Here is a 143,748-nt window from a genome sequence, read left to right as displayed (position 1 = left end):
CCCTCTGTACATGTGTGCTTTTGTATCTTTTTTTTTCATATCTTCAGTATTCATCGATGAACTCCCAAAACAGGGACTGCTAATTGCTCATTCCTTCATGGAAAAACTGTATAAGAAGCACAGGATCCAACTCTGTGTGATCTGCAAATCTTTAGAAGTGTTGGGTCGTCTCCAGTGCAGGTGAGAAGAACACGTGGCTCCTTTTATGAGTCTGATGCAAGCAGTGCCTTGGAGCACGGCACCTGTGCAATGAACTTTGTCATATAGAGCAAGGCCCACAGATCCTGAGACACATCTTCTCCACAGCGTGTGTTTGGTATATCCAGCACTATGGCGTGTGGCTGAGGAGGTCACTTGTGCATGGCTGGGTTTTTAGCTGTGAGAAATCTCAGTCCTGGCTGCTGTTGTTGCAGAAGTGGCTGGCAGAGATGCAGATGATGCTAACTGTGGCTTATGAGTGTTAAGCTAAATATAAAGTGACTTGATTGTGGAAAGCACATAAGAGGGTTCAGTAAATGTTTATATAGATTATAAACTATTAACAAGAATAGCAAATCCCATTACAGTAACCATTATTACATTGTTTTCCTGCCTTCTCCTCCCTCTTCCTCCTCCCCTGAATGTTTTTCCTAGAATACACATATGGGGAAATTTCTCACCTGGGGGCCTTAGCTCTCTGAAACAGCTCCCAGCATTCACTGTGGAGGTGAACAGTACTTGCACACTGGGCCCTGACTTCAGCAGAGCTGTGTGCATGACTAAACTCCACTTAGGAGAGAAAAGTCTGGAGAAAAGTGCCCCATAAAATGGAGAGAGACTGCTAGTAAGAGAATGACAATGATGAAGAATATTTAACCCAGGGGATGTTGTCTTAGTATCTTCTGGCAGGAATACAGACATCCAGAAAGGAAGAGTATTGGCTCGTCAATTTGTTATTAACACATTTTCAAATGGTGAAAAGATGTGTTCACGTAACTAGCTTCCCTATGTTTCTCCATCACAACCAACATTTTGGTTCTTTCAGGAAGTAATTTTACAGTGCTGCCCATGCAAAACTGTTACATTTAAAGTACAATTCTGTACCTTCTTAAAAAGGTTAAAAAAATGGAAGCATTGCAGTTGGGGTTGGGGAGAAAGAACAGATCTTGGATGATCAGTTGTTTCTGTTCTGAGTTGTAGGACAGAGGGTCTGGTACTAAAGTTTGTTTTCTTGAATAGACTTATAGCCTACTTACATTTTTAATTAAATGGATCAAAGCAATCTATTAAAAAACATTTGTTGGAATTGTTTTTTCTGAAAATTTTCATCAAAACTTGGAATATTTTCAGGGATTTCTGAAAATCTCTAATTTTAATGGCAGTATGGTTGGGGGAATATGTCCCAGAAGATATTGGCAAAATCTTTTGGCTAGGTTTTTAGATTTTAAGAGCAAGTTACTTTAATTTTATTTGTTATGAATTAGTGATGAAACATTCAAGACTATTTAAGGAATTCAAATCCCTTGTTCCTGCTCAGATTAAAAGCAACTGGGCATTGAGAACCTTTAGTCAGCTTCAGCAGTCTGTAACTTCAGTGTTAGTATGATAAAGCTAATTTATGTTAAACACACTTTTAAGTGCAGCTATATTATAATTTATCTCATGGTGGTATTGCCTCACAGTCATAATTTTATGCCTGTATGCAGTAGTTCTCTGTATCCCAATGATCTAGAAAGCTTTATAAACACAATGTAGGCCATCTCCAAGTCCTTGGGCAAGCAAAACTTCCACTGAAGTCTTCAGGAGCTTTGCCCACATAATGTCTCTCATTTTAGACCATGAATACTGCTGTGTATACAAGCAGGCGTCATCCTTTGAGTGAAGGTCACTTTGGGCAAAAAGCAGTAGCCATGTAGCAGCCCATACAAGTCCCTTGCAATAGTCTGGAGGAGAAAATAATGGTTGTTAGCTGAAATTGCACAAGGTTATGTGCACAGAATGGGATTACGCCCTGAGGGAGCTGACAACTCTTGCTCAAAATGGACTTCTGGCTATAGAAAACCTTTCCTGGGACATTCTACAGAATATATGGGTTTGGCATTATTCATATAACTGGTTACTTCCCAAATATGTAAGGACTAAAACATCAAGCTTTTCATTCAGGGATTTTCTGCTTTAGCATGTTCTCTCCCAGTGCTTTGATGTTCTGGAATTAAAATGTTTGTTTTAAGTCCAGCTTGATATTAAGCTGGTTTAATGTCTTACAGAAGCTGTTTTGAAAGCTTTCCTTTTCCTTTCTGGGTCCAGCTCCGTGGGTGGGTGACTTCTCTTATCGTCAGTCGGACAGTTCTGAGTTGTGCCTTTAGATTATGAAAAGCAAGCCCTAGCATTTTTCTTCGCAGCAGAGTTCTTCCTTTATTTCATTTCACCTCAGATGTTTGGGGTTTTTTTCCCCTCTGTGCATATCTGAGTGTGTACAGCACAGCATTGTACTGTACAACCCAAAATTTCAGTGTCTCGGTGTTCTCTTCCTTACGGATTGGACTTGCAAGGGAGTTGGAGACCTGTCTCCGGGTTCAGGAGGTGCTTTCTGTCTTCATCCACAGTCTTTCATTGTCCTGTGATTGAGTCACCACTCATAATCCTTCCCTGCCAGGAGTCTGTCACTTCTGAACCCAGCTATGCTCCTCCTGTAGCATCTTTTCATTGTAGCATGACAGTATTAACATGTAGCACTTGGTGGGTTTCCTTCCCAGCTGAAAGACATCAGGAGACTTTTAGCTCTTCAGTGCTGTTCAATTGTTTCTACTGACTTCATTCATACTGTCATTTTACTGCATTCCCGCCCTCATCACACCTGCACTGTATCACTGCTGGAGGGGTTTCAACAAGGCCAAATGCCACGTTCTGCACTTTGGTCACAGTAACCCCCAGCAGTGCTACAGGCTTGGGGAGGAGTGGCTGGAGAGCTGCCAGTCAGAGAGGGACCTGGGGGGGTTGATTGACAGCTGGATGAATATGAGCCAGCAGTGTGCTCAGGTGGCCAAGAAGGCCAATGGCATCCTGGCTTGTATCAGCAATAGCGTGGCCAGCAGGGACAGGGAAGGGATCTGACCCCTGTACTCGGCACTGGTGAGGCCGCACCTCGATGACTGTGTTCAGTTTTGGGCCTCTCACTCCAAAAAGGCCATTGAATGACTCGAGCGTGTCCAGAGAAGGGCAACGGAGCTGGTGCAGGGTCTGGAGCACAGGTCTGATGGGGAGCGGCTGAGGGAACTGGGGGTGTTTAGTCTGGAGAAGAGGAGGCTGAGGGGAGACCTCATCGCCCTCTACAGCTCCCTGAAAGGAGGGTGCAGAGAGCTGGGAATGAGTCTCATGAACCAAGTAACAAGCAATATGACAAGAGGGAATGGCCTCAAACTGTGCCAGGGCAGGGTTAGACTGGCTTTTAGGAATCATTTCTTTGCAGAAGGGGTTGTTGGGTGTTGGAATGGGCTGCCCAGGGCAGGGGTGGAGTCCCCATCCCTGGAGGGGTTGGAGAGTCGGGTTGATCCAGCGCTGAGGGATCTGGTGGAGTTGGGATCTGTCAGGGTGAGGTTAATGGTTGAACTGGATGATCTTCAAAGTCTTTTCCAACCTTGATGATTCTGTGATTCTGCTGCTACACCAGCCACTGGTGAACACATTGCAGTGGGGGGAATTGACTATATTCACCTATATGTTCAAGACAGCATCTGCAGCATGCTTTATGGCCCTGATCCGAACCTCAGAAAGGTCAAAGCAAAGATGCTACTGAGAACTAGACACCTGAAGGTAGTGTTTGATGGAGAGCCAGGGACCCTCTCCCCTTTAGCAAGAAAACATCAGACCAACCAGTGTGAACACCTGAAGATCCATGTCATTTGCTGTCCTACTCCTTTCACCCCCTCCCTGGTCCTGAAGTCTGGATCAGTGAATCACAGCAGGCTCTGGGTACTTTGTCTCAAGCAGGGACATTGGGGAATATGCCTTTTCAGTTGTTCTGCTAGCCATGTGCTGGGGTAAAAGTAATTCAAGAGCAATCACAGACTGCAGCAGTGAGAATACAGGAATGAGGGAGAGATGATCCAGCAGTGAACAAGCTACTGGATATTCTTGGTTTTGCCCTTTAAAAGCAACTACTGTGCCTCTTAGATTCCAGCAAGATGCTGGAGAGCAGCAAATGCTCTGCCTCAGTGTTGGAGACTGAGCTGACTGGTCTTGTTTGCTACTCATCTAAATTGGCTGGAGCTGTGACTGCAGAGCTCAGAGGAAGATTTGCTCACATAGCAGCAGGCTGTAAAGCACCACACGTGCCCCCTTGTTAGGAGAGCCCGTCCCTTGGTTCTCCCAGTGGTTTTGGTGGCTTGCAGAGCACAACTGAGCTCTGGGTAAACACCCACCACTCGAAGCCAATGACTGACCCCACAAAAGGTTTTTTGTCCGTATTTATGTTAGTTATTTAATGCACATTTGGGTCACATCACTTGGTATGATGTGAGATCGTTATATATGTGAACATTAGGATATGGTGGAGTTGAGAATGGTCAATATTAGGTTAATGGTTGGACTAGGTGGTCTTTTCCAACCTAGATGATTCTGTGATTCGGTGATCCACCAGTGCTGACAGCTGTGGTATTACAGCTGTTTAGAATAGAACAGGACAGCATTTACCAGTTAAGGGAACACAAGCCAAATTTGGTTTCTTTTCACCCCTCAGGTAGCTGGTTACATGTGGCTGTGCCCTGGGCTGGACTCCTCAGGGCCACACTGGAGTGAAAAGGCACTGTCCTTCAGGTGTCAGAGTGCTGGAGGGGGCGGGAGGCTGCTCCTGGGCTGCTTTCCCAGGCCTCTCCAGGCATCTTCCTGCCTGTTGGGTCAGCTTTCCTTGTCTCAGCAGAGCTAAGAGCTGCTGTTGCAGGAGATGCTGGTTAGCTCTGTCATGTGCATGTAACTCAGCTGTGAGCATGCTGTCCCCCCTCTCAGTTTTTGGACTTCAGCAGAGGCACAAGGAGCTGCAGGCTTCTCTTCAGGGAAGTCAGGGCACAGTTCAGTGGGCAAAAGATGACCGCAACACAGAGGGCTGCAAACAGAAAAGTGCCTCTGTTTCAACCACTAATTCAATAGCAAAAGAGAACATTAATCTGTAAAAAAAAAATAATCTTCAGCACAGTCTTTATGGGCTTTGAATTCCCAGAGCAAACAACCCTAAGGCACTGCTCCCCTGTCTTACTCCTACCCCAGTGCCCTTTGCAGAGGGGCTGTGGGGACAGCAGGAGGAGGGCTTGGGTGGGGAAGGGACCCACTCACAAGCTGAGCTGCCCCCACACTGTGCCAGTGAGCACTGCACCCCTCAAACACAAACGAAGTAATGGTAGCCAGCAGCCATCAGGTGGTTAGCAGGGTGGCCACGAGTGCTGGTTCCCCCCAGAGCTGGCCGGCTGAAATCTGGACCAGGGGCTTGTGGAGAGTTACAGTAGAACTGGTGATTCAGGGAGTTAGGTGGCAGATTTCTTGATTATTTACCCATCTACTTTTGTGATATGCTCCACATCTAATACATATCACCCGTGAAAGAGGGATAAATACCTCCTTTTTCTGCTATTTCATGAAGGGGAGCTTAGCTGCCTGCTCTTAAAGCTTTTTTTTTTTTTTTTTTTTGGTTATTCTTCTCTCCACTAAGAAAGGAAAGTGCATTGGGACTCCAGCCAGTCGTCACCTCCCTGAGGCCAGAGCCTGTTGCCTGGGTTGAGGCTCTTGAGCCTGAGGAGCACCTTCCAATGGTGACAATTCTTGCAGGGAAGACTGAGTGTGAAACTAAATCATATTGTTTTCAAGGCAAACAAATTTATAATGTAAGTAAGTAACTATAAATGAACATGACATGTAAATAAATAAAGTCATGCTTTAATTATCAGGTTATTCTCGATCAGCAAGTCCTCTATCCTATCAACAAGTAGCCCTGACAACAAACCTCCTTCTGTGAATGCTCAGGCAGCAGTAGCTTCTGTGTGAAGAGCTAACCAGGAGGAGAATTTCTGCCACCTGATAAAGGCTCAGTGCTGCCAGCTACTGAATCGTGTCTTGCTGATGAGAGCCATGCCAGGAGGAGGGAGCTCAGGTGGTCCCTGGGACAGTGGGGGCTTTGCAGGGCTGATTCTGCACATGTTAGCTCTGTGCTACCCAGTTAGTCTTAATTACAAGTTCAGCCTGGGAGAGCAAGAGTTTTTCAGAATATTAGCTAACACCTTTGAAAATGTATTTTAAGCTGTCAGTGACCAACCCTGCTGAGAAGTGGCCATGAACAAGGACTTTGTTTTTGATCTTTTAAAAAACATGTTTAAGGATAAAAAAACCTTACTCGCTAAAACATTTTAAAGACCTATCCCCCTTCATCTAGATATTGTCAGAGAAATGCTATATATTCAATTGTACTTGACTGCTACAAGTAGTTCCTACCTGGAGCCTTGAAAATGTTCTTCCATTTATAAGAGGTTTTTCTCTCAGGTAACCTGTGTGTGTGTGGTTCCTCCTCTTCCCATATCAGGATAGATGGCTTCTTCATCAGCCCATTCATGCCTGCCAAATTAACAGGGTACAAGTTAACTGGTACAGCTCACTCTTCAATTACATCATGATGTTTCTCCAAAGACGTAACAGGTACAGATGAAATATTGCCACCTGCAACTAATTCTAATTAAAAACCTGAATGCAATGAGCTCTATAGCAGCCATCCACACTGGGGAGAAGGGAAGCCATAGTTTGCAAGACTTAGAGCATTAGAAGAAGAGCTGGTTGAAAGGCTTGTTCCTCCCTGCACCTGTTGCAGTTTATTACATATGCTATTGGAATTTCAAATATTTTTTTTTTTTTTAATCAGTTGCTTGAAGTTACTTTTACAAAACCTGTGGAAGTGTTTGTCACTTACACAAAGAGGCCATACAGAATAAACAGGAGAAAGCCCTGCTCTATGAACAACCTAATGCACTTCAAAAGGCTCAGCAACATGCCATGATGTCAGATTATCTGCAGAAGGTCAAATAAATTTTATGATCAGGCAAACATTAGCAAATTACTTTTCTTAGAAGCAAAGCAAGCAAAGTATTTTCCAAGAAATACTCTTGAGGAAAAATCAAATGGCATCTATTAGGAACCATCATTTGCTGGGACTTGTTCTCTTTAAGGCACTTATTCCTTTTAAAAATGGTAAGCCATTGCATCCGAATGCCATACAGGGACAAGTTCAGGTTTAAAAGTTTACTGCTCTGTAGGACAAATGAACTGCAACTGGGGCCTGTTTGCCTCTGGTACAGTGAATAGTCATTGAGAGGGGATTTTTATCTAATTGCTTACCTAGCTCCAAAATGGGGTGCCAGAGGGCTCTGACCCATTAAAATGCAGTGTCTATTTAAGGGACCATATTCCCTTTAAGCTTGGTGGCTGCTCCAAGTTGCCTCCAGACAGTGCGTGTGAGGGAGGGCGAGAAAGGGTGGCTGCTGGTTGAGGAGACAGTGACTCAAGGAAAGAAGAGACTTGCTTTGCTTTAGGGAAAGACACAGAATAAGGTATTAAGGAAAGTATCTCCTTAGTGTCATAGTGAGAGTCCAAGGAAAGCTCTGTGTCAATTTTTCTGGCCAAGAATTGTCCTTCTCTGTGCCATGTTTGCTGAAAGCTGCAAAGGGATCTGAAAGCTGTAACAAAAGGCACCATGGGTGATGCTTGGCGCCTGTTATCTCTCTGTGCATACCTGTAATGTCCAGAGAAAAGTGACTTGGACTGAACCTCTGATTCACAGCAATCCTGGACCTGACTGTCACATGGTTTAACTCCTTATGTCAGTCCCATACATCAGATATTTATCGTATATCTCATTTGTCATATCTGATTAATAAAGTGCAGTGCCAGAGGGATTGTAACTACACTCGGGCTAACCATGGTCTGTGGCACGTCCCTCTGGGAGTGGGTAGAAAGGCTTGCCTTGTCCCCCATCCTCTCTGCTTCTCAGAAAAATGGCAATGAGATGTAAAGTCTTCTTTTACCTGCTCCCATGTTTTAGTTGCAGAGTCAATGCCTCACCCTGTTTTACATCCGACAGCATGAATCCTCAGGATTGACACAGATGGACATGACCTGTGCCCTGTTGCTGCTGGCATGAATTAAAAAAAATCTGCTGGAGAGGTCTAAAGAGAGATGCAGGGAGCAAATGGATGGCGGTAGCATTGCTCTTGCCACTTCTCTTTCTGACATCCAAACATTTGGGGACTTTGCTTCTGTTGTATTCCAGACTTTTTTTTTTTTTTTTTTAAGGCTGTAACTTATTCTCATATTTCTGCTTGTATTTTTATTTTCTAGACCTTATAAATAACACTGAAGTCTGCTGTTCTTGAATAGATGTCTACGAAGGGCACAGTCCCTTCCTTTACAGTTTGCTACCTGATAAATTAGTCAACGCTGTATGTGTGGTTATTGGAACTGCTTGGGAATTTTCCATCAGTGTGTTTACTCATTGGAAAATTGAGTTCCATAAATTGAAAGCAGGATGGAAATTCAAATCTCTGATGAGGACTAAAAGCTTTCCTGATTCTGGGCAAGTCTCAGGTAGAAAGAAAAGAGAGAAAAAAGCATTTTTAATATATGTAAATATGAAACCACAAAGGTGGCCAGAGGGAAGGGGTGGAAGGCAAGTAACCCAAAAGGAGTTTTAGCTTTATATTGATGACATCTCAATTAATTTAATGATGACCACTTAAAATGGAAGTGGGGAAAGATCTAATGGAGGACAGGCACTTGGGTTTTTACAGTAAAATGGCAGTTCAAATACAAAACAGATTTGCAGGGGCTAGAAAAATCAAAACTGTCTGGGCTGTTTTATTTTGACACAGCTCAAAGGCTTAAATGGGCTTGTGTGGTGTATGTTGTGTTTCCACCTTTGGACAGGGCAGAATTTATCTAGGAACTTAGATAACAATGCTGAGACCTATAGGGAAAAGCCTATGGTGAAATGGGGAAAACAGTGTCAGTTGTGCAGTTAGTGCAGTCTAACTGGTGTAGTGCCAGTTAGACATGCAGGCATCAATGTCTGTTTTAACTACTGGGAATGGTTCCCTGATGACAAACATTTTGCAAGAGGAAATACAATTACTATTCATTATTGAAAATAAGTATTTGCTGTTTATCAGTCTGTTGTTTTAAAAAGTTAACTCCATCTAGCCTGGGGTTAGAAATGAATACTACCTAGCACAGCTATTTGGCACGATAGTTTTGTACCAGACAGGTTTCAAACTGTTTGACAAACCAGAGCAGTGAATGCTTAAGAATAATAAATATAGTCCCAGAAACTAGGGAAAACCACCCAAGAACAGAAGGTAGCCTCTGTTTTTTGGACAATGTCTTCATAACATATCATTTGACTAACTATAACTATAACAAAGCATCAGGTCTAAGAGATTTTCATCACACACATTTATCATTCAACACACCTGAAAAACAGGTTGATTTTTAAACCTCTGGTGGTAGACATTTGCCTGGTCTAAACTGGTGCAATTTTTTTGAAGACAATATTACTAAGTAGATTTACCATGGGGTGAAATTTTTCTCTGTGCTGGGAGATTTTATTTTTTTTTTAAGACCTTTGATACCACAGGCTGTACCAGCTGGTTATTTCCTCCTGACCCTCCCCAGGGAAGCACAGGGACATTTTACTGCCGAAGTGAATCTCCTGGAGCTGACCATGGGCCTGGCCAAGTCTTCTGTCCTACAGCAAAGAGAACTTTGTAGAAGAGTTTGCTTCTGCCCACCTTTTCCTGCTGAAAAGGCTACAGCAATTGTTCTGTGTTACCTGGGAGTTCGCAGCATAATATGTGTTGGGGAAACTGTCAGTTGGATGGGAAATTTCAAGAGAGTAGATTATTTTAAATCTACTCAGAGGTTCTGTAATAAAATAGGTAATTCATTTGTATGTATCAAGGACGAAATTATCCTATACACAAGTATTCAGTTTTTGTGCGTGTTCAGTCTTACTACATAATTTAAATTAAGTCTCTAAGCATATGCCTTAGAACTGCTCAGAAGGTTTCTGTCTCCAAACACTGTAATGTGGGAAGCCAGAGTTGCAGAAACCTTTTCTTTCACTTGGTTCCCTTTCCCTATCAAAGCTGTCCTCTGGAAAATTTTCCTGAAGGCTTTAGGTGAGGGATGAAGGAAGAAAATACAGGTTGCATACATGCTTCAGACATTCTTTCTAACAAACTCCATTATTTTGAAGGGATAAACTCTTGGAGCTCTAATCCTAGTATTTTTCAAAAATATTTGTCTGGTCGGAAGCTGTCCAACTCTGGTCAATGAAAGACAGTGTTTCTAAATTGGTACAAAGTTAAGCTCTTGTTTGGGACATTTTAAAATTGGTGTAAAGGTTATGTTACGTCTGTGAATATTTCCAATGACTTAGCGAATCAGAGATTAGTTTATCATCATGCATAAGTCAAAAATAGTTTCCCAGATACTTTTGTTTTTATTTTGTCTTGTGTCTCTAATCCTACCTGTGTGATTACTTGAGAAAGAGCTGATAGTTTGGTTGAAGAATGACATGTCATAAATATAAATATCTTTCTGGTGATCTCTAAAAATACTTTTTAAGTCTTCTGTGGTTTAATGATTGATGAAGCTTGGAAATGGAACTCTTGCCTGGGGTTTGTTGTAAGATAAACTTACACTATGTGAGTAAATTTCATATGAGCTGAGCAAGGGCAGTTTGAGGAGTGTATTTCTTTAGGATGCTAAAGAAGGCTTCTGGCAGAATTTAGGAGCCAGTATAACATAAGTATTCAACTACCTTGGATTTGTTTGGTTTCTTTTTGAGGAATAATCCATTCCTGTTGATGTTATCTGCAAGCCTAAGATTTGGAACAAAGATCATGGCAGCATACGGCTCTTTCACCTCCTTCTCTTTTCATAATATTGTACACATGGCTGGTATTAGTGGTGAGCATGACAACATGTTCTGAATGCATGCAAATAAAATAACCCACTTTTTAATATACAGCAGACCAATGTGCATTTTTAATTACTGCTTAAAGATCTTGGTTTACAAACAGAAATCCTCCAGCCAGCAACAAACAGATAAATAAAGTGCTGATGTGCACGGCCGGGCTCATGGGTACCTGCTGCATTTTACAACAAACCAAACTCACTGTTCACAGCTCAGATCCCACTTTCCCTGCCCACATATTTCTGTACAGCTGGCTGCCTGGTTTGTTCTTCTGAAATCTTGATGAAGTTCTCTGGCCTATAAAATACAGGTCAGGCTGTCTGACAGAATCACAGAATCATCTAGGTTGGTAAAAGACCTTGAAGATTATCCAGTCCAACCATTAACCTCACACTGACAGTTCCCAACTCCACCAGATATCTCAGTGCTGGGTCAACTCGACTCCTCAACCCCTCCAGAGATGGGGACTCCACCCCTGCCCTGGGCAGACCATTCCAACGCCCAACAACCCCTTCTGCAAAGAAAAGATTCCTAATAGCTAGCCTAACCCTGCCCTGGCACAACTTGAGGCCATTCCCTCTTGTCCGATCGTTTATTACTTGGTTCAAGAGACTCATGCCCAGCTCTCTGCACTCTCCTTTCAGGTAGCTGTAGAGGGCGATGAGGTCTCCCCTCAGCCTCCTCTTCTCCAGACCAAACCCCCCTAGTTCTCTCAGTTGCTCCTCATAAGACCTGTACTGACAGGACTGATCCCTGCCAGGATTAAAAACCATGATCATGTGGAGTCCTAAGGACTCTGCATGGGATCTGAAGTGCGAGCCCCTTCCATCATGCAGCCTTCCCCCTCAGTCCGGCAGCAGCAGGCAAGAGTGTCGGCAGCAGCAATGTGATGTGGGGAATGGAGGCTTTGAACCCGACTGGGCTCTGTCCACTGGTGACAAGTGAGGGATGGGGACAGAGGAGGAGAAGTGTCGCTGCAGCTCTTCTGAATTCTGTAACTCTTTAATCATGGGTTGCTGTGTGTATGTCCAGGGGGCTTGGGTCCTGGCAGAGAAGTTGGCTGTTGAAACAAGAGAATTACAAAAACGCTTCAGGAAAGTGAAAACTGGCCTCCCATAAAATGTCCAGAGGTGTTGATGCATAGCCTCTTTTGGAAAAAGAAAAAAGCACATTGACTGTAGATGATGCGGAGATTCTTATTTTAAGAAGTTTTGAATGGGAAGCTTCCCTTCATCCTAAAATAAATAACTCCGATCAACCTATAGTTTCAGAATGATCAGTTTTCTTTGTCTGGGTGATTTCATAGCCCCGATGGCTGCTGTGTCAGAGTGCTTCTCTAGCTCTGATAAATCCTTAAGAGATAGGAAGGCAATATAGTTGCAAACCTGTTTTTCAAAGACTTCTCGGTAGCCCATATTAAAGGCACAAAAGCATAGCTACAGAAATTAATCATTTGACTCATAACTTCAAGCATGACCATTTGCAGCCTGGAAAATGGCCTGATTTATCCAAGGTGGCCTGCAGTTGTTGTAGCTGAGTGAAGTTAAATAATGCAGTATTCTTTAAAATTGCATGAGTATGATCTCGTTTGCTTTATTCATTCATAATTCCTACTCCCTGGTAGTTTACTGCAGTCAGTGATGATCGTATCTGCTCAATCCATTTCTGAAGTGAGTAGTAATGGCAAGTTGTTGTGACTTTTCCTTGCTTGTGCCATGCACTAAGCTCTAGTGTTGCAAAAGAGAACTGAACTTTCCCTCTGTCATGAATTTAGAAATGACTGTATGGCCTAGCCTTTTACATTCAGTGAAGTGCAGCATGGAAAAGTGAGTGAGGAAGGGTTGCCTGCTAATAAAATAATTCGATCAACCATGTTGACATCCTTAGGAAGCCAAAGAATTTATACAGTGTGTCCACACCATGAGGGAATGGTTCAAATGTGTCTCTGTCTCCTGTTCAGGCCCACCATAGGGTCTCGCTTTCTGGATCTCTGTCATGAGAGTGCCTCCATGGACTAAACTGTAAGACTAACCAAAGTAGGTGGGTGCGGAAGGACAGGCAAGTGAAAGTATCAGGAGAGCATCTGCCCCTGCTACCTACTGCAGAATAGAACTGCAAAACTAGTTTGACCTTTAGAAGAGGTGGAGACTGTCCAAGAAGCCATGGGACTGCTGGAAGCCTTTTTACTTCAGCGCCCTGGATAGTTCTGCCAGAATTTTGGGACACAGCCTTGAGCAAGCAACTGCAGCTATGGACACCCTTCCTTGCCCAGGATTAGCTGTACTTGCCACTGCTGGTATGTTTCAGGTACAAGAAAGGAAATCTTGACCCTATGAAAATCAGCAGAACACTTGCAAGCAACTTTGTCATAGCAGAGATCTGAATGAACAGAGGGAGGCTGTGCTCCTTAGCCAGAAGCATTGCTCATGTTGAACATCATCTCCCCTGCAGAAACCTGAGGCATTAGAGAGGAATGGAAATAAAACAAGGAAAGAGAAGGTAGGCAGAAACAACTGGAATGAGTGATGGTTGGTAGCACAGTATGAAATATCACAGAATCACAGAATCATCTAGGTCAGAAAAGACCTTGAAGATCATCCAGTCCAACCGTTAACCTCACACTGACCACTCCCAACTCCACCAGATCCCCCAGTGCTATGTCAACCCGACTCTTCAACCCCTCCAGGGATGGGGACTCCACCCCTGCCCTGGGCAGCCCATTCCAACACCCAACAACCCCTTCTGCAAAGAAATTATTCCTAATAGCCAGTCTAAACCTTCCCTGGTGCAGCTTGAGGCCATTCCCTCTTGTCTATTGCTTGTTCCTTGGTTCAAGAGACTCATCCCCAGCTCTCTGCACCCTCCTTTCAGGTAGCTGTAGAGGGCGATGAGGTCTCCCCTCAGCCTCCTCTTCTCCAGACTAAACCCCCCCAGTTCCCTCAGCCGCTCCCCATCAGACCTGTGCTCCAGACCCTGCACCAGCTCCATTGCCCTTCTCTGGACATGCTCGAGTCATTCAATGGCCTTTTTGTAGTGAGGGGCCCAAAACTGAACACAGTCATCAAGGTGCAGAAAATACTGGAAAGAGTGGGAGAGAAAGAGTGAAGAACTTTAACCGGGTAATGGGAAACCAACTTTGGTCCTTGTAGTAAGGGTAGGAAGGAAGGGTGGCAGGTCCCCCAAGTGTTCTGCCATCATGGCTGCTTTGTACACTTCAGTGGTGATCTACAGACCTACAGATGTTAGGAAGGTTGGCAGAGCTCAGCCTGGAGTGCAAAAAGACCAGAGGGATATTAAAGACATCAAAAGGAGAAAGCAGGATCTCTGAAGACACTGGAAGTGTTTTGGGTGCAGCTAAAGAAAAACCCACAGATTGAATAATCTCTAAACCATAAGAAAGGCTGAGACTAGATGTGAAGCAGTGGTTTCTCCATCTTGTCTTGTCCTGGCAGTTTAATCTGGGGAGCTGCACTCTGCAGGCTGGAAGGGCAGGGTCACTTGACAGCTTTTTGGGGCTTGCTGCTCTTGTCAAAGCCAGAGGCAGCCGGTCTTGGGGCATGGTGGAGTAAATGCTGATTTTACTTAGCCCCATGTCTGCTGTGCTCGTGTGTGTAATTAGGTGAACCACAAGGTATGGTGGCAGTGGAGGCTTCAGCAATTAATCAGACCAGCACTCTGGTTGTCTGAACTCTTCTTGAGTCAGGTCAGGTTGCTGTCTGTCGGGTCTTGCCCATCTCCACAATTTTTCCTCCTTGCCCTGCTCCACCCTCCCTGCAGTCAATCCTGAAAATCATGAAGCCATTGCCAGAATTTCCAGGCAATGTGCCCAAAGAGCAACACAGCACAGCAATTTCTTAAGCAGCTTGATCCCAGAGCCCTTGGACACAATGCCAAGAGCTCCTGCAGTATTTGATATAGAAGCTCAGCTACTGGAGGTGAGCAACTATGACCCTTTCTCTCCTCTTCCCCTCCCCCCCCCCCCCCCCTATCTATTTGACCTCTTAAACATCTGATCTAAAGGCACCAAAATCTAAAAGCCAGAAGAACCCAGACTTTTTATGAACCAAGTTAAGCTATCACAAAACATATTAAGAATTTGGGAGGGGGCTGACTTGCATTTCTCTTTATCTTCTTTTAGACCTAATGACACCTTATTCATTGGTACTGCCACCACAATATAAAGGTGTTAGCTTACCTGAAAATTTGGGTCTCTGGGCCTCTACTAGAATAAAAAAAATTATTTTAGTTATCATCCATCTTTTAATTCTAGAAGGAACTGTGGCTAGGGGTTTTGTCTCCACTGTGTTACTTTGAAAGGCATTTAGGATTCATTTCAAAAGCTGTGTTTGTATCAAACAAGTGTCTTTTTATTTACACTAGCAAAGATAGAATGGTGAAAATTTCCTGTGGGGACAAGTTATTTTTTAAAAAAAAAAAATCATAAAAACTTAAACAGAAGTTCCTTTGTTTAGAAACCAAAAACTGCATACACATAAGCACGTAAGAGAAATTTTTCAATAGAGAAAGTTGTCTAATGGTTCTGCCGTGTCCTGTCCCTACAGCACAAACTCTCTTCTCCTCTCCTTATCCAGATCCTGCTGATCGAACTGCATGTTGCATGTGGGCACCTACCAATGTCATCTTTGGTTTAAATTGTTTTATTATCAGTCAGCTGATGGCAGGTGTTCACATTCACCCAACCCATGCCAAAAATATTACAGCAAATCTTACAGAATAAACACCAGAACTCACTCGAAATTGTTAACAAAGAAATCTGAGAAAATGGTGAGGTTTCTTTTTTTTTCTTTTTCTTTTTCTCCCCCCTCCCCCTGGCCCAAGACAGTGCTTTGATCTGTCATGCAACTGGGTCAGCGCTTGGGAAATACATTTTAACATCCCCATCTGGGATGTGAATACTGGGCAGGTGATCCTAAATGTTAAACCTCACAGATGCTACAGTAGAGTACACTGTCAAAAAAACAAACAAACAAACAAACAAAAACAAAAACAAAAACAAAAGACCTGCAAAAGCCCTTAACTATCACAGTGATCAAAGTATTCAAAAGCAAAAAAAAGAGAAACCACTGGGCCAGATCCTCATTTTATTAAAATGGCACTGGCCCATGGAAATCACTAGCTCCCACGGAGCATTACTGCTTAATAAAGTCTCTGTTGTTCATTTCCAGAGCAGGGATATGCTGATATTCAGCTTTGTGAGCTTTTAGGCCTTGTCCACGCAGGCAAATTTTACCAGAATAATTTTACTGGTGTAAATTAGCCTAAATGCTCATGCAGGCAGCTGAGCACTTGGTCTGAAACCCTCTGTTGGTGTGCAGGGCATCCAATCCTGGAGGCTGCAGGCTGTTAATGAATGGGTGGATGCATCCTGGGCCACACAGAGTCACACAGGATCTGGCCACAGGCACTTCTGGTCTGCTGGATGCTTCTGAGGAGGAATGCAGTGGGAGATAACCTGTGCCATTGGGTCCTGAATAGCTGTAGCTAGGAGCAGGTATTGGCTAGGGTTCCCTACCCTCTCCCTGAAGAGTGTCTGCAGTAGGAGAGGTTTCGTGGTCCATGCTCTGACTTCCAAAATGTCCTTACTCTGCAGAGCCTGGGAGCACAAAGAAAACTTTCAGTGCTGGGCAGCAACCTGAAGGGTCTCTTTATTAGTCATGGTGGGATGTGGATGCTCTCAGAGATCTCAGCTCAGTGTGAGCAAGCAGAGAGGCTGCCCTGGGGAGACCTCAAAGGGAGCCTCAGAGAAACCATGGAGAGAAAAGCAAGGAGAGGGATAGGGAAGCTGGAGAAGGGAGAGGCAGTAGGGGGAAGTAGTGAGAGAGCTTTGCTGCTCACACATGCCTTAGGTTCACAGTGGAGGAGAGGGTTGGCCTCTTCTCTTGTAACCCCATAGCCCTGTGGGCTGCAGCCCTGATGGCTGAGGCCCAATTTTCTGTCCCTCCCAAGAGGGGTAAAACTATGGCTGCGAGGACAGAGACCCCTGGATAACAAAGCTAATTCAGCTAGGGTGTAAGCCAGCCTGCCTGCCACACCCTTCATCTCGCACCTAGAAAGAACCGGGGAGATTCCCCAGCAGAAGCGCTTACAGCCATCCCCTCGGTAGGCCACTTGCTCATGCTGTCCCAGGTGAGCTCTGCAGGTTTCTCTCATTCCTGAATCCCTGCAGAAATGATGGCAGCATGGTTCAGAGAGACAGTCCCAATCTGCCAGCCAAAGCTTTGACCTGACCCTTTCTTATGAATCCCACAGCAGGCAAGAAGCCAAGAAGGACCTCAGGTTTTTTAATCCAAAAGAGGTTAAAAATCAGATACATTCCTTCATCTCAGGTCACTGTCTGAGTCTCTGCTCCCCCTTGTTCACCCTTGTGTTTTCTGCCCAGGGTGAGTCCAGCCCTCTGCCTTGGTGGGACCTTCTCCCCTTCATTCCTTGGCCTACCTTGCCTTCCTCCAGGGATTGGGGTCTACTGGCCATTTCGCAGCCACCAGAGTGGGCTCTTTCCCCTGGAAAAAGCGGTATTTGTTTTCCACAACAAAATGCGGTTAGAGTGTTATAAACCATTTCCTAAAGCATTCTTGCCTCCCTCACAGAATCACAGAATCATTCAGGTTGGAAAAGAGCCTTGGGATCATTGAGTCCAACCATCAGCCCTACTCTACAAAGTTCTCCCCTACACCATATCCCCCAACATCTCATCTAAACGACCCTTAAACACATCCAGGGATGGTGACTCCACCATCACTTGCTGATGAACTACAACAATCTCACAATCTTGTGCATTTTGATTTCTACTGTAGACACAATCCACAAGTTTACCCTAAAAATTACCTTTCAGGGATAAGTGGCTTTCTATGAAGGTTTTCATTGTCTTCTGATACTCATCTTCAGTCATGTGGAGCTGGGCTACCTCCATGCTTGAAGAGCACTCTTCTTCCGTAGCTGTCCCCTCCTCTCGAGGAGGCCAGTGTGCAGCAGACACCCTAAAACCTGCTTTATCCAGGTTCCTTGCAAACATCCTCCCAATGGAGCTGTTGGACACGAGAATTACAATTGCTCTCCCTTTCACATCAACATTCCTCTCCACAATGCCAAAGGAGAAGATGATAACAAAGCAGGTCAAAAATGCAATGGAAAGGCATATAAAGGTGTAAAAGAGGCAGGAAAGGGTCATCGCGAGTAATAAGTCTATGGCCAGCAAGAAGAAATGCTGCAAGAGGAAAATCATCGTTAGAAGGATTAGCTACTGCCGCCTCCTCGCGCGCAAGTGAGCTGAGAAATCTGCTAGGAGTCACCGCATGCAGCCACGCCATTATAAAGCCAAGCAGCATTGCGAAATGTGTGAAGGCAAGTCAAAACCCTATGGGGAGGATGAATCATTTTCTGGGATAGAGCAACAACGGAGATTTTCAAACCATGTACGTTTTCAGGAGAGAGAGCAGTGCTGTGTTTGTCTTGGCTTTGCTGTGCACTTGGACACTCTGATAGCCTGAAATGTAAGGATTTGTTTTGTAAGGGCATTTCATCATGTGTCATCTTTGGGGCCAGTTATATATATATGTTACTTCGAAACAGCCATTTTCAAGGGAGTTCTTCAAAGTAGTGTCTGCGTGGCATTGGGAAGCCATAGACTAGAAATAATCCCTTGGCATGCTATGACTTTTAAATTTACCACTCTCGCTACTGCTGTAAAGCAAAGCAGTTTCGGTAAGTCTGGGAAAGGACCCAAGTGGTGCAGAACTGGTAACCTTGCCCTGCGCAACCAGCTCTTCTACTGTAAAACATGCCATGATGGGAGCGTTGCACTGATGGCTGTAGGCACTGCCTCAGGCCGGGAGGAGTTTGTTCACATAGGAGATGGAAGAAGTGAGCTGGAGGGAGAGCTTTTTTTTGACTGAAGGCAGAGATTTTGGGGAAGGTCCTGCTATTTCTCAGGCTGGCAGAGCAGTGCCACAGCAAGGGGAGTATTTATCCCCGACTGCAGCAATGCCCTTTGCACTCAGAGCACAGCAAGGCTCCATCCTTCAGCTATAGCCTCTGCAGAATTGGGAACAGCCCAGTAGATTTTGGAACGAGACTTGCAAAGGTAAATCGTGCAGTGTCAAGGCTCAGCTAACCTCCAGCAGTGGGTTGGGAGGGAAGCTCCCACAAACTCATAGATTCCTGGCTGCCAGCTCTCTTACTGCTTTCTCTGAAGCAGCCACTGAGGTTGGAAGCAAGACCTTTCCCTTCTTGGTCAGGGTGGAGGTGCTGCTGATCACTAAAATCTCAATGTCAGACCCTGTTCTTTAAAAAGTACCTTCCTTTTTTTTTCTTTTTATTTTTCATGTGGATCAATGTAAAGGATCCTCCTGAGAAGGTGTGTGCCTCTGGGTGTGTGTGTGTTGGAGGTGGGTGTTGTGTTTATTCCTTGCTCTGACTGGAAAGGTACTGGGAGTGTGGGACAGGCTGTCAGCATGACCCACACACGTTTTACTGGTCCTTCTGGTTCATCCTCCGTGTGAAAGCGCAGGTCCCATCTCACGGATCGGTAGCACTGTGCTGTCATAGCAGTCCAGCTTTTCAGATGGAGTTGCTGGTAGCTGCACCCCAAAGCCACCCTGCGCAACTCCCCCCCCCCCCCCAGCATGTGTACAAACACACAGAGTTTTATTTGAAGTGGACAAAGGGATATAAGCATCCAGTTTGCCTTTAAGTGTGAAAGGCATCAGGGCTGTGTGTACTGGGGGGCTTTTAAAAATTTTCAAGCTATTTGTGCTAGAAGACGAGGCCAAGACGTGGCCTGCAAACAGTCTGTGGCAGACAAGGACTATCTGGGCAGCTTATATAGCAGAAAGTGGGTGCCATCACTATTGCTGGCACAAGAGCTGTGACTGCAAACACCTGTGCTTGGTGCCGACGCGGGTAGGAGGGGTATTCTGAGTTGGGAAAGCACAAGAGGTCCTTCCTGGTGGGTGAGGACGGTGCAGCCCTGGCCCCGTGGCGGGGCTTGGCAGGGAGAGCATGGGGCGAAGCGGGGCGGCCCGCTGCCTGCTCGGGCCAGAGCAGCCGTGGGCACAGGTGGGCACTGCGGCCTGGGCACCACGCCGTGCTGCAGGGCGAGCACTAGCCCTGGCCACCGGAGCAGGTAGCCCTGGCCAGGCTGGAAGGCGAGCAGGGCCAGCTCATGGCTGCCGCCCGGTGGGGCGATACCTGCCAGGCTTTGAAGCGGCAGCCTGAGCCTCTCTTCTATCCTTGCCGTCTTGGCAAGAAAATGGTCCTTTTTGCTGCCAAAAAGGAGAAAAACCCAAACCGCTGCCTCTGCAAGAGATGAGTTTGCAGCCCCTCCTTGCTAGGTGTTACTGAGTGAGTGTGGAAAAGCCTCCACGCTCCTCTCAATATTGAAGCCCTAAGGTCAGCCTAAAAAGCAGGGGAGCTCTGTGCGGCTGGGGAGACGGGCTTTAACCGTCCTTCGCTGGCCCTCGGGTATTTTAACGTTCCCCTGTCGGCGATGCCCCTTGGAGGGTTTCCTTACTGCGCCTCAAAGCTGATTATTATGGGGAGCCGCAGCTGTGGGTTTGGGTGTGAGGAGGGCGGAGGGTCTCGCAAGGGAGCGTCCCTGAGGGTGAGGGTTCCCTTTCCAGCTAGGCCCACCCTGCTGCCTCCCACCTCTGCCCTGGGGTCGTTTCGCTAAAAATGCAGTTGTTAATTCTTTTTTTTTTTTTTTTTTCCATACAAAAGGCCAAGTAATGTTTTTTAAAAAAAAACCCTGATGTTTTTGAGCGCTTCTCCGAGCATTTGGCGGGGAGAGCTGAACTCCCCGCGCACTCCCCCGCGCCGCCAGGGGGCGCCAACCCCGCCCCCGCGCGCCGCCGCCCGCGGCGCAATGGCGCCACCTGTCGGCCGCCCGCTGCGCCGCTCGGAGGGGCCTCGGGGGGGGGGGGGGGACGCGGGATCCCGGGACCACCCCCCAGGCTGCCCCCCCTCCCTCGTTTGGGGGCCGCCGCTGGAGCCAGAAGTGGCTGCAGCAGCAGCAGAGCGGTAGCTGGGTGGCTGCTTCCACCGCCAGACAGACACCGGCAGCTCCTGAGCTGGGGGATGACAGTATCTCCATCCTTCTTCTAGGTTAACCCTGCTGATCTTTCCCAGAAATTCAGTTTTTCTGGTTTTAAACCACCAGCTACACAGAACCACTGCATTTTTTTTTTTCTTTACAAGGAATGATTTCTCTGTTGAGTGGTTCTTCTTAGTCAATAAATAAACATTAAAATGAGAGGCTCTCGTGTGGGTCAAGAAAACACTTCAAAAGTAGTGATTTTTTTTTTTTCCCCTTCACTACTGTAATGTCTGGTAACAGTGAAGACCTCAGGCCTGCCCTGGGTTTTATCTTGCCATATTCATAAGCATAAAGCTATTTTGCCAGGAGGTGACCCACGGGGCAGCAGTGACATGTCTGTTAGCTCCGCTGCTGGCTGTCACCCAACTTGGGTTTCACACTATAATTACCAAGCTACCTTCTCCAAGGGTTTCCACTGCATCCTTTCCTAAACGGTGTTAACCCTCAAGATGCTACATCATTTTATTCAGCAGATTGTTGTTTTCAGGCCTGTTCAAGAAATTACTGATTAGTGCTCTACTTCTGCACAGGGTTTGCTGTTTTTCATGCTAAGCAAGAGGATTAAATGAATACATCTGCAATGTGAGCTAAGCTATTGAGTTATTTCCTCAGGTTTGCTGTGCCTCTCAGAGAAGGTGTCTGGTTGTTTTCAGCAGAGTGATTTGGGATTTTCACCAGGGCAGACAGATAAGGTTGTGTGGTGCAGATCTCATGGCAGGCTTGAGTCCACCTGATTACAGCTTCCTCCACAAATGGGTGCGTTAGAAGGGGCAGAAAGTAAGTCAACCAAATGGTCTGTCTTTGGATCAGGGGAATTCAGTAGCAGCTGCTTGAGAGGGAAAGGGACACCCATGCAGAGGAGCAGTAATTTTGTTGCTCTCCGCTGTGCCACAAGCTTGGCCTTTCTGCTGGTGGTAGACAAGGGGTTCCTGTTGGTGTCGTGGCAGCCACGGCACCAGGAGAGCCACAGGGAGAGACACGCTCTGATTCAAGGTAGGTTCTTTGCTTTGCAAAATGCCTCCAGATGAAAATCGACTTCTGCTTAATCTTCTTGCAGGATGATAGGAAATTTTTGTCATGGGAGAACAGGCTTTTACCCCTGGGTTTGATGATTCTTTAAGAATATACACAGTGATCTTTCAGAAATGTTAGATTAGCCTTTATTTGTGGCTTACCAAAATTGCTGGCTATCAAAAAAGAGGAAAACACCTTTGTGGAGTCTCAGTGTCTGTCAGCTGTGGCTTGATTTGGCCACGTGGTTCAAAATGTCTGTTATAGAGAGCTGTATATTTTTAAAAATCTTGAGAGTGCAGTTAAACTCTGTATAATTAAAGAAACTTATCTTTTAAGAGATAGTAAGACCTCTTTTAAGCAGATCCTAAAGCTCTGTTTATTTTCTGATCAATACCATCATTGGCTTCCTAATGCTACTAACCGAGCAATAAAAAGCAATTTTTTTCCTAAAAACTGTATCCTCAAGTCAGATCTCCAGGAGGCTTGGCAACTTCACAGGGGCTTCACAGGGCTTTGAGGCATTTGCTGGGGACCAAGGTTTGAGGCCAGTGCAACCTCCTTTTGGTCTTCCTTTTGCTGCTCACATTACTGTGGATAGAATGATGGGCATAAGACAAGAGAAAATGGAGCTGGAAAGCATGAGATGAAGGGCTAATCGCTTTCATAACTCAGCAACGTTGCTACTGAGGCAGGTTTATTCTAAACTTTGTTGTGGGTGTTGGCTGAGCTGTGCTCCATGATGGGCTTGGCCTATTTTTCTCTCTTTGAAAAGGGAATACCCAAGTAGAAAGTATACATTTTAATCTTATAAATGAAATAATTTCAACAATGTTAAATTTTTTATTAGCTTTACAATGGTTTCCCTACATTTTGGGGGAAGAGAGGGAAGTGGAGGTACAGATTTAATTTTTGTGATTTGTACTGCACTCAGGAAGGTTTCAGACATATGAGAGCTAAAGGCGAGTGTAGTGAGAGACATCAGAGTCCCTTCAGTGGCCAGCAGCTTTTTGCAGGCACTTCAGTGGCCTTTGGAAACTGTCAGGAAACAACTCTTATTGAAGATGCTGGGGGGGTTTTTTCCTCCTGTTTGACTGAAATTCTTACTGCAGAGCATTATATCTGCATGAAAAATAACCAAGAAATTCAGTTTTCACCAGATTAAAATTGAATTCAGTTCCTCACTGAATGAAAATTGTTCAAAGCCACAAAGCATTGTTTTGTTCCCAAGTCTAGGAATAGTTTAATTTTTGCATTATTCATTTAGGTTTACGCTGGCCTCCAAGGCCCTCTCTTGATGGAGAACTCCTCAGGACAGAGCCGTAGCCTGATCCATATTCCAGGGGACTCTGTCCATCCAGAGACTCAATATACCTCAGATGTTTTGGCATCTAGCCCTAGCTTCCTCTGGAGTATAGTCTGCAGCTCCCTAACGACTTGTAGATCTGCATTTTTCCCTTTCTCTGAACTCCAGATCTGGGTTGATCCATGAGCCAACAAGCCAGTGTTTCAAGTGTTTACTTATAGCTGTGAAAGCTCTTCTAAAACAGAAAACATCTTGCCAGAATTATGATCCCAGCTGTGATGGTCTTGTAAAATAACTTGCGTTGGAAGGAACCTTTGGTGGGCATCTAGTCTGATCTCCTGCTCAGAGCTGGTCCAATTATCAGGAGTTTTTCAGTGAACTTAATACAGTGGCAATGCTATGGGTCTCAGAAGCCCTCCACCTGTAGAGATATTCAAAACCCAACTGGATACAGACCTGGGCAACCTTCTCTGGCTAACTGTGCTTGGCCAGGCAGGTTGGACTAGATAATCTCAAGAAGTTCTTTACAACATCAACCACTCTGTGGTTCTTTAAGGATCATGTTTCTGGGTGTCAAGTAGCCTCTGCATGTGAGTGGAAGAGATCCTTTTTGATTAATGGAAATAATCCAGTGAGGGATTATTTGGGAAAATTAAATAGTGCTGGAAAATATGCTTTCCGGTGCTCTCTGTTAACCACCTGACTTGGATGGTTGGTCAGGACATCCCTTCGGGTAGTCAGCCCAGGTTTTATCTATAACCTTTCTGTGCTTCTTGGAGACTCTCAGAGCTCCTTCCTGTTGAGGAACTGGGTCAGGCTCAGGGCATTGAGTTGACATCAAAAATGGAAAACTCGGAAGAACAGAGACCCCCAGTGGAGATTTATCAAGTTTCACTTTATGTGAATATGTCAATGATTCTAGAAAACCAGAAGGCTCGGCACAGGACTTGAGAGCAGCAGGAATGCTATGGGCAGAAGTTCTTCCACATTCTTAAGGCGACCTTATGTACCTGGTAGATCTGTCTTGTTTGGGAAACCTGAGCAGTAGAATAAGTTCCTGCCATAGACATTTTCAAAGCTTTATGTAACCCTATCAGCAATTGCCAGTTTACAGATTGGAACAAAATGGGTATATTTACAAGGAAAAGAAGTACAAAATTCATTAGATGAATTTAATAGATTCACAAATTATTCAGTGGGTTTGAGTTGGATGAATGGAAAAATAAAATTAACCATAAAGTATAAACAAAAGTACAGAATAATTAATCAGAATAACTATTCACTGTTTAGAAACGCAGGCACTGCTTTCCTTCACTTGGTCAGCCCCCACTGATTAAACAGCAAGAGATCCTGTGTTTCTCTGCTGCCGCACACACTGGGCCTTTAACTGCAGCTAGCATCTCTAAGTCATGTTTTACAAGATAAAATAAATCCTTTTCCCGTCATAAATCCTATATGAGTCAGTATTATCCCACTTCTGCAGCTGAGAAAATTAGGTCAGACAGGAGAAGTGACTTGATGGAGGCCACCAGGGAACTCTGTGTTGGAGTGACAATTAGGGTGGAGGAGCTCCAGGATAATCATTCAGGTCCAAATATTTGCTGCATCCTTCCCGCACTGGAAAAAGCCAGTAGCATCACTTCTTTTTGTCCTCTGAAACTGCTGGATTATGACAATAAAGGGCTGTCTTGAGTTAAGCACACCTTTAAATACATTTCTTAAAACTGCCAAATAGTCCAACTCCCAAATTCCTTTCCTGTTTGACTTTAATGTTAATGCAGATTTTCTGACTTAAACACCTGGGTGTTTCTTGAGTGTACAGATACCAAAATGACTTAAGCTGGAGAAGAAACCGTATTTGGGAAATCCTGAAAATATTCTTTAATCAGAAGCTTATTAAACACAGAGCTAAAAAAAACCCAAACAGGTAATTTTCAAAATGGACACTCTCTGGTTTTCGGCTTCCCTTTTTTTTTTTTCCAGCGTGATAACAGATGTGCTTTCTGTGCTCACCATAGCGAAGCTTTTCTCGAAGGTCAGGGGCTGAGGATTTAAAAATGAAACCTGACTGAAATTAAATTGCTTCTGCCTGTCAACACTTTCTTTAGTTATATGTACCATTATATATCAGAAATATTTAGTGGTCTCTGTTAGAGAGGCTTGTCTGTGCAGGAAAACAAAGGAAGCACCCTGCAGTGAGCTGAGCAGGTAAAATAAATGCTATGCTTTGGATAAGCTGTTGCAGAGTATTCTTCCATACAAAATCCCTTTTTAATAGTAACAGCCAGGTGTGTGCATGTGGGTTAGGTGTCCTTTTCACCTGTGATGATCCAACATTTTACCTGAATTAATGTCATGTCTTGTCTCTCCTCCCAAAGCGTTCTGAGGAAGTTACTGAAGAGCACCAGAGGTGTCATGTTTGGTAACCATTCTGGCAGCACCAGGTCAGGGTTTGGGGGAAGATAGTGTTTGTGGGGGCTTGGTTGTAGTTTAAATCCTCTTCCTTATTAACCCAAGGATGGAGATTCCCCCATCTCTGTGGGTTCCTGCCCCAGTGTTGCAGGTCAGTGTTCCCAACCATCCTGGTGTTCCTCCACTGGCCTTGCTCCAGCCTTAAAACATCCTCCTCCTCCAGAAGGCATCAGAGTGCTGTGTGCTTTCCATATAAACTTGCCTGGACTGAATTATTTCACTTGGAAAGTCCTAATTGCTCCTGTATGGATGAATTGTGATCTTCCAGCAGTGTTTCCTGAGTGCTGAGTTTTCTGGCCCAGCTCCCAGTCAGGGTTTGGCGCCTCCAGAGGGACTCAGCCAAGTTGCCTTCCTGAATCTGCAAGATACAGCTCGTAGCCTCAGATAAGTTACAAATGCTTCTGTATTTTCGTTTTGGTTTTATGCTTTCTGTCTAAAAACATATTGCTCCATTGCCTCCTTCTTGCAGGGAGCACAAATCCCCCTCCTGCCTGGCATGCGTCTTTGGAGCTGCTGCAAAGCCAGGCTTTCAGGAGCCGTTGTCAGAAATAAGGCCTCTTTATCTGCTTTCCTCTCTTGCTGGTATCTGAGAGAAAGGGTGAAGTGTAAAGCAGAACACACCGAGAAGCCTTTAATCGCACTGACGCCTCCATCCTTTGCTCCTCTGTGGGTCTGCTCCCAGGCAAAGCACTGCTGAATCTGTCCTTCACATTTTTATAAGGATGCAGCTCTTGTCAGCCTTTTATCTGCTCCGTTCCTCCTCTCGACACGTTTTCAGAGTTCATGTTACTGCCTGGGAAGGTGCAGCGTTCAGCACCCTCCCAGAGGCGAATCTGCTCCCCTCGGTGTACAGCCAACAGGCTTTGCTCAGCCGGCACCTCTGCCTCATGCTGTGGCTGGCTCCAGGCCGGGGCCATCAGCGGCTGCCGTTCCTCCAGCTGTGCAGCACCCCGGGCAAATCCATCCAGCTACCCTGCCTGGTTATCACCCGGGCTGCTTCGCTTTATTAACCTCTCTAATGCACAGTGTGTGAAGGCTGATAGTGTTTTCAAGAAATAAAAAGTCTTAGTAGCAGTAGGAACAGAAAATATTCTCTTCAAAGGAGAGACAGGGACAGAAGACTTCTTACATCTGGACTGTGAGGCTCTGCAGCACTTGGAGCTGCAGTGCATCAGGTTTAGACTTTTGCACATTATGCCCAAGGGAAAGTGACCTGGGTAGTTCCCAGGATGTCTTTCATTGTACCGCAGCCAGAGTGAGCAGCTGGACTTATCTCTTGTTACTTGACTTTCCTTCAGAGCAAAACTTCCCTGCCCTGCCTGTTCAGAGGGAGCATGATGTTATGCCACAATATTATTGGATCAGTGGGCCAATGTTAATGGGATGAGCTTCAACAAGGCCAAGTGCCAGGTCCTGCACTTGGGCCACAACAACGCCATGCATGGCTACAGGCTTGGGGAGGTGTGGCTGGAGAGCTGTCTAGAAGAGAACTATCTGGGGGTTCTAATTGACAAGCAGCTGAACACGAGCCAGCAGTGTGCCCAGGTGGCCAAGAAAGCCAACGGCATCCTGGCTTGTATTAGAAATAGTGTGACCAGCAGAAGTAGGGAGGTGATAGTCCCCTGTACTCTGCATCGGTGAGGCCACACCTTGAGTATTGTGTCCAGTTTTGGGCATCTCAATACAAGAGAGATATCCAGGTGCTGGAGCGAGTGCAGAGGAGGGCAACGAAGCTGGTGAAGGGCCTGGAGAATAAATCCTGTGAGGAGCGATTGAACGAGCTGGGACTGCTCAGTTTGAGAAGGCGGCTGAGGGGAGACCTCATCACTCTCTACAGCTACCTGCAAGGACATTGTAGAGAGGTTGGTGCTGGTCTCTTCTCACAGGTGATCAGTGACAGAACAAGGGGGAACAGCTTTAAACTGCAACAGGGGAGGTTTGAATTGGACATCAGGAAAAAAATTTTCACGGAAAGAGTGGTCAGAGAGTGGAATAGGCTGCCCAGGGAGGGGGTGGAGTCACCATCCCTGGATGTGTTTAAGGGTCGTTTGGTTGAGATGTTGGGGAATATGGTGTAGAGGAGAACTTTGTAGAGTAGGGCTGGTGGTTGGACTCGATGATCCCAAGGGTATTTTCCAACAGGAATGATTCTGTGATTATGCTCTTAACTGGAAACCACAGTAGCTGTCTCTGTGCCTTGTGATTCGGACTTCAACTGCTGCAGACATGAGGTTGGGGTACAATGTCTGTGGGCACTGTCAGTGCCCCCAGAATCTATCACAAGCTTTGCTTTTCATGTGAAAGCGTGCCATTCATGGGAGAATGATACTCAAATATGTCCCCATGTCCCTTTTCTTCCCAGATTACTAGAGCTAACTCAGCACTGTCTTTAGATAAGAGAGCTCAGGCTTTCGTGACTTAGCTGCCTTGCATCCCAAATTGGAAGGCATCTTGTGGAACTTCATATAAGATGATAGACAGGATTAGGGCATGTGTATCCCTCTGTTTCTGGTTCCCTTTAGCACTGCCTATTTAAGCTAGGTCAGTTATAATACATCTTGAAGCAGAAAGATGAAAGAGCTGCAATTAACATGATCAAGCCCATATTTTCTTATGAACAGCAAATGCAAATGTTAATGTAGACAAGCAGACAAAGACCTCTCCCAACCTCTGTATGTGCTGAAAATTTAGCAAGCACATCAACAAACTGTTCATGGAGATACTCTTGAATATTTTTGTATTTTAGCCTTGTCATCAGCAACTTTTCAAGATAATTATGTTGTGTGAAATGATTACTATAGAATGAAAGAGCAAGCTCCAGGGTAGTTTGTCTCTGTGGCAGTTCATTTTTCAGTGATATGAATGATGGTTTTAATCAACAGGTCTATGCGATGGAATAAATTCCACTGTCTCATCATTGCTTTGGGGTGCAGGCTGTTTTTACCGATAACTGTTTTTTATAACCAGAAATAGCCCCTACTACATCCCAGCAAAGAAAGGACATGTATGCTGTACATGACTATATTATGCTTTATGGCTGACATTTCCAAAGCTACCCAAACAATCTGGATGCCCAAATACCATCAGTGTTAATGAGCACAGAATACCCAAGCCCTTAGTTGTCCTGGTTGAAAAAATCTATATACACAGCATTTAACTTGAAGTATGTACAAGTCAGGGAGTAGGCTCCTATTGATATCAAAAGATATTAGATATTAGTCTACATCAAGGATTTCAGAGAAAGCACCAGCCACTTCACACCCCCACGGATTTTGAGGTAACTCAGCTGGCTTGGTGCTATGGAAATATTAGAGAGGACTAATAGAGCTGAGCTGGGAGCAAGCAGCCTCTAGTGCAGAGCATCCCGAAGTGCTGCAGTCCATACAGCCTCTACTGCAGCCTGCAACCAGATGCTTTAATTGCAGAAATTTCAGGGAGAAGCTTGGAGTTAGAGTAGCACAAGCTGCAGGAGCTTGTCAGGGCAGGGATGGGCAACAGGGCATTGAGAGAGCCAGAGCTGTTGTCCGGACAGAGCCAGGAAAACCCGAGTCCTTCCTCCACCCTCCTATTGACCCCACCTGGCAGTGAGGCTGTGCTTTAGCAAGGTGGTGTAGACCAGACCAGGATGTGTCCGTGCTTTGTAACGCTAAGAGGGGACAGCAAGGTAAGCTTCTCCACAAGCCGATGTATCTCAGCCCTTCCGGGCCTTAGTCATAGTCTAGAAAGGCAGACCAAATTCAGACTCTGTCCCCAGTTAATTCTTGGTTGCTCTCCTGGAGATGCACCTGAAAGCCCTTATTTTAATAAGTACTGAGCTTTTGTGCCTTTCCTATTTACCTCAGCTAGTATTGAGCAGAGCATCAGTGAAAGCAGATAATCACAGCTGCTCACAGAGAAGCCATTACATAAGTGGACACTTGTTAAGGCCAGTCTTAGTAACAGGTACAAAGTGTGAGCAGAGACAAGGAAGCGACCAGGCTCTTTTGGCTCTTCTAGCATTTCTTATGTTCCCTAAAGATTTTTTTTAGGTGTGATCCAAAATTTCTTGATGACATTTATACCTGAAAACCAGGCAAAATCACTATGCTGTGATTTCGTTTTCCAGCCTTTTGCCTAGGATGTAATCAGTGGATACACTCCACTACGTAATTCAACACATTCCACAATTTCTTGACTTTTGAACACAGCTCTCCAACAGCCTCAGTGAACTTCACAAAATGACCTAGATGCACAAGGCTCCATTTCATCAGTGGATTTGAAAGCAAGTGGACTTCACGGGGGAGTTACTCAGTTATCAGTGAAATTAAACCAAGATTCTTTGGCTGAATTTTTCAATAGTCTACTGAAAAACCTGTTTTTTCATTTGCTACCCTTTCAAATGTGTCCACCTGTAATTAAATATAGTCTTTCCATGAAATATTAGGATGTATCACATACGTGTAAGGAATTAGCGCTGAGTAGATCTTTATTCATGTTGATTTTTCATTGTCTGATGTTCTAACTTTAAGATTTAATTGGGTTGGGTGTTCTGTTTTGATTTTGTTTTCCTGGCAACTTGAGTCAAATAGCTCTTGGGTAGAAACAAGAATGCAATTAAACATGCAAAAAAGCGGACTTCAGTTGAATGAAATAATATTAAGTGTGCTGGATACACAAGAAAAAAAACAGGTTTATCAGAGCATGTTTTGCGTTCAGTGCTGGTTTATCAAGTAAAGGAAATGTTACTTGAAGCCAGTGAATTGAGCTGTTTTATGGTCTCCGTGTTCTTCTCATTTTATATTCTGCAGCTCTCTGCTTTGTCTCTCATTTTATTTACTGGAAATAAGTGCTCTGTTTTTCCAACTCCAGATTAACTTGTTCATTCAAAGCTAAACCGGCAAAGGAAGAAGATGCTGTATCTGCTGCAAGTTCCTTGTATTTCAGCAAGCTCCAGCGCCAGAGGCTTATTAGATGCCCCTTTATTTTTTCCTCCTTGAGGCAGGATTCTTAAAGGCTGGCTTCATAAAGGCAGAAATCAGATACATTCAGTAAAGGTTAATCACTCAAGGTGGCACTGTATTGAATAGCCTTGGAGTGGAGACCAAGGAAATTCATGTTGACTTTCTGTGGTGCTTTAAGCGTTCTTGAAAACTTTCTCTTCGGTCTTCCTGAAAGCTTCCCCTCTTGCTTATGGCATCTTAATGGCTTTTCAAACTAAATTCTTTAGGAAAGTAAATCTGAGGAGTCATATGGAAAAATAACTGGTCTAAAACTGAAAACTGTTCACCCGGGAAACAGAAAAAAGAAATAATTGTGCTTTAGCATACAATGCATACCTCACTAGATTTTACTAAATTGCCATTGCATTAGCACTGAATTGCAAGAGAAACACAGCATTTCACAAAGCAAGTAGCACCAGAAAGACTTTAAATGATTTCTGGGTTATTAAATTCATAGAGACTAAGACATATTGTGCCAGCCTAATTATTTTGTAATACTGTGGGTAAACCAATGGACGTGCACTTAATTTTTAATTGTAGGGACCATCTATGTGGGCTGTGTGGGCTAAATCCTGCTCTCATTCACAATTACTGGAATCTTACTACAGACAAGAATTCTGTGTGATATGGGCAGAATTTCAGCACTTGTTCGATGATACATGTTGTCACAGAAAACTAGCCAAGAGCAGTGTGGCTCTTCCTTTCCCACTGCTGGCACAGGAGTGGCATTGCAAAGTTCTCCACAGTGAAGAGCAGACAACAGCAGCCTGTCCACTAAAGAAAAGGACATGTTAATTTTGAGTGGTTTACCAAAAGAAAAGGACTTTTGGCGTCTATATTGGGTCAGGTGAGCTTCTGTCATCCAAAATCAATGCAGCACCTATGGGAGATGATGGCTGTTCTCTAATTCATCCAGAATTTGTCACCTTGGTTCTTGCTGACTGCTGGGCTTGAGCAGCTCTGGGAATGGGGGATCATGCTCCAGCTGAAAGCTGATGGCCAGGAAAAAATGACTATCATTGCCAAGAAGACTAGATGGAGGAAGTAGATGCCTTCTGCTTTATGTTCTCCATGGGGGTTATTTAGAATTGGCCACAGTAGACTTTAAATTGTGACTTATTTCATTTAATGTTTGGTATTGCCAGGGGTATTTGTGTGTTTTCCATTATTAATAGTGTTTTTCAGGCAGAACGTTGCTCTAGCATTTGCTCCCAACTTGCTTCTAGATCCTTGTCTGGCTTCCTCATGAACATTACCTGAATTTTGAGCTGGAAGCTCCCAAGAGCAAGGATTGCTGTCTGTGCATGCTCTAGATGATGGCTTTCCTCTGTGTGAGCTTCTCAAGAACACCTACATGTCACTGTAAATCAGCAAAACTGTATCCTTGTAACCCTGTGCTCTGGAGAGACAAGTCCTCCAGGTACTGAAGTGCTAAGAAGTAATACCACCAGCATCCTTAAAAGATGCACTTTGGGGTTCTGTTGAGCATTGCCTGGGGGCAGCAGGTGCCATTCGTGGTGGCAGCCACAGTGCACACACTCTTCTGTAATGCTTTTCACCCTCCTGAAGCGCGGAAACAAACTCTACAACTCAGAAAGAGTTATAAAGCAGGCATGTTTATTCCGGCCGGGGTGCAAGGGGATTTCTCCACAAAGCTTGCACCCCGTCTCTGGCAAGTAGCCTGCTATTTATTACAACAAAACATACATATTCATTTGGAAGGGCTGGGTTATTACAATTAGTTCGGGGAATAGGTGTGATTCTTAGAATTATTCAAGGAGAGAAGTATGTGGTCCTCTTGCAGTGTCCCGCTGTTAGGCAAAGTCCAGATGTCTCCTTCCTCTTCATGAATTTTTCAGCTTGGCTTCCTGTGCATGCTCTCTGGCCCTTTGGTTCCTCTCCAGGTTGTAGAGTCGGCCTTTTACCTGTTTGTTTTGTTAACTGGAACTTTTGTGTCTGTTAAGATGTCCCAGAAAGTAAGTCCTTTAGCTGGTATGTCTCCCCCTTTACCTCAAAGACAGGGATTAGTTTACTATCCATCCTGTTTTCTGTAAGAATGTTATCTACTTAACATTGCCTGAGGGCTAGGACTCCTTTGGCTTTTTTTTTTTTTTTTTTTTCCTTTGCTTTCCTCAGATCACTCCCACCTCATGACTACTGAGGTCCAGGTTGCTCTGATGAACACCTCATCATGTGGCAGCGGGGAAAAGCACTTGCTGTAGAAGGTGATAATCATGTTTGCTTGCTTATTGTCATCACAGCGGGGGGGGGGGGGAAAGTCCTAGCAGATAGCCTCTTAGTCTTAGTAGTCAGAAATGTTTGAGCTCTCCAAAATTTTACCTTTGTAAAATTGTACCTTTGCAGCCTGAAACCCCTACAGGGCTCCACAGACTTTCTGTGCAAGCTAAATAACGAGTTCGGCCCCGCCTTGGTTCTCTGCTGTTGACTGGAAGAGAAAATGTGTTAATTTTATGGCACTGCTAAGATCTCCTAGCACAGGGTTTACCTGTGCCAGAGTGTGCAAGTGATGCAGCATCACGATGCCTGGGCAGCATGGGCTAGACGAAAACGTGATTCAGAGAAAAATATTATCAATCTGAATAACTCTTTAAAGTCAGCCGGTATTACCCAAAGGTGTAGCTGACATCATCCCCTCTTTGCTAGACACTGATGTCAGAGCTAGCAAAACTTCAGCCGTCCCCATCTTTTCTTTGGGTCTATGGTACAAAGGAGACAACCTGCCCTAGAGGTGCTCCTTGGAGAACTCCTGTCACCTCTGTCCACCTCCCACCGGAGCTGCCACCATACCTACCCTCAGTGGGGCGAAATCCCCCAGGAAAAGCCACGTCGCGCATTGCCTTTCCGGCAGCGTACCCTTGGGGGGGGGGGGGGGGGGGAATCTCTCGTTGCCATGACAATGAGCCTCTCGGGATGAACATTTCTTTCTGTGAACGGCATTTCAAAGCTTAAAGCAGCGCTGCTGCCTCCCAATGCTTATTAGTGCCACGTGCGAACAGAGCTGGGCAAAGCCTTGGGAAAATAAAGGGGCACGGGGAGGAAAAGTCGGCTGGTGCTATGGTCCCTTCCCCATGCAGGCTTCGAGCAGTGGAGAGAGCAATTGCTTTCTGCCTCTTTGTTCCCAGCTCTGGCACAAATCAAATCAAGCCTCCCTTCCCCCAGCAAAGCTCTTGCTAAGCTGGAGCACGCCAGACCGAAAACGGATTAAAAAGAAAAATCATCCTTGCAGCAGCGGATGAAGAGGGTATAAATCAGGGAGATGGAGGGTGCTCTGCCCCAGGGCTGGTGCTCGCCACTGCTAACAAGGGGCTTAAATCAATATGGTCGGGGGGACCTGGGGTATCCACTGAGCCCTTCTCTGCCGTCTGCACCTGTAACAGCCAGGGGCCGAGAAGGGCAGCTGCCAATCTGCTGTGGGTTTCAGAGTCCAGGAGTCCGGGACGAGCCAGAGCTGCCTCTCGCCACGCTGGAGGGAGCTCCTGAGACAGCAAAAGTGCTGTGTCGTGCTCCAGCCCTCACAAATCAGACCCCAAAATGATGAAAGCATGTTGTATTTTAGGATGCTTTTAATAGCTGATGTTTGAAGACAGGATGTTTTGGTTTAGGTTTTAGATGTATGAAGAGTTAGGTTTTTTTCCCTGTGTAAATAAGTCTTCTGTAGGCTGTAAACAGTCTTACATAAGTCTTGAAAAACTTTTTACATACAGAATCAGTCTGTCTTTCTTGGAGCTACGTGATCCTGGGAGCTGGGGGAGTATATTCCCAGGTTGAGGGTGACACAGCTTTACACTATCGTTTATTCTTTCCCCCATCATTTGTCCCACGAACCAGGGCTGGCACAGGAAGCACGGGGGACCCTTTCAGCCAGCCCTGTCGACCCAAAAATAGACTGAAAAGTTGGGATGAGTGAGCAAGGGCCTGCAGATGAGCCCAGGTGGGGACTGGGGACCAGGACGTGCTCCTTGCTGTGGATGGAACTCAGAGGGTGGGTGGTGTCAGTGCCCACAGGTTACCTGGCAAAAGCATCCACAGAAGGAAGGGGGTTGTTGCAAGCAGGGGCAGAAAAGCAGTGGAGCACTGGAGGACTCGGGGGGAAGGTTACTAATACAGAAACAAACATCCTTGCTTTGTGCAGGGTTTGGCTGCCATTGAAACGCAGGTTAAAACTGGTGAGGACCTCTGAGGTGTGATTGCAGGATAAAGACAAGTAGTACCCTATCCTTCTTGTGCTGGTTAAAGATTAGCTGTAGTTTGGCACATTTACTCACTTCTTGTTTCTATTTTCTTCAGCTGTTGGGCCAAAAGGCTCCATCCTTTGTGGAGGAGATGGCCCCAGAGTAGTTGGGGCTGTGGGGCTCACAAAGGCTTATAGGGCTTGCACCTGGGGTGGGAGACCCAAGATAACTCCATGATAGCACCAAGCAGGGAGTAAAGAGGGGGCTTGACTGTAAAATGTGATCTGTAACCAGAATCTGATGTGAAGCTGAAGGACTCTCAAGCTGCAAGCAGTTGGACATGGTGTTCCCAAAAGGCTTTGAAATACAAAGAGCCAGGATGAAGCTCCTCAGAAAAAGCTGCTTCTTCCCTGGTGGTGTTGTGCCAGCAGGAGTGGATTAAAGGAGGATTCCCTCATTTGGGAAGGGGGGACTCCTTAATCCCCAAAGCCTGGATTTAAAGATCCTGGAGAGAGTAATCACAGCCCGCCGGATTAGCATCTCTGGGGAGCCCGGCAAGAGAGGGCAGAGTGGCACTGCCAACCCTGCAGTTGGTCCTCACCTTTGTTTGCAGCTCCTTTTCCCAGGCCTGTGTCTTAGAAGTACTCTGGCACTTGAAAACACAAAATCCACAGAAAAGAAGATGTTACAAAGAGCATTTATCTGTTCACATCATGGGTGGTTTCCAACAAGTGAAAAACATGTAAAACACGGCTGGGGCAAGTGACAAATGATGAGGGGATTTTTTTTGGTTTGTTTTTTTTATAGGTGCCTTTGATACTGCTCTGGCAAGGCTCCTGCCATAACAAACTGAGTCATCCTTCAGCCAGAAGAAGAAAAGTAGAAGCTCATCGTTTGACAGAAACTAGCTGGTGTAGGGCCATCCCCATGCTGCCCAGAGGTGTGCTGGCCTTCAGCTATGCGAGGAAACCCACAGTTATCGCATCAGTTGTGTGAGAAAGCTTGAAACCAGGGTTTGGGGTGGTGTGGCCCTCATTTTGTACTTACAGTAGCTCATGCTGCCAGGGAGCAGGACCGTGCTCTGCTTTTCCCTGAGTCTGCCAAACCCAGCCTTTTCAGCAAGGTCTGACTTCTTTCTTATTTATTTGAAACCCAATCCCTAAACAGTGGGATTTCTGTACGGATATAGTACAAGTGAAGCATTTATCCTGGCCAAGGCATATTCCCCCTGGGAGATCCTGCAGGAGAGATGGACCATATTGGCTTTCCCAACAGGCCTCAGGTATCACTGCAGTGGCACATAAACTCAGTGGTGTGTGTGTGTTTATCTGGCAGGAGGCAGTTGTCTCAAACCAAGGGAGGATCAGCTTCCTGACAGGTTCACCATTTCAAATTTAAAGCTGCATTATTTATTCAGACAGGATTTTCTGGCAGCAAACCTTATATCTTTTTTTGCATCTTCCACAGAGGTGGTGGCATGCTCAATGCTCCCCAGAGCATGCCCTCCACCCCATGGCGATGGCTGGGCTCAGCCAAGCTGGTGGTGAGGTCTGCAGATGCAGACAATAGTCAGCTGACCCACCTCAGGCTTGGCAAGTGGAACTTCAGGCCCTGCTGCACGTTGCCTTCTTGATTGCTGTTTATAAAAGTTCCCTTTGGGCAATATTGAAGCCCTCCTCAGCATGCTGCCCTGTGATGGGGCTGGTGCTGCTCTACCCCAGCCTTCCAAGTGCATTTTGTCAGTCATTCTTGACATCGAGTCCAATTTGATCATCTCCTATGTCAAATCAGCCCCCTTTGTATAGAGCCTTCTCTTTCAGTTTTCCGACCCACTGGATCCTCCTCTTCCAGGTCTTTGTCATCCCCATGATGCCCCCCTGGCTGGGGATGGTTCAGTTTAAAGCCCTCTCCTCCTTCTGAATGAATCCATCATCTGAGAGAGACGTCACTGGCAAAGTACATATAAACAGCACAATGAAGAGGAAAGCTTATGTAATGTCAGAGCTACCAAGAGCCTGATGCCCTTTTGCTTAAGTCATCAGAACAGACTGCAGAAAGGTTGGGACCTATCCTGCTTTTCTAAAAATTTCCAGTGTGACTTTTGCACTGGACAAACTGTTTCAGCCCAGATCCTTTTTAAGGCATTCATTGCCAGATTTCAAAAGGAATTAAATAAATATCTTCAAAGATCTGCTCCTTGAACTCTCCCTTTGCCATTCCTTGATGAATTGAGGGTCAGTGTTTTCTCCTCTCCCTCCGTTGCACCTGCTCAGCTGCATTGATGCAGAGGGTGATTTCCGTTAGCATGCCGTTGGTGCCCAGTCTTGGGGGACTCTGCCAAAACAGTGTGGGCACATCTACCCATGGAGCATGGCAGAGGAACACCCCAGGTACAGTCTGGCAGAGGATGCTCCATCAGCAGGACACCCTCTCCCATGCTTGGATGTCACTGGACCGAGGTGCTCTGCGTTGGCAGACCTTCATGGCTGTGGGGTTGCTGACCTTTTTACCCCTCCCTCCTGCTCTGCATTGTATTGATTTGGATTTGGATAATGGCTTTTTTGCTACAGAGTGTGCCACTGCTCAGGGATGCCTGCTCCTGCAATTCTTCAATTTAAATGTTGCCAAGGAGCCGTGTTAACCCCAGCCTCTTAAGGGGTGAAAATCCTCACTGTTGTTGAAAATTGAACTGCATGCAAGTCTCTGAGGACCGGCACCAGTTTGTACCGTGTACCAAATAGGAGCAGAGGTCTCAGTCTGGTTTCTAAATCAGGTCGGCTGACGTTAGCAAAGCAAGAACAGCAAACAACCTGGTGCTATTCTCCATCTGTGCTCAGAGGAGACCCAGGACGGTATCAGCAGAAGGGCTGCAGGGAGAGAACAAGGTGTCTTGGCAAACCTCTGTGTGTATACGTAAGAGCCAAGAGAAATCCCTGTTTGCAGTGGGTTGTTCTCCATCTCTTGTATGTGGCCGTCAGCGTAACTGTAGCATACAGGCTGCTCAGAGGAGATAATGCCCAACAATAACAGCTAATGGGGAAGAGTGGGAGAGAGAAGATGTACAACTTTTTATTGCTGCCGTGTGCTTTAAATCCCTTCATCTTCCTTGCTATAGTTATAGCGAGGATTTATTTTTACATCGGGAATTTCAGTGCTGCTTTAAAAGAGCAAGATTATCAATGCCAAGGAAGTAACGGCCTGCCTGTCCCTGGGATGCCTTCCTGCTCCTGCCTGCACTCAAGATCTCATCAATGCACCCTGCCAACTGGGGCCACCTTCCTGGATTTTCCATCTTGATCAAATCAGTGTCTCTTCCCAGAGAGTGGCCAATCTTTTGCTTTGAAAACAGACCACCAAGATAAGCCCAAGAGTTGTTCTTCAGGTCTCAACAAGTGCCTGGTCTGCTGGGGACCATCCTGCTGAGAGGGAGGAGATGAATCACAGCCCACATTGGAGGTCTCTCCAAAACTGCCACACTGGTTTGAGCATCCCGCAGTCCCCCCACCTTGCACAGTACAGGCTGAAGCTGTTTTTTAAGTCATGTGCTGTTGGGGAATGAGGGGAGGGCAGTCTTGGCAGAGCTGCTATCTTATTTGCTTTGATCGCTAAAGGTCACGAGGTGGCTCTGTCTGTCAGAGGAAGGAAATGAACGCTGGTATCTTCAGCAAACTAATTTCAGGCTTGTACCAATTCCCCTTTCAGTTTAATTTAATCATCTTTGGTGTCTGATTCTACAAACACAGGTTTGTGCTGCTAAACCTTTGCTGCATATTAGCAGAGAGGCAGCTGGAATTTGAATTTGATTTTGACTGTAGTAAGAAACCTTGTATTTAGCATTTGGTAAATCTCCTGAATGCAGGAACACATCAGTATATAAATGCAGGTTGCTTTGGTCAGTATAATTTTGGTGGCTTAAGTCTGAGAGAGAGTATAGGCCAGGCACTGATATTCATAAAGGAACTATAGGAAAATATTCTACCAAGTGATTGCAATTACATTACTCTACAATATCTGTGTACCTAGGACTGGCTGCGAACAGTTTGTAATCAAAAAATGCTTTGGGTTACAAAGTACTTTTAATGCAGTTTTTTGTAGCCTGCAATATATATTGACTTATAAACTGGCATATATAAGGCAAGAGCAAAGAACGGCAAAGGCTGAGCTAATCCAGGGTCGTGAAGGTGGCCAGGAAATGCAGAACAAGCCGAAATGGCAGTGGGATAAATCACCTGGTTTCACCCCTCTTCTCTGTTGGGCAAAACTCCTGCTGGCTTCTTTGCCACGTAGGATGCCAAACTAATAGTCACTCTTGGCATTAAAACGAGGGTAGGACTCAGGATTTGGCCATATGCTCTAACAAAAGGAAGTACTTTAGTTTGCAGCTTGGGGCTGGAGCTGGAGGCGTTCCTAGTGATTGCCTCTTCTAACAGCTCACGTCCCTCTGAAACCTGTCCAGTTTCGGAAGGAGCCACCACTGACCCTGTCGACTTCGTGGCAGCTTGCACAGATGTATGAACCTAACCGCACCCCTGTAAATTCGGGGTCACTCCCTGGACACCCCTGAGGTCTGGTTTTCTTTTGAAGTTGCTGTTAGAGGGAGGAGTACTTGGTACCTGCTGGGTGGGGGAGCAACAGATTCTGGCAGCTGGGAGGCTTGCCTGCAGGCTCATTGCTTTGTAAGAAAGACTTTGATTTTTAGAGAGAGGGTTCCCTTTACATAGCAAAAGCGATCGGTGCCAGAACTTAGGAGTACATGGTTCTGAGAAGGAGCTTAGGTTCTGCTCTCAGCAGAAAGTGACAAAAACTAAGAGAGGAGCAGTGATTTTGCTATTCAAATTTGTATGGGCAAAGAAAACTCAGCTTGGATGAAAATATTATCACCAGTGTTGTGCGCATGATAACTGAGCATTCGCTGCCTCCGGAGAAGCAGTAAGATAAAAGAGGCGACTCTTCCTATCACCTCTGCTGGCTTCTGGATTCCAAGAAATACCCCAAGCACTTTGATTTATTGACGTGCTAGGAAAAAGCAGTCAAGTTTTGCAGTCAATCAACCCTGTGAGTCCAGATCTTCTGAAACAGAAATAAAAAGGGAGCCTCCCTGTATCATGTGTGTGAGGAAGGACCAATATTTTCAAAGTGCTGTTGTGTGATGGTGCTCTGGGACTTCAGATCTGATGGCTGTTCGTTCTTTGCTTTGGGGTTGTGGCTGCCTCTACCCAAAGGGTTGGAGCAGATGTAACTCCCCAAGGAGTTTTGGGCCCCTCACTACAAAAAGGACATTGAATGACTCGAGCATGTCCAGAGAAGGGCAATGGAGCTGGTGCAGGGTCTGGAGCACAGGTCGTACGGCGAGTGGCTGAGGGAACTGGGGGGGTTTAGTCTGGAGAAGAGGAGGCTGAGGGGAGACCTCATCGCCCTCTACAGCTCCCTGAAAGGAGGGTGCAGAGAGCTGGGGATGAGTCTCTTGCACCAAGGAACAAGCGATAGGACAAGAGGGAATGGCCTCAAGCTGCACCAGGGCAGGGTTAGACTGGCTATTAGGAATCATTTCTTTCTAGAAGAGGCTGTTGGGAGTTGGAATGGGCTGCCCAGGGCAGGGGTGGAGTCCCCATCCCTGGAGGGGTTTAAGAGTCGGGTTGACCCAGCGCTGAGGGATCTGGTGGAGTTGGGAACTGTCAGTGCTGGGTTAACGGTTGGACTGGATGATCTTCAAGGTCTTTTCCAGCCTAGATGATTCTGCGGAGCTTCACTAGGAGATCTCCACAATTACAGGGTTTGGTCTGTGTCAGTCCCCAAACTCACCATCCAGGGGACCCAACTTGGAAGGCTTGAGCACACAGCCCTCTCCCACAGCCATTGTGTTGAGAGGTTATTGCCTGCTGTCAGAGGCTGCAGCTCCTTCCAGCCTGTGATGCCTTCTGCTCTCTAACCCACCACCGTCGGTGGGTGACCAAGCGAGCATCAGTGATGCTGCAGAGATTGTTTTTGCACCATGGATACAGAATGATAGCACGTGAGATTTGATGCCTTGCAGCTTTTTCTCTTTGGGCCTGTAGATTAGTGTAGCAGGAGATGGTTTGTCTCATGGTGAATAGCTGACTGCAGGCCAGTTGGCAGCCACGATGCAAGGAGGCCTGTGTTAATAACAGACTTGGGGTTGATGCACAGCGTGGCTAAAACGGATTGACAGATTTGCAGAGAGCAACTTTCATGCGTCCCATATGTTTCTTGCCTTCCTCTGGGTGACTTGAAGGGGAAAAAATCTTTTGCTGGTAGAAAGTTAGAATATTTGTATATTTGGCTAGTTTTAAGCATCTCTTTCTCTCCCTCTAGCTTGACCTAATGTGGTCGAAAAAGAAAAATGGCATCAATTAATCATGTTAGAAGTGTGCACGTGTATTAACTAAACTTATTTTCCTGTGAACCCAATAGCAGCCCCAGGAAAGTTCCTATAAAAATCAACAAGTTCTGCTCTCAAAGAATTGCAGCCTCGACTTAGATTGTCAAAGTTATAACACTCCTAAATAGCGTGGTAAGTGCTGGGCTAGTCTGACTTAGACCTGAAAGATTTGGCCCATTACCTATAGCAGAACTTCCCAGGAAGTGTGAAATTTAACCTTAAGGTCAAACAAGAACTTTTTAGGGGAATGTTATTTTCACTTCTCTCTATTTCATTTAGGTAAACATGTGCAGTACAGACCATCTGTCCTGATGAAGTGCCATTGTTTCATACCAAAAAAATGCACATTTGATCTAGTTTGCATTTCCTAAAAACTGTGTTATTGATTTGACAATATATTTTTCCTTGGAAAAAAAATCTGCAGTTATTTATTCATTCTTGCCCCTTGGAGAGCTCGCTACCATCTGTTTTTCTTGGCTTTGCATCACTTTTTTTTTTTTCACTTGTTCTTCTCCCACTGTGCACCACTGAAGGACTATACTATACATTATCTCATAGCCAAATTATGCAGGGTATTGTAAACATGTTGTAAACTTTGCCAGCTGCAAAATCAAGGGCTCTGAGAGATCTTGCTAAGCACTGGAAATGCTCTTTGAAGAAACAAGGCAGCCTTTTGGAAGCAGATTTGCAGGGCAGCGTGACACAAAGGCGTAATACTGCTTTTGCAAAATGCTGGAGGAAGAAAGGAGCAAGTGTGTTCTTGGATCCCTGTAGCTTTATCATAAAGGCCAAGAAGTCCCTAAACTGGTACCTGCTCAGCACCCACTGATAAGACACAGCGGGGCTCCTGCGTGCAGATGCCGGGACCTGCAGGCTTTGTGCCCCGGTGGGTGGTAACAGGCATCGGAACCTGATGTAGCCTCAGCACCACCATGATTTCGGTCAGGACAGCACTATGCTCTGGGCACATTGCAGGACTGAAGCCTCTGTGCATCCCAGAGTTATCCCTGGAGCTGGAGCAGTGATGTCCTGCAACCAACATCCTCAGAGGATGCAGGACGCAGGGCGTCTTGCGCTTGGCATTGCAGGGTTAGGACCCATTGCTGGAAATACAAGATGAAGGGAAAGAATCACAAATGTTTGAGGGTAAGCCTGTGTAAATCTGTAAGAAATATCCCTAGTTATAGATCTTTGTGTATCTCTTGATCATTGAACAATAAGGATATTGCCAGTAGCAATAATAGGCATTCCAGAAATCATGCCTCAAAAATATAAAACTTTAAACCTACCGTTACGAGATTTAATATCTGTTCTCTTTGTCTTTTGGTGACTGATCTTGGTGCAGTGATGGTTGCGCCTACAAGCTTTCATCCCCTGGTATGCTTCCAGAAAGGGCAGAAGTCTCTGTCTTGGAGACACAGAACTTGAGCCCAGGAGCTGGGAGTGCAGGAGGAGCACCAGGCAGCATGGAAACAGAGGGTACTGCCACCTTCTCAAAGAGAGAGAGGCCCTGGGCTTGTACCAATGCACGCTGCAGGCAGCAATCCCAAATGCCCTGCAGTCAAGAGGACTAGGAAGCCATGTGGATTACAGGACCACAGGGAAGAGCCTGTTTCAGTGGACGGTGGGCACATAAATACCTGTGGGGGCTGATGATACATATACAACCCTCAGTGAAATGCAGTTTTCTGTATTTGCTATAAATTCATTATGAACACTTCTGTGCTCGGGTTTTGACTGATAAGGAAAACAAAGACAAGTTTAGAGGAGATTTGAAGTGGAGCTATGAAAGTAACTGCTCTGGTACCAGAGAGCTGGCCCTTAGACAGCATTTTGGAAAGAGTCCAGGGGCTGGACGGGAGCACCATGGTGCTTGGGGTGACACAGTCCCACTCCACCTGGCATCCTTCAGCCGTCCTCCCCCTGCAGCAGCTCACAGCTCTCAAAAGGCTGCTGGCTGCCAAGACAAGTAGCTGGACAGGACGTCGGTCTGCAGTATTTAGGGAATTCAAACCCATCTTTTAAATTATTCCAGGAACACTTCATCTTCCTCTCTAACAGTTAGTAGAAAGGATCACAAGTTCAGTCGTACTTACATAAGATGGCTGTGAATATCCCATGACTTATTGCCCTACTCATGCTATTTTTACAGGGTTAAGAGCTTAGGGGAGAAAAATTGCTTAGCTTGGTGGGATGTATTTCTTTTTGCAAAGGAAGGACGATGTTCTTCCAGCCCTGGAAGTATTCTTGTGAAAGGTATTTCTTCTCTGAAGAGTCTTTTATTACTATTATGGGCTTATGTTTATAGGCTTGCACTCTCATTAAGGGGTGCTGATTTAAATGAGGGGCTTTAATCAACAGTTTTCATCATGATTTAAATCAGCTAGCAGGAAACACAAAATTGATTATTTAAATTAATCTTGTTCTTCATTTGTACTTTTAAAATTATTTTCCTAAGGAACAAATGATACTTCCTCACTGGAGCCTAGTGCTCTTTTTTCATTTGTGATCAGGCTATGCTGTTACCATATTTATTTAAGAATTTGCATGTTATGTCTAAAGTTACTTAACATTTTTAATTTTATGTGCCGAACTGATGACTGACGCCTCTACTACATGACTAATTTTAATGATAATTTGTGTCAAGGTGCACTGCAGAGCAGAGTGAGAAACATACATTAGGTACTGTGCTCTAATTTAAATCACACGATAATTTATATATGATGGACAGATAGGGTAAGGTAAGAACACAGTTATCTAAATTTATTCTGCATTTGAAATGGACATTTTGAACACGGGAAATACTACCTCTTGACAAGCAGACTAGGTTATTTCTAATCACCAAATCCTTAGAAAGACTCATATGGAGGAAAGTGAAATTACCTGTTCTTTCTTTGGCTTTAATCCCCAATGGTTTTCTCATTTATAAAAGAACTGAAGGGAAGAACATCTTTCTGTGCATCCTGAGGGGAAATGGGTCTGCATGTAATGGACTTAAGGGTACCAAGAATCCCCTGATCCAGGTGGTTTGGCAAATACTTCATTCACTGCAGTGGTTTGAATTAATTTAAAATTTGTAGGGGTTTATTTCTATTTATTATAATATTACAGTGAAACTTAGGCCATCAACTCAGTTTTAATTTAAAACTATTGTATTTTAAATAATGTAGATAAATTTAAAAAAATAATTCTAGGCTCTGATTTTTCTGGGAAAAGAATGTTTTGCATTTTTCATCCTCCTTTCATTTGCATCAACTTTACCTCAGCACAAGTGCAATGAGTTGAGGGTCCATATTTCTGATTCATACCATCATGTGTAAGAACAAACCAAAAGCAAAAGGAACCATTTTTTAAAAGCTTTGGGCTTTGTGGCATGTGTGTGTGTATATCTATATCTATATCTATATCTCCACTTTTAAGATTGAAGGGATTAAATAGTCAAGTTCATCCTTCAGGTATTTCAGTTGACTTTATTGGAGACACTAATGCCAAAGTTAGATATTTGGTTTCTTGGCTTCAACCATCACGACAGAGGGTCCAGAGCTCTCTGGGGATACAGAGAATGGGATTTTCCAATGCTGATGGATGCATCCACCTCCCTTCAGTGTGAGTCTCAGCAAGTTCACGCTCTGCTGCCCCTTCTCCCAGCACCACGTTAGGATGCTGGAGGATTGCTACCTCCCTCCCTCAATGCTCTTGTGATGGTGCAGTCCCTCTCTCTCAGTACTGCATTTTGGCAGTTGTCAGCCCATTTTCCCAATTCACTGAGACAATTTCCTCCAAATCATGCTTGAGACTAAAGACAAAACAGGAAAGGCTTGATTTCTTTTATTTCCCCTGCCAGAAGCCATATGTACCATGCCAAGATGTGATATGCAACACCTTGCGTTACAGACACACGTCAGTCATGCTGACTCAGAGCAGGGAAACCTTCACTGTCTCGTCCCACGTTACTTCTAGTCTGATGTGCCAGGGAAAGGTTTCAGCTTTGCAGTGAGGTCTAAGCCCAAGTTGTTTGTTTGTGGGTTTTTTTTCAGTTAAAGTTTTAGACTAGCTTGGGGTTTGTTTGGTTGTGTTTAGGTTTTTTTCCAGAAGCCTGAACATCTTTCAGTGGCTACTGATTTCAAATGATGCTTCTGGCCACAAAACCCACTGCAAACCAATGGAAACCAGGAGCAACAGGGTGATTTCAACAGTGGCACCCACTCAGGGTGGCCCTAACCAGCCTGTGTCTGAATTTCACATTTAGGGGGTCAAAATTATGGTCCAAGGCTTTATGCTATATTTTTGACTGTGTTTGTCTGTGTCCAGTCTCCTTCCCAGCAAGGAGAAGGTGCCCCTTCTCGTGCTGGTGCTGCCCACTGCCACCATGTCTAGGTTCTGAGGTCAGTGCAGGCGCTTTGCTGTCCCAGCAAACACCGAACACCATGTCCTGGCAAGATCAAAGGGAGCTCGTTTCATCTTGCAGCATTAGGTAGAGCAGTGATTGAGGAGAAAGTAAAGAAAATAAGGTAGAAGTAAACATTACGAGTAATGGAAGAGCACATTTCTGATGGATATTTTTGTTGTCATGGTTAATGTAGGGGTTTTTTGTACATGCAGAAACTGTTTAGACCTCAGGCGAGCAGCTGAGTGCCATGAGAGCCTCAGCCTTTGCACCTCGCTCTGCCTGTCCCAGCCTGGCTGCCTCTCATGACTCCAACACAGACCCTTATCTTCAGGCCATTCCTGGCATATCCCCTCTGCTCCGACCATACAGAGTGTGTTTTAATGCAAACATGCATTAAAGAAACTAGAAATGACCTTTAATTTGACATTATTAAGTATGAGATCACCTCTCTCCCATGCAGGGCTGTATCAGTCAAAGGAGCTTCAGGTCTTTTCTTTACGGGGATCTTCCACTGCAGGTGCCTCCAGAAAGCCCTTTTCTATCTGTGTTGCCTGGCAGGGATGGTTTATGGTCATCCATGAGTACACACCATCATCTCCCTCCTGATTTAGCATGTAGAAGGAACTATATGTACCTTTATTAAAAGCAATCTTAATCTTCCTTATGGAACATTATATAAAATGTAGGCTTAGAGCAGCTTTTGGAGGCGGGCACAAATTGCCGTCAGTAATATACCTAAATTACACAGGATATTCGCGGTTTGGCTGTTGGACTTCTCCAGTTGCTTCCTTCAGTTGCTTGACTTAAGTGGATTTGTTTGCAGCACCTGGCCAGTGCTCAGGGAGAGGTTATGGATAATAAAACATGTTGGCACAGTTGTTTGTATAATATATATATATATATATATATATATAATAACTGAGGGCGAAGTGTGGAAGGGAGTGGATGGATGGATGGATGGATGATGGATGGATGGATATATGGGTGGGTGGGTGCATGAGTTGGGGCGTGGATGGGAGTATGGATTGATGCATGAGTGCATGGATGGGTGCATAAATTGGGGTGTGGATGGCTGGATATAGGGGAGTATGGGTTGGTGCATGCATGGTGGCATGGATGTGCCAGGGCACATAGAAAATAAGGATGTGATTGGTGAGAGCCAACATGGCTTCACTAAGGGCAAATCCTACCTGATGAATTTGGTGGCGTTTTATGATGAGGTTACAGTGTTGGTGGATAAGGGAAGAGCAACTGACATCATCTACCTGGACTTGTGCAAAGCTTTTCACACTGTCCCACAGGACATCCTTGTCTCTAAATTGGGGAGACACGGATTTGAATGATGAACTGCTTGGTGGATAAGGAATTGGCTGGATGGTCACACTCAAAGAGTTGTGGGCAATTGTTCGATGTCCAAATGGAGAGCAGCAACAAGAGGCGTTCCTCAGGGGTCGGTACTGGGACCAGCGCTGGTTTACATCTTTGCTGGTGACAGGGACAGCGGGATCGAGTGCACCCTCAGCAAGTTTGCCGACAACACCGAGCTGTGTGGTGTGGTTTACACACCGGAGGGAAGGGATGTGCCATCCGGAGGGACCTGGAGAGGTGGGACTCTGCAAACCTCATGGAGCTCAACAAGGGCAAGGTCCTGCCCATGGCTCTGGGCAATCCCAATCACAAATCCAGGCGGGGTGAGGAGTGGATTGAGCAGTCCCAAAGAGAAGGATTTGGGGGTGTTAGTGGATGGAAAACTGACTATGAGCCAGCAATGTGCGCTCACAGCCCAGAAAGCCAACCGTGTCCTGGGCTGCATCCAGAGCAGTGTGGCCAGCAGGTCGAGAGAGGGGATTTTCCCCCTCTGCTCTGCTCTCCTGAGACCCCACTTGCAGTGCTGGGTTCAGCTCTGGGGGCACCAACATCAGGAGGACACGGACCTGCTCGAGCAGGTCCAGAGGAGGCCACAAAGATGCTCATAAGCTGGAGCGCCTCCCCTGTGAGGACAGGCTGAGAGAGTTGGGGGTGTTCAGCCTGGAGAAGGCTCTGGGGAGACCTTAGAGCGGCTTCCCAGGACTTAAAGGGGCTACAGGAAAGCTGAGGAGGGACTCTTCTTCAGGGAGGGTAGAGATGGGATGAAGAGTCACGGTTTTTAGCTGAAAGAGGGTAGATTTAGATTAGATACTGGGAAGAAATTCTGCCTGTGAGGGTGGTGAGGCCCTGGCACAGGTTGCCCAGAGAAGCTGTGGCTGCCCCCTCCCTGGCAGGGTTCCAGGCCAGGCTGGACGGGGCTTTGGGCAACCTGGGCCGGTGGAAGGTGTCCCTGCCCGTGGCGGGGGGGGAGAGGGTTGGAACCGGGTGATCTTTAGGTCCCTTCCAACCCAAACCGTTCTGTGATGATTCGATGGTTTCACGCGCGGCCGGACAGGCGGCCAGTGCAGCCGCCGCCGCCGCTCGCTCCGCTGCCCCCCAGCCCCTTCCGCGGGGCGGGGCGGGGCGCTGCTGCCGGCCCCTCCCGGCGCGGGGGCGGTGCCGGGCCCCGCCCTGGCTCGGCGGGCGGCGGCGGCGGCACCTGCGGGCCGGGTCGGGCCGCGCGTAGCGGCGCGGAGCGGCCCGGATGTAGCCGGCGCGGGAACATGGCGCTGAGGGCGGCGTGACGGCGGCGGCCGCCGAGGTAGGGGCGGCCGGAGCGGGGAGCGGGGGTGCGGCGGCGGCGGCTGCCGCTGAGGCGGCGGCGCGGGCGGAGGCTCGACCTTGCGGGGCCGCGGGCGAGCGCGGCGCTCACCGGAGCCGCCCCTGTGTCCGTCCTGTCCGTCTGTCCTGTCCGTCGTTCCTGTCCGTCGGTGCCCGCCGAGGCGGGGCGGGAGACAAAGGCACGGCCCGGGCATCCCCGTCCCCACTTATGCGGTGCCGCTGAGGGCGGCTGGCGCGGGGAGAGCCGGGGGCTCCTCTCCAGGGGGGTTTTCCTGAGGTGATTTTGCTTTCAGTACCTTGCCGGGGTTTCCCAGAGCAATGTTTGGGGTTTTTTTTTTCTGTTTTAAAAGGCCTTTGATTTTTGTCAGGTTTTTTTCCACGAGAAGTTGCTCCCAACTTTCTGTGAATATCATGTGCTTTTGGGTTTCACCCAGAAAACAGGTACTCGGAGAGACGTACGGCCGCTCCTGGCAATGCTCAGGCGTGCCCCAGTATAGCTCTGCTCACTCTTCTTTTTGCATCTAGAGGTTTAGAAATGCCTGCAATCGACTCCGTTCTTCTTTCTGTGTTCATTCGCCTCAGATCATTGTAGCTAAAGAAAATGAGCGGCACGGTGACCGCCGAGCTTGAAAAACGCTCGAGCCTCAGACCAGAGGAGAGGTGCTTTTTCTCTTGGTATTGATCAGACCTTGAGAATTTCTTACCAACCCGCCAGCAGCACACAGGCTGCCTTTCTTCCTCTTTGTTACACACCAGCCTTCTGTTAACGTAAAGAAACAATGGAAATGTGTGGGGTTTTTTTTCTTCCCACGTACTCACCGAATGGGCTGTCATTGCTGTTAAGGATAAAATTCCCATCAACTCAAAAGGGGCTGGCGGTGAGACCACCCTGCTGGTAGCCTTTCCCTTCATTTTAGATTTTTTTTCATATGCTTCAGCATTTGCAAAATGAAGGAAGAGAGTTGGTACCTGTGTTGAGAGAGATCTCCGTGCTTCCTGCTGCCCAGATGGTACCTAGGGAATCATTGCTCCTCGTTTATTCCCTTTATTGTACCACAAAACTTTAAATAACGCTGCGTAGGACTGAAGTAAGGAGCCACGCTGCCCTGCCTTGGGCGAAAGCCGGTGTTGATGACTGTGAGCATTGCTGCCGCTCTCGAGAGCGGACCTCTTGTTACATGGAGGATGTATCTGGAGGCATTGGGGGATCGCTCTGGCCGCCTGCTGAGGATGGTGTTTCTGACGCAGAGAGTGGGTTTAGTGTCCCTTGCAGGGTCTCCCTGGCCCTCCCCACCCCCAGGAGTGAGGTTGAGCAGAAGCTGTAGAAGAAGGTTTTCTGTTGTTTGAGGTTCACAAAATGGCCCTTTGCGTTGCTTGTTTCTTCTTACTGTAGGGTTGCTGTCTGTGCTGCACGGCGATTACTAAATGCGTTGATGCCCCCACGGTGGGCAGCTGCTCTCCCCGTTTGCAGGTGGGGATGGAGGTGCCCGGGCAGCGTGGGGCAGGGCACCAGCCTTGCAGCTGCTGCTCCTGCTGCTGTGCCTGGTAAAGCCTTGGGATTACTCACTGCAGTTTGCCTCGTTGGTTGTTTCCGCGGTTTAGTCACGGTTTTTCAGTTGCAGCTCATTTCAGGTTGGTGGAAGGTCGTTGTTCAGTGTGGAATTACATTTTTGTGCTATCAAACATATTAATTGGAGATAAATTGAGTAAAAAAAAGAGTTTGATTTGAGGGAAAGTCTCTGATGTAGAGAGTGATGAAGCAAAACTTTCTTCTCCTTCTTCAAACAGTTTTACAAATGGTTTTGATCCCGGTGAAACTGCACTTCTCTAGCAGAGATTAATTTTCATCAGAAGAATTTAGACCAGTCTGCCGTAGTCCTGCCTCCCCTTTGTGCAGAAGCTCCATGGGCCATAAGTCACTTCTGCAGTTTTTTAACTTATTCTAAGGAAATTAGGGCAAACTAAGTCATGGTGTGTGTGCGTGTCGTTCAGCTGCAGTGACTGTTGAACTGCACTTAACAGAGGGGCTCAGAGTAGTCATTTCTGTACAGAGAAGCAGCAGCACAGAGAGGAGAGACCATGGCAGTCCTGTTGTGGAGAACCCTGTTACAAGTCATCAACAAATCACTTTGGTGACCCCTGGAGAGCCAGACCTAGTAAATCCCATTGCTCATTTGATTCCCTTGTTACTTTGGCACCCCTATGTGCTTCCCGGTGGCTTGCTTTTTTTTTTTTTTTTTTTTTTTTCTGGAAAACTTCATCAATTGCACATACTCACAGTAGGTGAATATTTGGCTTCAGTGAAATCTCAGCATCATGATGGTTAATTCTAAAATGGAAATGTGTAACAGCTATTAGTTGGGAAATATAAAACACCTTGCAAGAAACCTGCTTGCTAGTGTCAATTCCTGCTGTCAGCCAAGAACAAACTTCTCATGGTAGTAGTTAACAATTACAGGTTTTGCCTTATCTCACTGGCAGCAACCCTCACTCCCTCACTCCAGATTTGGTACTGAAACAGGGGAGACAAACTATTCTCTCTGACGTCAGTTGGGGCGTGTAATTTAGATTCAGAGCTGAGTTCAAGGAGAACTCCAGCTCATGTGGCCAAAGCCCAAGAGGTGATGCTGGCACAGATCTGTCAGGGGTGCTGTGCTGTTTTAGGGAAGTATGGAAAAAAGAAGAGGAAAAACGGAGGAAAAGAGCTCCTGCATCTCTGATCACACACACATTTGATACTTAAATCCAGTTATTGCTTTGAAGCTGCTCCAGTTAAGAATCTGAAGTGTCTGGCATCTACTTGTTTGGATACGTAAAATCACTCCAGTTTTACCGGTTTACTTTGCAAAAGCTACAAACAGAAGTCTGCTGTGTGGCATGGGTTGAAACTGCTAACAGGTGTTTGTGGGTACCAACAGCTGAAGAGTTTCTGAAATATGCATAAAGCTCAAACGAAAAAACCTCTTGCTAAAATACGTCCTCAGGGTATCTTGCTCCTGACGTTAGCATCTCATGGTACCATTTGGCTATCCTGGTGGGGTTTCTGGGGCTGTCTGTGCTTTGCTTCTTGCTGAAGTCAGTGGAGTTGGTCTGTTGGGTCTGCTGCAGGGTTTGGCCAGGTTTCCCCAGGTTTTGGTGAAAGCTGAGCGAACCCTCTGCCATTGGGGTGGGATGGTCAGTGACTGCAGCCAGGTAAAACCAGAAACACCATAATGGAAACTTCAGTGGTTGATATCCCTTACACCTGGAGGGCATACACTTTTTACCATCTTCCAGTTATACTTTAATATTTTTTCCATTAATTCTAATCCAGTAAACATTTCTATATGCTTACTACTCTCAATAGCAATTTGAAGCACGAAAGGTGTTTTATACAATTTCCTCAAGGAATGGGTGTCACAACCAATAGGTTCCTATGGCATCTTCCCTCGTAGCTTCTCCGGTGTCTGACATGGGTTTGTCTCTTGCTCGGTAGGAACTTCATAGGATATTTCCCTTCTCTCCAGATATAAAGCTTGGTATTTTTGAGACAACTTTCCCCCACTAAATTAAGCTTCAGCTGGCGATGAGGTGTGTTGGAACATTGCCCGATGCACAGCACCACTGCATCAGCTTTGTTCTACAGGGAAAAGAGCTAAAAACTGGAAAGCTTCAAAAATGTTAACAACTGTGCACAAAACCCTGGTTCATTATGAGGTCATTTAAAAGGCAGCTACCCCCCCTCCACCATTTAGAGCAAGTTTCAGTGCACTCTAATGATATTTAATGTTCGGCTAACTCTACTTAAGCCTTTAATCCATAAGGCCGCAGAGATGTCACCGAGGACTTGCTGTTAGTGCTGGTGTCTCAGCTGGCCTGTCACCAAGCCCAGCAGGGCTCAGCATTGCATTTGAAGGGCTGTTCACACAACCAGGAAAACAAAATATTTTTTTTTATCAAAATGAATGTTTAGCTTTCTTTTTTTTTTACTTGGGAGAAACAACTTGGAGAGCAGGATTGCGGCTGGGGGCTCAGGTCTAAGACCTGCCGTAGAGTTTGTCTCTCGTGTGATTCAGCCAGGCCTGTTGAAAGCAGCCATCTTGCAGCCTTGGCACAACATGTCGGCTTTGAGCCAAGTCTTGTGCCTTAAAGGTTCAAGGATTATCCCTTTCCAAGTAGTGCCTGTGAGTGCAGTGATGTGAGAAGCGCGTGCTCCTGTCATGCTGTGCCAGAGCCAGCCACAACATACGAAGCCAGCTATTTTGTGTCTTTTCCAACTTTTTTTTTTTTTTTTCCTGGGCCGTGTAAGATTGCTACCACTTTTGGAAGGTGCATCTCGTGGAAGTACAAAGGTAATTGCTTTTCAGAGAAGACAGAGTTTGAATATTTTTTAAAACCAAACCAACAAAACAAAAATGTGTGAATCAAGTTTAGCTCTTCTCCTTTTACAGGTTGGGCTGCCGTTTCCTATTTCTGACCTTTCTTATCCCCTAAGCAAAGCTTTTATTAAAACATGAGCTGTATATACCAATTAATATTTATATCTCATGAACCACCAAAATTGACGTCCTAGTAGGGCTGGAGGCTGTAAGGACGTGTAGTAAGATGTGTTTTCACCCTGGGTGGCTTACGGCATAAGGTGCACCCATCCTTTTTGTGCATGTGCCACGTGCCAGGGTGAGGATGGCCAAAGCGTGTAGCAGAGGAGTGGCGTGACTTGCTCAGGGACACACAGTGATGGAGAGCAAAAGTGAAATCCCGGCTCCCATAATTTTCCTTCTGGGCCATCCCGGCTTTCCTCTGTGTGCTGGCTCTGCTGTTAGAGTTTGCTGCTAGGAATGGCTCTGCCCGCAGCAGGACATGCTCCTTCAGTGTCACTGGGCTGGGAGCTTCGATTTTGCCTAACGAAGATGCTCTTCCAAAAATAGGTTAAGCCAAAGAAGTTGGATGACAAAAATAGCAATAGAGATTTTACTTTTTCCGACTGTGTTTTAGATTTATTGTTCCCTGCTGGAGGCAGCTGAAAAAGTAAAAAGAGATACTGCAGCTATAGGCAAGGAAACAGTGGAAGTAGACATACAGTCACCTCTGATGGAGAAAAGCCACATGTGTCAGACATCGCTGTGGAAATACACAATAATGCAAAATAACACTGTAAATAAAAATGTGCAGTATCACTAAACCCTTCCCTTAGCAAAAGATGCATTGTTTCCCTGACAGTTAAGGTACCCCAGAAATGGAAGGATGGAGAGGTCCCTGGTGACAAAGGACAGGATGAAAGAAATGCCAACAAACAAAAACTGGAACAAATAAATGCTGCAAGAGTGATCCTGGTGATAGCCCCTATAAACCTCTTATTGCAACATGTTCTGCTGCGTGTGAGTAATTTACTCTTCCCAAACTGGTGGCAGTAAAATCTGTGCAGTGGCTTTCTCCTCCGCCTTCATACAGGTTGTTTAGGGGGTGGTTATTAAAACGTAAGATTTCTCTCCTGGGATTCTCTGTAGAAATTTTTGTATTGTTAAGTTAAACTCTGTCTTTCCCATTCCCTGAATTAGATGCGTGCACAGAGCTAATTATTTGCACTGCAGCTATTTAAGGGGCTGGACTGGGTGTGGAGCTGGAAGTCAGGAGGCACTGGTGGCTCTAATCCGGGCTGTGCTGCTCGCTGAGCCACCTCCAAGAAGTTACTTAACCTCAGTGTGCCACTGCTTCCCTCTGGGTAACAGGAGGGATTATCATAATTGCTTCTGAAAAGCACTTTCAGGTGTTTAGTTTTATTTTTTTTCCCCTGATGATGCAGAACTATCTGGTCCTGAGCTGAGGAGTCTTGGTCTGTCCCAGGAGGCTTTTGGTATTTTGCAGGATTATGAAAATTTAGGCTTAATGCCTCGTTGGGCTGTTTAGGCCGCATAAATAAATACATTTAAAATATTTTTTATCAGTCTTCTAGGCATTACTCACAGAAGGGCTCTTGGATACAGCTGAAGGACATAGAAATGAGATATTGTTCAAAGGGGCTGTTACTAATCTCTGAAATGTTGGTAAACTATCAGAATGCTTAAATGGTTTATTTTTTCAACCAAATCCTGTGTTTTCCACAGAAAAATAGGTGTACGTCTTGTCACTACCTTGAATTAAAGACCCCAAAGGCAACAGGCTTGCTGCATTTCTCGTAGGCTTTGGAGGGTATTTGGTTTTGTGTTTTTTAGAAAAGGCTGGCTTTCTAGGCTGAAGAAGTAGGAAGGTTTTCATGAGAGCAAGGTGAGCACAAAGTAAATACATTCTGAGCCTCCATCCCAGATTTTAAGCATGCAGGAAAGAGTAGTGCTACATTCATTTGTGTCTCTGTTGCACTCTCTGAACTCTCTTTTCTAAATAGCAAAACCTCTTCCTATTTATGCTTTGTGTCACAGGGGAAAAAAATAATCAAACGGCTGAAAACCCCATGACTGAACTGCAGTTGAGATTTAATACTGAATTTATGTTAATAAAAAAAGTTAGTTGTGGAGCATGGTGCTGTTAGTGGGAAGGCACGATGTGCACCATGGGCTGTGCCGACAGGGTTTGGGGAAGCAACACTGCTGGGGATTTTATACTGGAAATGTAAAGTTTAGTGTGCTACTGGAAAGTGCTCCAGTGCCAAGCTGAGGGCTGTAATCTAAGCCATCGGCTGCTCTAGGAAATCTCTGGGTGCTTCCATGTTTTATGCAGGAGCTTGAAATGGTGCAGCCTAAAGCCGGGGAATATATGGCATCTTCCCAGCACGAGGGTTATAGGCCCCGTAAGAATGTGTTGAGAGAGACCTGGCTGCCAAAATAATTTAGGTTGCTATGATGGTTGCAGGTGGTGATTGCCTTTTAAGTTCTTGCTCTCAGTTCTGACATTTTTAGGACAGTAAATGAAGGATGAGAAGTAGAAAAGCAAACAAGTTAGAAAAATCCCATGTGTCGATGTCTGTAATTGCATTCGTGTGACTCGATGGAAAGAGCTCCGTCCTACTGGAAGTCAGGAAGGGATTGGCAAGGAATAAAAGTAGTTACTGCCAATAGCTCTTGTGCCAGAACTGAGTATTGGTGATAGGGCTGAGCTTAAAGCAGGTGGTGTATTACAAACCCTAAAGACTGCTCCAGGGAAACGTGCAAAACCACGTGCCTTGTATGCCATGGAGGATTTATTCCTAGGAGTGAGACAGAAGAAACCTTCACTTGGACGGAGGTGAGAGTCAAGTCCTGGTCCTGGGAAGCAAGAGAAATGCTTTACTGAGGCAAGGCTTTTATTAGGGACACAGGCATGTCTCTCCTTTTTCATTATATTAGAGATACAATGCCAAAATTACCAAAAATGCAACATCCATCCCACCTCTGTGCTTTCCCTACCCAGTTTCTTTGAGGACCAGCTCTTAGCACTGTCAAGATTCACAGGGAGAGTAAGTAGGGTTTTTTCAAGTACTTAAGAAGTACAAGGCATGATGTAAATAATTCAAACACTGGTGCAGAGTATTGCCAGCTGAAAAGTGACTTAATATCTCTTAACACGGTAACAATAAGTGGATTTTTTTCCTCTTTTGGGGGAGACGCGTATGGAACGTGCCACCTATCAGCAGGGCTGCTTCCTTCCAAGAGAAAGGTTTGCTGTGATGAATTCAAGTTAAAGCCAGGGCTTATTTCTTCTTGGACAATCTAGTCTGAATTTGGATGTCACCAGTGTAACAGACCCCTGGGATTTTATGTAATGTGAAAAACCCAGTACTGTGGCTCTCATTTACTATCAACTTATGCTTGAAGAAAGATTTTGACTTTTTTCCTCAGCGTCTGGTAGGACTTGGTCCACAGTATTTTGCTGCTGCATCTTTTTGTGCAACAATCTGATGCTACTACTTGTGAGAGACCTTTAACTGAGGGCTAAAGGGTTTCTGTGTGTTTTTTGTCCATTACCTTTGCCATTTTTATTCTAAGACAATTTCTCTTCCTGTTTACTTTCCTCTTTTGTATCTCTCTTTTACTGATGTAACAGTACGTAGCTATTTCTCTTCACTTTGCAATTCTGTATAGGAAAGAAAAACAGTCAACAGTCCTGATTTAGCTAGAAATTAAGCTGCAACTATTTTTTTTGTGGACTTAATGGGGAAATTGGTGATAATTGCTAACTAATGCTTTTTAAAAACTTTTTTTTTTATTGGTAAAAGACTGTCAAGCTGTCGATCAAGACAGAGACTGGATAATGCACCATTCCCCTGGTAAGTTCCCTTTATTATAGTAGGCATCTGCTTTGCTCTGTAAATTTGAGCTACTCAAAATTTGCCCTTTAATGTTTGCTTTTCCCATCATTTCTCAGTGTTAGTTAAGTAGTATTAGTATACCTGTACAACATAGTCAAATAGATGTAATAATCTTTGTAGAGAACTACTTTAAGGTGTGATTACCTTTGTAATATCATTGTATTCTTTAACATTTTTCCAATCTCTTCCCCTGGTGCGCCCACCTGCCCTTGTTGAAGCTGGTAACCAGCCTTGGGTCAGGCTCTAAGATGTGCAGAGTCTGGCTTTATGAAAAATGTGTTAAAGCCAGGCAAGTGTGAAACTGAGTTGTAAGAACATTTGTGGTCCTTCTGGACCATTTCTCAAGATTTTTACCTACAACATCGGGCATTTAATTTTCTCTTTATTTCCTTTTAAAGTAAATTTGGAGAGTAAATTGGAGATTTTCTTGCAATCCCCTGATTCTAGAGGCATGGGGCTTTCAGAGAAACGGTTAAAACAGCGATATTTGTAATAAAAGCCGACACTGGGCCAATGTGAACAGCATCTCTCCACGGTACTGGCTGCTGTTTTCATGGTTTTGGATTTAAAGCACCATGAAGCAGAATTTGTCTCAACTCCAAGCATCACTGGCCTACCACAAATATATGAAACTGGTGCAAAGCAAAACAGCCTTCCTTCCCAAACCATTTCCCCACCTTCAACAGTATTTGTAGGTTGAAAACCATTGCCTTCCATGCCACCAAGAAGATCTGTTGTTAGCATGTCTGTAGCAGGATCTGCTGCTCAGGCTGGGCAGAGGATGAAAAACCACCCTGGCAGTGTTCCTGTCCTGCTGGGAGAGGAAATACCAACACTGCGAAAGAACCAACTGCAGATATTGGTTTTGACGTAAACAACACTAAAAATTGCCATGATGTCAGAGCAAAGCATTGCAATCATCATGGCAAATGATGACAAAAATAAGAATATAGAAATAACAATCTCCCTTGGCCCGCAGATAAATCAAAGCTTAGCCCTTGATCTCCCATTGCTCACTAGCCCGGAACATAAATCCGAGGGTTTATCATTAAGCTTAACGGGTCATAAAATCTGGGCTATTTTTGAGGTGGTTGCAGAGATTTGCAGCCCAGGCAGAGAGTGGGCTCTAAGCCGCTGGGTCTTGCATAACTAGGTAAATAGCAAGCTTCAAATAATTCTATAAAGCTATCAAATGTAATAACTAATGCAGTCAGGCAAGTGTTCGAGGAGGGGAGCCTCGCTGATGACAAGCTTGCTGGTAAGGACCATAAGAGGACCCGGTTTAGAAAGACTTTTAAATAACAAGTTTAAGTCCCTTTTGCTTTACTGGAAGTATGTGCGTCCAGTTTGGTTCATGCACAGTGTTTTTATTTTCTGCACAGCAAGACTTTGTTCACTGTGGGCCCAAGAGAACAAGCAGCAAAAACCAGAAACACAGAAGTGACCGACAACTCGCTTACTTTGTCTCTGCAGTTTAAATATTTATGACAGCGCTTCACAGCGTGCTAGTAAATGCATGATAGCATATTATGTAATAGTAATAAAATTTTAGAAGTAGGTGACTTCACTGCTGCCCTTTGCCAGTAAATCTTTGCTGCCATCCATAGTGAGGCCATGTAAAGGCCGTGCCACTTTTTCCCCAGTTATTCTGTGTGAAATGGGCATTAGCTGTTTGTTGGCATTTGTAATCACGTTTTTTTAAAAACTGCTTTTCATCTCTTATTCAGGCAGAACTTTGGTTTGCGTTAGATTCCTGTAAAAGTTGATGTCTCTGAGTTTGTGAGTGAGCAGCAGGGCTTTGGTGTGTGCAGGGGAATGGATGAGGAATGGCTCCCCCGGTGAGGGAACCTGGAAGGAAAGGATTTTGAACTGTGAGTCTTTTGGGTTAATTAACAGCTCAAAGTAGCTTTTTTTTTTTTAAAGAGTTGAAGAGTATTGATCATCATTTGTACTGTACCGCTTCAGAGAAGAGGATTCTCAGGAAATTCAGTTGTGCCTGGACTGAGGATTTCCAAGTTGGACTTAAGTTTGGGAGGGGTGGCATAGCTTCTGTTCTGGGGGAATTTACTCTGAAATGCTGACAAGGAAAACAGAAAGCTAATGTAGAATTGACTTTAGGATGGGTAAGACGGTAGCCCATCAAGGGAGGAGCCTGTCTGGCTGCTGCCAGGGCCCCTGTTGCAGTGATTTGGACAACGTGTAGTGGCAGGACGGGGCAGAGCCCTCCCCTGACCTGCCCAGCCAGAGGTGATCGGTGCTGCCCATAGTTAACACTGACCAAGAGAGGTCTGCAGCTTGGTCAGCAGGGGAACGTGCTGCTTTTCCACTTGTACGATCCCAGATTTCAGTCCAAGGACTAACCAGGTCATTGGTTCCTCAAGCTGCTTTATTGTAAATAGTCAAATTGACATAAATTTGCCTTCTCCACTTAAACAGAGGTGTGTATATTAGTGCCTTAATGAATCAAGGAGAGCTTCTCCCTGCTCCCCTACCTTTTAAAGAGAGACATTGGGAACCTGTGGTTAGTTATATTTCAAAATTGCAGAAAAAAACTTAAAGAAAAAGTTAAAAATGATTTGTACTTGGCATAAGAGCGCTATTATCTGTCATGATGGCTTTCCTAGTAGTACTCTATGTGCTCTGGAAGGCACTTTGGGGACCTGTGCCAATAAAACCCAGCCTTGGAAGCACATCATGTGAATGGATGAGGAAACAAGCCGCTAGCACGAACGATGAGCCAACGTGTAGCAGGCTCTAAGGGTGGGTAGGGTGCAGATCCAAGTGCAGGGGTTGAGGTCTGTGCAGGACTCAGGTAAATTCTTTGCACAGTCTCAGAGAGATTAAATGTATGGCAGGTACCAAATCATTCATCTGATGTACACGCACGTTTACAAAAAAAATTTGCTCGATGATCAAGTCTGTTATCTTAGTTTTTACCAAAGACATTGTGAGGATGCCAAGTAGGAAAGTAAGACCTGCCAAAATCAAGAAGTAACAGTAGAAGTTGCTGACTTATAATTTTGAGCCTTTGCATATACAGGCAGCTCTAATCATGTGTGCTATTGTGTACACGAGATTGAGCATGGTGCAGCAGTTGTTCCTTCCTTTATTATTTCTCTGTACCCACTGGTGGAAACTTCCAGTGCCTTGGCTGAGCTGAGGAGTCCCCAGACCCACAGAGCAGCATTGGCTTTTATAGGATGAGACCCACCAGCCAGGTGAGCTCCTAGGTCCATCAGCCCCCACAGTTCAGTCTTGCCCTGATTTCACTTTTTGGAGGCTGTGCTGGAAGATCTGATGATGTTTTAGTTCATTTGGTGCAGTCAAGCAGCAGTTGCAGTGGATCTTGTTGCTTTGTTTGGGGACACCTGTTGCATTACCTTGCTTTATTGTCCCCAGTGCCTCTGCCCACTAAAGCTTCGGACTTGCTGCAATAATTCTGCAAACGCTTTTCTTGAATTTCAGTCCTCAGGAGGCCACTGGACTCCTGCCTTTTGTAGGAGTGTGGGACTGAAAACTTTCTCATATGTTTGAGAAAGGTGGCAGGATGGATGTACCTTGGTTTTGAGTTTGATCTGGGGGATGAGTGTTGTTGCAAGATGTGTCTGGATCTCAGCTCACTTCTATCATGTATCTGGCAGTTTGAAAATTCCACGAACTTTGCTCTCTCCCTCTTGCATTTCTCTTTTCTAAGAAAGCATTGACTGTTTCTGAATTTTGCTGCTTTATATAGGCTCCTTGTCCTCCCCCTCTCACCACTTTCTGCCTCTTCTCCTCCGCCCCAGTTACTAAAATCTTCTCTCCCCGATGCGTCATCTTCATCAGCAGCACTCTTATCATCCACGGGCTGAAAGCAGAGCTTGAGGAAGAAGAAATGACCCCGAATCCCCCTTAAGTTTTCAAGTGGCTGGAAGTTGTTTGCTGATCAAAGGCATCGTGCGGGAGTCTCTTCTGCTCTTTGCTCCCCGCATCCTTTATCAGGCAGCGCTTTCTCCCCACTCCCGGCTGGCAGGGCTTGCCCTGCGGGCTCTGCAGGGGCTCCATGCTGAAACGAGAGCAGCGTTGCATTTCCAGATAAAAGGCACCGCCAAGCACCCCGGTGTATAAATACCAACTGCAAAATTCCTGCAGTCCAGGTGGTAGGTGCCTTCAGGAATATAGGAGGCACTTTGGTAGGGAGCAAAGAAATAGGAGAGCAAGGAATTTTCGAAAGATAGGTAAAACAGAGAGAGGAAGAATGCACGATTCAGTCGGCTGGTGAGAAACAGTGATACTGGTTGCTGCAGTAATCAAGTCATGATTTTCAGGAATATTATGAATAGCTCTTACATGCAGAAAGTTTGCAGGTGGAGGATCGACTGATCCCATCTCTCTCACTGGAGATTTTCAAGCCGTGATCGGACAAAGCCCCAAGCAACCTGCCCTTGTCCTGCTGCGAACGGGGGGCACGGAGCCCCTCCAGCTGGGGTGAGTCTGTGACTTTGGTTGGTGTTTGGAGAGAGGATATAAACAAACACAAATTCTTGGGTCGGTGCCACATAGAAGTATTAGGAGTGACTTGGCAAATTTGTTTTAACGTAATCTTGGCTTAATCACTGGTGCTGACTGTACTGAAAGCTTCCAGGTCCGGCGAGGGCGTTGATTTAGATAAACATATTCGTTTTCCTGCTTTTCATTTCCTGTGGATGTACATACTCATGTAGTTTAACAGTGCGTAGGAAGGAAGAAACAAAAGAAAGGGGACAAATTAAGTGACTGCTGCCAGATTAATTATTCCATTGCATTTCAACTCATATTTTTAAACCTACAACTTTGAATGGGAATGTTCAAAATTATCTTTTGCAATGACCATCTTTCCATCTAATTTAAAGTCATTCAACTTTACAAGAAGCAATTATGCTTCACACTAACAAATGAAAAGACGTGGCAACATCAGAAAAACTGATTATTCAAGCAATCTTTCTTACATAAAATAGCTAACTAATCTCCCAGCTTCAGTCCTTGAGTGCTATTGCAAATACCCTCCTGAAAGATAACTTCATTCTTGGTACGCTGACAGCATGCTTCTCATCAGTGATTGCTCTCTGTGTTGTCATACTGATGATTTGGGGGTTAAGAAATTATTTTCTCTTTTGTCTCTGTAGCTATTCTTGCACTTGCTACTGGTTTTTTTCCTCTTCTGTGACCAGTTAAAGTGAGGTGCAGGGAATGGGGTTTGTGTCCTGCTTAGAAAAAATGAGAACTCCAGACTTGCTGCTCTTCTGCTGCTCTAACCATCATCCTTGAGGTGATCAAGTCTGAGGTTCTGGAGGAATCTAAAGGTCGATGGGTTTTGTTGCCAGAGAGAGGTATCCATTTGCAGGTATTTTGCTTTATTGGCATGAGGGTGTTTGATGTATCCTGGTCCAAAAACTGAGAAAGGAGCGGGGAGGGAATCTACCAAAATATGGGGACTTCCTAAAAAAAACCCAACCCAAACCCAACACCAAACCAATTCTCAGAGTTTAAATTTTTCTTTCAAATTTTGCAAGTCATTAACTAGTGCAGTGTTGTACTTGAAATCTTGTTATGAGCAAAAGGAAACACATCTTATTTGCAAAGCCAAGAATGTTTTGTTAGTGTAATTGAAATCTTAACCCTCTAATGAAATAGTTATTATGAGTCCAACTCCACTTATTACACAAAAAGAAAAGAAGAAATCCTCCTACAGAAATCATCTCAGTAGTAAGTTAAATATTGCTATACACGTAGTTCCTAACATCTGTGCCCTTCTCTGCTCACCCTTTCACTGCCCTCTGGGAAGAAGTGGGGCATTTTGGTTTTCTTTTTTCTTCTTTCTTGGCTCCTCTGCAGGTGTGCCTGGCATTCTGTACTGTATATCAAAGCCTGCCCCAAAATTGAGATGCAGCAGAAGCAGAGGTTTGATTCAAATTCAACCAGAATAGACCAATTTCTCAGGTGGAAATTTCTGTCTTGTAAGGACTTTTATCCCCCTGTAGTCTTACCAAGCCTTTTTGTAAATTCAGAATGCCTCTCCTCCAATAAAGCATTTCTGTTTCTAGTCCTGACTGCTCTTAATATTAGGAGGAAAAAAAAAAGGCAGTGAGTCATTAGTGTCCCGCACTGCTGCCAGGAGGCGCATGATGCTGATGGTGGCATTTATACTTCCTTGCTGGGAGAAGCAAGAGGTGGAGGTTGGTGGTTTCTTCCACTGGGCATTAGGATCCACTTGGGATAATAAATATATTTAAGTTTTTTAGCATGCTATTACATGCTTGATCTTAGAGTCTGCATCCCCATGTTGTATCCACGTTTACTTTATGTAGAGCATCATAAACACATTGGGTACTTGCTCCTTATTCTCTTTGCTACGCCAAAAACTGATTTTGCCAAGGTCTGCATTTCTTTGGCTGTTAGTGAGATATATATGGGGTTATGCTGTCTTGCCTATGGGGCACCATCCTATACCCCTTCTCCTGTCTTCCCACACCTGCACCCCTCTGTGCAGTACCCAGTGCCCCTGTGTGGGAGTCCCCTGCTATGTCATACCGTGCACTGCCCGATTGCACCGGGATCATCCATAGTTCATTCTCCTCTGAATACCTGCCTGTTGCTGCTCTCTGTACAAGCATTACAGATAAGCCACCTGATCAATAGAAAAATTGCTGGTACAGCTAAACAAGCTGCAGCAGAGCCCCAGGCAGACGCAGCCAGAGCCTGACCCTCGGCAGAGTCAGTGCCTTAATGTGTACTGTCTCATCAGGTTATTTGCTGGTTTTGTTCCCCCTCTCTGTCTCATAACATTTCTTGACTTTATATTTTCATCTCAATTATTGCTGAACATAAGGTTGATGTTTATAGGAAACTATTCATAAGGCTTTCAAGATTTCTTTCCTGATCTTAATTGAGAGACTCGTGCTGTGCCTGCAAAGTGAAGGTTGCTGTCCCTGCCCTGTGAGTTGGTTTGTGTTTCCCTGTGTTGAATTTAAATTGACATTTTAAAAGTGGTTTTGACTGAGAAGCAGTCACTTCTGATGTCAGAAAGTTCAGTCTTTACAGCCACAGGCCATCAAGATGATTGCCTAGTCAACATGGAAGTAATTGGAATTCTACCTTCTTACCGTCTATGAAGGAAGAGACAAGAGGATCTCATTGAATCGCAGGCACTGCTCAGGTGGCTGCGCTGACACGTCTCTGCCGTGCTGCCTGGAGTTGGACATGGCATTACAACTCACAGGAGTTAACGCTGACACCATTAGCTCGCTTACATCTGTAGCTTTGGGCTTGCCTTGACTTCCAGCCCTGTCCCTGCTCTGTCACTTCTGTATAATCTCCACCATGTTGTTCATCTGTTCCCTAAAGAATTGTGCGGTACCTGTGTATCCATAGCTTAATGTAGTAATAAGGTGCTTTTCAGCATTCCTGATCATCATTTGGGTTTTGGATGCCTCACCGTTTGTCTAAAAATATATATCTATTCAACCTTTGTCTGCTTTATTATTTTTATATATCCTGCTTCAGTGGGATTTGCTAAGGACTGTTTGTCTCCTTTTACAAATGTTAGCAATTTCTGACCTTTTTTTGAAATTGGAGAATTTCATGGGATTCACTCCTAGAGGAAGCATTACCCTGAGAAGTGCTTTCCAGTTTTCCCTTGTTCTTGCTCTTAACACTTCCCTGTAATCTTCTGAATTTTGCAAGCCCGAAGTTTGGCCACGGTTTGCTTAGGGGATGCTGTCCTTCCTCAGGACCTGCTTCAGGAGTCTGCTCGAGTCCCCCTTGTGCAAACCTCTTCCAAAACCATTCATCCATGGTTTTAGTGTTTCATCTGATTTTACTGTGATATTTCAGCCAGAAACGCAAAACCCAGCCCAAATCACACATCAGCCCTAAATTCTGCCTGCAGACTAGTCTCCCTCCTTATACTGCTGGTACCTGGGTGGACTGCAGCTACCACATCGCTCCATAGTGTTTCCCAAATGCGGTGTATCCTGCAGGATGCAGAAGATCATCCCAGATTAAGGTTGTGGTTTTCTGAAGCTCATCTGTTCAGGATATGTTCAAGCAAATGGAGTATTCCTAATTCTAGAGAAAATTAAGGGGGAGGAGGGAGTGGCTTCACATTTTGAATGTGAACATTTAAAACAGATGCAGCCTGCTGGGAAGCATCACATTAAATTGCATGACTTTTTTAAAAGAAAAGAACATCCATTTTATTCAAGTCCACAATATGAAAGATTAGGAGTTAAGAGACGTTTTTCGCCCACTTCGAAAGTAAATGTATTTTAAATTTAATTCTTTGGTGCAGCTGCTGCTTCCTCTCTCTGGAAAGCCTCTCTCATGCTTTGAGCGATGTAAGAATGTGGGCTGTGTGCTAATCCAGTTTAGGATGCCAAACTTCCTTTCCACTCAGGGGAGGTTTTCCCACCACCATCTTGTAGATGAATGTAGGACTGTCTCTTTAGTTCAACATGCTACTGGTTTGGGGAGATCTGTTGGAGATTCACCATCTTAGAATTACTTGTGCAGGGAAAAGTATGAATGTGAAGATTTCATGTTATTTTAGAATAGATACATCAATATGACATGGCATGGAATCAGCTGGAGGTTTTTTATGCTCTTTCAGTATAAATATTTAGCAGCCTACATTTAAAAAAATAAGCCAAAACAAATTAGGACCTGTGAAAGAGGCTCATGGCACTGATGGTGCTGCTGGAGCACCCTGGGGCTATGTTGATAGGAGCTGTGGCAGGATGCTCCTGTTAGCTGCTGGTCAGGGATGGGTATTTGTTGTAGTTACTTCTCCAGCAACCACTTATTTGGAACTGGAAAATCATCCTGCAGAATGGGTTAATCTGAAGATGCTGGTCAATGAGGTATGCCAGAATTCTGGGAGTTTAATATTACCTGAGCTTTCTTACCACCCATTGATCACAGGAGGAATTGCCGAGGGCAACTCAACAGCGATTATCAGCATTGGGAGGGCTTGGCTGAAGTAGCCACAGGATTTTGCTGTCTTCTCACCCCTGTTGTCCTGATCCGATCTGCCCTGGGGATTCCCCTCTCCTAATTCTTACTGCTTTGCTTTGAGAAAAGTGCCTTTTTGAGCAAAGCCCTGGGTAGAGCCGCCTCCTTTCCTATTCCTCTTCCCTTCCTTCATGAGAGTGTATTTTGTAGATTGAGCTTGCTGATCTTGAGCTCATTAATGCTGTCGTACCATTCTGAATACATCAGCCGTGCCCCTAATATGCAATCTGAAGCCATTATTCTCTATTCTCTAGAAGTGATCTTCCTTCTTTTTAAAAAAATTATTATTTTTATACAGCCAGCACTGCAGTCTGAGCACTTTTCCAATAGTGACTCACATTTAGTGATTTATTAAGGTTTATCCAAGTCACAGATTCCCAGTGGATGTTCTGAGCTTGTTTCTTATTTAAAAACATCATCTAAATTCAAATCAGGAATTAACACAGTTCTGCAAATGACATTCACCCCTCTGCAGAAGGACTAGCATTAATCCTATGCACTGCAGCAATGGCATTTCAAGCCTTGTTTGAGGGCTTTATTGGGGCTTACATGAGCCTTAGGCAAAGCACAGACCTCTGCAATAGTTAGGTAGGACTAACACGGCCTGCTTCAGGCATCAAGCTTTGACGTGTGTCAGAGGGTCTGTATTAGGATGCGGGTTCCCTTTGTAGCCAGGAGAGGAGACGAGATACTCCACAAAAACTTCCTGTATCACTTGCTACTGGAGTTAGTAGCTGCAGACAAAATCTTCACATAATTCTGTTCCTAAACTATTGCCCCACTACTGGAATCCCTGCCTCTGCTGGGAGAGGGACCAGGTGCCTGTTCCACAGCTCTGAGGGAACCGACGTGCCGCTGGCAGAAACAGCAGGTTCTTTGGGCTGAGGCTTTCAGCTTGTGTTGAAATTCAGTTCAGGTCAATCTGGTTCCTGTAGGGCTTTCTGGAAATCCCCACCTTAATACATTAAATGTTTTTTGCCTCCTTACTGTTTGTCAGCAGCAGCATGTGTTGTTTGTGTTGTTAGAGTTCCCACAAAACCCGTTGCACTGAGCACAGTGAGCAAGTTGGAGAGCATCCATCCATCCCATGCCTCTGTAGGGTAGAGCGTGCCCTTGGCATAGAAATTGCAAAGTGGAGCTCAGAATAGAAGAGGAAGCTGATGTACTTGCTTCTCCAACATCCTGCTGCTCAGAAAAAATATAAACCCAAAGCAGATGTGTCATTAAATCATTTTGAATCATTGCAAACATTGCAGGAGTTCGGTATAGCTTTAAGCCACCTCCACAAAGTGCTCTGTATCTCTGTCATAAAATTTGGATAAACTATGCTGGGTAAACTGTTTTACTGTTACGTGATAGCCACCTACCTTTTAAAGTTGAGATTTACTGGGGAAGGATAGAAATACATCTCAGCGCATTGTGAGAGCTCACCAGAAGACTGATGTGATTTCTTGGTCCTCATAAAGCTGCTGCTTTGGGAAAATTTCTCCCTTTAATTCAGAGACCAGGCAAAGGAAGCTGTCTAGTATCTGAGATTAAAGTATGTGATTATTTAATCACTGGTTAGTTAGTGATAATGAGCAAGTATTTTGCAAAATGAGCTCTTAAAATGAATCTCTAAACACAGATCCTGGTGCTGTACTGCAGAAATTGAGTGCAAAGTGTTGCAAGAAAGGCTCCCCGATCAGTGTTCGGTCTGGGCTAAGCGTTGATGCAAACCTGCTGGCCAAATTATTAAGCAACATGTGTACCAAGGTCAGGGGGAGGATGTAGCTCGAAGGGTTTCTTAGCTTGTAACTGTTATTTCTCATGCTTCAGAGAGCTTTTCCATCATGGATACGTTCCCCTTTAATTGTTGGACTTCTGAGAACAACTTGACAGAAGAGCAGCCAAACAATCTTGTTTTCCTTTGTTAGCTATTTTTATTTTACCTGGATCGTTACTTCTCAAAGAGCACTTCTATCGCTTGAAATAAACATGTTTAAACATTAATAAGTAGCATAAGAGATGCTCTTTTTGATGCTGTGTGGGAAAACATCGGTTAATTCTTGGAGGAGAAAAAAGGTAGCACAGATGTTTTTTTACCTTGTGCCTTTTAATGTCCTTCAATAATTACTTTGCAAGTGGGAAAGCAAAGAAGGGGAAGCAATCAACTGCCCATAAGGTTGCCTCGACAAAAGCCCAACTGAGCCGACAAAGCGCAAGCTGGTTCCCAACTGCAGGAGGGAGAGGTTTGTGAGGGTGCATATGGGTCTGCCTTGTGTTTGCCCAAAAGTATGTTGAAGCCTGCCAGGAGCCTGGCAGCACCAGAAGCGATGACCCAGACCTCTCTGGTGGGGGTTAGAGCTACGTTAAGACAATTAGGAGCATTGTATGTTTTTATTATCTTATTATAACCTCAACTATGTTGAAAGCCTCAAATAAAATCAGAACACAGTGATGCTACCCATATTTCCAAATTACTTAGAAATTGACTTTTGAATGGAACATTTATTCCATTTTTATACGGCTGAGCGTGTTACAGTGCTGCTCCCTATCCACACAAGATGCTGGGTTCGTCACTTCACTGACTGTAGATTCAGAAAGTCAACCCAGAAGTGACTGTTGAATCATTTTTGTCCTCGCTCCAGCATTTTGTGAGCTGCTCTGTTTCCACCTGCTCATCTCAGCACAGGGCATGCTGTGTCTGACTACACTTTCTTGTGCAGGAAGATGTCCAGGCTTCATGTGGCATCTCCAAGACGTTAAACAGTTGCTGCTCTGTTTGATAGCCTGTTCGAGAGTTTAATGATTCCTAGTATAAAAATACTTCCCTTGTTGGCTTTTCCTTGCCTTCAGCTTCCAGCCAGTGATTCCTTTTATTCCTTACTGCAGAGATAACAAAGCCCTTTTTTTTTTTTTTACTGTGTTTTCCTTTGTGAAGGGGGTTTTACGCTATAATCAAGTTACCTCTCAGTCGTCTTTAGACAAGCTGAACAGATTGAGCTCCGTGTTTCTCATTATAAGACATTTAACTCCCATCTAGTAATTTTTATGGCTGTCTCCTGTGTCCTTTCCATTTTTTTGACATCTTTTTGCCAAGGTTGACCCCAAAGCTGTGCCAGGATCTGTCTCATCAACTGCGACGTATGGGGGTTGAAATTGCCTCTCGACTTGCACGTGGTGTATTTCCATTTTACATGGACATGGCTTAAGCGGAGTATGCTCTGTAATGTGGGGAGGTTGTGCTCTTGCCGCCTGAATATTTTTAGAGGCATTTTGTTACCAGCTGCTACGGCCAGTTCTGTAGGTACCTCCACGGTCCTTGTGGTGCCCAGTAGTTTTCTCTCTTCGTTGCTTTTTCAGCAATTAAAAGAAGAAAGAAAGTTTGATGGTGCAGAACTGTTTCTGGAGAAAGATGAGTTACTAACTTAATAAACGCAGGTATTCCCAATGCTTTCTTATTTGCTTGTTTTCTGGTTTGGCAGCTAAGCTAAAGTTCAATTAAATGTCTCTAACCTTGCTGGAGGGAAAGCTGGGGAAGCATTTGTTATTTTAAATCTCTTTACTTTTCAATTGTCAGATTCAATTAAGGGAGAGTTTATACTTTCATTGGGAAAGGGCAGCAGCTCTAGAAAACCCAACGACCTGAGCTGTTCAGGATCTCATGAGGGTTTTCATGCTTTTCAGTGCAGAATCATCTTCAGAGGTTTTGGCAGTAACTGCAAATAGGTATTTGCTTATCTTGACGGGGAGTTACATGTGCATGTGTTCATGCTTTGCAGCCAAGCTGTAACCCCAGAAGACAGAGCTCAGCAGCGTCCATTTGAGCAGTGCTGGAAACTTTTTTCTTACCAGTTTGCAGACTTCAGTTTGCACAGACTGCGCCTTGCCCCAAAGCCATTTAAAGCGACATGAATGTTTCCAGGGAACCCAAACACATATGTGGAGTTTGGGGTTTTTTTCTTGTTTATTTGTTTAATTTCATTACATTCCAGAAACAACACATCTCTCCTTTCAAAATTTCATTTGTGGTTATTTTGCTGTCTGTGGGAGGTGAAAGAAGGGTCTTGTTGTGCATTCATATTATATCAGAGGACATAATGCGTAAAGATTGTGGGGTGCTTTAGTCCCATGGGTCCCGTGGAAGTACAAGAAAGACATTGTCATGGGCTTTGTCGGTCATTGCTGCAAAACCAAGTAACAAGTGTTGCTAAAATTCATTGGAAGCCACTTCCAGACCAGGGACTCGGGCATTTGTGTTGACCTGCTGTATGTCCTGTGCCTGGCTTTGCAGAAGGAGGCTTCTTGCATAAAATACTGTTCTCAGGCTGTCAGGATTTTCTGCTATGTAGCCTGGTTAGGTTTCTTTCCAGTCCTTTGCAGTAAATTTTGAGCTTTTTCGATAGTCTCGGAGCAGATGCTCTTTCTTCTCTTGCTGTCTCGTCCCCTCTCTCCCTCCAGCTAATGGTAAGAAGTATTTTAAGTACCATTTCACATAAATCTGGGAGGCTGAGTGACTTAGAAGCCAGCTGGGAGGATGAATGTGTCATCACTGGAGTAAAACATAGATCTGGGGAGTTTTCATGGTGGTTTTTTTTTTTTTTTTTTCAATGTTGCTGTTTCTGGTGGGCCAGCAGATGGAACTGCCCACGAGGCCGTATTTATCCCTGCAAAACCAGCTGCTGCAAAATGCTGGGACGAGGGTTGCGTGGACTCCTGTGCTTTGGAGAAGCTTGTTGTTATAATAATAATGCCCCTCTGTTTGGCTTAGCGGTGTTCTCCAAACTGTTCTTGAAGTTGTGTAGAATTCTCACTTAGTTAATTTAGGCCAAAGTAATTGTGTACAGTACAGCTGCAAGTTTGTATTTGCTCCTCTGAAAAAGAAAAAAGGATCAGAGCAATTTTTGGGTGAAATTCTGAGATTTCTAAGATAACATCTCACTGTAGGACATCTGGTGGCATCCACTAGCATTCCAGGAATTAAAGGATGTTCCCCGCTAGTGTGGATGTGATGCCATACCCTGGATTCCCCATAAAGGCATGAATGTGGTTTTTAAAGTGAGTGGCAATAGTCCTTTAGGCATCTGTCGCTGGTCCTGAGAGGTCTTGGAAAGGCAACAGCCAAAAAATGTGGGGATGAGAGCGCCACAGGCTGGGAAACAACCAGAATAACTTTAAAACTTTTTGATTCAGGATAAAGAAATGCAAAATAGTGGCACCAGTGGATACGCTGTGTGCAGGTAGAAGAAGAAAAATAGGCTAATAATAAAAATAAGGTTTTTTTGAAGCTGAGCAAGGCAGCAGCAGGCAGAGGACAAAGCGCCGAGTGGAGCGAAAGACGTGCCTGCTCTGCAGACATGTCCTGGCTGGCAGTGAAGCCAGTGCTGTGCCGTGGCTGCTGCACAGGGATTCTGTAAATCCTGTGCATGCTGGGAAACCCTTTGGAAATTAATATTTAATACAGAAATAAAATGATTATATGTACATGTAAATGCTGTATTTATCTCCCTGCTGCCCTATAAATGGCTGGTAACTATCAGCCCAGGAGGGCTGTAATAATTATGGCTTCACTGACTTAGCTAATAAAAAAATCAATTCCATTGAGATGATCTTATGCTTTCCTTAATGGGAGGTACTGGAAGCATAACCCTCATTTTAAGTATGCACCTGCAAGGAAAATGGACTTGCTTGGGGTCCAGCTTTCCCCAAAACCAGAAACTTCCGAAAATGGTGGTTTTTTCCTTAGCTGTTTCTTCCTTAGCAGCCTGTGGACACACAGCACTCGTGAGCAGCAGCTGCTTTCCCTGGCACATTCCAGACCTTCTTCCAACTGAACATCTTTGCTTCGGTTTTGGTTTAGGGTGTTTGGTTTAGTTCATTTTTTTTCCCAGAGAAAAACTCCAAACCAGAAAGTTTTTTACAGAATTTGCATCGGTTTTGTCAATATTTCACTAGAAAAAGTTTTTCTTGCCATGGGAGTGCAAGGGAGACGGGTAGAAACCAAGATTTTAAGAGTGAGCTGGAGTGCAACGTGATATGTGGATGTATACATCCATCCCCAGTCTCCATGTGGGAGCTGATACTGGGGCTGAAGTCTTTAGTAAATGCTTTTATAACAACTTTCTCTACTAGGCGGAGTTGTGTTGTCTTGTTTCCTAGGGGCCATATGTAATTTGTTCACTAATAGACTGTCCTATTTAGACAAATTAGACCTTTTTAACACCATTCTTATTAGTTGGTTTTGACTGCATTGCATTAATTACAGCAGGGATAGGGATGTTGTAATTGTAGAGAATTGTTCTCTAATTTGGGGAAAACAGACAATGCTTGGCATTCAGCTTCTAGTGCGAGTTTGTTATCCCTGTATTTAAACATGGTACTCAAACTATTAACATAATCTTGGGATGGCTGTAATTATGTGAATAACCGGGTGGGAAGGAGTCATAACATGGTATAAAAATAGCACCAGGGAGCATAAACTTGATTTTATAGACAAAGTAATGGCAGAAGGGGGATGGAGATGGGATGCCAACGCTGCTGCATCCTAGGGCCAGCGTGGATGATTTTCACAGTTTGTATCGCGTACAGGTGGGGAGTGAGTGTTGGCATTGCCAAGTGTTGTGCAGCAGTCCCTGTCCTCCCAGTGGAAATTTGGGGTTTATTGCCTGTTTAAAGTGGTTGGGAAATCATAGAAGGCTTTGAGCAAGACCTGCTGAGGTTCATCAGGCACCGTCTCTGGGATACATCTCCCAGGTCGCAGCTTTGGTCCCCAGCTGAAGCAGCCTTCCTCCCCAGCAGGATCCTCCATTCACCTTCATTTAGTTTTATTGCTCTCTTACTCCTTCCCTCCGTGCTGTGTGGAATAAGAGAGCAGAGAGTCTTCTCACAGTCCCCTCCTGAAGCCAAGATCCAGCCTAGAGAGTGAGCCCTTGCAGTACACCCGATACTGAGCCTGATAGAAGGGACACTGCCCCCCGTGTAATTGTTAACGATGCACATCAATACATTGGTTTCCCAGAGCTTTTCTGTATTCTAGGTTTTAAAATCTCTCTGGTGCTGCTACATCAATACCTCTACAATGCTGCAAAGGTGCATAATGCTGACAGGGTAACAGAGCACCTTTCTCTTTAGTGCAGAAATCTGGGATCTCAGCATCTCCGACATGGTGAGGATGTTTGAGTCTTCTCTCAGCCCATGAGATCTCCTTGGCTACAGAGTCACCTGTTAATTTTTAAAAAAAATACTTTTTCACCATTGACTGGCTTTAAACCTGCTTGATTTGGAGCAGGTGAGTTGTTGAGATCCCCCCAGCCCAGCCTGACACCTTTCCCCAAAGCTTAAAATATAGAATATTTGTGTCCCCATGAAAGCTGCCTGCAGGATATGTAGTACAAAGGATTTATTCATTGCTGTCCCAATGGAGGCAGCAATCCCCACACTGCCCTTCGACCGACCGTGTCTTGAAACCATCTTAATATGCTGTATCATGGCACTTTAGAAAGTCAAATCTTGTTTTAGCCTTACTTCCTAAGGAGGCTTATGTGCTCATGCTCTGTTTATATCTTCATCCCTCCCGTCAAGAACTTCTGAACCCATGGGCCTGGATCAGCCGAATTTATCAGCTGAAGGTGTTGATGGTAGTAAGGCTGCAAGTATTTTTTTGAGGTAGATAAAGCAGTGATACTGAAGAAAAACATTTTTGTGTCAGCTCGTGGCTGATCAGGTATGAAGTCCTCAGGAGAGGCTTACAGACACTCAGCCATGGGAATTGCTTTTTTTTTTTTTTTTTCAGAGTCCCATCAGGGCCAGCCCCAGTGTAGGTGCTGCTGCAGAGGTGCCTTGGCAGTGTTGGGGCTCGCAGAGCTCCCCCATTCCTGCTTTCATGGAGCTCGGCCATGCGAGGAGACATTTGGCTGTAGATACCAAGCCGCAAGTAGCGGAGGAGACATTATGACAGCAAACAGGCTTTCTGCAATGTTACAAAAACTGCCAACATTTGGAAGAAACAGAGCAAAACTTGCATTCTGTTTTTTTGCGGTGAAAGCACTCAGGGAGATCGTGAAGCCACAATAATTTGGGGCTTTTTCCAAAGCTTTGTGTCTTGAAAGGAGGTGACGGAAAATTTCAGGTTTTGGGTTTTCACAATGACTTTCCCGCACTTCTGACACCAGAGAAAATGTCAAATGAAGCCAAGTCTACAGGTTCAGGCACAGGAAAACTGATTAAAGCTGCATCTAGTTATGAACGTGTGTGTATGCATAGGCGTGTGTGCATTTATGTGCGTATATGTGTATACATCTGTGTGTAGATATGTATACATAGGCACATGTTATGCAGTACTGTGTATTTTGAACCATTCTAATGGCAGAGTGAGATTCATTATTTTTAATTTCAAGCTTGAGAATACAGTGGTAGGAGAAAACGCCCGTGGAGTCTTATCCTGGGGGGCAGGCAGGTGAGTTTGGGGTACCCTGACAGCTAAACTAGCCATTATTGCGATCCAAACTCTGTGAGCTTGTTCAGGCTTTGCACCTTTTTCCTGCAGACACATGAATGATTCTCCGCGGTCTCGCCTGACCTGAGTAAAACAAAACCACACCCACTGGGTTATATCTCATGAGCAAAAAGCTTGCGGAGACTGAAGTCTCTCAGCAACAACCTCAATGAACTAAATCCTTCTCGGGGAGCAAAAGATAATCATAGGAAGAGGCTCAGTTTCCCTCCTGCTGTGCATCTGTCAGTCAGCTGCCCAGAGAGAGGGTGGAAAGCAGCTCTGCTGCCGTGACCCCGTGGTGGGGAGAGGCGGGGGACCAGATGGGGGAGGGATTACATCTGTGACAGCAAGGGGGGAATTGGGAACGGCCGTGCCGGCAGCTCGGTCGCTGCTGGCTTATGAGCAGGTACGGGGAGGTGCGCCCCGGCTCAGGTGCTTTGAGTCGGTCTTGGGGCCACTTCCAGCCCTCCTGCACGGAGGTTTGGCGTGTGCACCGTCATTTAGAGGAGGAGGTTGTGCTGCAAGGCTGCTGGGGGTGCTCAATCCATTTCTACTCAAAAAATTACTGTGCTTGAGACTGGCACATGGAATTCAAAACGGTTATCTGCTGATATCAAATAGCCTTTTTTCTTAAGTTTTAATCTTAAATTTATACCCGTTCTTTACAGTTTCAATGGGAATAAACTGTTTTGTTTCAAATCAGTGTTTGATATGACAAAGATTGTCTGATTTCAGTGTATAATTATAAACGTAGTACAGAAAAGAATGCAAATTAACCTTTAATAAAGTGGGGCTAAAACTTTTCGCTCCTAATTTCTAGGACACAGCTCTGAGCCCACTGTAAACACAGTCTTTTCCGGTAATTTAAATCATTGCTTTTCTCAGGAAGAGTTAAAATATCTGAAATGAAATGGCATATAACATCAGCAAAAAGGCAGTAAGCAAAACTCTCAACTGCCTTAGTTCTTCTTAATCTCCTCCATTATTTGTAGCCTCTTGGATCTTTGGGGATATCAGAGCTAAGGGTTGAGGTTCCTTCCATGTGCTTCCCTGACACATTTTAACTAACCTCTTTATGACGACCTCTCATTGCAGTAGTGATCAGAGACATGTTGCATGACTCGTCTGAGTGTCTTTTATGAGGAAGGTTGCAGAAAAGGTTCTCCAGCAAAGTCTTTATCATCTCTCTCTTTACCTTTTGTTATGTGAGCATCATACTGTATCCTTGGCTTCCTAAATATTTTCCTCCTTGCTACATGTGTCTTATTTTCAGCTTTTACTCTTCAGTCTTCATTAAACTAATTTAAAAAATAAACATTTCCAAAGTTAGATGTTTTTCTGCTTGGAAAATCTTTGAAGCTTGAGTTTCCACTGCCTTGATTTTCCTTATGTTTTCTGGTAGTCTTTTGTTTGGATGGACGTGGGTCTTCCAATACTCTGTTTTCCTACCAGCACGTATGCCACACTTGAATATTTTAATATTTTTTATTAATATTTAATATTTATTGACTCTAGGACCTTTTGGACTGGCTTTCCCAGTCTTCTCATGTGGTTTATTATTTGTGGCCTGTTAACTCTGATAGGTGGTTAAATTTAATTACATGAAGTTGAACTTGATTATTTAACCTTAATTAAGCCAATCTGGGTCTCCATTCTCCAAATCTCTTGAGAAAGAACTACAGTATTCCCTTTCTGGTATAACCTACATTAGGAGTATCAGCTAAACTTCTAAAAACTGAGTAAGAGAGCTAGATCTCATGGGGCTCTTGAGGTGGATGTTGTTCAAGTTTGACATGGTGGAGATATGCCCCATCTTAAACACTGGGCGGTGCTTTGCCATAATAAAAGCTTGTCAATATGATTTTTTTCCTTTTGCTTTCCCCCCCTTTTTGCTTTCCCCCCCTTTTTGCTTTCCCCCCCTTTTTGCTTTCCCCCCCTTTTTGCTTTCCCCCCCTTTTTGCTTTCCCCCCCTTTTTGCTTTCCCCCCCTTTTTGCTTTCCCCCCCTTTTTGCTTTCCCCCCCTTTTTGCTTTCCCCCCCTTTTTGCTTTCCCCCCCTTTTTGCTTTCCCCCCCTTTTTGCTTTCCCCCCCTTTTTGCTTTCCCCCCTCAAAATATAATGTTGTCCTGGATTTATTTTGTAAGGATTGAACACTTATGGTGTTTAGATTTTAATCTGTTTTTCATTTAACTTATGTAACTTCCTATGTGGCATATTGTAGACAGTTCTTATGAGATACTTCAACTCTTTAGTACAATTTAATTACTTTAAGTGAATGATCCATCTTTACTGGGTGGAATGTGAGGCAATTAATCTACCTGGATGAAAGAATTAACCTATGAATAAAGCTAGAGAGCTTGGGCAGTTGTGGCCCTTTCACTCAGTGGTTTTGCTCTTAGCAGAAAAAAGCCCCTTTGGAGATCATTCTGGTGGGGGCTCAGTTTTGCTCAGTGATTTTAAAAGAAAATTGCAGTGGCGAGTGCCTGCACTAACTAGATGTGCCCCAAGCCTTTCTGGTGGGCATAACACCACCCTTTTGGCGCTCATTCGAAGAGGAAAGTAAATCCAAAAAAGGCAGCGACCTGCATCCACAGCCCCTGGACCAGGAAAACTTTCTGTTACGCTGGTGAGAGCTGTTAACACTACCACCCCGGTATGCATGGTGATGTATACCACAAGCTGTCTCAGTTATGTTTCTGGTACCAGTTGTTGAGTTAATTCTTCTAAATGTTTCCCAGTTGTTTTCACTAATACTTGCATAAAATTAATTGCTTTTTGAACGTTGCTGCCATAAATTCTCAGGCTAATGTATCAAAAGGCAACAAATATAAAGATCAAATAGAACATTTTGTACCTGGACAGGTATTACATAGATCCTCCCATAATCTGATTCAGCCTGATTGTAAATCTGTTGTAACTCTCGGATTTCCCTCCTATGTGAGATAGCAAATGGCCGTCTTCCATCCCAGGTGATCAGGCTGGATTTATGTTAGCATCGAGGTGTCTGCTAGAGAGCTGTGTGTTGTCTGACTTACATGTGTGGCACAGATAGGTTGCTCCTAAAGTAGCACATCACTTCTAAGAAAATGAGAAAAGCAATGTGAAATGCATGACTGGTTGGTTTGCCAGTCGAATAAGAAATGGTTTCTAGAGGCCATGAATTATGCGCCAAGTCATTTTTAATATTAATTTTATTGGTGCTCTTTAAAGTGGCTGTAGCAGTGGCATTTTGAAAAGATTCAGAGTAGTTAGAACCTACGGCAAATAGCAGCTCCAAAAAGACTGTTACCTTCCTGAGAAAACCAATGGCAAATTAAGCTACTTCTTGCCTCAGAGAAGAAAATTAGACCTTGCTCCTGTGAGCTTTGATGCTTGCTTTGCTTTGAGCACAAGAATAGTCTCGTTAACCCTTATAAGACCAAACTGTAGGAATTAAGTTATGCCTATGCGTGGGTAGGATAAGGGCTTAAACCCCCCTGAGCATCAGACCCGATCTGTGCCTCTGAGTTTGTGGTTTCCCCATGAAATGCTCACTTCAGAAGATGTGGACTCGAAGGTCTGAAATCATACCCAGGCTCCTGGGGTAATGAAGACAAATCACTTCACCTTGCAGTCACATGGGGCTTGTCACACTGGATTTTCCCTGCTCTGCCTTTTCCTTGTAGGCAGCGAGCACTCCAGGGTAGGGACCGCGTCGTATGTGCAGCAGATGTGGCTCTTGCCTGGTAGCGGTATCTACAGTCTTTATAATAACTGGGATGAGTTTGTCTCTCTGACATCAGTTAAGCTAAGTTCAGACAAAGCCCCTTAGAAGAGTTAAATCTGTGTAATTCCTTGGCGAGCTGGGGGCGTTGGTGCGAAGGCATCTGGTTTAGGAATGCATTTTAAAAAAATCTCCAGTGATGAAAGCAGGTAACCAAATAAAAGGTATTCTGGGCCAGATTTTGCAATTACTTGGGCTTCAGTGATGTGCAGAGTCTCCTGTCGACTCAAGATTAGTGATCAAGGCAGTGATTTTACCAAGCGTTTGGCGTTTTTCCCTCTGTGTATGAAAATACCATCGCTCATTGAATTTATTGCTGCTGTTCAGTGACTGAGTCATCTGTGTGTCTCTGAGGCGGGATGCCGAGGTGTAAGCGATGGGGCCTCATCCTGTGGGGTGCAGAGGACTCTTGGTACTCAGAGCAGCACTAGCTAGTGCTGTCTGATGTATCTTGAACCTTGCGTTGCCTGACAGCGTAGGGCCTGTTGGGTTTGATCCTACCAGAGATACCTCTCCTTTCTGTTGGCTTTGGCAGCTGTGAAGCATATTTCACTGTTCTTGGGTTTGGGATCCTGAGCAGCAAATCTGGGAAGGATGGACAGCTTTCTTGGCAGAGAAGGGAAAGAAAAACCTGAGTTGTACTGCTGGCGGGTGGGTGGCTGACCTGGGTCCCATCCTCTCAGCCTGTGTGCACATCTCCGTGTTTTGAGGAGACACTGAGAGACACTGATACCAGAGCAGTTAGAGATGATGATGATAAAACTGCCTTTTGAAGATCCTCTGTTGAATCCTTGCTTTGAATAAGACCTTGAAGAGACCTGCTTCTCCCACTCCAGCTGAGCTGCATGGCCTTTGGCATTGGAGCAGTGTCGTCACCTTTCTGTCTCCTCAGTGGTTTCATGAGCCATGCCTGCATTTCTAGGGCAGAAGATACCAGAACCTCTGTGCTGGATTCAGCCCAAGTCCAGAAGTAACTTAGATCCTCCAAAACAGTATTTTTTGACAAATACATGGCCATTCTTTAAAGACCTATTTCAATATTTGTCTGACACGTGGCTGGTGTTTCTGTTGGTCTCTCTTGACATGTTTTCCATAACCATTTTTAATCGTTACTAGCAGGATGAGTGCTTTCCCTTCCCAGCTAGGTTGAGTAATTGCCCTCCTAGGAGATGTTTCTTTAGCCTGCAGTAGCCATGAGCCCCAGCACGCACGAGTCCTGCGAGTCTCAGTATCATGGTGTGAGACCTCCTGGTCAGCTCAGCCCTGAGGTGGTGGGTCCGTGCTCAGTCTTTTCTTCATGAGCTCCCCAGGGCCTTTGTCATGTGTTTCTCCTCCTTTGCCAGCTCTGTCCTTGCTTGCAGAGCAAATAAATCCCAGAGCACCCCCTGCTTGCTGGGTGTCTACTGCCATAGGTGGCATTCTTGTATGGAACAGGAAGATATTTAGCAGCAAGAAAAACGTTTGCTGGTGGAAGGCTACAGCATCTGCAGTCCTTGGTTGTCTATGTGAGCAATGTCAATATCTTTGCCATAATAACAGTAATTTAAACAGGTACTGTTGACTGAAGGACAGTTGGGGATTGTTGAATTTTACATCTCACCACAAGCTGCTACTGAGCCCCGTTCTGCTGGTATTCATAGGACTACAACTGAGCAGCTCCTTTGAAGTCCGTGGCAGTAAATTGATGTGAAACCAGAGGAGCACTGAGACTGGCACCTGGCGCAGCTCCCCGGCAGTGTGCCGTGATGCTGTAGGTGGTCGGCAGCATTTTTTGCTCCTCCTGCAGAGATTCCTACACAGCCGCTCTCCCTGGCAGCCTGATTTATGCCCTGGGATTTATGGAGCTGAACAAATGATTATAGAAGAGCTATGCGTTTTATTACGGTTGGACCAATTTTCCCAAGCCAGAGGGCAAATCTCTACCTGTGCTCTGGCTGTGCAGCTGCTGCGCATCCTCTTTGATAGTCTGAAAGCTGCAGATTAGGGGATTCAGGGGGCCAAAGGAATCATTTATCCTCCCTTGGAAGCTGGGCCCAGGAACGGAGTAGGTGTTGCTTGCAGTTTGCCACCAGCTGTGCCCTTGGTGGGGGATGCAGCAGGGTACAGGTGGCCCAGTTCAGCAGAGCTCAAGTGGAAGCAAGCTTTACAAAATGAAAACGGGGAGAAAATTTTTTTAAGTTTCATTTAAATTTACCAGATGTGTTTGGTCTCAAAGCTCATTACAGGAGTGAAGCTGAACATTTACCTTCATCTTCATGAGCTACTTTGGTAGTCCAGGAACTGCATTAGTGCTGCCAGAGTTAACAAAGTGTGCGAGCTAAAAGCTTTGTGTAGTCCCTCTACTTTCTCAAGCATCTCTGAGGCCCATTCCTCAGCAGTAGGCAACAGATGTTGCCAAGAGTGAGATCTGACCCACAGGAACTACACTGGTGGTGCCGAACAAGCCAGAGGAGACCTGGCTGGGCTCTGGCATCCTGGCTTGAGGTTTCAGCACTCTGTGATCAAGAAACGCAGATTTCCATGTTTGAACTGAGCCCATTGAGCCTGGAGCATTGCCAACACCACAGAGTTGCTGTTTCCATGGAGGCAGCTGTGAAAGCAGATTTTTCCTTTTAAAGAAAGGCAGAGCATGGGACAAAGCTCATGTACTCCAAACGGGTAGAAGTTCTTTACCAAACCCTGACAGAAATGCACTGCTACTGGTAAATCTATGCAAAAAGTGAGCCTCTATTAGCCTCTCCTACATAAATGAATTTCCTAGAAACCAATTGCAAGCATGTTTTTGCAGAAAGCTGAGGATTACTCATGTATGCTGGGTGGCTTCTGATGTTCCTGGGGCCGCAGGTGGAGATGGGGTGTTACTGATCTCAAAAAGTCTTGTTGCCAGGGTAGAGAGACGGGGTTAAAGACCTGAGCCCAAAGGAGTTTCATGGATTTGTGAAGCCCTACTGTTGGGGGAAGGGAGCTGCTGAGGCTGGGTCTGTATCTAATTAACTCAGTTCTGAGTGATCAGGGTGCTAGGAGACATACTCAGGGCAGACCCAGCAGAAGGGACCCGTAGCAGCTGCCACGTGACACCACTAATTGTGCTACTGCCACTTCACCCCATGTACAGCGTGGCTCCTTCCCTTCAATACTGGATCAAGTCAAAGCTACTTGATTGATTCAGCTCCTTCTTGCCTGGCCTTTCCTCCCTTACTCAGTTTTCTTCTGCATCCATCCCCTCAGATGGCTGCCTCCCCCTCCTCCACCGGCCATTCGTGTTGATCCCTCCTTGGTGCTCCTGTCTTCCCTGATAAATCTGACATGATTGCTACATTTGTGCCTCCCGCCCTGCCCTCATCGCTGCTGCGTTTCTCATTGCAGGCCTGCTCTCTGCCCGGTCAGCCTGTGCATGGTTTCACTGTAGGGACTGTCAGTCCCTTGTGTCCTTTGCTACAGGCACGTGCACTGGGGTTTTCTCTTAAATTCTGGGAGCATCCTTCAGTGCAATCTATGTCACAGCAAATAAATGCAGACTGATGCTTTTGCTGGTTGAGGGTGTCACAGCACGGTGGTGTCTCCCCACCTGCACGCTGAAAATTTTTCTGCAGTTTTTTTCTCCTGCTTTGTGTCAAGGAAAAGAGCTTGGTGCTGGTTAGCACTGAATAGAACTACACAGTGATGACTGGTAAGGGATAATGCTGCTCTTCCTGCTTTCTGGTTCAGCAGGGTAGGTACTCTTACATACAGAAAACCTTGCCGCAGAGATCACATACACCGCCAAGCGGATACCACACGGGGCGAAGAGGAAGGCATCAGCGGGAAGCAGATGGGCAGCACAGTGTGAGGTTTCCCTGCCATTTGCTGCCTTGCTGTAGGAAGCTCAGAAATGAGTTATAGCGGGACCAAAGAAAGAGGGTGAAAAAACCGTTGAAACCCATCAGTATTCAGAAGAGCAGAAGGAACAAATATTTTGACCTACATGACCACTGGTGACTCAAAAGCTTAAAGGCAATATATGTCAATGGTGATGGTGCCACTAACAGCCTGAAGGTGTGTGGGGAAAAGGCAGAGACAGACAGCTGCTGACTTCAGGAGGAAAATGCAAACTAATATAAATAGTCTCTTTGAGGGTTCACTCTCTTTTGCCCTGATGACGGAGTCTCTTTCCAAACCAGACTTGTAAGTTAAAATACTAACTTCTGCCAAAACCGATTCAAGTACTCTACCTTCCTCAGAGAAGAGTGTTTCATTACGCTAATCCAGAGAATAATTCGGTCTGAATCATCTCTACGTGATTCATCCGTATGAATTACAGACTGATTGCAATTTCTGCCTGTGTTTCTCCCAGCTGAAAGCAAGCTGACCTGCAGGTTTTTGCTTGGGTGCATCCATAGGAAAATTTTGCTTTGCTGGCCTATTGTCATTTTTCCCTCATTCCAGATTTTTTTAAACAAACAGAAGAGATTAACTTGAGTGGAAGGCTTAATTGACCTATTTCAAATAAATCTCTTTCCTAGAGAAGCTTGAATTAAACCCCCACTTTTCTTCCTGCAGTTTACTGACTGGTGGTACTTCATCTGTAAAACAATGTACTCTGATTCATTAAGCCTTAATTCCTTAGACTTTTGAAAGCTGGTTTTGTAGGGATATAGAATGTATAACACCTGTCCTAAAACCTGTCATTTTAATAATTTATTAATATTCTGTCTTGATTTTAGGCATCTGGTAGTGTCTTTTAAATTTCTTTTTCTTTTTGCTCTGTGTCCTTGCGACCATAATTTGTATGTATATCCAACCTAGTCCCTGCAGCACCTGAGTTTGCCTCTCTATTGCCTTGCTGTGTATTTATTAATTCCACTGCATGGTGACATTAAGGAAAATCCTTTTTATCTGCTGCTGTGAGCTGAGGGCAGTTTTTTGGTCTTGTATTATTTTGCAACAAGCATCAGGAGTCAAAAAGTGAGAGGGGTGTAGCTTTGCTCTTGATAATTCGATGTGACAGTGAGGGTAGGGACAAAATAATAGTTGGTGATGAAGTTGGGTTTGAAATGAAGTTTGGAGAGAGTCTGGAAGATTATTTTGCATAAATAGGTAATAGAGGAGCAGTGTGGGGAAGAATAGATAGGGGGTAGTCCTTCAGTAGCAGGAGCATGGCAAAACTGAGAGCCCAGAAAAAACAGGTGATGTGGAAAATCTGCAGGGAGTCCTGGTTCTGCTCAGAAAGTGGAAATGGAGAAGGAAGCTAGTACTGAGTTCCTTTCGTGTGCTTTTCAGATTTAAGTATGCCTTTAGCCAAGAGAAAAAAAAACAACCCATAGTTCCTTCCCCCCTCCCTGATCTGTAATTTCCTTGCTCTGATTATTACCAAGTGTGGAAGCATTTGCCTCTGCACATGTGATGGATGCCAGTGGCACTGGAAAGCTGTCATCAAGAGGGAAAGAGAAAAAAGTCTTTTCTTATGTTTCCTGGAGCAGAGTTCAGTGGAGCATTTCAGATGCTTGCGTTCAGATTATTGCTCTTCTGCTTTGCCTGTAACTCGCCTTTTTCCTCTGAATTAGAAAACTACCTATTAATAAGCTGATAGGCTAATAGTGATTTTACACGTTAAATAGCGTGATTGTTTCATCCCAGCGGGATTTGTGTGCTTTCAAGTTTGGACAGCTAAAAAATACATATATTGCTAATTAAATTAGACTTTATTTACAAATACTGCCTCAGAGATTTTCCAGGTCTTAAATTTCCATCTTTCCTTTTCTGGTGATCATAAATTTTGCTGGATTCAGAGTAGGTAATGTGCAGGTCAGCCTTTGTTGAGCTTTACAAAACGTTGGCTCAGAAAATGTTGATGAAGGGACACAGTTTAAGTTGCTGAGATTTTGGTTTCCATTGAGATGCAGGAAACAGTGGCAGCAAAAGGGAGGGAGGGAAGCAACATCTCCTCTAGCCTGTGTTACAAGGAAAGGGAATAGGAAATCAACCTTCTCGGATAAAGTCAACTGTGTTCCCACTCTCCCCTGCTTTTGAATGTGCTGTCACCTATATATAGGGTTATTTTTCCCATCCTGCTGTCACTAGAGGGAAATAGAGAAGAAAGTGACTATTTCTAGGGTCAGAGTCCTCCTACTGAAGCCAACAACAGTTGACTTAGGGCCCAAATGATGCTCTAGAAAGCCCAAGACTGGTGACACAGCTCTACACCAGAGAGAAGATAAATGGCATTTGAAGGTGGCTTTCAGGGAGGTAAAAAATATACAGCAGTGAGTACCTGGCTCTGCTCTCATCAGGTATGCAGCAGCAAGATTTGCCCTAATGAGTCTGATAGTGACACTTAGGATGAAGTCTGAAGCTCTTTGAATTGTGGAGTTTCTTTTGCATTTTGAAACTCCTTCCCCATAAGTCAAACTCTATAAAAGAAACAGTAACACCAGCCACCCTAGTAAACATATTTTTTTTTTAATTTCTCCGTAAATATCTAGCTGTATGTTTGGCATTTAAAAAAATTAATCAATACTGAATGAACTGATGTTGTTAAATGGCACCATTAAAGGCTGCATGGCAGCTCCACTGCAGATACAGCTTTTCCAGCCTGAGCCCCCACTAGCAAGAGAGAAGCAGCTCACATGGACTTTGCACTGATTTATTCATATCACAGCTCATATGTGGGCGAGCTGAGTCTTCAGCTTTTGGCGTCCTGAGCATTGGTTACTTTCAAGGACACACCACAAGTAAGAAACATGGGGGGACGAGATGATGTTATTTCCATTTAAAACATTCAGCCTATATGTAATAAGGAGAAAGAATAGTTATAATAACATGGTTGATTACCGTCAGAGTACTAAAAGGGAGTTTTACTGGAAAAGGTATTACACAGCCCACTATGCTTTGCATAATCATTTTAAAAGCCATTCAGGACATCTTCCTGCCTTTATCCTAAAGAAGCTGGAAGTAATTTAGAAAACCAGGGTTGTCAGTAGGGCTGAACCCAAGGCTGGGCACTGCACGCAGTTACACGTGCTGGAGTGGGTGCACAGGGTACAGCCAAAGGCTGAGTCAGAGCATGCATGGACTGCAGAGACTAACTTACAGGGGTATATTGTAAAGATGTTTCTGTCATTTGTGATGTCTCAAATAATTTGAGCATCATGGCTGTCTTAAAACCATCTTTCTAAAGCCTTTATATTGCCCCATGAGGCACACAGTAAGTAATCTCTGATGCCCACCCAGAGCACGGACAATTTTTATATCAGCTGAATCAGGAAGTACCAGGAAATGCATTTGAATCATATGTCCAAAAATTTGAGGAAAAACCTAAGTTGACATTTGAGAGGTTTTACCTTAAATAGCTTTTAAGTTTTATGTTATTCCATATTAAGAACAAAAGGAAAATGATCAAAATGAAATGAAAGATTTGGTAGGGCAATGTATTTCATTTGACTAGAAACAATAATTTTGTTCCAGTAAGAAAATATTTCCATGAGGATCTGAACTCCTTCTGCACACTTACTTCTTATCTCAGACAGCAAATTTTGCATTGCCTTTTTTCACTAAGTGCTAACTCTGCCCTTCACCACCCCACATAACTGTGTGTTTCCTTAATGCATTTTTTTGCAGTCACTTTCCCTGCTCATCTTTTAATTTCCCAGTTGTATAAGCAGCTTTGTTAGAATCATTCCTTAATGAAGTAGGGAATGAATGAACAAACCTACCTCTCTGCCACTGGAAACAGTGGTGAATGCAACCAGAGTAGGCATGCAGAGATGTCTTTTTTTAAAAAAAATATTATTTTCTAATTGATGGTGTATTTTTGCTGCTGAGACTTCATGAAGGACCTGTATTCCCAGATGCAAATATGCTCAATTTGTGTTTTCCTGGGAAATAAAGAGGGCCCAGGGTCTGGTGGGCCACCAGCACCATTTCCTTGTGCAGAATGGGAGCCATGGGCCATTGACAGCCAAGTTCCTCACCTCTGTGCAGGCTCAGCATCTTCCCCTCTGGGATAAATAAGATTTCTCAGAAAACACTTGGAGAAGATCTTGCCTTCTGTCACAGACTTCTTCTTACGATGGCGTTTTCTCAACAAAGCAGCCTCCTTTGGAGCTGCTTGCAAAATCAGTTGGTGCGGCCTGGGGAGGGATGATGCAATGTTGTTCAGGCAGGAGCATTTCTTCTGGGAGAGAAGTGGTGTTTTGACATAATTGACTAAAAGTTTGGAAGCTGAACCAGCTCATGCACACGGTCATCTGGCAGTTTCTCCTGGTGTTTCAAGACCAAGCTTTCTGGGTGTCATCTTAGCTGGTCACGTAGTCACCTGGCAACCTCCTTTTCTTGGTTTTTTTGAGAGGCTGGAAGTATCATTTTGGACCATTTCAGATGAAACCCTTCATCCTGGAGAGGTAAGACATGCCCTTACCAGAAACAGCATATGAATGACCCACCAAAATGCAGTGATTCATTTGTGCACATCCTTCCTCCAAAGGAAGGAATCAGAGCTGCTTTCTGTTGCAACATCATCTCTTGGGAGGTGGTGGTGGTGGCAGTGGCCACCCGAGATGCACTAACCTCTCCAGCTGCTCAAAACCTACCTTATCTGTGGTCAAAAAAACATTTATATTTTTGTCATTTAAAATCTGGAAAACAGTAAAAACCTCACAGCAGTGTTCATCTTTCTGGGTTTTCACTGATTGCCGGGAGATAAAAATGTGTGGGGTTTTTCTTATTGCTTACATTATATTAAGTTTTTTGTTTGCTTTTCTGTGTCTGGTCTCAAAACTTTCACATTGGTTTCATAGATACAATACAAAGGGTCTCCCATTTCTCCCCACAATCTGTGTATCCTATTTAAACAGAGAACAGGTGAGACCCATCACTTCCAAACTGATGTCTGGAGATGGCAAAATACAAAATCTGCATGACAAGGTCACTTAGCTCCAAAAAAATTCCTCACTTGCAATTGTTGATTGTTGTGGATGATCCAAAGGGAGGAGAACTGAGCCGGCATCACTTCATAAACATTCAGTGTTCTGTATAAAGAGCTTATGGTAAACTTTCTGAAGGAGGTAATAAATAGTAAGCTCTAGCAAACCCTTCCAGGGATCAGTTCTCATTTTTAATACGGAAACTGAGTATTGCATGACAGCAACTCAGCAGATAATAGGATAAGAATTGACTTTAAAACCAGTTTCTCAGCATAATGCAGAGTGGGAAAAAGACAAGAAAATATGTAAGGAATACAAACTTAAAGTAGGATCTATACATTTGCATTTATTGTAGACTACAGAAATACTTTTCCTTCAGTTAGAATGATACAGAGCAAAACGTGATACTGAGGTAGGAAACCCACAGTAATAACAACAGCATGTGTGATTTTCATCTTCCAGGCACTTGCTGTGGATAACGTTAATCTGTAGACATGTTCGTTTGCATTTTAAAGATATTTTGAGATATCAAATAATCTGATTTTGTTCCATTTCTTGGTAAACACAGGTCAGAAGATGTGTTTCATCCTAAAGAATATTCTTATTAGAGGCTTGCCATTAATAATGCATTAGGAGGCATTTGCTTCTGTTGATCATTCACTGGAAAGCAATCTTTATTGCAAACGTTATGGTAATAGAGCGATTCCTGAGAGCCAGCACAGCCTGTATTGTTTTAGAAGTAAAATAAGAGATACAATTAATATTATTGTAGAAGAAAATCAGCGTACTGAATGCAAACATACCAGTGAGGATTTATGGCAGGAGGTTGGCTCCAGAACCCCCATCTTGCTATTGTGTCTCAGTTCCACGTGATACTGTCACAGGCACGTGTCCCCTTCTGGTCCCCTTCGTGCTCGTCACCACCTGCCCTGTGGTACTTGCTGGGTGCTGTAAAATAACCAGTGCTAGGGCAGGCACTCCCCTAGAGCCCCTCCTCGCTGCGGTTTTGGTATCTTCATGGATGCAACCAAGCACAAGATAAATGGATTTTAAGACCTAGAAACCATCTTGCATCTTTTTTTTAAAGTGAAAGCTGCTTTTTACAAATTATCAGGATACATCACTAGTAAATACAGGGCACTTGTGAGGAGCAGTGTGGTTTTGTGATTAGTCTTTCCTGGGAATTGTAAAAAATCCCAACCACAGCATAACACGCTGCAGCCATCGGTATGTTTGTAATGCCAGCTTTGCAACTACCGTTAAGCACTGGGGAGGAAACTCAGTTTCAGAGGATTAAAATTAAAGCATTACATATGCAAAACCGAAACAAGACATTTTAAGGTCCCCTTCGCTGTGCTACAAGTCAGTGACAATCCATCTATTCCGCCGAGGCTTTGCCAGCAGGCCCCATTGAGGTTGTGACCCAAAATGCAGAGAAGGTGTAACCCAGACTGTGATCAATCAGAGCAATTTTCCAAGTGCTTTTCAAGCACTTTGTTCGGTCCTTTCTCTTGACAGATGTAGGATTTCATATCCTTGCAGTTCTTATCCTGCAGTCACCCCAACCTATAGCAACGTTGATATTTACTAATGCTAATATTCAGAATTAAGTAATAATGTTTCACAGCCCTGGTTTTGATATTTCCTGCAGGCTTTCCTGATCTCTGCTCACTGTCTTCTCTACTGATATATCATCACTTTCATTCTTGATAGTCTTTCCTTTTACTGATTATTTTTTCCTAATTCAAAACATAGATATAGAATAGCTGTTTCAGACACAGAAATACAGTACCTACATCCTTTATAGTGTAGAACTCTGTATTTTAAAATATTAATAATAATATCAAATCAGAAAAAATATTAAACTCCTTTGAAGTTTCAGAAATAACTTGAGATTTGGGGTGTCTCATTTAATGGGCACCTTATTTAATACCCCCTCCCTGTGGGTGTCCAGCATAACCTACAAAGTTAATACCATTAGTTATCTTAAGGTGAGCACCCAAAGGACTATTTGCTTCTGCAAGTCTAGAATCTTTTCAGTTGCTAGGGATAGAAATTATTTGAGTTACCTCCAGGGGTTAGTGGGGTTTTTGGTCTTTAATTTGCCCAGAGCTGTTCTGGACTAATTCACTGCAGGAACCTCTGTCTGTACATTGGTATAGATGTGTGCATGTGTATAAGATAATAGAGAGTGACTGACTACAATACATGCGTTTAAGCTACTCAGCTGAAATTACTGAGCATTAAAATCCACTGGGAATCACGAGACCTCTGAATTAGGAAAGCACATGTCAGTCAGTGTGTGGAAATGAGTCCTCTTACAAGAGTAGCTTTCAATAAGAAGAATGAGTATTGTTCCCTGGAGTACATCAATCCTAGTTTGGCCACTCTGTACCAGCTTTTACTATTTCTCTAGAAGCATACGTTGCCTTTTGTTACTATTTTTTTCCTGTATTTTGTTCCATTGTGCGTTTTTATTAGATATATCTCATGAGCCAGCTATCAAGAGACACCCTACTGTGCTGTGACGAATGAAGGCATTTTCAACTATAAACAAGGTATTGTGGGATTGAAAAGAAACGTGGACAATGACAAGTCCTGGACGGCTTGTAATTGTTTAAATGTATTTTTATTATGTTGTGCAGTGACATGGGAACACTGAAAAACTGGCTGATTTGACCTAAAGTTGAAGTGAGCAGAATGCTGCAGGGTAAATGAGGGACTTTGAGAAGGATAGCGTTTTTGTGTTTATTGGGTGTAGTCTAGTCCATCAGTATATGTTTTTCCATGATTAAAAATGTATTTTGGCAGTGTTTAAATGACATAGGAGCCTGTCCCATCTCAAAAAAATAGAAGGCACCTTGAAAATCCATGGGAATAAGTCGATTCCTATTGACCATCAAACTTTTTTGTGCCTAAAACTCATGTGGGACTTAGTCTGGAAAAACTGTATGATCACAGGTGTTTTTCATCAGTGACACTTTACATTTGGAAGAGTTTAGCAGCATGATAGAAGACTCTCAGAACTTGGGCTGTATGGGCTGACTTAGTTAATTCAGGATTTGTAGATCCTTTTTGTTGCTGTCAGAGTCAGTGTTTAAAATCAGCTTGATTTATTAGTAGGGTATGTCAGAACATTTTCTAAGGGTTTATTTTGTTGTTCCAAAATTGAAACGCTCAGATCAGAATTGAGAAGAGCAGAGAGTTAAGCAGGGATCACAGGAAACAGAGTCTCTAATTAGATGGATGAGCCAACCTGGTGTTCTCCTGCATTTGCTGTTGTCCATTCACATGACAAAAGAAACAATATCCTTTCATGAGGTCTGAAACTACCTTGTATCTGCAGTAGTAATGAGACCTCCCTCTAGTTAAGACCAGTAAATGAATGAATAAATGCAAGACGTGACCGCAGGACCCACCTACCTGTGATTTGAGCGTGCTCTGCAGGCAGCTGCCCTCCAGTTCCCCAGTGCCCCCTGTTCATCTCCATCCTGTACATCCAGAAGGATCCTCTGGGAGTTAGGGAAGTATTTAGGCGTCTCTTATCTGGGAAGTCAAAAGGTTTTCTTCTCTGTCTTAGAGTCACAGCGGTGTATCAGGCCTGACGTGAAACCAGTGAGTTTTTTAAGAGCCTTTCCATTAACTTTATCAGCTTCTCATTCATTCGGCTCTGTTTTTCCAGGTATAGCTGCTTCTTTCATTTCCTGAAAAATAGGGTAGCGTTCTCTGTATTTTCAGTTAAAAATAGAAAAATAGAGGTAAATTCTTTTAAAAAAATGTATGCCCAAAGTCAAGGCACACTTTTTTTTTTTTTTGCAAAGGAAACACACTCTGATTGCAGCCAACAGCAGCGAGTCCTCACTGAGAAGCTTTGAACCATCCTTAAAGCAAACTAAAAGGAAATAGAAAACTATTGTTGTTGCTATTCCTTATTAAAAAAACCCAAAAAACAAAACAAACCATTTTCCTCATTTTTATGGCTATATAGATACATAGATACGCATTGGTCTCCTTCCCCTTGCTTCAGCAGCGGGGAGTTGCACCAGTGTGAGCTGAAGGAGAACCAACATCATTTTTATCTCTCAGAGTATGTATTAGCGATTTATGCTGCCATCAGTCCACACCAGGCATTTGCTTTCTCCTCGAGATTGAGTATCAGCCCAGCTCACATTTATCTGGAGAACTGGCTATGCAAGCTGGCTTGACATGTTAATTTAATTTGTTCTTCTCAATTCGTACTCTTTCATTTATGATCAAATATCAGGAAAGGTTACAATTAATCAGAGCACGGGAACAGAAGCTGGAAAAGCTAATGATGTATTACTGCGTTTTGGTTGCTCCAGAGGGGAATAATTGAGGTCCTTTTGCTACAGAAAACTATTATTAGAAAGTAAAATTATTGAAGGAAAGCGACCCACACCCATCTCCCATTTTGCAATCTGTATTTCCAACAGTTTTCTTAAAAGTTCTTAAAAATGAGGCATTTTATTAACACTCGTGGCTGTAACCAGGTTTTTTGGCTGTGTGGCTGCCTTGGGGCAAAACGTGCCTTTTCACAGGGCACTGTAGGGTCTGAGCCCTCGCTGCTGCCCCCTGCTCTGGGCTTGCAGATGATACTCAGTGTGCATGAAGGCAGTTTTCAGATGCTAATAGTGTGCCAGTCCTCGAGGGAAAAGGGCTCTGCTGCTGCTTGCTCAGCAGAGGAACCACAGGGAATCCCTGCAGAAGAAATACAGGCTGAGGGAGTTAATGTGGTGTGCGCTTCCTAATTGAAAATGAACTAATTGCTGTTTGTTTAAAAAGCAAATGTGTTGCTGGGCTGAGACAGAGGATGAACACCGAGCCTCTCTGAAGGGAATATATATGTTCAGCTCTGGGGCCCCCAACATAAGGAGGACATGGACCTGCTCAAGTGGGTCTGGAGGAGACCACAAAGAGGATTGGGGGGCTGGAGAACCTCCCCTGTGAGGACAGGCTGAGAGAGCTGGGGGTGCTCAGCCTGGAGAAGAGAAGGCTCTGGGGAGACCTTAGAGCAGCCTCCCAGGACTTAAAGGGGCTACAGGAAAGCTCCGGGGGGGGGGGGGGGGGGGGGGGGGATGTGGGTCAGGGTGATGGGACACGGGACGGGATGGGACCAGACGGACTCTTTATCAGGAGATGTAGTGATAGGATGAGGAGTAACAGTTTTAAACTGAAAGAGGGTAGATTTAGATTAGCTATAAGGAAGAAATTCTTCCCTGTGAGGGTGGTGAGGCCCTGGCACAAGTTGCCCAGAGAAGCTGTGGCTGCCCCCTCCCTGGCAGGGTTCAAGGCCCGGTTGGACAGGGCTTTGGGCAACCTGGGCTGGTGGAAGGTGTCCCTGCCTGTGACAGGGGAGCTGTAACTAGAGGATCTTTAAGGTCCCTTCCAACCCAAACCATTCTATGATTTATAGCCCAGCCCTGTGCTCAAGCAGCAAAAAGGTGTAAGAGATACATGCAGGCTTCCCAGGGTTATCAGCAGGCACTGCTGCTGGGCACAGATGATTTCCCTGACTTAGTGGGACACAGCATCTGGCTGCTGAAATACTATAAAAAAAATAAAAGGGGCATTTGTGTAGGTATGGTATGCAATCATAAAAAGCTCAATTTTTAAGTAAAATTACCCATCTCACTTTGTTATTTTAGTTACTAACTTTATAAGCTTATTCTATGGTTTTATGTATTGAAAAATTTTAGATCTTTGCTCAGTGTTAGTCTGTGGGGTCATCTGGGATGGCAAGGGCCATGGTCAGTGCTTAGTGGATGCACTTGGGACTCTTTGCTAGTTTTCAAGATTACAGGACAAAGTAGGTCTGTCCAACTTTCCTAGTTTTCAGTCTGAAAGAATAGCTACTGGGAGGAGAATTAAAAAGCAGCTCTGACTTTTTCATTGCGAACAGGATCTGGCACTCTTAGTCTTATTTAGGATATGATAAAAGATACACAATACAATTAACATTAGGATTGAAGCATCCTTTTTTCCTTTTATTCCCACTGCTTTGTGTTTTACATGCTGTAAGTGCAAAAATTTGTTCTTAGAGGCTATTTACATAAATCTGGACTTTCGGCTTTTCAGTTAATCAGTCCCCCTGAGTGTCCCCTGATCTTATGTGGAGGGGAGGGACAACCCACCAAGACCCCAGGATGGAGCCAAGTGTATGACACTTAACAAACAGAGCAACCTGTCACCTCTGAACATGAGTTCAGGGATAGGAGCTAAGCAAGGCTTTAACTTTTCATGGGAAGGCTATTGCTGAAAATCCTGCCCTGAGCACAGACATGGGAGGACCTGAATGGGCTCCCCTGGCACCCAAAATAATACTGCCACCCTCTTACTCCAGGGCAGGGCTGTAGGATACTTCTTGCTGAAAAAATACCTTCGTTTGTGACCAAGAGGCAGCACGACGATGGTGCAGTAGCTGACAGAGTGGATTTGCTTTGCTGGTCTGTCACACACCTTGCATGGGCAGTTATCTCAGACTCAGGAAATTTTCTCTGTGTGGGGCAGACCTGATCTGTTGTTGAAGTTCACGTGTGAAATTTGAATCAGTCCGGGAGTTCATGGCACTGTGATGCTCAGTGAATTATTTCTGTGCATAGAAAGGAGTGTAATGAAAAGGAGCCAAGTCTGGCATAGATCTAACAGGCAGGGTGTGCTGATTAGCATGTAATTTGATTTGTTAGGCACTACAGTAAACAGCATTAAGTGCAAAATGCAGTGATTGCTCCAGATAGCATCCTTTCAGCATTACCTCGGTTCCTGCAGCAGCTGAATGGAGCTGTGTTACAACTGTTCAGCAGGCACCAGCAGAGCTGGCAGTACTCCTTTCTTGGGCAGAAGTTTGAATAACACAAATACGGCCATTACAAAAGGTTTTGGGTGGGGGTATTTACAGAGCACAGCTCGCCCATTTCTCCTGCTATACCTAGTCCTTCTCCATTCCCCAGTGGTGCAGCTGGGACCAACACTGCTGTGGGTTACTCAGCCATCATCAGCCGGAGAGGTGGTGTGAGAGTCTGATTTTCCCCACCAGTATTGTGTTTTCCTCCAGTAAATGTCATATCCGTACTTTTTCCATTATGGTTTTGGTAAAGAAAGTCCCTTTTCTTTATTCTTGTGCCACAGTTGGAGGAGCCCCTCAGCATTGCAGCCGTGAGATGAACACAGACCTATCTCCTGGCTCCCCTGCTTAAGAACAGACTTGCTTTTGGTCTTAGGCTATCTAAATTCTTTGTTTGCTGTAACTGAAGGACCATCTCCTTCAAAACTCCTGTTTACAAACACAAAATTAATGTGCTACATCATTTCAGTGTAAGGATAAAGTCTTCCTGTAGAAATATAGGTGTTCAGTTTTTGGCCCCTCATTGCAAAAAAGGCCATTGAATGACTTGAGCATGTCCAGAGAAGGGCAATGGAGCTGGTGCAGGGTCTGGAGTACAGGTCTGATGGGGAGCGGCTGAGGGAACTGGAGGGGGTTAGTCTGGAGAAGAGGAGCTGAGGGGAGACCTCATCACCCTCTACAACTCCCTGAAAGGAGGGTGCAGAGAGCTGGGAATGAGTCTCTTGAACTAAGTAACAAGCAATAGGACAAGAGGGAATGGCCTCAGGTTGAACCAGGGCAGGGTTAGACTGGCTCTTAGGAATCATTTCTTTCCAGAAGGGGTTGTTGGGCGTTGGAATGGGCTGCCCAGGGCAGAGGTGGAGTCCCCATCCTTGGAGGGGTTAAAGAGTCGGGTTGACCCAGCGCTGAGGGATCTGGTGGAGTTGAGAATGGTCAGTGTGAGGTTAATGGTTGGACTGGATGATCTTGAAGGTCTTTTCCAGCCTAGATGATTCTGTGATTCTATGAAATACCCCATTGAAGCCGTGTAATGCCGAGTGCTGTTTTTTCTCCCTCCCCAAAGCTAGCTCAAGCCCACTACTATCAATAGTAGCTGTTGTTAGGTCAAGCTCCCCCAGGCCCCTTGTGTTGAGTATCACCTTGCGCCACGTATGTGATGCTGAAATCAGCAAAACTGTTCATTGGCAAAGCACATGCAAGTAGAGCACAGACATCCTGGTGGTGCTCATTCCCACAAAAATAGCAACAAATTATGAGTACGATACCTCTCATTTCCTCTCATTCTGTGGAGGTAAGCACAGGAGGAGCCAGACGGAGAGATGGCATTTGCTGAGAACCTGGCACAATCAGGAGTATGTTGGAGGCTGTCAGGAGGAATTAAGTCAAGGGTGAGTGCTCTGGCATAGGGAGGATTGGGTGAGGAGGCCACACAGGCACCTCCGCAGAGCTACCCTGCAGCCACTTACCTCCCTTCACCTCTGCTAAGTGCAGGCGATTGCCCCGTTGTCTGTGGGATGTTTTCCTATCTAATCCCATTAGGAAATGAGGGTTTCTTAACAACTGGGAGAGGATTGCTGTTTCACGTGACAGAGAATGGATAGGTGCCTGAATTAACTTGTAAATTCACACATTTTGTCCTCTTGATTTTGTAATGTGTTGCGCATGCGTTACCTGGCATCCTGAAAAGGTCCATCATTTCTCTTCAAAGCACTTAGGGTACCTCTTATTCCTAAAAGAATTTGATAAGCCTTGGAAAGCTTTTGCATTTTTTCACTTGTCCAGGATGTTTTCTGCTTCCACACCTGATTAAATACTTTATTTTTGTATCATATCAACAAAGCTATGGCTAAAATTAAATCATCTTTTTTGAGGGCTGAGGACCAAGCACATTAGTGGGGACTGAATCCAGGCTCTTACAAGCCAGGGGTAAGAGGTTTCACAGGCTTGGCTGCCCCAAACACACATCCTCAGACAGCTAAGGAAAATGAGTACCATCATTCCAATTCTTTGGGAGAAATGAGGGGAAATGAACTTTCTTTGTAATTGCTGTGTATCTTAATTACAGTTTTTTAGAGGGACCACAGTAAGGAGAGGACACCTTTGCTCTTCAGTGAAATGGAGAGACCTTGCTGGCTGATGAAGCAAAGTCACAGCACACAGCATTTGTTATCGATACCCTTAAGAGCTGGTCAAGGCTCTGCTCCTTGCGGCAGCACCAAGCAGCCATTTGCGGAGCTGGTGGGGAGGCAGCATGGCCTGGGAGGGCTCCTGCCCCACTCCCATGGAGCCGGGGCTGCTGTCAGCCAGGTTTCCTGGTCACCTTTCACAGGCACAGCTCCATGGGGGATGTTCTCTGGCCACTGAGCTGCATAGCATTTCTGCATTTGCCTGCATGACTGAATCCGTCCCTTGCTGTGTGATGTGCCAGTATCCCTGTCTCTCCTGCTGTAGCTTCACAGTCAATTTAAGCTGATCTAAGCATGAGCTGCAGTCAAAAGGGGGGCAACGAGTCCCACTGCCCTGACCTCAGATGCCATCTCTGTGCAAAAATGTGGCCTTGGCATCAGGTTTTAGACTAAAATATTCTCCTGAGAAAGTAAAGGTCCCCCCCGGGCCAAATTTCACATTTGCTTCTAGCTGCAATGGTATTAAAACAACACAGTGCAATGTATCAAAGAACAATTTAAAAACAAGAGAGTAATATCTTGTTGAATGCATCTGCTGTATATTTTTAAAAAGGGAATATGCAGTATGCCAACTTTTATTTATGCTTTTATTTATCGGGTAGTTTTGGGGGTTCTGGAGGACTTCAAGCATCCAACAGCTGCATTAGGATGCAAGTCCAGTGTGAAACCCTGTGAGTATTGGCATTGATCAAATGAAGAAGTACATGTCTGGAGCTGATGGTTTAAAATGTGACTCCAATAGGTCTCATAGATTCACATCCCAGAGGGTGAATGAAATCAATCCAGTGCCATTGATCTGCAGCCAGCTGTGATTTGTGGAGCCCTGTGGATGAGCAGTGAATACAAGCTGCTACCTGAACTGCCAGCTTGCTTCTGTTTGAGCCTTGAAAATAAATAATCTTTGACCAGAGACCAATTGTGATGGCTTTGGGTTAGGCTGGAAACATTTCTGCAAGTGCCACAAGGTACCCAACATGCCAGCAACAAGCAAAGTAAAAAGATATGCTGGAAGTGGAAAAAGGGCCAAATATCAAGGTGATCATAAGAAGTTTCAGAAAAGGAAGGTGAGGAAGATACGCGAGTTAACAGAGATGTAGAGAGACTGTTAAAAGGGGAGGAGATTTGGAGGAAGTTCAGAGAAGGGGAGGCGGCCAGACGGAGGTGTGGAAGATGAAACCTGTGAAGAAAGGCCAGCAGGAACAAGTCTGCTCCATTTAAAGAAGATACACACAAGGGACACAATCACCTGCAAATACACAGCAGGAACTTACAAAGCAGCCAGCAATCAGTCTTCAAAGAATGGACCTGATCTTTAAATAAACTAGTGAAGGGGAATGAAGGTGGAATAAATACCTGATTTATCATCTGGCAGCAGTAACGCAACTGTATTTTCTTCCCTGACCTTCTCTTCTCTGCCTCCTAAATCATAAAGTTCGGGGCAGGACCTTTACAGCTGAGTCTCTGTTGTGATACAAGAGGTTTTGTTGAGCTGCTGGCCTCCTGACTCAGCTGCTGTTTCAGACACATGCTTCTCAGGGGCTTCTCAAGCCCTGATTGAAAGGGACATGAGATCAAGGTGGAGGACTATTTTGGGACAGCAGAAAGCAGGTAGAGGACTTCTACAGAACAGGACAGCATTTCACTGAAGAGCAATAGGACCTGTTTGTTTCTCTGGGACCAGGGATTTCTCCTTGCCTTACATAGCAGGTTTCTGGAGTCCTTCAGAAAGGCAGTTCTGAACTTGCCTGAATATAACCATTGGGCTCCACTTTGTTTTAAGGCGGGACCCACCAAACCCAAGGGTTAATCCCAATTATGAGTGCATTGACTGTTTCCTGTGCCCATAAGAGTGAGCAAATACCTTCATCCCTTTCAGTTTGCAGTTCATGCCTCCTTCCACTCCGCCTCTGAAACCTCTTTTGCCCCAGCTATCTGCCTGTGCTCCCTGTGTGCCTGCAAACCCTCCTGCTGCCTTCCCAAGGCTCCTCAGGAGGGGTAAAGCAGGTGGGAGGAAGACAAACCAACCCACTTTTGTCAGGAAATAACAACTAACATAGTTGACTAAAAAGCCCACTTTCTGTGAAGTTTAAGTGCTGTAACAGTTAGCTTTACCAGGCAGCCAGGTCCACCCAGGTCTCTCTAGCAGTGCATGAGCTGGGAAGGTCATGTTTCCTCCAACAGCCTCCAGTTCCTTGCTTGCATAGCATCAAAGGCACTCCTCTCTTTTCCACACCACCTGCACAAAGACCAAAGGAGCTCATCCTTCTTCCTGGACTTGAAAAAACGTAGGGCCGTTGCTGTAATGAATCCCATCTGATTCTGCTGCCAGAAGCCACCCCGGCATAAACCCAGGTGCTTTGGGAATGTGGCTCATACAGCAAGCCATGTCTCTCCTGAAGGAGAGAGAGGCTATGTAAATACCATGATTATAGCAGCTGATACCTGATACTGTTTTTAAGCAGGACCCTTTAGGAATGCAGATGAAGGCCCTTAGACCAGGGTGAAATTAGATCTGAGCTCTCTGTCTATTCACATCTCTAAAATGGCATAGGGAAAAAATCTCCCTTTCACTGCTGGTGGGTGAGGTCCTGATATGAACATAGCGGGGCCAGGCTTTCATCTGGGATGGGTTGTCTTTTCTCCAAGGTCTGGTGTATAGATTTAATACAGAAAACTGTGTGTGCATTTGTTTTCATGGCGTGTTGGGGCATTGCTCACCACTTACACTGTATGCTGTCCTCCAAGCAAAGCCATATGCTGCTGCTGGTATTGTTCAGGGCTGTGAACTTTCACAGGTCATCACTTGCAGCACGAGCAGATTAGCAGAGAGAGGAACAGAAAGTAGGACTTGGCACTCTCTCCTAGGAATAGAGGCATTTCCTTGTTTCATAAAGTATTATGAACATATATAGATTCAAGACTTGGTTAATTTCTTAAAATCTCAGTGAGAGGAGGTCAGATAAATGTTTTCCTTGCATAGATCTCAAAGACAGTATGTGTGGCGTAAAGTTCATATAAGTATTTTGCTAGTAACATCTGCTAAAATTATCTGTGCAGTAGAGTGAATGGCGGCAGGTCACAACAAAGCATAAAGATGTGGGTTTTTTTCTTTTCTTTCTTGTTTCCCTATGACTTCTCCAGAGTTTTCCACCATGTTCGGAAAGAAGAAGAAAAGGCTTGAAATTTCTGGGCCCTCTAACTTCGAGCATCGGGTTCACACTGGCTTTGACCACCGGGAGCAGAAGTTCACGGGACTACCTCAGCAGTGGCACAGCTTGCTGGCAGACACGGCCAACAGGCCAAAGCCTATGGTGGATCCCTCATGCATCACTCCCATCCAGCTCGCGCCTATGAAGGTATCGTGCAAAGTCACCTTTGAATTTCCAAACCTACCTTTGATTGCATGTAACCTTAATGAAGTAATACCAGTAGTGGCTGTCTTGGGAGGCAGGCAGGGCTGGGGAGTGTGCAAGTACAGATTGAGCTACAAATCCAAATATTTAATAGCAGAGCTGCAAGGAAGAAGAGTTATGTGTATAAAACTTGTACAAATGTCCCAGAAGAGTGTGAGTCATGGGTCTTGCAGGGGCCTTGCCTTTGTGCTCCCGGGCTGCAGAAGGAACAGCTCCAAGTTGCAGTGCAGGCACAAACCAATGCAGCATAAAGCTTCTTGATAATTAATTTAAGAACGGTGCTTTAGGCAAAGGCAGTTTGGAGCAAGGGAGAGAGGGAAAAGCACACCGAAGGAAAAAAAGCCTAAATTGCTTGTTCAGCGGGGCGAGATGCTCAGGGAGGGATCTCACTGCCACCTGCCACTGCCTGGAGGGGGTAACACAGGTGATGGAGCTGAGCTCCTCACCGGGTGGTAAAACAATGGGAAACAGCCCCAGGTTGTGGCTTGAGAGGTTCAAGCTGGACAGCTGGGGAAAAAAACTTGGCGCAGAGGACGGAGCAGCACTGGACAGGGCACTAGCGTGGCTCTGGGATTCCTGTCCTTAGAGGTACAGGATTCTGGTAGACAAACTTGCCCTGATTTAGCAGTATTTCTGGGATTGCAGATCCTGACATCCCAGTAAATCACACCTGTGTGCTGCTGGTAGCCTATACCCCTCAGGCCATGTACATCTTGCCATCATGCAGCTGCAAAATAAATTTAGGATTTCATTTTTATGTGGATTTTTCTGCAGCCAGAGAAAATCAGATAATCCCGAGAGCACAGACCCTGTATTTATATTTGGTAAGTGCTCTTTGCTAAATTTATGTATTTACTGCCTGCTCCTGAAGGACACTCATCACTTGCTGATCAAGCCTGCTGGGTATTGCTACAGGACGAGGGGGATAAAACCAAAGTTTTTGTTGTTTTTTTTCCTGTAATAATATATCTTATTGAATAAGAGGCCCACAATAATGAGGAAAAAAGTAGTCAAACCTTTTCCTGCTAGGGGAGGAGAGCAACTTTGTTCCACAGCCCTTCTTAACACCAAAATATTCCTGCATGTTTTGATATGGATGCATAAAGATGTTTTAAAATGAAAAAAAAATCAGTTTACTATCCTGCAGCAGTACCATCTCTTTTCTGCATTTCTGGAGCCATTAATCTGTAAGTTTAAAAAGTTTTAAAACACATTAGCTTTCTCAACACCATACAGGCAATACAACTCTGGGTCTTGGCCTGGGAATGAACATATGCCTAGCTTGGTTCATGTGCAGAGTCCCACTGAAGTGGAGTGTGAAGCATCAAGCCCCAAATGAGTAATCGCCCCGTTCTGAAGTGGAGAAAATCACGGTCAGTTTTTCCAAGATCTATATATATGTGTATATCAGGGATGCACTTCTGAACTAAACCATTCCCTACCAGCTGTGGCCAGGAACCAAAATGCAGCTCCTGAGTCAAGTTTTGTTGTTCCAGTGTAGCCTTGGGCTGTGGTGGGCCTTAATGCTGCTGTGCATCCCATGGCATCATCCCAGGATGCGTGTCCCGGGGACAGGATGCCTGCAGCCTGGTCCCCATCTCGACAGTGGCTGTGGGGCTGAGCACAAACAACCCATCTGTGGAGCGACCCACCCGAAAGGTTTTCTGTGCAGATGGAAGATGTGAATTTGGAAGCAGATTACTCAAATTGCAGTTAATTGCATACCACTGCTCCAAAGGTGTAATTAGACAAGGAATTTGGGTTAAGACTGAAGGGTTCAAGAAATTGTGCCTTCACCCTCCAGTTACTTTCCCTATCCGAGACTCAATTACAGCCTGTTGAAATGGGCCTTCATAAAAGTGCTAGAAAAAACAGGTTAGTTTTAATAGCAACTAAAAGGCATTGGATGTCATCTGAGAATTTCCTTTTAACTCTATTGCAAGATATCATTTAACCGTGTATTTATTAAGAATTAACATGCCTTCTTTTGATATAACTTAACTCTTGGAAAGAAACTGAGTTCTGGCCACTTTAAGAATATTTAATGTTGCTAAACTAGTTCAGCATTGCCATTTAATTTAGATGAACTTTTTTATGTGTGCGCATGCGCCAGCAGCACCTTTAGTTCCATTGAAAGGTTGTTTAGGCACTGAGGATTTCATAACTTCAGTGAGAACTGAAGATTTAAAATACACTTGGAGTTGGTGAAGATACAAACCTCAGATTCCGAGATCTTAATGCTGTTTGCAACTTTCCTCCTTTCTACCCAGCAGTTGGTAGTTTTATTAACACACTTGTGAGGGCACTGAGGTGTAGTAGATTGATAATTGTGTCCTGAGTCACAGTATTAAGTCAGGCTGAGGCATTTGACCAGAGTTAGTTCAAGCTGTGGTTTCAGGTCATACAGCAGCCTTGTAACACCGCTGTTCTGCACTCCCAAATTTATTCTGTGTTTGATTACTTCAGTATTGACTACCCGTATGCTGTGAGGCAGAAATGTTCCTGCTAATAGGTGCTCCTTTGTGACTGAAGAGTAGCACAGATCATGGAGGTAGACTTTTGAGAGCACGATTTCTTGTTTTTGAGGCAGAACTGGTGTTTGCTTGCTTTGGGCTTCACCCAAAGCTGAAGCAGAGGAAGGGAAAGACTTTTTCTTGGCTTATGTAGGTTTTGCAGCTTCCCCAGATAACAGTGTGTGTTTGTTTCTCAGTCTGCAAAGCAGATAGGATCTGATGGTACACAACGTACCGCTTTAGGTAAAACCAATAAACGATAAATATTCTCACTGCTTCATCTATATTCAAAGGCAGCAGCAGCAATGACAATCAGGCAGTGCCTTGGGCTCCCAAATATCCTGGGGGATGTCATCACCCTGCCTCTGTGTTGGCTGGGATGAAAGGCTTGTAGTGCTTTTGCACGCGGGTGGCGGCGGCTTGTCATGGTAATATCAGTGTTGGAATCCAAACCTGAGCTGACTGTACAAATTCATTCATTTCAAGTACAAGGAGAGACAATAATGGGATTCCCCTTCCTGGTGTGGGTGACCCAGATACCAGCTGAGTGTTGTGTATTTCAGATGCTAACATGAGTCAGTAAAGCACAGCAGAAAATTTTATGAAAAATGGAAAGCAGCAGTGATCTTGATAGGTTTGGGGTGTGGAGACAGGGGGGTTCCAAAAAAGGCCAATTTTTCACAGAAAACATCTCCGCATGAAAAATGTAAATTAGCTGTGTCTTCCTGTACAATAGGTTTCATGAAGTCTGAGATCCTGATGCCAGGCCTCTCGGTCCTCTTGCTTCAGTACTTTATAGTTGTCCCATGTGTACCTGGAGCTCATGGTTTGCGTGTTTGCTCCAAGCACACAATATGCTTGGCTTGTCATCACCGTTATGCTACACAGGAGCTTCAATTTGTTGCCACCCTTTGATTTTTGGAAAGCTTCAGAATCAATAACTAAGCAAATACATTGTCCTTAGGCAGCAAAATTCATTCTTCACTCTGCTCAAAATATTAGGAATATTAGGAAAACAAACACCAGAACCATTCTTTTGGGGATTTTGCCAGAAGAATTTAGCATTGGCTTTATAAAGATGCTCCATTAAGATGTTTGAATGTCTGCTGCTGTCAGTGGGACCAGGACAGCACTGAAGACTTGTTAAAATTCCTTCTTGTGTTTCCCAGTGTAGCAAACAGCTGAGCATCTTCACTTCTGTCAGTTACTGAAGGAAAAAAACACCACACTGGGGTTATTTTTCAGTTGTCTGTGCTGGTACATGCATGCCATCGCTTTGATTTTGTTAATGCTTTGAGCAGTCTCACCCATCCACACCATCAGCAAGATCAAGGTACCCAACTTGAGGTTGACATTCTTGTCCTGGAGCAAGGAGGGAAGTGGCTGTGAGTGTCTGGGTGGCCAAAGACATAGTAGAGGCATCAAGAGGACTGGATCCTTCCTTGTGGGACTTCTGCATGTTCTTTTCCCCTGAGCACATTGCAAAAAATCCAACCATGTTGACGTTTCCTGAATCTCCCCATTTTCTTCCCTTGATAAGACCGGGTGTGGGGGGATGAGGGCTTTCACTGCCCCATAGTATCTGACATGAACTGAGATGGGCATTAGCACAGCTCGGTGATGCAGAGGGGTCAGTGTTCAGCCAGCAAAGGCAGAGCAAGACCCTCAGCTTCACATCGATGCTGTGTTGTCACGCAAAATGGATGAAGCCTCTTCTGTAATGTGTGTATTGAGCTGCCTTAAAAGTAGAGAAAACAACATTCTTCCCATCAGTTCACCAAAATGCCCTTGAATGCCCCACAGCTGGGCTGAGATGCACATTAATTTGAGATGCACATTAATTATGCTATTAATCTGCAGCAGTTCACTTACCTGGTGTCCTGCAATCCATGGGTGTTGCAGGGCAGAGAATTTCTGTAAGGGACAGACCACACGGTCACTGGCTTTTCTCTTTCTTTCATCCTCTTTTTTCAGTGGTCTAATCTGTATGTTTTGTCTTATTAATTTTAATTTTTCTCACTTCTGCCTCTCAAACCTTGACCCTGATCCTGGCGAGTTAACTGTAATTTTAAAAACTTTTCTAAGCTTCTACTGCTATATTTTAGCCTCTCTACTACACAGGGAAAAAATAATGAGAAAATGAGTTACTGGTCATGGCCCTTTTAACAGCTTTGACATGAAAATAAAGCCTCTGTTTACTGTGCTTGTTGACAGAGGAAAAGCAGATATTTCTCTTCCCCATCCTATTTGGCCTCTTAAAGCATTTTGAGACATGAAATTCAAGCCTCGTTTAAGGTGTCATTCCTACATTTATGGAGGAATATGGACCTACATAGATGGAGGACACCGATTGTTCGCACAGAGCTGGGCACAGTGATGCTGAGTGGCCGAAGACCTCAAAGAGAGGAGATGAGCAGGGGTCCTTGTCTGGGCTTGAGCAGTCAGAAATGTCCAGCTCTCATTAGGTGACCCTCAGCCCTCTCCTCCTGCGTGGAAGGGCACGGGGGGAAATGCCTGACCAGGAAAAGAGGGTTTAGAAATAGAGCTGCTCAAAGACTTTGCCCTCTCTTGGGGGCAGGTGGACAAAGCCTTCCCAGATTTTTACCTCTCCTTCTTGGTAGCTCCTCCTTGTACCTGCTCCTCCCACAGAATCATATAGGTTGGAAAAGACCTAGAAGATCATGCAGTCCAACCATTGACCTCACACTGACCATTCCCAACTCCACCAGATCCCTCCGTGCTGGGTCAGTCTGACACTGGTGCAGGGATGGGGACTCCACCACTGCCCTGGGCAGCCCATTCCAACACCCAATAACCCCTTCTGGAAAGAAATGATTCCTAAAAGCCAGTCTAACCCTGCCCTGGCACAGCTTGAGGCCATTCCCTCTTGTCCTGGCGCTGGCTCCTTGGCTCAAGAGACTCATCCCCAGCTCTCTGCACCCTCCTTTCAGGGAGTTGTAGAGGGCGATGAGGTCTCCCCTCAGCCTCCTCTTCTCCAGACTAAACCCCCCAGTTCCCTCAGCCGTTCCCCATCAGACCTGTGCTCCAGACCCTGCACCAGCTCCGCTGCCCTTCTCTGGACACGCTCGAGTCATTCAATGGCTTTTTTGTAGTGAGGGGCCCAAAACTGAACACAGAAATCAAGGTGCAGCCTCACCAGTGCCAAGTACAGGGTAAGATCCCTTCCCTGTCCCTGCTGGCCATGCTATTGCTGACACAAGCCAGGATGCCATTGGCCTTCTTGGCTACCTGGGCACACTGCTGGCTTCTGTTCATCCGGCTGTCAGTCAAAACCCTCAGGTCCCTCTCTGACTGGCAGGTCTCCCGTGGTACCTCTGTCCCATCTACAGTCTGAAGTTCTTGCGCAAATGTTGGCTTCCATCCCACCAGGATGCTGTGGACCTACAGCACTGCTTTGGCCGTGACAGGACTTGGAAGGCTGCTGACATCTTGTGGGCCTTCCTTGTAACCACATCATGAAAATTCATGCTTAATGTCTCACGGTTCCTAATTACATGCTTTGCAATCGCATATTGGGCCTGGCGCATGCTCAGCCGAGAGGAGAGAAGGTGGAAGGGGCGTCTCCAGAAAGTGCAAGAACCAACACCATACGAAATTCTGGGTGAAAGGAAGATGTTTTGCTAGCAAGCCTGGTTGAGCAGCGGGACAGCAGCCAGGAGGGGCTGTGGGATCTCAGCCTTTGGAGAGGGCAAAATTTGATGGATGGTGCCCTGAGCAGCCTGACTGGATTTTGACATTAGCTCTGCTCTGAGCGGGAGGTTGGACTGGATGACCTGCAGAAGTCCTTTCCAGCCTCAGTTCTTCCATGATCATCTACAGGTGATTACGGTCAGATTTGCAATTGTCCTGTAAGGCAGCCCCACTTTCATTTTATTGTGATCACTAAACACAGTGCCACAAGAAACTACAGAAACATATTTAAGTAGAAGCTTTTCTTTCAAAGCGATAATGCTTCACTCTTGAGGGCTATTTGATGTACCATGTTTTTAAAGTGACAATACAATACTACTTCAGTTAATCTCCATACCCCCTTGTACAGATATAATACAAATATGCCACCTAGTGTCCATGGATGCATTTTACTGCAACATTGGCTTGGTGTGAGAAGAGCCATTGCCAATTTTGTGTAATCTTACGGGAAATTTATCACTGTACAAATAAAAATCAACCACAGTACAAATAAATGGAAGAAGCACACAGCTCAGAAGTTTTTTATCATTTATATCACTAGGTTAATTTGTTCTCATACGTATTATGAGAACAGTGTACTCAGAGAGCATATGTACTGTGAGAACTATGGTTTTATTTCTGATTGTCTGATTTCAGAAAACTATAGGTTTTTACGTAAGTCATTTAGAAGAATATTGCTGCTGCCTGTGAAGTTGAGTTTGACAAGAGAGAAAATGACTGAATAAAAGAATAGGAAGAAATGTTTCAGATAAGTAGTTCATTTTATGGAAAATGCAGTTTCACTGTAAAGAGTGTTGGCTGGAAGAGGATACATTTTGGAGATCAGAAATTGTTTGTTTCAGGGTTTTATGTGAAAATACTGAAATACTTTGATTGTGAAGATCAAAGCAGCCTTGGATGTAAAGTGCCCTGGGAAGCAGCCCAGAGCAGGACTGTTACAGCGACTCATCTTCTGGCACCGCCATGGCAGGAGCTGCCTGTCCCTCTCCACCGATGGACCCTGGGCAGGGTGGTCAGGTGAGATGAGAAACTGCCCAGGGACAAAAGTAAAGTTAGAAGACAGCTATTGCTCCAGTGATAACTAGTTTCTCTTTTTCTTGCACCCTCCTCAGATCTGCATATCCACATGCATTCACTGACATTAATACATCTTCATCTCTGTTAAGAGTACATTAACTAAACCTGTCAGTGTTTAAGAGGCATTTGGACAATGCCCTTAACGTGCTTTAACTTGGTCAGCCCTGAATTGGTCAAGCAGTTGGACTAAACGATTGGTTTAGGTCCTTTCCAACTGAAATATTATTCTCCTCTTTTCTCTCCTCTCCCTCTCCCTCTCCCACTTATAACTGATGCATTCTCAGTTCTTCTTTATAGTTTTGAGTTTCTACCTTTCTGAACAGCAAAGTTCCCAATCAGCTTTTTAGTAGCAGCTCTTTCATTTTCATACCACTGCATTTCACACTATTGAAGCACTTCATCCAGCCTGACTGGAAATTGTTTTTCTAGAGCCTCATTTGGAAAAGAAAAACCAGCATCATTATCAGGAGTTACTTTATCTGAACCCGTAGCAGTAATAGACAGCAATATAGATTACAGCCTTCTGTGAGCAGAAGTAGTTTTCTCCGATATGATTAGTAAAAGAATGTTTTTAAAAATGCTGTTTGCATCAGCATTGTGATTCTAAGTAGTGTTGGAGGAATCTTGCAAGGGCAAGCTTTAGTTCTGTTAATGAGAGCTTATGTGGGTGAGCAGAACTTTTCAATATGCTAAGTAAAGATTGAGAGTAAATTTAGTTCACAGTCTACATCTGCTGGGGCAGACTAGCCTGCTTTAGAGCTCAAAAACCATGTTAACCTATAGGTCTACACATAAAAGGGGCAAACTCTCAGTGTCAGCATTTCAGAAATTGAATCTGGTCTCCTCTGGGAATACCAGACTAGGAATACTCTCCAGGTAGCACTCTATAACCTGAAATGAGCCAGGAATTAGATGCTGAGCAAGGACACTCGTAATCAGGTTCTTTTTTTAACGTGGAAGTTAGTCCCTGAAGACAAATTTATAGGAAACTGTTCCAGTAACTCCTCTTACTGCTTGCCTGCCCTGATAAATGCGCCATGCTCCTAGCTTGCTGCCTGGAGGTGGAGCGCTCTGGCTCCATCACTGCTACCATGGCTGTTGTTTCCTTCCCATTCATTTAGCCAAGCTTTTTGCCTCCAAAACTTTCCCTGCACTGACCCATAAGATCACTGAGGTCAGAAGCAGGGTTTTGGGCAGGTGGAGGTGATGCTTTGGGGCGGCTGCTGCAGCAGTAGGGTCTTTCTGGTTTCTGCACCATGGCAGTAATACCTCAGAGCAAAGCGTGGAAGATAAATGGTAAAATGTAACCAGTAAATGCTCTCCCCAGTAACCATGTAGAAAAGCTGAATGTGTTTTACCAAGCTTCAATCAAATAATGCAGTGAGCTCTTGCGTGGCTCAACTGAGAAAGCTGATGGAGTAAAACACCCTGGGAAATTTATTTCCATGGACTGGCCAAACTTCCAATAGTGCTGCTGGAGTCCCTCAGGTATAAAATTGCATTGATGTTAGAAAATTTCATTGGTGGCCAGCGAAGGGAAACACTAGGTGGCAGCAAGAAATAGAAATTAATCTCCCCGCATGTTGGACACAGCAGAAGTAATGAGAAATCTGCTTGGCCATCGCAGTAGTATTTGTTCAAGGTAGAGGTTTTAGACCACTTCATAACAGGTCTGTGGAGGGGATTTCCATATAAATTTGGTCACGCAGCATTTGCACTCCACATCGGCACTAGGGCAGTGTTTGATGCTTCCATTTAACCATGTAATGACAATAATCATTAAGTAACTACACGTTCTGCACATCTCCACGATATATTTGTTCCTAGGTCTACTAATGACCTTGTTTTGGTCCGTTGTAGTCCAAGAACATAAACCATACTGGTTATAGTTCCATTAAATTATATGCTATACTATAACCAAACAGCCAAATTTATTCAATCCCAGCAGCATTTAGCTACAAAAAGAATAGTAGGATCAGGGGGGAAATAAGTGTTGCCAAACAGCTCACTTACCTGTGGAGCCAAAGCTCCAGGTATAAATGTGTTTTTTCTATCTCCTGCTCTGACAGGATTAGATCTGGGCTTTGGTGACTCTCTAGGAATTTGAAAGTGCTTTGCTGCTCTTTCTTGTCTTTCCCTTCACACAGGATCCAATTACACCAGACAAGTGCTGTATATTACAGGGGAATAACTCTGATTTGCCTGCAGAGACTTTTAAATGCCTTTTCTGTTGTCTGTGGGATGAACTGTGCAGGCCAGAAAAAAAACCCAAAACGATAACAGGTCTTTTGAGAGAGAAAAGTGAACAGAAGAGAAATATTCAGGATGAGCGTTTCTGCTTTTTAATTGCCAAGATCTGATCCAACAGGCTTTAGTTAGCTGTCAGGATCACAGAGTTAAAAGAATAGCAAGAGAATGTGAATTTTACTGAATTTTTACAGTTTTGTAGTCTGAACAAAACAGTAATTGCTATGTGTGTCCTAGTTTGCATTTAATAATGCACTGAGCACAGTGCAAGCAAAGATGCTTATTGCTAAGACTTATACTTCTATATGAAATAGCACTTCCCAGGAGCGTTGGGATATATAGGTGTAGAAAACTGGTTTAAACATGCCAGCTTTTATGAACTACCCCAGGAAAACACTCTGGGGCAGGACATCAGGTCTGACTCCCATCCCACACCTCGGGCCAGGGGAAGCAGCCCCATTTCTCTCTTGTCAGCAGTGACTGCACAGTCCTTCTTCTTCCCGACTTCCCGTGCTGTGCAGGGCAGGTTGGAGGAAGGGGAGCGAGCAGCACTTTGTCAGGCAGATTAATTTATTAAGCATGTCAGGACCAATCTGCCGCTGGGGACGGAGTACACTTGGCAGCAACGCAGACCAGCAAATTGAATCAAATTGAGATTACCCTAGAAATGTTTCAGCAGTTTCTTGTAAATGAGATATTGTGGTGCTGTGCCGGGCATCACCGCTGCAAGTTACTCTGCTACGGAGCATCCTCTCAAATCTTCTGCCTCAGTTCCTGTCAAGAAGGTGTTTGCTTTGCACTTCTCATTTACAAGAGTGAATAATTAAAACATCCATTCAGGAAGCTCCTCATGTCTTTCCTCTCACCTGCCTTGTAAATTTGACCTAACTGATAGATCTCTGCACAGGGACACTCTTGGCTTTATGTCCATGTTTGCAGGTGAAAATTGCTCAGTGGGAGTTAGAACCACTTACTTAGGGCATTCCTACTGCTGCATTTCCCATTTCATAGCTGTCCTTGAAAATGAGAATTAATACACTTTCTTGGAAGAAAGAATAGTGCAGTTTACAATATATATGAAATTATATTGTGTTTTTATTTTGCTAATACAAATTTCTAAATTCTCTGAAATCAGAGTGAGGTTTCAGAATATGAAGGAGCACATAATACTCAAGAGACATCAATCGTATTAAAAAGCACACCTTACATGTGTGTGGCCAGGAACACACAGTTTTAGTGAAATACCTTGAAACTCCCTCCCTGCTTTTTAAGGCTATGGAACTGAGGCATTTTTCAGCATGGCACTGGCTGCAGGGTTATTTCTCCTGCTGTACCTTAACGGTCCCTTCCCTGCCAGCATGGCCAGCGCACCGCACACATCATCCCGTTCTTCCTTGGTGTTTTAATCCCAGATACACAGGGCTGTGATTGCAGAGACTGCCTCAACCCTGAGTGGTCAGAGACGAGCCCCATCGATCTGCGAAAAGCCGGCTGCGTGGCGCTTGGGTCTGAGGCACTCAGCAGCAGCTTCTTCTGCTCACTGCCTTCGCCTCATGATTTATGAAGTGGGAGGGGAATTCACAACGCTGCGCTGCGGCTTTGCAGAGTGCAGGGAGCTTCTCGAGCTGGCCTCCGTACACTCTGAAACAGAAATGTCAGCTTTGTCTTCAAAGCAAATATAAAAAATATAAATATATAAAGCCTCCTGTGCAGTGGTAAATCACTTCAAAAAGTAATAGAGTTTAAACTGTTTGTTCTAAATTATCAGACTGTCAAAATCCTCGTTTTATTAAAAGCAGGGAGATGACCGCAACCACAGCGGGGTGACCCAAGCGCCTCTGCCCTCTTAAGCAAGCGCCCCACTGTCAGAGCTGTCAGATGAAGGCAATTACTTCCCTAGCATAAAATTTTATCACACTGGAATTTACTTAAATATTTCAGAAAAGCTCAATCAGACCACAGCCAGAAATCTTTCACTAAGAAAAAAAGCTCTGGGATCATTAATTGGGTTAATGCTCCATCAACCTTGCATTTGCTAATGGGCATGTTTAGGGCACGAGGGGAACTTCATCTGGGGAGATGTCATCTGAGCTACAGCGATGGCTTATGCTGTGGTGCGACTTCATGAGTTACAGACTGTCCCTCTCTTCAGGCTTTTTTAATTGGCTTTGTTGGTGGAGAGCAAACTGCATGCTCCACAGCCGCAGGCGGTGCTCCTGTATCACGGTGGTCATTAACAGTAAATGTACAAGGGGACGAGCGAGGCTGAAATGATGGGGCACTGTCTTTTACACCACCCATCCTACTGCGGGGTGCCTCTCCCCATGAAAATCCCACCCCAATGCCTTTGTGGCCCTTAGAGTAAAATCTCCAATGGTGTCATGTGCCTTGGTTGTAGAAATACTTTTTTTTAAGGCGTATCAGCCCCTGGGAAGACTCACACGATGTTGTGCCCCACTGGTTCCCAACACTAATCACATATAGATGTAAAATACTGACTGTGCCATAGAAACAGTGTCGGTGGGCACCTCGACATCAGCACTGCGTGGGAGACCCACAGCTCCCACAAAGCACAGCAATAGGTTATCAAAGCTGAAGTATCTGGGGAAGGTGGTTGTTGAGTGTTTGTTTAATTCTTGTGATTTCTCGTGCCTTTGTTGAAAAAAGTGGGTTTTATTTTCCTCACACCTCCCCCACATAAAAACCCGGAAAAATAAGAGTCTAGGCTGCAAATATTAGATGTAAGGACAACTGGCAGATACAGCGTTAAGGGTGGTAATGTCTGTCTTGTCACTGCAGACAGGGCTTCAGAAAACTCTGCAGCCTTTTGGGCTAACCCCGGGCTCCTCTAGAGGCCAAAATTTTCCCACTTCACTGCAGCTTCTCCACTGATGTGAATGGTGGCCCCAAGCTCAAAACGCTGGGCAGCAGAGTCAGTTCACCCCGGGTTTAAGACGCATTTTTGCAATGCGTTTTGCTTAGAAAACGCTGATGCCAGAACTGAAAGAGGCATCAGGATTGCTACCACCTCTTGCTTCATCTCCTGTTCACTGCACCTGCATCGTGGCTGAGGAAGAAGAGCTGTAGTGTGAAAGGCATCATTCCCACGTCTCTCCCATGGCACATAAGTCATCCAGGCAAAAGCCAGTTTGCAAGCCCAGATTTCTGAAGTACCAGTTAGAGACACGGGAGCTTTACTGTTTTATATTTAACTGCCCTTATTTTTTTTTTATTTGGATGTAAATCTGTTCAAGCCACACACAGCCCTTCCTGTAGTGAACTTTAGTCCTGGAGCTGTGACATGTCACAGGTTCCAGTCTGCTGCTGCCTTGGTGTTACAAAACTAAAAAAGAGTTGTGTTTCTTGTCAGGAAGGATTTCTGTCATATGGCCCGAACACCCCCAACTTTGCTTTTGTATTTTTTAGCTGCCCCGAAGTCAGCCCAGCATGAAAGTTTCGAGGTGCTGCCACTGCAAGGTTTCCCCATAACCCCCCAGGATGCTGCATGCATTCTGGACCACAGCTATACCTCAGTAAATCTTAATAAGCTTGCTTTACTTGCTTTACAACTTCCTGGGGGGGGGGGGAAATGAAAATTCTACTAGCACAGAGGCACTGGCAATGTGCTAGTAGAAAAACTAGCACAAAGCCACTGACGTGGTTCTGAAAGGGGCAGAATAAGATGTCTGGTGTTCATCAACAAGGCTGGCCACAGGCTTTCCGAGTCAGTGATCTTTTTCTTTTCCTGCCAGAAATGGACAAAATAGGAAAGTTTGACATTGATGGACAGACTTTATCCAGAATGTGACCAAAAAACCTACAGTCTTTGATGTGATTTGATACAGCTTTTTAGCTTAGCTGGTCCACTCTGTGTGCTGTTATGTGAAACAATTGCCATCAGCCTTAGGAATATGCAGCACTCTTAAGAAGGCAGTTAAAATTCCCGCAGTTAATGTTTTTGAGGAATTTCATCTTGTGGGACATTTTGGTTTTTCATTCCGTTCTGGGATAAAAGAAAATTTTGTAGTGTGCTACGGCCTATGAAATAGTAATTCTGTGGTTTTGAGATTCCTCTATTCCTCTCCCTGTGAAGTGCTTGTATCATTAATAAGTACACTAACTTCCTCAAAGTAAAACTTCTAATTCACATTTCACTTTCATTTTGTATGTCTGAGATCTGTGTATACATGTTACGTACAAAAATTGCATGTACTTGATGTGTTTTAAGTAGATCCAGAATTATTTTTGACATTATAATATTCTCTAATAGCATTTTACATGACATGTAACAATCATGTTTGTGTATTTAAAAATAAAGAAAAGAAGAACAAAAAGTTACTAGAATGTAGATATTTACGTGGAATTTTAAAACTAAATGTTTTGTTAAAGTTACTGTCAAAAGAATTACTGGTGAATGTGATGATAATGAAATGTTGCTCTTGTTGTTATGGCAACTAACTTTTAAAACTGCTGTGAACGGTGACAAATTACACAGTGCCGTTTTGGTTAGCCTTTTTTTATAGTTTTCCATCATTTTACTTTTGAAGAATTTTAAACAGCTGGCACTACTGTTGTTGTTAAGTATATTACCCTTCTCTCAGACTTTTAGCTGTATCTTTATTTTGATCCATTGAGTAATATGTGTTTTTCAGGCTGACTAAATTTTGTTTCTACATCATCAGTGTAGATCATCATCATCTACATCCTTCAATAATTAATATGTGGCCATGTCAGCGTTTTCCCAGCTTTTCTCCTATCCTGTGTTAGGTTAATTAATGTGATAGTGTTGGATGTATGCACCTGAAGGCTGCATATGACCAAGCTCAGCTCTCTGCTGTGCAGTGACTTTGCTGTGTGGCAGCAAAAAAAAAAAAATTCGGTGATGCCGATGCACGCTCAGAAACATGACTGCAGCGTAGATGGGTGTATTTCGTGGGTCTCCACGTAGCCGTTTGCAGCAGCAGAAACCTGATGATGAGGGCTCTTCTGACCTGTTCAGTCTAGCCCCTAAGGACAGGCCTCACCAAAACACAGTGCAGAGCTGAGCTCAGGGCAGCACCCGGGTAGCTCTTGCAGAAGCAAGCGGGAGATATTTTTGTGGAAATGGATGCACGGGAAGGAGTGTCTTGGACCTATCCCTCCTCCAAAGGAGAAATTATGAGAATGATTTCTTTTTTCACTCCATTGAATTTGGTAGAGAGACAAGGGCACAGTCCCGGATAGCCCGGCATTACACTTGCCCAAGCTCAGCATCTCTAGTCCGATATTAAGGAAACCAGAATGATGTGGGGGACCCCATACAGAAGAGGCAAATCAGCCTTTCTGAGGGAGGTATTTCTGAACTGATGTTGCCTGCAATGACCTTTTCCCCTTGGAAAGCACAGTGTTCCCTGCAGCAAGGTGTCAATACAGGTATCAGTTGCTTCTTCTGTCATAACACAAAACAGAAACTGTATGCTCTGCTGTTACCAGTATCTGTCCAGAGGTGAAAAACTTGTTGAATGATAGCGGGTGGACAGAGTAAAACCTGCTTTTTCGTGTCCAGTGATGTTGAGTCAGCTCTGGTGATGAGCACATCCCAGACGTGGCACGCGGCACATCCTGCAGCACCCCTGGTGCTCCCAGCTAGCAAAACCATGGAGGTGGGCTTGGCTGGGTTTTGCCTTGGGGGGTTTCATTTTTGTGTAATTTCTCCAGTACATGGGAAAGGTCCTAAGAGCTATCCCAAACAGGAATTTCTGGACCTCCTAGAAAGGGATTAGAGAAATTTTGTGAGGTGGGATCATGGCTCATGTGCTTAGACATTTCATAGCAAGGGGCAGGTAACAGGGCCTCATGCTCCTGGTTATGCTGGTTGACTCTATGGTGTAAAGTGCATCTTTGGTCCAGGGAGCACCCAGCTGAGGCATCCTCACTGATGAAATCTGCAGAACTCCTTCCACTGAGAGGGAACTATGTGATACCAGAAACAACCTTTTAAAAATTATTTTTATGGGGTGAATGAGAATATATAGCATCAGGAAGGAATTAATAACAGAAATTATATAAACTCTGAGGCTTCCAGGTGTAAACCAAGCTCTAAATTACAGGCTTCAGGAAGAAATGTTCTGACATACTTTCCTGTCTGTTGTATATTCCTTGTGACTAACTCTGAGTAATAGCCGTTTTGTAGACAGGCTGTAGATCAAAACTGGAGCAGATCCCATAGGACACTACTGGAGGATGCAGCGTGATAAACGACGTCTCTTCCCATCCAGCACCGTTTCTCGCCACATATCTGATGAGTTTCTATTGCAAAAGGCATGTTTCTAGGGTAATTCTATATGGTGCCAGCACCCTAAACTTCTCACTTAGGTTAATGTTTTGTTTTGCTGTGGGGAAATGAGGTGTATGGTTGGTGCCGGCCCGTCCATCTGGCTGTATCTGCTCATTGCCTGCCGAGGTCAGGAGACAGCTGCCTAAATGCAGCCCTTGTTTCTAACTTGCACGAGTTGGTATCACCTCCAGTTCTGTCTCAGGGTGAAGTTTGGTGGTCCCACAACCAGCCAGAAACTGGTCTCAGAGTTCAAAGCAGCAAATACATTCAGTGACGTCCCTTGTGGTACAACCATATAGACATAGTGTAGACATGGTTACAAAGAGGAACCCTGTGCCCATGGTGGGAGCAAGTGGCACCCAAAGGGAGAGAGTCCTGGGGTGGCTGCTGGTGAGGAGTAGGTCTGCTGGCTGCATGGAGAGCTCACCCAGTGCTAAGACCACTGCGCCAAGACCTACGGGACAAGTTGCCAACTTCCTAACCGTGGGACTTTTGGGAAGTGCAATGTATGAATGAGTTCCCCAAGACACTTGCACCTGCATTAGGTGGGAGGAAATGCGAGGGATGTGACTTCAGCACAGACCCAATTCTTAATTCTGTCTCCAGACCCTTTTTATCTAAAGAATAGGCTTGTGTGCTTTCTTTTATTTGGGCCCCTCATTACAAAAAGGCCATTGAATGATTCGAGCGTGTCCAGAGAAGGGCAACGGAGCTGGTGCAGGGTCTGGAGCACAGGTGTGATGGGGAGCGGCTGAGGGAACTGGGGGGGTTTGGTCTGGAGAAGAGGAGGCTGAGGGGAGACCTCATCGCCCTCTACAACTCCCTGAAAGGAGGGTGCAGAGGGCGGGGGGTGAGTCTCTTGAACCAAGTAACAAGCGACAGGACAAGAGGGAATGGCCTCAAGCTGCACCAGGGTAGGGTTAGACTGGCTCTTAGGAATCATTTCTTTCCAGAAGGGGTTGTTGGGCGTTGGAATGGGCAGCCCAGGGCGGGGATGGAGTCCCCATCCCTGGAGGGGTTGAAGAGTCGAGTTGACCCAGCGCTGAGGGATCTGGTGGAGTTGGGAATGGTCAGTGTGAGGTTAATTGTTGGACTGGATGATCTTCAAGGTTTTTTCCAACCTAGACAGTTCTGTGATGCTGTGATCTAATGTCCACGGTTGACGCACAAGCTCGTCTTCTGCAGATGGCAACATACCATTGTTTAGGCACTTCTGCCATGAGCATGGGGAACACAACCTGCCATGATGCCAATCAACATCAGGTGGGGAGAAGAGGGGATGGAGGTCCAGAAATGTTTTTCAGTCCTTTCTCACGAAGCTGGAGCACAGTAGGATCGGGGGGTAGCTCCGACACCATTGTTCGGAGAAGCGGCTCAGAGGTTAGAGCTCATCCTAAAGTGAATATTCAGTGGAGAAAAACCTTAAGCAAAACAGTGGGCCATCCTACTTGAAAACAGCTCTCCTGGGTCCCAGCTGAGCTCCTCAGTTGCTGGGCTTTCAGCTGCCATTGCTTTTTCTCCCTGGCAGCATATTTATTGACCCATGTAAAGTCAGCCATTGGAGACTGTCGGCAGGTCTTCATCTCTCATCTCCCATCTTCCCCTTTGAGTCTGGTCCTTGTGTCAGCCCTCAAGATGCATGCTCGGACTTAAAATTTTAAAACAAGGGAGAGAGACTCACTTCATGCTGGCCCTGTACTGCACAAAAAAGCAGGTTTTTGCTTGTAGCTGACTCCAGGAGTTTTGAGGGTCTCCAGCTGTTTTGAGGTCCTCTAAGGACTGTACTTGGTCTGAAATCTCACAGCCTGTTCCCCTGGTGAGAACAGATCAATTGCAGACCCCTGACACTTCTTACACCCTTGGCTACAGCTATAAAACTCTGTTGCTTACAGAGAAAGCTGGAGTTTTCCTTCCGACATGATGACAAGGATCAGTTTTTTCCCCAAGGTAGTGCTGTTCACATTCTCTTACGCTGAGAAGTAAAATGTGGTGTCATGAACACAGCTTCAAATACTTTGAATGTCTTGCAACACAGGAAGATAAATTACCAACACGTCCATCACTTACACTTAGATTACTTAGAGCAGCTGTGCTTTATGCACCTTTGCTTTGCTTTATGCACCTTTTCTTAAGAAAAAAAATGATTTTCAGTTATGCATAGGCTGTGCTTTTAGTTTATGTGTAACACAGATGAGGGGAGAAGCTAGCTAGAAGCAAAATCAGAGTTTAGATAAAAGCACATTTCCTTAAAAGACCTTTTTTTTTTTTTTTTTTCCTTTTCACCCTGCACATCACAGAGATTTTAAATCCTCATTGACTTCTGAGAACACAGCTCTGGGAGGACAAAGGATGATACATTCTTAACGAGTGTGTAAAGTATAGTAGTTTTAAAGACAATAAATGCAAGGTCGTATTAGGGCAAAACAGTTAATTACCCACTTCATTATTGTCAAGGTTAATACAGTATTTGAGCGCAGAAGCTGTTTTTCATCTCCTTTTGGAAACAAGGCAAGACAGCATTTCTTACAGACAGATCCATTATAGCTTATCACCGGAGGACAGGCCGCTACAGAAACACCATGAAGGATGTCTACTGTCACCGGGCTCCAGAGCAAACGCCAAACCTGTCCAGAGAGCAATGGAAATGAAATGAGAGCTACAGCTTCAGAGTACCGTGCTTTAATTCACAGAGATTGCGCCCCATTGATTTTAATGTACAGCGGTAATGGTAGCATAAAATTCGCCAGCACTCCTTCATCTGTTTTAGCATTGATCCCTCCTAAATTGCACAATGCGCCGAAAAACATCCTTTAATAAACATGGGGTATCGACTACAGCAAATCCCATCTTTCCATGGTGAAGCCAGTGAAAGCTGTGCTTGCCCTAGAGCTCGGTCTCTGTTTTTCATGCGTGCCAGGGTGTTGTTCATGTTTCTGTTACACGGTCTCAATAGTTGGAAACAAAAGCCTCATAAATCTTAGCCCACCAACCTTAGCGAATAATGCTTTACTTTTAACTATCTACTTTACCTGCAGCAACTTCAAAAATTCCTTAAGTTTAAAAATGAGGAAACCAGTAAGTGTTTCAAAAAAAAAAAAAAAAAAAGAAAAAAAATCTATATAAATAGATATAGAATATATATAAAAATAGAATTTCCTCCTTATATGGAAACACAAGTTGTTTTTTTTCAGTTTATAAAGCCTTTAAAATTGCAAAAACTAGTTTAGTTCCTATGAAACTAATTACCAGGATAACCATGGTTATATCACTTTCGATGTAGCCTTTATCTGTTACATTTTCTTTCAAGGTTTTTGTATTGTTTTTTAGAGCTAGAATTTCCCATCTTTTGTGATTCCTGCCATTGTATTTCATTCCCAGGAGGTTTTCCTTCTGTTCACTGATGTAGCACCCAAGTCTACATTCCCAAATGGAGACCCACGCGTCAGCAACTTGGTCTTTCCACTGAAGCTGGGTACTTCTGGCCCTGGTGCTAACGTTAGGCTCTTGGGTTTGGGAATCTGGGCCGTGGCTGTGGCTGTTCTTAGTCTCTGGCTTCTTTCTGCAAATACTGCACTTCCCAGGAAAGCTGTGGGTGCTGGTGAGCCCCTGGCACACACTTTCTCTGTAGTGAATTATTTCAGGACAGGTTAACGTGGCACAGCATATGTTTCATTCTTTTTGACATCTTCTTTGATTTTATTTTTAATTTTCAGTGCTCTCTGGGCATCCTTACAGAGCAGTTACTCTTATTACTCTTATAGAATGATACCTATATTAATTTGGTTTTTAAGCCTAGTAAATTGTTCTGCCCACTAGGGAGGCACCCGCTGTATTTCAGACGTGTATAAACATCTGAAGTTCTACTCAGATAGCAAAATACTTGACTCTATAGCGTATTTCACAGGGTCTCAGTGAAACATTTCCTAAATTATCTGCTCTATGGACACTAGCACTTTTTGACAGGAATAATGGTAGATGTTTCCCTGGAAAAAATCAAGCTCGTATAGGCTGGCTGATGTAACTAAAGGGGTATCTCACCAAGATGTATGTCCTTTCATGTAAGGGAAGTGCTAAATTTAAAGACAAACCAAAGCAAATAGAAAAACTGTTGTTGTTGTTAATAATAAATAATTATCATAACTTAGTTATCATAAACATCATAGTATTAATACTTGCTATTAGTAGTAATAAAGCACTGAGTATTCTGTAGAAAATGTGCCTCTGAAATAAGTGAGTTTTATCCTCCATTTGCACTGGCCCTTTAAATTTTCTAGTAGAGAGGAGCCTGAAGCAAATAGGAATTACAGCCGTCGCCCTTGCAAGTCAGTGTTTGCCAGTGGTGGTCCTCAAAAGTGCTGGAAGAAAAGGGTTTTAGTTCTTAATCCCTTTAAACTTCATCGGCTGGGATGAGATGGCACTGGGGTCCTGAAGCTAACCAAGACTGCTTGATCAGACTGGGGCTTTGGTGGAAAGTGCTTTTTATGGAAAATAGGAGTTTCCTACAAGACTGTTTTACTATTAGTACTTTTGTTAAATCCTCATAATCAAAAAGGTGGCTCCTAAGCATGTGGCTGTCTGCAGAAAACCCCTGAACTGCAGGGTTTTGTCATCAGTGAATTCCCTAACAGGTAAATCCTCAATAAAATAGAAAAAATTCTTCTAAATTTTCCTTCTGAAGGTGTCTATAAAAATCCTGCTTCCAGAGAGCATCTGCTTGAAGAGGCAGAGGGAAAACTCTGTTCTATAACCAACGGGGCTGCTCCGCTCCCAGGGGCTCCCTCTGGCTCCAGGGTCCCTTTGTGCAGCCACAACGCAGGTTGCTGCAGGAGATCTCTCCTTTGTGAAGGCCAGTCCCACGGAGAGTATTAAATTGGCATTTTAGTCCTTGGCATGCATTTGCACAGGGGAAGCAGGGTGGCAGTTGGGTATTTCAATCTTGTTTTCAATTATAAGCATTTCATTGTTGAGCGTTGCCGGTTTATTATGTGATAATTAAATATGAATGATCACGCAGTCATCCTGCCAAAGAGGCTGTAGCCGAATTAAACCAATTCCTCTCGTCTTGCTGAATGGCTTCAGAGGTGAAAGGAGTGATCTATTTGCTGTCCCTTATTTTTGCTGTCCTATTGTTTCAGTATTACTAGCTTCAAAATAGCAAACTAGGCAAGTAATTATGGACATAAATCAGAGCAGGGATCAGTGTGAGGTCAGGACTGCTTTGCTTGTAGCCCGGCTTTTCTCAGCTGCCTTTTGCTGAATAACAGAGAAGCACATTGCTGTTGATTTTGTGAAAAAGTAGTTTTATTAGTGATGAAATGCGTGTTTTGACAAAGTCTTGAGTCCCTGCGTGCTTTCAGGCTGGGGTTGAGCAGCTTCACTGTGTCTGGAGCGGAGCCTCCTCTGTCAGCACTGAGCCAAGGACCGGTGGCCAGGCTGGACGCTGTGGTGAGCACCTGATGTGCTGTGGTTGGGGTCCAATACGCCACAGTCAGCGTCTGATGTGCCACGGTTGGCCTCTGATACACCACAGTCAGCGTGCAGCCTGGACAGGCTGCAACTCACAGAGGAACGTCTCCTTGGGGTGACCACAGTCACCACGGAAAAAGTCAGCAAGTTAAATAAGACATGGCCTTAGATATAGAACTGAAGCGGATCAGCAAAGCAAATGTGTTTTCAGTAGAGCTGCACTGATTTATGGCCCTGGCCCTTAATCTGTACATCTTACTCTGCTGGGGTGTTTATAAACGTGAAGCGGCACTCAGTGGGAGTCAACTCCTGAAAGATGGATGCAACCTCAAGTTGTTACAATCTTCAGATGCTACTAGCTAAAAATAGTTAATCTTTCTTGAAGGAGAGCTGTAACCAAGCACTGCTCACCTCCCCTCCTCCCAGGAGCACCAGTGTTTTGGACAGAAAAGAGTAGGGATGGGCAGGGGGTTGTAGGCAGTCCGTGGGAACAAGTTCACGTGTGCCGTGCTCCTACACGTTTGTCATCCGTGGCTGGGGAATCTACAGAGGACTTTGCAATATTAGGACACAAACAGGGCCTCCACCTCTGCCACCACATGACATCCGTGATGTGGATGTTCCAAAGCCATGGTTGTGTGCAGTGGTTTGCTGGATGCTCTGTGTTTGTATGAAGGAGATGTAGTGAAGTGTATTTCCCTCTTCCCCAAGTGTCTCTTAAGCTGTTAACTAAGAGGCAATCCCCAGTGGTAATTCTGCTACCCAGGAACATACCTGGGTGTGTTTTGCAAAGAAAGGCCAAACCCTGTGCCTACTAAATTATATGCTACTTTCCATTCCAGCAGTTTGTTAAAATAACACACAGAAGTGACCGCTGAACCGTTTTCGTTTAGTTTACCCATACCCTGTAAATCAGATTTAGCCCACCAGTTTCACTTGATGTAGACAATGAATAGTAACAAATGATGAATAATAACAAATAAAAAATAAGTAGTGGTTTTAAACATCTCTGCTGTTGGCTGCTGACCACCCACCTCTTAAACTGGGCTTTTTAAGAAAGACTTAGGGTTGCATGCCAAATCTCAGCTTATGATGTACACTGAATTTAACCCCTCTTTTTTCACTCATTTCTGCCTGTTCTGTTGTAAGTATTTATTGAGATTTTTTTTTCTAGCAATGGATTATTCTGAGGTATGTGACTGAAGAACCTAACAGATTGCTATGGGTATTTTGGGGTTGAACCATAGACTTTTTTTCTTTTCAGTGGTTTTCTTGGTCAGATATTAAATGAAGATCGGTATTTAATCGAAGCAATTTTTTATTCCCAGACTATTGTTAGAGGTAATAAGCCTCGAAAGGATACTTCAATCAATGGCCTGCTGGAAGAATTTGACAATATCTCAGTGACACGATCCAATTCCCTGCGGAAGGAAAGTCCTCCCACCCACCACCAAGGAAACGCAAACCATGTGCCAAGGCACCAGGAAGAAAATGGTTATATCACGTATTCCCAGTACTCCAGTGAATCAGACACTACAACAGACTATGTCGTAGAAAAATACCGAGACAAGAGTCTTTACGGGGAAGAGTTAGACAGGTACTACAAAGGGAGCTATGCCGCCAAGCAGAATGGGCACATGATGAAGGTGACTTCCCGGGACATCTATTATTCGGAAGTGACACCCCTGCAGTCAGACCTCGCCAAGTTCCTCCCAGATTACCGTGCACACCTGGAGACAAAGCCCAAACCTCTGGAATATGGTGGCCTAAAGCTGGAGTATCAGCGTATCCCCAGCGGATCCTCCCTGGACTATAGAGATCCTTTTCCTTACACCCCGTCCCGAGCGTCAGTGCAGAGCGAGTGCCCCAAGGAGAGGGTGGAGTACAGTGACAGCGACTGGGGACATGGTCTGGGCAAGGATGACTACGACAAGAGGCCAAAGTCATCCTATGTGGACCCAGCGAGCCCTCAGCCAGCGATGAGGCAGAGGTCCAGGTCAGGCTCTGGTCTGCAGGAGCCAGCCATGCCCTATGGAGCAAGCGCTTTTAAAACACACCAGCAAGGACATTCCTACAGCTCCTACACCTACCCCCGCTTGTCCGAAACCGCATCAGGCATCCCCAAGGTAACGTGACATCCCCAGTGACAGTGCTGCTGGGGCAGGGATCAACCTCTCTAGAAGGGGGTGTGCAAAAATTTAAGTGTGTGCAAAAAATTAGGGGCAAGGAGCCATGTTTGTTGGTGTGATGCTGAGTAGCGTCCCTGGGAGTTGCGTGGCTGCTGCTTGGCGGGTGTGAAAACCCACCTGCTTTACTTGGGTGTCAGAAAATGGATGTCAGGGACTGGTGGGTTTAAGATATTTATCAAAAGGCAGGTCTGGGGATGCCCAGCTTCTGGGAGTTTTATTTGGGATTCCCAATAATCCCACGTTCTTTGGCAATTTTTGGGTCGTTAGGGGTTCCTACGCCTGCGCAGAGCTCAGCGGGAGATGAGAAGCCGCTCTGGTTTGTTATCAGATACTTTTGTATTTGAAGTGTTACTGTGCAAGGCTGAAACCTCTGTGGTTTACTGTTTGTATTGTATTTAAGCTATATTTATATTACAAGGTTTATTAACCATTTACTGCTAAATGAGAGTAGGGGTTTCCTCCTCTGCGCTTTGTTTTTAAGCAGTGAAATTAAATCAAAGCAGCTTATCTCACCTGAGACATTTTAGATGTCATTAAAAAGAAAAGGTTAAGGTGCAAGAAAGCATTTCAACCATGGTATCTGCAAGCAGCTCCTCTGCACAGATTTGTGACCTGCTCTGCCTTTTGCAAGTCACATGAGGAATATTACCCATACAAGCTGTCCTACCCTACTTGCAGTAGTTTGCTGTAACTGTTTATTCAGTTAAGAGAATAACACTTTTCTTACACATCTATGATGATTACCTGCTTAAACATCTAATATTCTGCAAAAGAAGTTTTTTCTTCAGTGTAGATTGCATTGAACATTACTGAGTTCCCCTAGCAACGGGTGCCAAGATGATGGCTCATTTTCCCAGGGCTGAAACAGTCTTGGGTTGCTGTGACTTACCAACCATGCTGAGGTAGGTAGCTTGAGATCAACTCTGCTATTTAATGATGGTCTGAACGGTGCATTTTCTTACTGGCTCTGTGCACTGAGAACATGGTTCTGTCCAACTGCAGAACCAGAAGAAGTCTCAGATCTCTGCAAGTTCACGATAGCCCTATGGCGGAGGCATTCTTGTGTCTTGCCTGCTCAGGTTTTGGCTGCTTTGCTGATCCTGGGGTGCAGAGTTATAATCAGTGTCCCACAGTAAAGGGAGGGCGATGTGTTTTTATTCTGCATTGCATTAAAGCGTAGAGCTGGGCTTTGGAGGTTGAGTATAAATTAGGGGAGGGAGTAGAAAAGTTGCCAGGTCTCTTTGCATGCCTTTCCTGAGCGTGGGATGTGGTGGGAGGGATGCGTGTGGGTAGTTAACTGTGCATCGGGGTGTGGCATTAAGTATGGATTCTGGAAGCTGTGAGGAAAGCCTGAGATGAGCTATCTGCCATTGCCTTCATTGAAAGCAATCATTTTGTCAGAGTTTAGAAAAGAGAAGGACAAATCCAGTAATTCATAGACTGTCTTGCACCTGATGCTGCCAGATTTACAGCATTCAGTAGGGCAGAAGACAGAGGTATATTTTACAGGACTGAGAGCACTCCAGACACTTTGAAAAATATCCCATTTAAAATGCAGTAACAACTTTTATGAAAAAAAAAAAAAAAAGTCTCTGTGCAAGATTCATTGTGAGCTGTTCCTCTCCTCAGCATCAAAAACACTCTTAACAGCCTTGGTGTATTGAAACTTGATGATTCACTGTTAAATGCAGTAGTTTCAATTCCCAAACTTGTCCACAGCTCCTGGAAAAGTGAATAGCAGTTTCTTGTCTTGGATGATTGCTAAGGAGTCTTCTTTTCAGGAAGGCGTTAGTAAGATAGTGGTTCATCAAATGGGTTTACTAAATGAAAATCAGGTCTCAAATCAGATATTTTACAAATGAGATTGGCTGTAAAGAATAATTAAAAAGTAAGCAGTGAAAAAGTCTGCAGGCACAAATGTATGGCTTCAAAATGCCATAGATGTTCATTTTGGCTTGTAATCGTGAAGAGCACACTCCAGTATTATTTGCAGGTGACAGAGGTCACATAAATCAAATGTCTATCCTGTTTCATCATCAGTGATTTCAGAGGTGCTACAGAAGACTTTCAGTGCTCTGGGCTTGGGCTACCACCATGCAGTGGGACCATGGAGGTGTAGGAAGCCAGAGGCTCAGATTTGGTCCCCTCTAATCCACCCTCATGTTACCCACCTTCTCTCCTATTCCTGCAGACTAGCTCCAGAAACACTTGCATGGACTCACAGCAACCGTTCTGTTACCCTCACAGCACAGAGATTATGTCGTGCTTTGTTCAGTGGAGTCTCCTCGGTTTTACAGAATCACAGAATCATCTCGGTTGGAAAAGACCTTGAAGATCATCCAGTCCAACTGTTAACCCAGCACTGACAGTTGCCCACTCCACCAGATCCCTCAACCCTATGTCAGCCCTACTCTTAAACCCCTTCAGGGATGGGGACTCCACCCCCGCCCTGGGCAGCCCATTCCAACGCCCAACAACCCCTTCTGGGAAGAAACACTTCCTAAGAGCCAGTCTAACCCTGCCCTGGCACAGCTTGAGGCCATTGCCTCTTGTCCTATTGCTTGTTACTTGGTTCAAGAGACTCATCCCCAGCTCTCTGCACCCTCCTGTCAGGTAGCTGTAGAGGGCCATGAGGTCTGGCCCACAGTATCAAACTCATCCTGCCAGGTCTGCTTATTTTTGGACATTCCGTACTGCACGTTTTCTTTTCACCCTCCTCTTCATCGCAGGCAGCCCTCTTAACTTTTTGCACTGGATCTTATTATTTCAAAGCTCCTTTCCCATACATTTTATAGTAGCAGCTCTCCATGACCATCTCCTGTCCCTCCTCCAAGGGGCCGTGATTTCTTCTCTCCCCTTCACTACCTCTTACTGCTGTAACGTAGCAGAGGTCTCTCTAATCTGGCTGCTGCTCAGCACCGCCGTTTTTCTGCTTTGTGTTTTGCGGGTACTCTGCACCAGGAGGACATTTCCAGCCTGCTGAAGGCAGAGCCAAGCCTTTACTATCAGAAACCCTCTCTTTTTTCCCCTGTTTTCTCATCCACATGCCAGTAGCTTTCTGCGAGCGCTGCCTCTGTGCACGGAACGGGGAGTCTCGGAGATTTCTACCAGTGAACCGCCGGAGAGTGACCTTTCCCCTTACAACCTCCGTGTGATTTACTGACCATTCCTTCCACACCTTTTATTTCAGCAAACTGAAACCTAATCAAACAGAAATCCATTTCCCGTTCACTGAAGGGTGAGCCCATCTCGCCAGGGGCTTGTAGCTCCCTGAGGGGAGGGTGTGGGCTCGGCTGCAGGGCTGCGGCTGCCATCTCTGCCGCAGCCCCGCTGCAGAGCGCGTGGGGACACCCCCTCAGCTGAAGGAGGGTGCAGAGAAGAAACCCTTTAGGAGTAAGCAGGTGTTTCCTCCTCATGCAGGACAAAACGGGCATCGCTGTCCTCCGAGTGGAAACTGAAATGAGTTTAAACACAGTGGGTACGTCCTTTTAACAACGAAAAGACGTGGCGGTGTGTGGAGGCCACTGAAGCGACCCAGCCAGCAGCAGCAGTATCACCATGCACCACGGCGCTGTGATGGATGTCGTGTCAGAGCTTTGGCTGCTCCTTTGACCTGATCTCAAATGAGCGTGGGACTGGCTTCTTCTTCCCTTTGTAGTACCTAAAGAATTTCTTTTCAGTAGGTAACAGCATTCGGTAGCAGAAATGGAATTATTAGCGGAATAAAGTGTGTTCGATTTTGCCATAATGTGACGCACTGTGTTGGGACACAGCCTCGGAGGAGAGCTTCAGCTGATTTACTCATTATAGCTCCTGATTTTTCTGTAAGATTTCATGGGATTCAGGACGTGAATGGGTTTACATCGTACTGCAAAAAGCTTTCAAAAATTCTCAGCGAGCCCACTGAATTTTCATTTTAAAATTTCACTGTGGAATTTACTTTTGCCAGTGTGTTAAGCTGAACATGTGCTCAGAAATATCAGGCATGGGTGAAGCCTCAAATAATTCGTTAGTGTGGATTTATCCAGCTTGAGTTTCTAAACAAGGCTTTCCTCATCTCAACAGTTAAAAGAAAATGGTATATTTACAGCCAGAGCAGTAATTTATGTGTCCCTACATACACAGATATATAGGACAGGGCTAGATTGAGTTTCCCTCCCTCCACCAAACCATCTGAGCACTTCCCCATGTTAATTAGTTTGGCAGATGTAATGTCCTTCATGAAATCCATGGTGTCTCTGACCCCCTTCTATTTTATGGCTACCCCTGCCTGATGGAGTAAGTGAAATTACGGCTGTAATCATGTGGATGTTTTGCTTTAACAAACCCGGCATCCTAGGAGGCGGCTGTACAACCCCGTTACGTGCTGGCTGGATGCTCCACATGGCTGGGAGCTGTCAGCGTGTGAGTCTCAGGCAGGAGCAGACTCCAGCTTCATGTTTCCAAGGGAAATCTCTGAGCAGCCCCTCTAGAGAGGCATTCCCTCTTCCCCGCTAAACCTCACGCGAAGTAAAAAGACAGGCTCGCGCATGAGGTAGGAAAGTGCTGATATAATATTGTGCTCGGAGGCTTTTCTCCCTGCACCGAGGCGACTCCAGCTAGAAACTCCTCCTTGCTGTGCAGCAGCCTACAGAGATAAATTGATGCTGCGGCAGATTTTTTTTCTTTCTTTCTTTTTTTTTTTTTTTTTGCAGTCTTAGCATAAAACGGTCAAATGATGTTCCACCGCAGAATTCAATTTCACAGTTCAGTTGGGTCCTTGATTACACTGCCAGATTCAGATTAATGTGCATTTAACTAACATGGATCAGGGACTCCTGGCTGGCAGCCAGCAGTAATAGTAGCAACCATGAGCTGTGTAGTTTGCTGCTCTGTCCACCCCTGTGCACCACCACCAAAATTGATTGATTACATGAACTCATTGCCATAATTATTTGTAATTGTGCTACATCATGAGCCTGTGTCGAACCACCCCCCTGCCCCAAGAGACACCACACGTCGCCAGGACTCACATACGTTGTATCGTAACTGTGGAGATGCTTTTTGCTGGGGGAAAAAAAACCTGTATTTTTGTTTGGGGGTGGGGGGGGTGTTGTCTTACATCCTTTGTTTTTCTAGTTTGGATAAAAGCAAACTATTATGTTTTTGAATGTGAAGTACGCATTTGCTTTCATTGTAAGAAGCTTAGAAAAGCTTGGAAAATAAGAAAGGAACCTGCAAATGAACAGGGCCTCCCATCGGGATAATTTCTTCTGTGATTGTCTCTGTTTTCAGATGAAAATTAGCAGTTTCATGACACTGCAGTTGTGTGTCACTCTGGAAAACGATTTAAGAAATGGTAAATTGAATTAGGCTCCTCATCATACTCATGTATGCAGTCACTCGAATAGCAGCCAGTAGTGGGGCAAGGCAGGAGATGACAGGGATTTCAGGGTACTACTGCCTCTGCATTAATAGGTTGGGTCATCCCTGAATTGCTGGAGGAGAGCGTAAGAAAAGACTAAGGGCTGAGAGTCAAAACCTTACTGGTCTTCAAAAGGAAAGACACAAATTGGAATTTGCCAAAGGGCTGCTGGTTGTGAAAGGGATGAAGTCTTGGAGGAAATGGCCCAGAGAGCCTGCAAATACAGAGCAAATACACTTGTTGGAGCATACGCTTTCATTAAACAAAGATTATTGTATCTACAAACAGGTACCCAGACAGAAGAATGATCCTGAGATGCACAAAAGATCTCATGATGTTCCCTGGCCTCATTTTAGTGCTGATCAGAGCACAGCAGCCCAAAGAGCTAAAAAACCTCCACCTTTCCAGATACAGTGCAGCAGTGTCATGTTGAGAAGTATGGGTACACTTGGGAGCATGGTTGTGCTGGCACCTGCCGAGGACCTCCGGGGGTGCCAGAAACAACCCGAGCGGATGGACAGCAAGAAAGCTCCATTCACCCGCCTTCACTCATCTGCTTTTGTGTTGCAGGTGGATTATGATCGAGCGCAGCTGGTCGTTAGCCCACCGCTCTCCGGATCGGACACCTACCCCAGGGGCCCAGTAAAGCTACCTCAAAGTCAGAGCAAAGTCAGCTATTCAAGCAGCAGCTACCAGTACCCTCTGGTCTACCACAAAGCATCCCACTATCACCAGCCGTCTCTCCAGCCCAGCTCTCCCTATATTTCCACTGCCTCCTACCCCAGCTCGCCAAGTATCACGTCAAGTGCATATCCTCCACCCAGCTGGGGTTCCTCCTCAGACCAGCAGCCCTCCAGGGTGTCCCACGAACAGTTCAGAGCTGCCCTGCAGCTTGTGGTCAGCCCAGGCGACCCCCGGGAGTACTTGGACAACTTCATCAAGATCGGGGAGGGCTCCACGGGGATCGTCTGCATCGCCACCGAGAAGCACACAGGAAAGCAAGTCGCCGTGAAGAAGATGGATCTCAGGAAACAGCAGAGAAGGGAGCTGCTTTTTAACGAGGTACGTTGTTCCGGGTGGTGCGAGGGGTTTCTCAGGTGGTAGGTTCAACAGGAGACATGGGCCAAATGGCAACCTCGAGAACCAAATTAATACCTTAAAGAGGTGGTGAGTCCCATGTGCATCTATGCTGTATAAATATTATATAACCAGACCAGTTTCAAATGAGCTACATCTTCTCCTGGCTTTAAGCCTATAATGCTGTGGGAAGTCACAGTAAACAGCTAAGAAATCTCTATCAGCTGCTCCATGCAGCGTATCGGGTGCCTTTTTCTCACTGTTTGCTGGTGTAGTTTATTCTTCCGAAATGAAGGATCCAAACTAACCAGACTATTCAAGAAGCACGTGCACCATGTTCTGGCATATACATGCTTTTTTTTTTCCCTTCCTCCTTCCTCTCCCAACCATTGGCAGTCCCTTTGCTTTCTTGACGCTTACTAAGCAAAGCGCTGACAGTCCCTTTTTCATGGAACCATCTGTGTTAATTCCCACATATCCTTTCCTGAGTGGTTGCAGCCAGTTCAGAGCCCACAGTTGCTTGGGGAAGATTGTTTACCCCGTGTATGTTATTTGAAATTTAAGAACACTGGCTTTCATTTGCCGTTTTTTCACCCATTTTTTTGGTGCTGAGAGTTGCTTCCACAACTCAAAGAGCTTCTCCATTTTTACTTCTTACTCCCTTAACCTAGTGGTGTGTGTCCTCTGCTCCCTTTTCAAGATCACTTGTGAATAAGCTGAGCAATGCCAAAAAACATTGCAGGTCCCCAAAAACCTCTTGTGAGAACTAACCTGATTCTGTCATTTGTTTCCTGTGTTTTAGGTATAAGAGGATCTACCCTCAGCACATGAAAGACTGGTTTCTTTAAAACCTTAACATTTTTTAATCAAAATATTAATTTCTAACATTTAATTAAAATTTTAGTTTCTAAACAATTTCAAACAAGTTTCTTACAGTTTGCCTTTGCACGGTCCATGATTGTACTGTGTATTTTGGCTTTGCTTTGCCTCTGCTGGAAGACTACACTGAATTGTGTTGTGAGGCTCTAACTGAGCATCTCTTGAGTGGTAACATCTTGAAGCAGGTCCTACATGCTGTGCTGGACCAAGCTGCTTCTGTGACACGCTCCAGTCACTCGTGTCTTCTGAAAATTTCTTTTCAGCGGTGCTGAAATTCCTCTGTCTATAATGAAGCCTTGGCTGGGCTGTTCTTACTGCAGTCCCAGTTCTGTACAGTCCCTTCTAGATGTGGGATTTGAGTTGTCTTATGAATATCCCCTATATTACCAGCATTCTGTTAAAATTCTGTGAAAAGTACCATTTGATACATGGTGAAGAAGATTTTGATGGGTTGAGTGACTGATCGGGTCAAAAAAACCCATCTCTGTTGTACTGAAAGCAACTGGCAATAAAAAAAGCAATGAAATAAACAGTAGTGTTCCTGCAGTCTGAAAAAAACCCAATTATCTACCACTTGTAATTTAGCAACTAAAGATTCTTCCTTCTTCCTAATGCATTTACAATGACTGTTATTTTTATGTAAATATATTGATTTTGTTTATATGTTGGCATAAGGATGTGATTCATAGCAGAACCTTTACTAAGCACGAAGAGAAAAGTGAAAAAGAAGGTCAAAACGAGTGTCAGATAATGTTTGGTAGCAATTCACATACGATCTTTTTCTTCCTCACAGGTTGTAATCATGAGAGATTACCATCACGAAAATGTGGTTGACATGTACAACAGTTACCTTGTTGGTGATGAGCTGTGGGTTGTGATGGAGTTTCTGGAGGGCGGCGCTTTGACAGATATAGTGACTCACACGAGGTGGGTTGGGTGGGCAGCATAAAACCCACGTTGTAAGCCGGGGGGGGAGGGAGGGAGGTGCTCTGGTTTTCCTTCGTGGATGCCTCCACACCGTGCCCTTGGCACCTCACCTCCTCCCAAGGAAAGCTGGGTACCTCCTGCCTCTATACATCTATTTTTATATGTGTATTTATTGCTGTGTATTCATATATACAAACATAAAAACAATATACGTGGGAAGTATATATACATAAATATGTATCTATGCGTGTGTGTAGCTATATCTGCATGTGTGTGTATATGCATATGTACACGTGCTCACTTCACCAGCGTAAATAAGCCACTGCAGAAGAATTCCTGTCAGTACCAGCATTTTTTAAACAGAAGGGAAAAAAATATCTGAAAGGGCTTGCTGGTAGATGAGGATTTGCTAGTGCTTGAGGATGTAATTTAGGAGCAACATAACTTTTATCCATTACTTCCTAAAATGGCAAAAAATACCTTCTGTTCTCTGTTTGGTGATCTGTATTGTTTTTGCTGTCATAACTATGTCAGTTCTAAGGGTGATTTCTCTCCATACGCGGAACCCACATAACCATGCTTTCCGAAATAACTGCAAACCAAGCCTAAAACATAACGGGGAAAGTATTTTTATATCAGAATATTTGTGCTTACGGTGGAGCTTGTTCCCATATTTCAGTTAATATCGTTCCTTTAAAGAAGGAGGTTCGCCAGCACAAAAGCTGTAGTTACGGAACTGCTCTTCCTCTTCTGAGTGGAGACACTCTTTACATCTGCTCTTCACTCATCTTTTCCTGATAAGCAGGATAAAATGAGGTAGGAAGATGAATTCTTTATTTAATTTCTTCCCCTTGAATAAAAAACCAAAAATTTCCAAACCAAACCAATGGGAGAGTATTTAGGTGAGCCAGAAGAAAAGCAAGGAGTAGTAAATTAGAACATTTGTCTTTTTTCATAGTTTAGTGACGCTCTTAGATTCTACCAAAACCAGAGTTGTAACACAGGTATTTTATTTTTTGTGTTGCCTTAGCTGATGTGCTGAAATAAATGACAATGCTGCAAGTCATTTGTTAACTGCTGCTCCCCAAAACATTAAAAGCTCTATCTTAGATATTTCTGACAGGAGTTTAATGGCAAACAGATGTTCCCAGGACACCACTTCTTAAGAGCTGTCATCTTCTTTTTTTTACTCAAAATAGACTTTCCTTAAACTTCCGTGATTTTGGGGGTTTTTGGTTTTTTTCATTGCATGACCTTCCCTCAGAGATTTTGCCAAAATACTGCAAATGGCACACAAAGTTAAAGCAGAAACCTCCATGGGTATTTTTCTGCTCACGAAGTAGAGATGCTGGGGACAATGCAACAATGGGGCAGCGGTACCGGGAACGCACGATCCCTCCTGGCTGTCGCCGTTGTGCTGTGACAGATGGCTTCTTCCAGTATGGGATTTTGCACCTGTGCACAGAAATGAGGACTCTTGCTGTTTATTTTTCCACTGAAATACCCTGAATGTTTTTACAGAAGGTATCAAAGCAGAGAAGTGCTCTCATAGAGCTACACCCAGGGCCCAGTGGTTTGTCTGCACGATCAAGAGTGGTTTTTCTCATATGTGTTCCATGCCTGTTTCCATCCCAGTAGTGATTTACCCTCCTTGGCAAGCAGTGAATTTACTGTAAAGAAGGCATTTCCGTTATTTCCCAGTGGGAAACGAGCTACATCACATAGTATACTCTGCTTTTTTAGTGCTGCAGGGAGACTTATCCAGACCTCATTTGCAGAGTTGTTCCTCACCCCTCATCTCCCCTTTTTTGAACAGAAATAGGACCAGAGAGTTGCCCCACAGAGCCATTGCCTAAAAGACCTCCTGGCTATCTGTATGTGAAGGGCAACTTGTGCCTCTTTGCTCCAGCTCCCCTTTCCTGCTCTCTTTGTAAATGTTCAGCTTGTTTTTTCCACCTTGCTGTTTCAGGATGAATGAGGAGCAGATAGCGACCGTCTGCCTGTCCGTCCTGAGAGCCCTGTCCTACCTGCACAACCAAGGCGTCATCCACCGTGACATCAAAAGCGACTCCATCCTTCTCACAAGCGATGGGAGGGTGAGTGCCCAACGTTTCTCCCACCATCTCTTGGGGCTGGTAGGAAAGTAGCTGTGCACGTTCAAAGGGAGGCTAACTAAAAAAAAAAAAAAAAAAGCGAGGCATGTACAACCGAGGGAATGCAACTTGTGAATAACATGTTAGAGAGCTGAATCAGAAAAACACAGGCCTGGCCTGGGCAGTGGTTGACATCTGTGCTGCGTGAAGAGTCTGCAGGGGGGGAATCAGCCCTGTCAAAAGAAGAAACCATGCCACATGGGTGATGCTTAGGTGATGGGAAACCTTCCTTTATGCTGCACCACTCTACTCTGATGCCTCTCAAAAATATTTTCTTTTTACTACAGTTAGTTGTCCTCTAGTTAGCAAGCTTCTACACATTTGCTCTGTTTTCCCAAGCTAGTTAGGAGGCTAACATCAATCTATATGAATAGGAAATACTCTGCATTACTCCTGAAACACTCCCCTGATGGTGAGAGCAGCTTTTACATAGATACATGCACACGATGTTTGATCATAGCTGTGCCACACTTCCATTTACTTGGATGGGATGTTGCTCTCAGGGAACTGGTCTTTCTTTGTCTTCTTAATGAGTGGGGAGAGAGGGAGACAAAATGCTGCACGTGACCTGCTCAGTAAGCAAAATAAAAGTTTGCATGCAAAAATTACTACTTCAACTGTGTTTGGTACCCCAAAAATGGTATTATTACCTTACAAGGAGAAAGGTGGGTTTGGACAGTGGTATTTCTGGGCCTACACAGCCGTAAAACTTGAGGCACCTAAAAGTTGGTGTGCTCAAAGGCTTAGGGGAAGAGAGGCAAATCACTCTTGGATAGAACAACCTAATTTCTGCTTGTGTTAGGCACTATTTTGGATCTCACCTTGCCGCCCTGTCAGGATAATTTGAGTAGAAACTAACGCACTCACAGCCAGTGAGCCCCATAAGCAGGGCTTTAAGGATTGTTCCACTGGTCTAAAGCAAGGCTTAGCACATTGGCCTAAGCCCAAGAGCACTCAGTCAGTCTGGAACCAAACCTAGATCTTCTCCTTCAGAAGGTAAAACTCTTGGCTTCCCAGGTCTGGTCTGATTCCCTAATCAAAGGCTCGCCTTTATAATTTGATTCCCACTTCACCAAGGAAGAGGGATTTTCTACCTGCAGCAGTCACAGGCTGCTCCTGTTAGTCCTGTCAGGGACGAAAATTCCACGTGTGTAGGAGTTCTTCAGTTACAATTTCAATCTGTGTTGCTGAAATAGCATCTGATCTGCTCTCAGGATCTGCATACAGTGCCTCATTATACTCATTACTCCAGTACTTATTATCTGCATTGCAGATTTCTTCATGGCTGTGTTGTGCAATTATCTTTTTTTAGAAAATCGTCTTCTTTTATGTACTCGAATGAGCAATAGATATGCAAAACCTCTTGTATTCCTACAAAAGAAGATTGGGCTCTGCTTCCAAAATATGCATTATTTCTTCCATTCTTCATCCTGTAAACTGAAAAATACATTTAGCATGGGGAACTTGGCTATTATTGGCTTTGTTTTAGAAATACCAACAATCATTTCATAATTCTGTTAAAAATAATACCCTCAGTGTTAAAAAAAGTAATGTCTGTACCAAATCCAAAAGAAAACAAATCAGTGCTGATAATAAAATGCTGGTCTACCAAATGCAGGGATTTATGCAGCTTCCCACTTCAGTTGTCCTGGGGCTGTTGGGGCTCACTTTGTATCCCCAGGCACTGAGTACATCATCCGATACATGGCTTACAGACCTTGGACAGCTGGGGGCATAGGACTTAGGCTGATCTCCAGGAAAACCCTTATGATACCTTCTAGGCCTGCAAATAAATACTTGGGGGAAAAAATTGTTCCTTTAGCCTTAAGGAACAAGCTGTTTCTGGAAGGGGGTGATGCCACTGAGGCTCAAACCAGTTTTGGTTGGGGGTTGGAGGAGTTTTCACCACGGTGTTGTACAGCAACAGGGAGGGAGAGGCAATAATTTCCCATAATTTTGGTTGTAAAAAAACCCCAAAACTGGCATAAAAGTATGAGCAAGCACATGATGCAGCAGGAGCTGCTCTCCGGAGTGCTTGTGTATCCCATTATTTCTATTTCAGGTCACTGCCACAGCTACTCAAGGACAGTACTGTCTTAAATTCCCGAGTTCCCAAGCCAAAGGTGCAGATTCCCTTATCTCTTACAACCATTTCGGAAGAGTCTTGTACCCTTCCCCATATTAGGTCCTCCACGACATAAAGAAGACAGTTTCTTTAGTGATAGCCCACAGTGTCTTGAAAAATCATTGGCAGGGGTATTGCTTGCTGAGAGTGTTAGATCATGCTCTTTGTGGAGAAAAACGGGGTGACTGCCACTTGTTTCATCTGTTTTCACAGATCGTACACCTGATATACAAATAATAGGAGTGGTGTGTATCACTTGAAATATGTATATTATGGAATATCAGTGTACATATGTAGGCTACTACATATATATGCAATAATAGATTAATTATAAACCGCTGTTACTTCAGAATTTTTTGCTTTCCTTCTGTTTTTTAAATATTACAAGGCATTTATCACCTCCACATCTTTTGCTGGTGGAGAGGCAATGAGCTGTGACAGGCAGTCTTAGTAACGAGCACCACAGCCACTTTCTCCCACTTCTTTCTCTTGACTTCATTTTAATGAGCCGTGTGTTCCCCGGGCCGTGTTGCCGGCTCCAGCCACGCTTCCAAAGCTGTGCTGCTGTCCTGTCCCAAGCAATCACTGCATTCCCTGTCTCCCCCAGCTGCAGCCAGAGGTGTGCGTCTCAGAGGAACTTGCCTTCGAGAGGGGCTTTTTTCTTTTTCTTTCCTTTTCAGATAAAATTGTCCGACTTCGGGTTCTGCGCCCAGGTGTCAAAGGAGGTTCCCCGGAGGAAGTCTCTCGTTGGGACGCCGTATTGGATGGCGCCGGAGGTGATATCCCGCCTGCCCTATGGCACTGAGGTGGGTACAGCAGGGCTCTGCGTGGGCCCACGTGGCTGATTGCCCGCTGCATGGTGCCTTGGTTAACCTGAACCTTGAGCCCTGTCACAACCATGCAGTTCAAAGGCAGAGATGCTAAATAGCAGCAGTTATGGTTGCCCCAGAGTGCTACATCATGCCTCATTTTAAAGTATTTCTCCAAGATGAAGCTGTTAAATAACTCCATTTAGTGCACTAAACAATGTTTTAGCTTAGGGTGCTTCATGGAAAGAAAGTGGCATCGTTTTCACATCATGAAAGACCTTTTGATGGTCTTCCAGATCAAACCTGCAGTTTCTCACAGCATTCTCCTGGCGAAACTGGCTGCTCATGGCTTGGATGGGCACACGCTTTGCTGGGTAAAGAACTGGCTGGATGGCCGGGCCCAAAGAGTTGTGGTGAACAGAGTTAAATCCAGTTGGCGGCCTAGCACAAGTGGTGTCCCCCAAGGCTCGGTGTTGGGGCCACTCCTGTTTAACATCTTTATTGATGATCTAGACGAGGGGATTGAGTGCACCCTCAGCCAGTTTGCAGACGACACCAAGTTGGGTGGGAGTGTTGATCTGCTCGAGGGTAGGGAGGCTCTGCAGAGAGACCTGGACAGGCTGGAGCCATGGGCTGAGGCCAACTGGAGGAGTTTCCATAAGGCCAAATGCCGGGGGCTGCCCTTGGGCCACAACAACCCCCAGCAGCGCTACAGGCTTGGGGAGGAGTGGCTGGAGAGCTGCCAGTCAGAGAGGGACCTGGGGGGGTTGATTGACAGCCGGCTGAACATGAGCCAGCAGTGTGCCCAGGTGGCCAAGAAGGCCAATGGCATCCTGGCTTGTGTCAGCAATAGCGTGGCCAGCAGGGACAGGGAAGGGATCTTGCCCCTGTACTTGGCACTGGTGAGGCCGCACCTCGATTCCTGTGTTCAGTTTTGGGCCCCTCACTCCAAAAAGGACATTGAATGACTCAAGCATGTCCAGAGAAGGGCAGCGGAGCTGGTGCAGGGTCTGGAGCACAGGTCTGATGGGGAGCGGCTGAGGGAACTGGGGGGGTTTAGTCTGGAGAAGAGGAGGCTGAGGGGAGACCTCATCGCCCTCTACAACTCCCTGAAAGGAGGGTGCAGAGAGCTGGGGATGAGTCTCTTGAACCAAGTAACAAGCGATAGGACAAGAGGGAATGGCCTCAAGCTGCACCAGGGCAGGGTTAGACTGGCTCTTAGGAATCATTTCTTTCCAGAAGGGGTTGTTGGGCGTTGGAATGGGCTGCCCAGGGCAGTGGAGGAGTCCCCATCCCTGGAGGGGTTGAAGAGTCGGGTTGACCCAGAGCTGAGGGATCTGGTGGAGCTGAGAACAGTCAGTGTGAGGTTAATGGTTGGACTGGATGATCTTCAAGGTCTTTTCCAACTGAGATGATTGTGTGATTCTGTGCAAGCTGGAGCTGCCGTTACAGGTGTCTACACCTGCATATGTCAAACCAGCAGCCAAAATGGTGTGCTCGTACTGCAGAGCCAGGTCACATCAGTGTTTGCACAGCCCTGCAGGCAGAGATCCACTCTGCTTTCATCCAGCTAAAGCCTGAGATCCCCATCCTCAGGAGGAGCACCGGCAAAGGCACAGGCACAGTCCTGTAGAGTCCCAAAGTCGGGAGCTGGCTGAGTTGGATTCCCACCCTTTGCTGTAGCATTCCACATTGGCTCGCTCCTTGCAAGTCATCGCTCTCATTAGTTGAGAGACAGGGCGGGGAAAAAAGCATCTCTCTGGGAACTATTTTAAGCACTGCCAAATGGTCTGAAAAAGGCAATTCACACAATTTTATTGGAGCCATTCAGATGAGACCAAAAAAGGTGGGGACCCGGCAGCTCTGCAGTGCCATACCCCGTTTGTTGGGAAGCGCAGTCCTGCCTGTAGTAACCGCTGCAGAGAGTCAACCTGCCGCAAAGAGGAGATCTGTATCGATGCAGATGTATTTACACATAGAGCCACACATATCTGTAGATACATACACACACAGAGGGGGGAAATGAGCTGAGGGCTGAGGCAGGAGCTGCTGCACCTTCCCGTGGTGCAGCCGGAACCCATGTGGTGCGGGCAGGGAGAGCACCTGCCCTGGGGCAAGAGCACCCTGTGGGCACCAACATCCACCAGGACGTGTGGCGTTGTAGAAGATATTTCAGGGATAATAACATCAGCTATTATTAGCCCATTAGTAACACTGAAGGGATTAGAATTTACAGCTACATTAGGTTTCCCCACCAGAAGGAAAAGATTAAAAAAAAAAAGAGGATTTGAGCTGAAGGATAGTGTTGTCAAGAGAGCAAAAGCAGTATGAAGTGGCTTTGGCTGTGTTTGGGCTAGCAAATGACAGGAATTACAGTCATCAGAGGACTGGGATTCTGGAGCAGCTCTGCAGCAGGCCAGGAACATTTAAAAAAAAAAAAAAAAAAAAAAGGTTGGATTTGGGTTTTTTTTTACACTGCAGCTGAATTGCTTTCCAAAGGGATTATATAACATGTTACCTGTGCTTGCTGGAGCTGGGCCCGGCTGTAGTGCGTGCTTGCCTTTGCCTTGGGGTCTCACACAGAGCTTAGTTTTTAAGATCCAGGGGAAATAGAGTAACTGATTTCATAGCAGCTAGACTGTGCTCTGCTCTCCAACTAGCTGCACCTTTCTGCAGCACTGCAGAGCCAGCCTGAGGTAAATATTCCAGTGGGTGCAAAGCAGTGCAGCTGAAATGCAGCGCAGTAGGGTCAGCCAAGCCAGCAAGCCCAGCATGCCTTAGCAGTGCTGCCACTCGGCTTCACCTAAACCGTCTGCAGACCCGGATTGAAGTCATTCCTAATTTATTTCTTCGATGTTCTTCCTGCTCAGAAGGAAAAAAAACTGTTGTTGGCTGATTAAAAAAGAAAGATTTGTGGTGCTGGTGCACCAGGCTGCTGGCTCAGAGTGGCCGCAGCGCAGAGGTTTGTGTGAAACCTGAGTGTTGAGCCTTTCGGGCCCCTCTGTGCCTTCCCAGTGGTGCTCAGGAGCAGACTCTGTGTGTTACAGGTGGATATCTGGTCCCTGGGCATCATGGTGATCGAGATGATCGACGGGGAACCTCCCTACTTCAACGAGCCGCCGCTGCAAGCCATGCGCCGAATCCGGGATAACCTACCCCCCCGGGTGAAGGACATGCACAAGGTCAGAATTCCTGTTGGTGCTGAGGGTCTTGCATGTACAAATGTTTAATAAAACCATAGCCACATGCTGCCACGCCCAAAGGATAATCAGTTGCATCTTTAAGGCACCACCTTGAGCAGTGGGTCCTACACAGGACTTGTGTGGGGAGGATGTGAGGCCAAAGGCCTCAGCAAACTGCAGCCTTTTTTTTGTGCTAGGCCCTGGCTTTGCTTTTGCAGGGAGTGACAGAGCTGGGCAGAGCCTCATGTTCCCTGCGCTTCCCACCCGGCCCGGGGACCAGAGCAGATCAGAGTTTGTATATCCATGCCCAGTGCCAAAGCCTTGGAGTACCTCCCATTTTGGGTGTGCTTCTAGAGGGTGTGCCAGACTTGAGCCCGCAGCCAGTGTTAAAGCTTTTCTCAGCCACTCTGTACAAAGCTGTGCAGTGTGTGCTGCCAGTCAGAGAGGGACCTGGGGGGGGGTTGATTGACAGCCGGCTGAACATGAGCCAGCAGTGTGCCCAGGTGGCCAAGAAGGCCAATGGCATCCTGGCTTGTGTCAGCAATAGCGTGGCCAGCAGGGACAGGGAAGGGATCTCACCCCTGGACTCAGCACTGGTGAGGCTCCACCTCGATGACTGGGTTCAGTTTTGGGCCCCTCACTACAAAAAGGCCATTGAATGACTCGAGCGTGTCCAGAGAAGGGCAACGGAGCTGGTGCAGGGTCTGGAGCACAGGTCTGATGGGGAGCGGCTGAGGGAACTGGGGGGGTTTAGTCTGGAGAAGAGGAGGCTGAGGGGAGACCTCATCGCCCTCTACAGCTCCCTGAAAGGAGGGTGCAGAGAGCTGGGGATGAGTCTCTTGAACCAAGGAACAAGCGACAGGACAAGAGGGAATTGCCGCAAGCTGCACGAGGGCAGGTTTAGACTGTCTATTAGGAATCATTTCTTTGCAGAAGGGGTTTTTGGGCGTTGGAATGGGCTGCCCAGGGCAGGGGTGGAGTCCCCATCCCTGGAGGGGTTGAATAGTCGGGTTGACCCAGCGCTGAGGGATCTGGTGGAGTTCGGGGTCTGTCAGGGTGAGGTTAATGGTTGGACTGGATGATCTTCAAGGTCTTTTCCAATGTAGATGATTCTGTGATTCTGTTCTGCACCCCACTGATACCCAAATACTTTCAACATTCATTTTAAGATTAACGGCACATAGAAGGCGCACAGTCCTTCAGCTCAGTACCTCTGTTGCCATAGGGAAGCTCAGTGTGTCCCTCCTCTTCCCAAGAAAAGCTGTGTGTGCAGACCCAGCGTAGGCTGGGAACGGGTGTCTTTGTCTGCCCCTAATGCCCCTGCGACGTTGCAGGTCTCCTCGGTCCTCCGAGGCTTCTTGGACTCGATGCTGGTGCGGGAGCCCTCACAGAGAGCCACAGCACAGGAACTGTTGAGACACCCCTTCCTCAAATTGGCCGGGCCCCCTTCTTGCATCGTGCCCCTCATGAGGCAGCACAGGCATCGCTGAAGCTGGTGGCTCTTCGGGAGGAGGTCGGTGCAGTCTGGATAACAACAGCCGCGCAGGAATCCCGGTGGTTGTGTTGGGAATCACGGGCAGGGACAAGCAAAACCTTGCAGAGGAAAACCATCCCCGCAGCAGTAACGTGGTATATAAAAACCCACAGAGGTGCTCTCCGGGGCTGCGAGGGACCGATGAGCCATCCTGGCCACCAGCCGGGTGACCACGCTCTGCCATGGACCGTTGCTCCCCAGCGCTGTCGTCTTCTTGGCCACCCAGTCAAAAGGCGCCAAGTGCAAACAAGGTTGGAAAGATAATTAGTAGAGGATAGCACAACCTGAGCAAAACACCAGAATTTTATTGCAGGCTACAGCACTTCTGTTTCGGAAGAACACTTTTCTGACAAAAAAAAAAGCACTTTTTAATCTCGGTCATAGCAGCGCAATGTATTTTGCAATGAATTTGTAATTTTCTGTACAGTACATTTTGATAATTTGCAGTACTTTGTCATGTAACTGTTGTGTTAGTTGAAGTATTATGTGTAACTTAGCAAGAATTTGAGAAGATAAAAGTTTCGTACTTTTTTAACCCTTTTGAAAACAGGAAAAAAAAAAAAACAAACCACCCCACATTTAGGAAGTTGGAAGTTTTTGCATATTTTTCCATGGGGGTGAGGAGAGCACTCATCCCGCCATCAGGGGAGGCTGAAGGGGAGCAGGTGTCAGGGTCTCCCTCCCTGTTTCTCTGGCGATGGGAGACAAAACCCCCGGCCTACCCTTGCTCCAGGGTCGTCCCTTCGTTTTACACCACCGCAAAGCCAGTTCTGTTATCACAAAAATTCTCCGTTTTTCCTGTTGCGCTCTGGAAGCGGAAGGGGGTGGCGGGTTGTCCTCCAGAGCTCCCACAGACCCTTACGATGCGTTACGAGATGTTTGCCATATAGAAGAAGTCTTGCTGCTGTCTAGACCTTTTTGAATGTTGATGCAACAGTTGACTACTACGGTACAATTTTGTGTTATTTGTTGGATGACTTTGCATGTTAACTGTAGGCCTAAATAGATTTGCCTTTAAAATTTTTAGAAGTGCTTCATAATTATTTCAGTGCTAAATGAATTTTATTTATTAACAATCAGTTCTTTTTAATTATGTATAATACAAAAGCCATGTTTTTCAAGGTGGTTTTTGGGGTTTTTTTCTTACTGACCTCATTTTATGGTATCATTAAGAAACACAAAGAACATAAAGCCAATTTTGTGTTTCTAATGCAGTTTCTTTCTTAGGGAATTTCATAGCGGATAAGTTAATTGTTATTTATTGTACTAAATTATAAACAAACATCCAAACCTCGCAGGAGCTTTTCTTAAAAGATCTTCCTCCAGAAGAAAAGAATTGCCAGTAGTATAGAAGCTCCTTTAGTACTGCCCTTAAAAAGTTAAAAAAATATTTGAAGGGAGAGAAACAATTATAAAAAAAAGAGGATCAATATGAACTCAAACATTGAATAAATATTCTTACATCTGTGTGTCTTACACCCCGCTGCTTTCTCTTCTTAACCCTGTTTGCACATTTTAAGAACTTGACACTAGAGAAAATGTGTCTGGCTCCTGCCACCCCGCCGCAGACGCGCTCCCGGGACCCACCCACAGAAACCCGTCGGGTTCCGAGGTGTTTCTATTTTCTAGTCTTGACAACTCAGGAAAACAGGCTGCACCAGTAAAGGCAAACGACATCCAGGCGAAACTGTAATACTAGCCACAAAAGTGAACTTTTTTAACCATCTTTGAATAAAAAAGGGGTTGGGGTTGGTGGGGGGTTTTTCTTCAATTGTCAGCACATTTTGGGCTGTATGAGTGAAGAATTTTCTGCAACTTTCTTATCATTAGATACTTTAAGCAGTATTCATCGAGTTTACTGAAAGTTTTGTCGATTTCAAAGGGTTTTTTTGTGAACACCAGCTTACTGGTGAGACAAATGCACATGCAAGTTCAATAAATTAATTAATAAACGCTTTAATGTTCAGTGTTTTTTTTTTTTTCCCCCGGATGCCTTGTTTCTGCTTTCTACATTTGACTCAATCACACAGTACTGAACCAGGCAAATACCAAGAAAAAAAAAAGAGGGTCCTTGTATGTATGTGAAAGATACATGTGCACACACACACATATATAAATATATATATATATGTATTGATTTATAGAGCTGCCCCAGGTGATTTTGAAGTGTCAGGGGCTGTGTCTGCACTCGGTGGCAGCTGCTCAGCCTCAGTCCTTTGGTGCTTGTCACAGCTGCGGCCTGACTTCTGGGTGAAGAGATGCTGGGAAACCCCAGCCCCCAGGAAGCTCACCGGGGTTGGTGTTAGGAAAGCCACTGGACCCCAACTAAAACCGGTGCCTACCCGCCAGCCATGGGAAGCTGACAGTCAGGAGTCAGTGTCTGTACAGGCACAAGAAAATAGGTTGTTTTGTACTTTTTGATCGTTTGTATTAGTTTAAGATGCTGAAGAGGGAAATGCTGCTGTCCAGCTATGATTTTCCAAATCAAGAAGGTAGGAATAAGACCTCAAATAAAGAACATCTCTGTGTCAGTAAATTTTTCTCCTGGTTGATGGCACAATCACTGCATAAACACCTATGATGAGCTACAGGACATGAGTGAGAATAAGATTGAGATGCTGACTGTGCCTCTACCCAAAATTAAGAAAAACAGCAAGAGGTAACAGTTGTCCCAAGCACATCAGACGTAACAAACAACAACCAGCAGATTGGAAGAGGCA

General features: G+C 44.9%; 1 protein-coding gene across 2 annotated transcripts; it reads left to right on the top strand.

The window, feature by feature from the left end:
* The first annotated feature begins 48,428 nt into the window (after positions 1-48,428).
* Positions 48,429-143,008, top strand: PAK5 (p21 (RAC1) activated kinase 5). 2 transcript variants are annotated; one of them, XM_074914661.1, is made up of 10 exons: positions 48,438-48,514; positions 89,440-89,516; positions 99,148-99,362; positions 122,078-122,875; positions 128,913-129,404; positions 131,092-131,225; positions 133,195-133,321; positions 136,184-136,309; positions 139,360-139,494; positions 140,829-143,008. In XM_074914661.1, exons 3-10 carry the CDS (start codon positions 99,159-99,161, stop codon positions 140,982-140,984), a joined length of 2,172 nt encoding a protein of 723 aa, XP_074770762.1. In that variant the 5' UTR covers positions 48,438-48,514; positions 89,440-89,516; positions 99,148-99,158; the 3' UTR covers positions 140,985-143,008. The 2 variants fall into 2 exon arrangements, with proteins under 2 accessions (XP_074770680.1, XP_074770762.1); XM_074914579.1 differs by lacking the exon at positions 89,440-89,516 and having other exon boundaries at positions 48,429-48,514.
* The last annotated feature ends 740 nt before the right edge of the window (positions 143,009-143,748 follow it).

The sequence above is a fragment of the Athene noctua genome, chromosome 1 (genome assembly GCF_965140245.1).
Source record: "Athene noctua chromosome 1, bAthNoc1.hap1.1, whole genome shotgun sequence".
Classification (NCBI taxonomy): Eukaryota; Metazoa; Chordata; class Aves; order Strigiformes; family Strigidae; genus Athene; species Athene noctua.
Note: the sequence above shows the minus strand (reverse complement) of the source record. Positions and strands in the feature narration are given on the sequence as shown.

Bases quoted from the DNA above. Each gene is read 5' to 3' on its own strand.
- PAK5 (XM_074914579.1), top strand. From the start codon at position 99,159: ATGTTCGGAAAGAAGAAGAAAAGGCTTGAAATTTCTGGGCCCTCTAAC. The intron at 129,405-131,091 runs GTACGTTGTTCC...TCTTCCTCACAG, and splicing joins GGGAGCTGCTTTTTAACGAG to GTTGTAATCATGAGAGATTA. The intron at 139,495-140,828 runs GTCAGAATTCCT...GCGACGTTGCAG, and splicing joins GGGTGAAGGACATGCACAAG to GTCTCCTCGGTCCTCCGAGG.